This window comes from Mus musculus, chromosome 3 (assembly GCF_000001635.26).
Source record: "Mus musculus strain C57BL/6J chromosome 3, GRCm38.p6 C57BL/6J".
Taxonomy (NCBI): domain Eukaryota; kingdom Metazoa; phylum Chordata; class Mammalia; order Rodentia; family Muridae; genus Mus; species Mus musculus.
This window is the reverse complement of record NC_000069.6, coordinates 7324684-7468862: the sequence shown is the minus strand read 5'-3', so window position 1 is coordinate 7468862 and position 144179 is coordinate 7324684. Positions and strand designations below refer to the sequence as shown.

The window sequence follows — 144179 nt, the reverse complement described above, 5'->3', positions numbered from 1 at the left end:
CCTATAGGAGGAACAACAATAAGAACTAACCAGTACCCCACACCTCCCTGAGACTAAACCACCAACCAAAGAAAACACATGTTGGGACTTATGTCTCCAGCTGCATATGTAGCAGAGCATTGCATAGTTAATCATCAATGGGAGGAGAGGTCCTTGCTACTATGTAGGTTCTATGCCCCAGTATAGGGGAAATGCCAGGGTCAGAAAGAGGGAGTGTGTGGTTTAGTGAGTAGTTTGAGGGAGGAGGGGATAGGGTGTTTTAGGAGGGGAAACCAGGAAAGGGGATAACATTTGAAATGTAAATAAAGAGAATATCTAATAAGAATGATAAAAAGAAAAGGAAAGGAAAGGGAAGGAAAGGAAAGGAAAGGAAAGGAAAGGAAAGGAAAGGAAAGGAAAGGAAAGGAAAGGAAAGGAAAGGAAAGGAAAGGAAAGGAATTGGGAACTAAGAAAAAAAATTCACTGTCACGGTGAATATGACAGACAAATTTGCTCATCTGGGCTTGCACTACAGAATCCTATTTGAGGATAAAAAGTTGTTCCATGTTCAATCTAGAGGGTGTTGGTGGTTAGAGGGTTTTTTGACTTCTGATGAGTAGTCAACACTAACAAAATATAAACTGAAAGTTATCAACTAAATCAGCAAAGAAGAAAATGACCGTCAAATCAGTTGCACATGCTTAGAGTGAAGTGTCAAGATTCAGTGCTACAGACTAACCTCTACTTGGTCTCCTATCTGTAGAGGGTTTCTGATTGCAGGTGAGCAAGGGTCAGCGAGAATTGACAAACAGAAGCAAACACAAGAGAGTGCAGAATCTGAAAGTCATTTTGTCAAAGTTAGCATCAGTTATATACAATACAGAAACCAAAGGAGTAAGATGTCACAGCAGACAAGGTACCTAGAGGAATGACTTCAAAGGACTGACAGAAACCAGGTAATGTTTATAGCAAAGATAAAACAGCCCTGCCTAGAGTCAGCTAATGATAGGTAAGAATTTCACACCCTAGTCACAATTTGTGCTACCCCTTTGAGCCTTGTGAAAGCTAGCACCAGGGGGTTCTGCTCTAGCAGACCTTCTCATGAATAATGCAATACCACAACCCCCTTATTTCCTAGGCCTTGGTAAACTCCTGCATATGAGAGTAACTTGGCTGTTCTTTTAAGTAACTGTAGGGAATCTCCATTTGTCAGAAGAATTTACCAACTTTCTTCTAATATGCAATGTAGTCTGCTATTCCTGGCTGTCTTAGTCAGGGTTTCTATTCCTGCACAAGCATCATGACCAAAAAGCAATTTGGGGAGGAAAGGGTTTATTCAGCTTACACTTTCCACATTGCCTTGATCACCAAAGGATGTCAGGACTGGAACTCAAGCAGGGCAGGAAGCAGGGGCTGATGCAGAGGCCATGGAGGGATGTTATTACTTACTGGCTTGCTTCCCCTGGCTTGCTCAGTCTTCTCTCTTATAGAACCAAGACTGCCAGCCCAGAGATGGCATCACCCACAAGGAGACCTCCCCCCTTGATCACTAATTGAGAAAATGCCTTACAGCTGGATCTCATGGAGGCATTTCCCCAACTGAAGCTCCTTTCTCTGTGATAACTCCAGCTATGTCAAGTTGACACAAAACTAACCAGTACACTGGCTGTAATGAAGATTCTAAGTATACTTTGCTAAGCTTGCCCTGAGATTTCTATCTCTTATCCAGTAAAATACTGTAAGAAAGCATGCAAGACCCTCCACAGTATCGCAGGGACAAATCTGGGGTATTCTGGCTATGGGAATGCCAAGGTTCCAGGAGGCTGTTTCTGTGAAACTCTTTGCCTCTTGACTGCTTCCAGGCTTTTAGGCCTACCAAGCAGACTTCACTGGAGTGGACGTAGTAATTCAGTTTACTTTAAAAGTGCTTTAATACATAGCAACTAATAATACACCCTTTACATTACAGTTTACACATTCCTTGTCTCATAGGCCAATTGTGAAGGCAGAATATTTGAACCAAACAAACAAATAATCCAACAGAGGCCATAAGAATAAAAGCACAAAGATCCAGGCATGATGGCATAAACCTTTAATCCCACCACTCAGAGGTACAGGTGCATGAATGTTTGAGTTTGAGGACAACCTGGTGGTCTACAGAGCAAGTTTGAGGACATCCAGTTCTACACTAAGAAACCCTATCTCAAAACAAAGAAACACACACACACACACACACACACACACAAGGAAATCTGAGCAATATGCAGATTGTATTTAGTTTTCTCAGATTATCATAGTTGCATCTCTTCTAACACACTCACTGTATTCATGGGAGATGTTACTGATGGGAGGGACTCTATACGATCTGTTCAGTGTATTTTTTTATTATTATTTTTCAAATCGAACAATTTTCTAAAAGCAAATTTCTTTCCTGTGTTTTAAGAGATAGACATATGTTTTTGTTTTTGTTTTTGTTTTCACTTGGAAACTACATCTTAATAAACGAAAATGGTGGCAGTTAGGAACCCAGAGCACTCCTTTCCCATTTCCCCTGAGATCACAGAGGACCACTGTACCCTTTGAATTTCTGTGGTCTAGGCATTCAGTCTCACATCCCAGTCCTCTTGTCCCCCCCCCCCCCCTTTTTTTAAATTCTTTTTTGATTTTCAACTTCATGGATGTCTAATGAAACCATAGCAGTGGAAAACTCAGTTGAGACTTCAATATAGGTTCTATAACCATAATAAAGTTAATGAATTTCCTATATCAGACCAAGTGTAATGGGCTGCTAAACTATAGTTATACAATCTCATTTAACTGCTATTATCATTTCAGGTCAAATGTGTCTTTGGACCAGCCATAAATTCCTAAGATAAACTGAACCAGCCCTAATTTTATGCAGTGTGAGGCTGACCTGAAAGGCCCAGCGCCCAACCTTTAACTGTTTTCTCTGCTTCTGTAAACAGGCTTGTTGCAGATGTCTACAGCTGCCTTTAGTGTGTACTTAAAACTGCATTTTTTTCTTTTAAAAACCCAACCCGCCCCCCCCCCCAAAAAAAAAAAAGTCAGGGCTTTTCATCAATACTCTGCTTGGGGCAGTCTTGCTGGCAATTATTAAAGACTGATTTTTTTCAGGCCACTTAAGAGTTTTTCTCTTTAGGATCCTGTAACATAAGGAGAATTTGCATTAAATTAAATTAAAATGACCGACTGTGTGTTTTCCACAGAGGGAAAGACAGAGACAAAGCTAGAAAACCTTGGTGAGTCACAAAGGTCTGAGTGAGTTATGTAAGAAACCATACAGGAGAGACCTCACCCTGGGACTCTTGCCATTCCCAGAGTTAGTTTAGCATTCCTTTAAAAAAAGAAAAATTGGTTATTTTATTTATTTATATTTCAAATGTTATTCCCCTCCTGGTTTCCCCTCTACAAACTCCCAATTCCATCCCCACTCCCTTTTGCCCACATGAGAGTGCTCCTCCACCCACCCACTCACTTCAGCTTCACCCCACTCTACCGTCTCCTACCCTGGGGCACCAAGCCTCCACAGGACCAAGGGCCTCCCCTCCCATTGATTTCAGACAAGGTCATCCTCTGCCAACATGCAGCTGGAGCCATGGCTCCCACCATATGTACTTTTAAGTTGGTGGCTTAAATCCTGGGAGCTTTGTGGGAGGGGAGAGGGATATCAGTTCATTGAAATTGTTGTTCTTTTTTTGGGCTTACAATCCTCTTCAGCTCCTTCATTCCTTTGGCTTCCCTGGGCTCAGACTGATGGTTGACTGTATCTGCATCTATGTTAGTCAGATGCTGGCAGAGGCTCTTAGGGAACCTATACAGGGCACCTGTCAGCAAACACATCTTGGCATCAGCAATAGTGTTGAGGTTTGGTGTCTCTATAGAGGATGGATCCCTAGGTGGGGTGGTCTCTGGGTGGCCTTTTCTTCAGACTCTGATCCATTTTTGTCTCTGCATTTCCTCTATACAGGAACAATTCTGGGTTAAAATTTTTGAGAAGGGTGGGTGGCCCCATCCCTCCACTGGGGGCCATGTCTATCTGCTGGAGGATGTCTCTTTAGGTTCTAGCCCCTTGCTGTTGAGTATTTCAGCTAATGTCATGCCCACTGGATCCTGGGAGCTTCTCGAATCCCTAGTGTCGGGAACTTTCTAATGGTTCCCCAAGTTCCTCATCCTCCACTGCTACTTATTTCCATTCCTTCTCTGGGGACCCTCTAGACTTCTCTCTTGTCTCTTCCCATACCTGGTCCTGCCACCCCCTTTTTACCCTTTCCCTCTCCTCTCCCACCCAAGTCCCTCCCTTTGCTTCCCATGGTTAATTTGTTCCTCTTTCTAAGAGAATTTGAAGAACCCACACTTGGGTCTTCCTTCTTGTTAAGTTTCTTATAGTCTGGCACTTGTATTGTGGGTATTCTGAGACTTTTTCCAAATATCCACTTATCCGTGAATACATACCATGTATTCATTTGTTCTTTTCTTACTGGGTTATCTCACTCAGGATGATATTTCATTTCTTTTCTTATTTTTTAATACATATTTTCATTTCAAATGTTATCCCCTTTCCTAGTTTCTCCTCCAAAAAATCCCTATCCCTTCCCCCTTCCCCTGCTCACCAACCCACCCACTCCCAGTTCCTGGTCCTGACATTCCCCTATACTGGGGCATAGAACCTTCATAAGTCCAAGGGCCTCTCCTCCCATTGATGACCAACCAGCCATCCTCTGCTACATATCCAGCTAGAGCCATGAGTCATACCATGTATTTCCTTTCGTTGGTGGTTTAGTCCCAGGGAGGTCTGGGGTACTGGTTAGTTCATATTGTTGTTCCTCCTATGAGGTTGCAAACCCCTTCAGGTCTTTGGGTATTTTTCTCTAGCTCCTTTATTGGGGACCCTGTGCTCAGTCCCCAATGGGGACTGAGAGTATCCACTTCTGTATTTGTCAGGCATTGGCAGAGCCTCTCAGGAGACAGCTATATCAGGCTCCTGTCAGCAAGCTCTTGTTGGCATCCACTATAGTGTCCGGTTTTGTTGGTTGTTTGTCTCTGGACTTCCTTCAGTCTCTGCTCCACACTTTGTCTCTGTAACTCCTTCCATGGGTATTTTGTTCCCCCTTCTAAAAAGGATTGAAGTATCCACACTTTGGTCTTCCTTCTTTTTGAGTTTCATGTGTTTTGGGAATTGTATCTTGGGTACTCTGAGCTTCTGGGCTAATATGCAATAATCTGTGAGTACATATCATGTGAGTTCTTTTGTGATTGAGTTAGTCACTCAGGATAATATACTCCAGATCCATCCATTTGCCTAAGAATTTTATAAATTCATTGTTTTCAATAGCTGAGTAGTACTCCATTCTGTAAATGTACCACATTTTCTGTATCCATTTCTCTGTTGAGGGACATCTGGGTTCTTTCCAGCTTCTGGCTATTATAAATAAGGCTGCTATGAACACAGTGGAGCATGTATCCTTATTACATGTTGGAACATCTTCTGGGTATATGCCCAGGAGTGGTATTGCTGGATCCTCCAGTAGTACTATGTCCAATCTTCTGAGAAACCGCCAGACTGATTTCCAGAGTGGTTGTACCAGCTTGCAATCCCACCAGCAAAGGAGGAGTGTTCCTCTTTCTCCACATTACCACCAGCATCTACTATAACCTGAGGTTTTGAACTTAGCCATTCTGACTGGTGTGAGGTGAAATCTCAGGGTTGTTTTGATTTGCATTTCCTTGCTGATTAGGGATGTTGAACTTTTTTTTTTTTTTTGGTGCTTCTCAAACATTCAATATTCCTCAGTTGAGAATTCTTTGTTCAGCTCTGTACCCCATTTTTCAATAGGGTTATTTTCTAGTTCCATCCACTTTCCTGTGAATATCATGAAGTTATTGTTTTTGATAGCCTCTCTTCTAGTCTTTGTCCCTGCACACCTCCCTCCATTACCTGATGAGGCCAGGTATGCCTGACTCAGTATAGAAGGCTGTTTGCCCTCTCCTCTATCTCTTAATCTCTTACTCTCTTTCCCTCTGTGTCCCTTCTCTTCCCTTCCCCTGCCTCCTCTCTCTCAACTTGTTCCTGGCCTGCCCTCTCTCTGTCCCCCAACCTCTCTGTCTCTGTGTCTCTCTGTCTCTGTGTGTCTCTGTCTCTGTCTCTCTGCCTTTCTCTATCTCTACTCCCTCCTCAACTCCCCCATGTTCTAAATAAACTCAACTGCATACTATATCTATTGTGTGGCTGATTCCTCAGGAGGAAGTGATACCTCAGCATGGGCCTGCAGAGACACTCCCTTCTAAGTCACCAAACATATCCTCGTTCCTTTTTTCTTTTTTTACAAACACGACACCCATAGCAACAAAATGCCCCAAAGCAGATCCAGGGCTCATTGCTCTTGAGCCTATCTTTGGAGACCAAAACAAAAGTAACATAAACTAAAATAAAACAAATCCCTGGACATAGCCCAGGTGCTTTTCTGTTTGTTGCCATCACTCTAAGTAAATAGTCATGAGAAGACTGAGAAGGCTCCCTTAGCTACTGACTCCTGAAACCAACTGGCACCTGCTTGAAATGGATACTGATGGCCTCCAGAGACGCTGCCCACCATCTAAAAAAAGAAATACAGTTTTTGACAAAGGAACATCAATAATTTTGAGATGCTGGTATATTGTCCACACAAGGGACTTTAGACAAATCAGGATGTATCATATCCTGGCACCATGGAACAATAGAAAACAAACCACCAGGAAGTTCTCTGAGAATGCTATTCTCCAACAAAAGAGCAAGTTGTTGAAATTAAAAGAATACCATACCTAGCCTGTTACCTTTGATTGTAACCCCAGCTCTAGAAAAGCTAATAAAGTAGGGTCTTAAATTTGAGGCCAGTTTCATGATAAAAACCCTCTGTCAAACAAACAAGATGGAGTTGATTGTGCCAACTCTTCCAAAAGTAATTACAAACCAAGTGTTATGATAAAATGTTTCTTATGCATGGCTACCGGACACTAAATGTATTTCACATCAAGTTTGAGTTGTTAAAACAAAAAGCAGATAATCATAATTGGCCTGGAAAAACTGAAAATATTTTAGAGACACATGTGTGCCTTAATCTATCAAGCTGTTCTGACAATGAACCCTAAGAAATGGCAATTTCCCTTAGGAGACTCATGGTGGGAGAAGGAAAAGAATAAAACCTGACTGTAGCCTAGAGGAAACTTGACTCCTGTTTAAAAGGTTTCATGTAGCTCTAACAACCTGAGTAAACACTGAGAATGAGACCAAAGTCCAGACAATGCTGGGTCAGTGGTGATTGGGATAAAACCTCGACAGATTGCTTACATGTGTAATCCCTACTCCTCTATTTAAGATTTAATCTCACTGTAGGGCTTCAGCAATAGACTGGAAAGAGGGGGTCACTGGATCTCTTCATCCATCTTCCTACTGTGGACATTCTTAGGAAATTGTATTTTCTGGTTTTCCTCATTAAACAAAACAAAACAAAACAAAACAAAACACAACACAACCAACTTAAAAAAGTCAAAATCAAATACAGAACAAATAAACAAACAAAACAAAACACCAACATATGGCCACCAGAAGGCAAATATTCAGTAGATATTCACTGCAATCTGCAAATCTAAAAACTATTTATAACAATATTAATAAAAAGTCTCAAGAGTTTATTAGTAACTGTGGTTTGTGGATCTGTGAAGTAATTAAAAACTTGGTCAGAAATGTTTTCATAGACAGATATTACTTTGTTTCTTTAGCTGTGGTAAAGCTGTTATAATTGGGCATAAAATAGTTCTTACATTTTAGAGATACCAAAGTCTTTACTTAATGCATATTTTATGTTGCAGCTGTCTTTCCTCAAAAATCACACTGTGGCTGGGAATTGTGGGACTGTAGATGTGAAAGTTCATACAAGGATGCTGAAGATGAATATCTTCAGAGCTGAACAATTGCTATATGGATGTTCATTTTACCGTTTACTTGGAAAATGTTAAATTTTCTAGGGACATTCTAAACTTTGAACTTATAGATCAGCACCACAGTAAATTTGTCCTTAGTAGTGACATTCATATCCCAGTGAACTAAATTTCCCATTGCTAAGACAGGCACTCTTCTGCAAAGACACAACTTGGGGTTCTGTGGGGGGGTAGCTTCTCAAATAAATAGTAGGGTTGGAAAGGAAGCACCTCCAATAGTGTCTACAGAAGTTGTGTGCAATACTGATATGTTCAATGCTTTGGCTTCAGTTAAGTTGTTTCCTGTCTGTCATGTGTACCAAATGCATCAGGCCAGTTCTCCTTCACCAGCAGACAAACTCTTATGACAACACTGCCATATGTCTGAACGATGTCTGAATACAATGTAGTGTCTGTGCCTCTGAACTAAATTCTCACATTCTAGTCAAACTGATGTAAGATCTCAAAATTTAATCTTGAGTTCATTGATCCAAATTCTCACATTCTAGACAAACTGATGTAAGATCTCAAAATTAATCTTGAGTTCATTGATCTAAGAGTTAAAAACTTGCAAATTAATTTTATCATTTACATATGAAATGTGTTTTACTAAGCCTTGTGCTATAAGTATTTCAGCTAAATATTTATTAGTTCCATAAAGCACAAAGTTATTTTACTATTTTTTCTATAGCGTAATACTTAAAATATTGCATCAACTCACACTTTCAAATAATCACCTTAGTAAATTAGTGTTTTGGCAAAGTCTTCAACATTTCTTTTTTAATGTATTATATATAAATATATAAAATTGACATATTTATTTTCTTTTTATTTATTCTTCTTCATACAACATACAACCACAGCCTCCTGTCTCTCCACTCCTCCCAATTTTCCTTTCTCTACCTTAATTTTCCCTCAGAACTAATCCTATTCAATTTTTCTTTACAAAAGAGCAGGCCTTCTAGTGATATCAACTGAACATGGCTAACAAGATGCAGTAAGATTAGGCACAAACTTTCATACCATGGTTTGGATGGATAAGGCAACTCAGTAGGAGGGAAAGGGTCCTAGGGGCAGGAAAACAAGTCTGAGATATCTCAATCCCACTGTTAGGAATCCCACAAACTCCCCAGCTACAAACCACGTCATGTATGCAGATTGCCCAGTGCATCCCTGCAAGCTCCATGTGCTTGAAGAATTTCTGACTTGTAGTTCATATAAGGAATACTGTGCTCCTGTGAAATTAGGTTGGGTACCTGCCAGCAGGTTTATTCTACTGAAGAGCAGACTCTTATTCAAAGAAACTATTCACATATTGGCCAGGTCTGATTGACAAAGGTGACTTTATGTAAGGAAAGAGTACGAGACTTTGATCTACTTGGCTAAAGCAAATCAAGGTAAGATGTACCACTGGGCTAAGATTGGGAGTTTTAAGGAAAGATATTTGTAACAAAAGCAAACCTGTTTTTGCTTCATGGCATCCTTGAGAACACTTTGCCATATATGCATACTTCTATATATTATAGAATATAATAGATAGTATTATATTATATATTATAGCTTATACATTATAATATATCTTATATTATATTATATATTATTGCTTATACATTGAATAAATCAAAAGGGATTTGTTATAATTAATGTATATAACTCTATCTCTAGAGTTGTCTCCCTTTGGGTTTTCTTCATTGTTTCTACTTCCATTTTTAGATCTTGGATGGCTTTGTTCAATTCCATAACCTGTTTAGCAGTGTTCTCCTGTATTTCTTTAAGTGAGTTATTAATGCCCTTCTTAAAATCCTTTTAATCACAGCACTCAGGAGGCAGAGGCAGGTAGATTTCTGAGTTCGAGGCCAGCCTGGTCTACAGAGTTCCAGGACAGCCAGGGCTATACAGAGAAATGCTGTCTCAAAAAACAAAACAAACAAACAAACCAACAAAAAATCCTCTACCAGCATCATGAGATATGATTTTAAATCTGAGTCTTGCTTTTTTGGGTGTGTTGGAGCATCCAGGACTCGCTGTAGTGGGCATACTGTGTTCTGATGATGCCGAGTGGTCTTGGCTTCTGTTAGTAAGATTCTTTTGTTTGCCTTTTGCTTTGCCATTTGGTAATCTCTGGTGTTAGATGTTCTAGCTGTCTCTGGCTGGAGCTTGTTCCTCCTGTGATTCTTTAGTCTCTGTAAGCACTCCTGGGAGTCCAACTCTCTCCTGAGTCCCAGTGGTCAGAATACTCTCTGCAGGCAAGCTCTCCTCTTGCAGGGAAGGTGCACAGAAGTCTGGAGCTCAGATCCACCTCCTGAGTCCTGGGGTCAGAGCCCTCCCTGGAGGCCTACTCCCCTCTGGCAGGAAGGCGGCCAGGGGTCTGGGTCTCAGCTCTGCCTCCTGGGTGAGGATGAAGGACCGAAGGGACCCTGTCCGAGGAGCTTTGTTGCTTCTGCCGCCCATGTGCTCTCCTGTGTAGACTGGTCTCAGTGATCCCAAGATCCTGGGTGTGCTAGGGCCTGCCCAGTTTGCGCCCAAGATGGCACAGGGCTGCCGCTTGGGCAGATTTCCTTTGTCCCCCTGTTCCTGCTGGCACAAGACCCTCTGGGATTTTTTGGAACAGATGTTGCCTTCCACTCACCAGTGATCCCAAGATCTTGGGTGTGCTAGGGCCTGCCTAGTTCGCGTCCCCTAGAGGACATTTCTAACTTAAGTTCTTGTTTCCCTAAATTCCATCTAAATCAGTTTCAGGCTTTAATTGTCATCAGATAGCCAACATTATGATAATGCAGTGATTAGAATAAAATCATTTCATATTTGTTCAATAAATACAGTTGGGCAGTCTTACTTCTAAAGGGATAAAAGTCATGTTCTATGCCAAAATTATTTAAAGTTACAGGATGCATGTGGACACAATGATTAAATGTTAGTAATTGATGTTTTTGTTGTAAGCTAAGGATTGTGTGTCATGTTTACCATGAATTAAGTAATGTCAAATTCCTTTTTAAAAAAATTCAATCCTTAATATTCTTAAAGACTCTAATCGGCATTCCAGAGTAATGCTGTTACTCTATTTTGGTTTGCAAGCAGGATTCAGAATAGTTAATTGTCCAAAGTAATATATTGAGTTAATTAGTAGTCAGGATTCCGAGCACATGCTTTAAAATCAGCTGTCCAATAGTTCCTAAATCTTAATGGCAGGATTTAATAAAGTTGTGATGCTAATCTTTTTTATTTTTATTTATTTTTATTTCCCCTTTTATCCATAATAGATACTTTTTTTCATCAAATACATTCTTATTGCAATCCCCTCCTTCCTCAATTTCTGCCAGTTTCTCCTCATCTCCCCACCCATCCAAGATCCACTCCCCTTTTTCTTCTCATTACAAAAGAACAGGCTTCTAAGAGATAACAACAAAACTGAGCAAGGCACTGAGCTTTGATTACAGCAGAATATCATTAGGAGTCATTTTATTGTTTCTTGCTGATGTATGTATGTATGTATGTGTGTGTGTGTGTGTGTGTGTGTGTGTGTATGTATGTATGTATGTATGTATGTATGTATCTATCTATCTATCTATCTATCTATCTATCTATCTATCTATCTATCATCTATCTATCTATCTATGCTGGTATTATTTGGTTTTACCATGACTGTTGTCTATCTAGTCTCTGTCTGGTTCTTGATCACCCAAGCAGTGTCATGTATAGGTTCCATCTCATGGAGGGGACCTTAAGTCAGTTCAAATCAGACATTGTTTGGTTACTCCCACAAGGTTTGTTGCCACCATTGTCCTAGCATATTTTCCAGACAGGACAGACTTAGATTAAAAGTTTTAAAGTTGGATTTGTGTTTATGTTCCTCTTTAGGTAGCATGCAGCCTACTCTTCCATACCAAAGACATTAGAACATGGGATGAATTTCTATGTAGGCACCATGTTCAATGAGTTGTGTGGGTGTTGTCTTCAGCAATAAGCCTTGCTGTCAGCTTGTGAAGAGCAACAATCTTCAAAATAGCCTGCATATTTTGGTGATTTCAATGGGACCCCTTTGGCAAACAACTCACAGTTCCAATACTAAAACCATTGTTTGGTGACAAGAGATGTCTTGTTGGAACTCTCTCTCCCTTGTTATTTGGAGAATTCATTAGGATCACCTTCATATATTTTAGGGAGTTTCTATTATACTAAGTTTCCAAATTCCCCTCAAATATCTCAAAGACCCCTCAATTCTCTCTCTCTCTCTCTCTCTTTCTCTCTCTCTCTCTCTCTCTCTCTCTCTCTGTGTGTGTGTGTGTGTGTGTGTGTGTGTCTGTCTGTCTCTGCATTCCTCTCCCTAATTTTTTGTTTGTTTTAAGAAAAGATATTTATTATTTACACCACTGAAATAGTCCCATAAGAACAATGTACAGCATGTTTATTTAAAAGGAGAAATTCCCTTCCATACAAGAACTGTATACAGCAATACTGTCAACATAAAACAATAGTCACATTATATATCTGCGGGCTTAAGCATTGCAAGTAACAGGTATTTTTAGTCTTGCAGCTAGATGTTTGCTGCCACAGTGTTAGCAGTTATGATGATAGCCAACTGGAGTAGGCGGAGATGCTATCCATGCTTCTGAGAGTCGAGTTGATGATGGTGCCTTTTTATTACTGTGCTAAGCTGTGCTCATGACTAGTTTTAGGCAGAAGTGCTTCTACTTAGTCACCAAAGAGAAACATAGTCTTGTCCTGCGGTGTTATTTCAGTCAGCTTGCCATGTCCCTGTCATGTAGGGCAAAGCCTTACCGTGCAGATGTCCTTCATTCTTAAAGAGCACTGACACAACTCCAGCTTCAGGATCTTCCAGGTCGACTTCAGTAGAGAAACTCTGACAAGGAAGGACAACTCTTTCGAATTTTCAGCATAACAAACCAGGTCATTATTTTAAAGCTGGTCTGGGGTTCTTGGTTCTGCTTTTGGTTTGAAGGGGGAAAGCATTAGCTAGTTTGAAGATAGATTTGGTCTCAGACTCAGGCAGCTGATTAAACAAGGAGACAAAGGCATAAAAACACAAGACAAAACTCATTTCCAAAGTCACAGGATGACAGAGGTATATTTATTTTCCTCCAATTTTCATTTTCCTTTATTTTTGCATTTTTAGAGGGTTTGGGAAACACCTCAATAGTTAATGCCTGAGGACATTTTTTCAAGAGTAAATTAACACAGAGAGAAGAGAACATATTTTTAGCACTTTGTTATGATCTTCAAAAAATTACAAAATTGAATTTACAAAGCTCAGCAGCCTGCCTGGCATCTGCTTCAGTGTCCAGCACAACTGTGGTAATGCCTAGCAAAGAACAATGGCCCACGAACCCCAGGGATCTCCAGCTCTGAGTGTCACTACTGTTCTTGCTCCTCTGGTAGATACCAGTCCTTGTGATTCAGCTCCAGGAAGGCATCAAGCCCGGCTATCTCCTTGAGGTACTGAGTGAGCTTCATCAGTTCCTTGTCTTTATCACAGTTTAGATGAGCTTTCACGAAAGGCCTTATCTTCAGTTCATTTTGTGGATTCATTAGAAAATTTTTTTCCTATGTCATCAAACATAGTGGTCTTTTATTGGTTTTCTTTTTTGTTTTTTGTTTTGTTTTGTTTTTGTTGTTGTTTTTGTTTTTTGTTTTTTTGTCTTAGCTGTAGAATTCAGAAAACTTTTTCCAACGACACCAAGAGGCTTCATATCAATGAGCCCTCTTCGTGGTGTGTGCACAGTTACCATGACAGCACTGTCCAGCATGAAGGTAATTTTATAGTTGGCATTTGTGCTCACTCCCAGTTCTTTCATTTTAGCTTCAATCCACTTCATATTTGTTGTAGACCAAGTAACAATGTCATAATCTTCATATGCAGATGTTAGAAATTCATGAAGATATGGTCTCATTAACTCGACCCCAGTCTCTGCACAGGACTTATGATCAAAGCTAGTGTATAATCACCATCCTGCACCAGGAGCTTCCTCCCTTCCCTGGGAGGGCTCAGCACTTCCACTTTGTACTCCTTGACTCTGTCAGAGATCTTCAGGAGGTTTTCCTCCCTATTTTCTACTTCAACTACTCCATCTTCAAAATCACTGATGACATCATCATTGTCCGGGGAGGACATAAGATGTCTTCCAAGCTCTCCTCACCAGTTCCCATCATCATGATTTTAGTACTTGGTTTCAGTTTTGAGAACTCCAAGATTAACATCATTTTCTGCAGGTTTGCCACTAACTTTGAGCACTAGTAATTTCTGATGCTCTGCGAGCACTCCCATAAAGGGTCTTGAGGAACTGCTTGGGATCCAGCGTAGTATCATCTTCTGAGAGCGTGGTCACTGAGTATTCCCGACAACCCCACTTCAGAGTGATGGCGAGTGCCATTCTTCAAGCATATGAAGCAGGAGCTTTCTGTCAGAACAAAACACGTGGAGCGCTGCAGAATCAGCAATGGCGGATGAAAATGCTGGTTGCAGTAGAACCAAAGGAGACCAGAAGTCTCCTCTCCCTACTTGATCCTTTCATTCTTACACCTCATCCCTAGCCCACCCATAAAATCTATTCTATTTGCCCTCCAGTAAGAACCATGTCTTCCCCCTAGTCCCTTTCTTTATACCTAATCTTTCTGGGCCCATGGAATGTAGCTTGACTATCACTTATTTAATGACTAATATTCACATACATACACATTATATTTATCTCTCTGGGTCTGTGCTACCTCACTCAGGATGATTTTTTTTCTAGTATGCCTGCAAATTTCATACTTTCATTTTTATATTATTTTCTTTATTCATTCTTCTGTTGAGGAACACCTAGCTTGTATCTGGCTCTTATGAATACAGCAGCAATAAATATGGTTAAGCAAGTGTGTGACACTAATTTTGGAAGAGCTTATACTTGTTTGGAATTGTGGCACTTGGTGGTGACTACCCTGATGACTCTGTCATAGATCATGGATGACTCAGGGAAATTCTTTAATAATCGAGGTGAGGAAGACTCTGAACAGCATCGCTATGTCGCTATCCTCTGTCTGAAACAACACTGGCTCTCTAATGACTCAGTTATTTCCATACTTGGAACAAACTTGATATCCAGTCACATCTTTGCAAATTAAGATTGGTGTCTCTTTTCTGTTCTTTCATTCTCTTACAAAAGCTGAGTGGTACTTGGGAAGAAAGTAGCCATTGTGCAGAACATGATGAACAAAAAGACTGGAAGGAAACTGGGTTTGTAGGATGGAGCAGGCACACAGCTGTGTATTCTCAAATGTGAGAACAATGAAGATCTCAAATGAGGAAGAGCAGTGGTGTAAGAGTAGGGGAAAAGGAATATGGACACCATGTCTGGGAGGAGGCCTGTGGGGAACCTGTCAGTGGGAGGCTAGTGGGCTGGATGGGAAGAAAACAAATCAAGAAAGAAGACAACTGCCAGCGGGTGGTGTCAGATTGACCCAAGAAGGGAAGGAACAGATGGTCATGTTTTTCCTTCTCAATTGTGAAGTGCTGTCTTTGGAGAATCAGATTCATTGAAAATATTCTTTTATGAGCTAGAGACACAACAGAGTGCTGTCTGAGAGCAGAGAAATGAAACTCCATTGTAAGGCAGTTCCAATAGATGATGGCCAATGTGTATGAATATTTAGCATGTCTAAAATTTGTTTGCTTGGAATTTAGTATAGTAAGGGGCTCTTGAATTTTACTCTTTTTTCCTGTTTTATCTTGTTGACCAGTTATGATACAGTATAACAGATGATTATGTCCTACATTTGCTACAGGGGAAACATCCATTGAAGACACTAAGTCTGAATTTGCTTGCTGAATGTTTTCCAATGCCTTGAATGTGATAAACGCATATAGCCAAAAAGACAAGCAAATGCTTTTTCTTCAGAACACAGTTGATGAGACCAAAAAATTTAATGATGATAAGTTGGAGTGAAAATTGCAAAACTATAAGGAAAAATAAGTAGACTTGGGAATTCTGTTTAATCTTGTACAGAAAAAAAAATGAAGTCTGAGCAGGGGTCCCCATTAGGACAACATTTATGCAGTTCATTGAATGTGTAAGTTCAAGCTGATGCCTGCATGAAGACTTTCCATCTACACTCCTGTCCAGTGCTTCTCAACCTTACTCATGCTGTGAATCTTTAATACAGTTCCTTAGTTCCTGGTAATCCTCAGCCGTAAAATTAATTTTTGTGGTTACTTAGGATTGCAATTTTGCTACAGTTATGAATCATAATTAAATGTCAAATATGTGTGCATCGGTCTGCACCAGGTCATCTGTGGATGTGTTGTAGCTGCTAACTTGGAACTTTTGTGAGACCCCTAACAATGGGAGTGGGTGTTGTTGAGTCTTTTGCTTGCTTTTGAGACTCCTGTTCTTCTTTTGGGTTAGCTTGACCAGCCATCATATAAGGGTGTTTGCCTTTCTTTAGTGTGTCTTGTTTTGTTATGTTTGGCTGTCATCTATTGGAGGCCTGATCTTTACTGAAGAGGAAACAGAGAGGGAGTAGATCTAGGAGAAGCAGGGTATGGAGCTGGGAGGAGTGTTGAGAGGGTAAACTATAATTGGCATGTATATTATGCAAGACAACTCTATTTTCAATTAAAAAATCAATTGAAATCTGTTACTAGTTTCACAGCATTCTCACATATGTGATCTACAGATAATTACAAGGGAAATAGGGGATAGAATCCTAGTGGTCAGCAAGATTGTATTAGAGTAGGAGCCAACTGATAATCTATCAGCAAGATTGTATTAGAGTAGGAGCCAACTGATAATCTGGGATTGTCAAGGAACAGCCTCTGCTTGGAAGGAGCTCTGAGGAAGGGGTGCTTGGGAGCAGCAAAAGAAATGACTCAAAGTCAGTGAGGTGGGTGCAAAGCGACCCTGGTGTTTTGCTTGAGACAGCTCTTTAGACAGTTCAATTAGATAGCTCAGCTCTTGCAGACCAAAGCCCAGTTTTTTTTGGTTTTGTTTTTTTTTGTTTTTAATCAATTCAATTGTTTACCCACGTTCCCTTTTGATTATCCCATGAATCAGCATTCTCTGACCTTAGCCATTTAATTCTTAGAAAAAGAGACCAAGTATAAATTTCTTTAAATACATAAGAATGAATTAAGAGATCTGCCTGCTTTTGGAAACAGACATTAAGTTAGCTGGGTAGAATCCCGTTCTGAGATCAACACTCCCTAAATCTCTTTATCTCCTTCCATAATATCTTTTTGACAAGCTGGATTATAGTTCAGCTGCCCCTGTGTTTTTAGGTCCATGAAGCCCCTCATATATTTCATATTGCATTCTTATATTTTGCATAGTTGAGAAATTATTATTTTTGAACTTGTGTTTTTAGAGTTCTTTCCAGTAGCTTTAAGGGCTGTCCTGAAGACCACAGCACTTAACATTTTGCTAAGATACACACTTGCCTAACAGACTTGTTAGTGCTTCTAATTATTGTGGAGTCATTAATCTTAGCAGAGAGAACATCTCCCAAAGGAGGAACATAAAATATATTATGTATGTTATTATACAAGTAAGCCTCACACCAAGAACTATCAACACTCATGGAGGCCCATACCCTGCTGGTTGTGCACCTGGGGTGGGAGCCACGTCACACTTGTCTCTTCCACAGCCACATAGGATTCAGCATGAGATAGAATGAAAATTAAATCTGGATGGACCTAGAGATGGAATACTCTGAAGGGCCTATGTTCTCTGTAGCATATGCATTCAGGGAGGTGACATATAATTAGGAGGTGGATCATGTTGAGCTGAAATCATATTGGTAATACTCTACAGAAGAACCATCTGAAAAGAGCACTGCTTTGTTAGTTGATGGGATATACTGATTTAACATGGGAAGGAGAGATGGTTATGAATCATTTTATCAGTCAAATGGGATACAGCTTTCTCCAGAGGTGGCTAATGAAGAAATGTGATGAGCATTTTAGGTGTTGGCAGATTTGGGTCCTTGATCTTGGTGATGTTTACCTAACTGTGTTTATTCTAGAAAAGTTCAGATGACTCTGCACATATGCTCACTTTTAAATATTCATTATACTTTAATACAAAATTTAAAAGTACTGATACCTGGGATTCACACTACAACTAAATTAAAATCTGTACAGACTTATTTTAGTTCCTCATATGTCTAAGAGTTTTCCAAAAGATTCTGATGTAAAGTCCATCTTTAGGGTCAATTAGAACTTTACAAACACACATAGCTTCTATCCCTCAAAGTGAACATTTATTTCTGTTTTGAATCCCTACAAAGTAGGGTTGACCTGTGAAAATATACTGTGAATGGTGGCACCTAGATCATGTGAACTGGTTCAACATATAATGTCTGTGAAAAAAAACATACTGGAATTTGAGGACTCAGTATTGACAAAAATACATTTTAATAAACAAGAAGTTAAAGTATATCAGGTTATTGTAAAGTTTTCTTTCTATTTTTAATTTAAACTCTAGAGAATGCAAATTTATATGTTTGGTTTTTATTGTTACTCATTTGGAAAGATCTTGTTTAGTTGAAAGCAGAGTTATTGTCAACTGAGAACATTGACTTAAATTTTATTCCTGGTTTCAATTCCCCACCTACATTTCTTTGGGCCATTGTGTGACTTGTATGAGTCCCAGATAGTTCATTTATAACATGTAAAGTATTTTTCACATTAATATAATTATGTTATTTCTTTTTGTGTGTGTGCCACGTTGTGCATTTGCTGATGGGAAAACAGTCCTTCACGTCTTGGAATCTAGTCAGGAGTCAGTGCTGAAGAAAAGGAGAGTTAGTGAACCAAAGGAACATACCTAAAAATTATTTTTTCTTATGCAAATTTGCAGTTCTCAACATTTAAACTAACATGCTGTATTATTTGAAGGTGTGCCTTCTGTACCTCTGAAAATTATTTTGTAGTTCATAGTTATTAAACTAATAAAAGTTTTAGCTATTAAAAAAAAGAAGAAGAAGACAACTTGCAGGTGGCTTTTCTGTTTCTATCATATGACTTTGTGGGGTGGAACTTAGGTGCTGTCTTGGCACTGAGTATCTTGCTAAGCAACTTTACTATATGCATATATATGTGCATGTCCATGTGTATGTATATGTATGTATGTTTTATATGTGTGTATGTGTATAATATGTGGGGCATTGGGCTATGCAAAGACCAATCCAGTTGAGCTGAGATGTTGAACCCTGGGACCCGGTGGTGATAATTCACCTACAGGGGAGGGAAGGAGTTCTCTCATGTCTCCTGGAGCCCTGGATCCTGTTGAAGTTACCACCCCCTCAGCCCCCACAAGATAAGCATGGCTTTTAGTCACATAGGCAATGTTCCAAGCTTCTGACATTCAGGGTAAACTCCTCCCAAGTTACCTAGCAACAGTAAGATAAAGCAGCCCACTATAAGAGGGGCTGTTTGGCTCCTCCTTACTCTCTCCTCTTTTGCTCTCTTGTTCTTACTCCCTCTCACTCTCTCTTTCTTACTCTCTAGCCTTTCTTGTCCCTCTCCTTTCCTCCTTCTCTCCTCCTCTTAGCCATGACTGCTCTCTCTCTCTCTCTCTCTCTGTCTCCCCCTTTTCTGTTTCTCCCTGCCTTTCTATAATAAAACTCTAAAACCATAAACTGTTTCTGTTCATCAAGGTTTGCTGCACAGACTCTCGCCAGTGTGGGAACCTCTCTCCCTCAGCCCTCTCTCCTATAACCCTGGGGCACAGGGTGTAACCCAGGGGGCCCCCTGGTCAGGGGCTACCCCTCGTCCACCCCCCAACGAGTGGGGTCAGTGGCTTAGATGCCAACTTGGGGCCAAGTGGAAAGCGTCCAGCAGCCCTCCCATGTCCACCTGCCCAGAGCATAGGTGGAACTCTAGCTGGACGTGGGCTATCCTCCCTCCCCTCTTTCCCTAGCCCCCTTTTAGTTCCCACAGTAGTACATATACATATTATTCTCTTTATATAAGTGGATATATAAATATTCTTATTTTAGAGTAATTTTGACAAATAAAGGAAATAAAATAGAGCCTTTAATCCACAGTCAGAATTCATCAGCAACTGATAGAAACTGATCAGAGACATACGGCCAAATATTAGGTGGATCTTGGGAAATCCAGTGGAAAGAGGGAAGAGTGGGAGGAAGAATTGAAAGATCCAGAGGATCAAGGACACCACAAGAACATTCAAACCAGGGAGCATACATGGGATGGACCTGGGTCCTCTGAACATACCTAAGAGTTGTTCAGGTCAGTCTTCAAATGAGACCCCTAACAGAAAAAGCAGGGTCTCTGACTCTGTTGCCTACCTTTAGATCAATTGTCATAACTAGGCTGCCTTGTCTAGCCTCAGAAGGAGAAGATGCCCTTTGTCCTACTACAACTGTCTGTTAAGGTTGTTTGATACCCATGACAGGCCTTCCCTCTTCTAAGGAGAAAGGAGGGGGGGGCTTGGTGGGGGGTGAGAGACAAAGACTGAGAAGAGAGGAGTGAGTAGAAGCTGCGATTATCTTTCTTCTCCCTCCCTAGTGGGATAGAAGCATCCTCACTTGGGCCTTTGGCTTGATAACCTTCTTAAATTCTGTGGATTGTGTCCTGGGTATTCCGTACTCTTTTGGCTAATATCCACTTATTAGTAAGTACATACCATGCATGTCCTTTTGGGTCTGAGTTACCTCACTTAGGATGATATTTTCTAGTTCCATCCATTTGCCTGCAAAACTCAGGATGTCCTCATTCTCAATAGCAGAGTGGTATTCCATTGTGTAAATGAATCACATTTTCTGTATTCATTCTTCCATTGTTGGGCATCTGGGTTGTTTCCAGCTTCTGGCTATCAAAAATAAGGCTGCTATAGTGGAGCACATGTCCTTGTGGTATGGTGTGGCATCTTTTGGGTATATGCCCAAGCTGCAATCAGGATATAAAGTAAGCAAATACCTCAATGAAAGAAAGGAAGAAAGGAAGGAAGGAAGGAAGGAAGGAGAGAGAGAGAGAGAGAAAGAGAGAGAGAGAGAGAGAGAGAGAGAGAGAGAGAGAGAGAGAGAAAGAAAAAAAGGAAGGGAAGGAAAGGAAGGAAGGAAGGGAGGGAGGAAGGGAGGGAGGAAGAGAGGGAGGGGAGGAGGGAGGGAGGAAGGGAGGGAGGAAGAGAGGGAGGGGAGGAGGGAGGGAGGAAGGAAGGAAGAAAAGCTCAGCTGGTGCTCTATTTCCTTCTAACATTTCTTTGGCTTTTTCAACTGTGAATTCTTTTCTTCAGAATAAGTCTTAAGATAACTTCTGTCTAACATTTAGTATACCTGAACAAAATTTAACACCCACAAGTAGACTTCTTTCTTGGCTGCTGAAGGCTTGGTTTGGGCTTTTCTGTGGCCCAGAGTTGCTCTGTTGGTATGTGGTCTGACTTCTGTGTTTTCTCCTCTGACACGTCTCCTAGAGAGTTCATATCAGACACGTCTCAATCTGCCATGTTTAACTGCTTTTGGTCTTCTAGGCTTTCCTACTAGGGTCTTATGTTCTACTTTTCCACTTGGCCCAGTTCCTCTTCCCATACTTAACAAGTATCCATTGTGATGTACCTCCACTTTCCTACCAGTGAACATTACTGTAGATCTTTTGTACTAACTTTCTTCAATGAAATCTTCATCTCAAGAAACAATTCTAGCATATAGACCTTGCTTTGCTTTCTTTTCAGTAAAATTTCTCCTCAAAAATCTACTTTGAACGTTCCGCATTTCTCATTCTCTCTCTGTTTGCATGACTGCTCTCTCTCTCTCGTTTTTGTTTTTGTTTTTGGAGACAGGGTTTCTCTGTATAGCCCTGGCTGTCCTGGAACTCACTCTGTAGACCAGTCTGGCCTCGAACTCAGAAATCTGCCTGCCTTTGCCTCCCAAGTGCTGGGATTAAAGGCGTGCGCCTCCACTGCCTGGCACACATTTCTCTCTTATTGCTATTAGTACAATAGCCACCCACTTATAAATTAATGTGATGCACTTTTATTCTCATTTGGTGTAACTGAATTTATTTTAATGAACCTTAGGTTTCCACAGTGTATTGACTGTGTTTGTGTATATATGAATATATTTTACACACATATTATGTATAATTATACTATATTATATATATATATGTATGTATATATATATATATATATATATATATATATAATAAGAACATCTAAAACCCAGGGATTATTGAGAATTATAACTAATGTTTACCTGTTATATTTAGTAATATTAAAAATGTTTAGCTCAGAATATAGTCTCTTTGCCTCCTTTTCTAGTCTTTACAAAAAAAAATCTACTTACTAAAGTCTTTGTCACCTCATTTAGAAACCCACTCAGTGAGTGTGTAATCCCCTTTATTTATTAGCTCTCAATAATATGTGTTGACTAAAATACTGTAGTAAGGACATACTGCTGCCAACTTCAAGATGTACTTCATAACTGATGAAGAACAATTATAGCACTGACGTTTCAAACACAAGAGTTGCTTTTCCTCCTATTATTCTGATCTACCCATTAATTCTCTCAAATTATGCATTTAAAATAGAAATTAGATGCATACAGAAGTAAATTCCAAAAAGAAGAAAAAAAGCAGAATTGGAGAAAAAAAAACTTTCTAAGTAGAGATAGAGAAGGGGTGTGGGAATGTTGGTAACTCCAGTGGAAAAAATGATAATCCTTATGTCTTCCAATTTATGTAATTTCAGTGTCCATAGTTATGCCTATCCACTGTATAATTTCAATTTCTGTTGTCTACTGAATTTTGAGGATTTTTCTTCTTCTAATTGTACCTGTTAGGGAGACTTATATCTCAATAACTGTTAAATTCTTATTCCTTATCCAGTTTGAAGTTACATTAGATTTTCACTAATATCTTAAATTAGAAAGTCATAAGACGTATCCAGGGAGAGTGTTTCACATGTATGTTTCGGTTTTGTGGCTTAAGTAAGACAAATTTAAATATTTACAAGGTTCTTTGGCCTATGGATTTCGGATCCTGAAAGATGGATGGCTAATTTCACTTGACTCCCACATTGGTTTTTTTCTTGGCCTTTTCTACCTGCCTGTGATAAAGAGTATTCTCAATCTCTCTCTCTCTCTCTCTCTCTCTCTCTCTCTCTCTCTCTCTCTCTCTCTCTCTCCCTCCCTCTCCTCCTCTCCCTCCATCTCCCCCTCCCCCCTCCTCCCTCTCTCTCCCTCTCCCCCCTCCCCCCCTCTCTCGGTGTATGCTACTGAAGAATGTTTTAAAAACCTTAGTGTGTTTGAATACTTTCTCTCTTAACCAAATCAGAAGCATAGGTTGAAGTTGACATTACAGCTCTGAGTGTGCATGGTTATGGCAGAAGGCTACAGTGAGGTGCTGGACACCTAGAGTCAAATGGATCAGAAGCATCTAGGGTAGAGGGCAGGAAAGTAAAGCCAGAGACTTGGGGATACGCACCCTGAGATAGCTCAGACTTTGAGTTTGCCTTTCACATCCTGTTTTACAATCCTTTCTTCAGCATCAATATATAGTATGCAGTAAATAATGACTCTTGAGAGACTGCATTTCAGAAAACAAGTGCTGCTTTTAATATCAGTTATGTGAGCATGCAACATTGCTAAATACAAAAGTCATAGAAGCTCACAGATGACTTCCCAGGCTGCCACAAGTCAGTGAAAGAACATTTCCAGGCTTCTAAGACACAATCAATTATGGATCCTTTCTTCGTTTAATTTAATGACTATACATTTTTTTCCCTTACTACTGCAGAATTCATTTAGAAGTTTGCTGCCCAACAGTTACATTTTTTTCGTATTCCTCTGAGAAGAGATAAAAATGTCATTTTATTCTACATTGGATCCTTGATGTCACATTTAAGGAAGACTCAGTGGTAGGGTGTGAACAGTGGGCTACTATGTCAGTATTTCCTGAAAAATAAAGGTCATGATTTTCTGTTATAGAGCAGAAAGCATTTCTGTGAATTCAGGATGAATATGTACTAACATAAAATGTTCTTAGTTTAAAAAAGTTAAGCTCAACAAATTCTACAGCTTCTCATTCATTGTTAATGTGTTAAAATGGAAAATTTTGTGTTTCTAGGTTATTAAATAAAAAGCAAGAATATTTGTTCACATACATAGCATGAACATAGCATGTAAATTTACAGTTTACATGTCTTAAATAAATTCAAAATAAGCTATAATTGAGTATTAAAACAACAACAACAACAAAAAAAGGTAGGCTCAACCACATGTGTCTTTGTCCCAAAGACATGTGTACAAACCCAAGAAAGGCTAGTCTATTTAGTAACTTAAATTCTTTCTCTGTAAAATGCAAGCTGACTGAGTGTATTATCTATAGTTTTCCATACAGAGAAACACACTGTGTAATTAGCTTAAATTTTATGAAATGTGGATTCAAAATTCTGTTGATAAACATGGGCTCAAATTAGCTTTTTAGTTTTGCAAAAATTAGTCCTTATTCATGTTCACATTGTAATTTGTGAAAGGGGCATAAGATGAAACTGAATGGTACATTTGGTTCTGAAGTGACTTAGCTGGGGTAGTTAACTAACACCCCTTTCCTTGGGCTGCCCACACTTCCATCTGCATTTACAGATTCATTCCCTATGTAGTATTATTTACTTGCAAATGATAAGTATTAAATGAAAACCAGGAGATTCTATGCACTTTTGCCAATTAAAATTTATGTGATGTGACAAATTCAGAATGTTTATCTCTTTTCCCTTACCAGCCACAGAATCCCTCTAGGATTGAATACAGGACACCAAGTAGCAGTAAGAAATCAAATGAAATCAGAACCTCCCTATGACTTCTGCATTTAGCACTACTTATATATTTAAAGACAAGCATGGCACCGCATGCATTAGTAATAGTATATGACACAGGGGTATAACCCTTCCACACAGTCTTAGCACTGGTTCAACACTTTACAAAATGCATGTGAAACCAGTGTGGAATTACACAACTTTAAGAATGATCTTCCTATTCACAAGAAAGCTATCAGCATAGTTAAACAAGGACATTGAAACTGTTGGATGTTGTAAATAGATTATCGGAGATTGTCTCAAATAGGCCATAGGTTCACAACTTTGAGTCTATCAATAGGTAGATTTGTTTCAATTTTAGCTAGCCTCCAATGACTTAGATCAAAGCAAGGCCTCTCATATTGAATGTATTTACTGTTCTATATCCAGAAAGGCATACTTAACAGTGCTTGTTTTTCTGGAAAACATCCAGTTGGGGACTAAATGAGATTCATATATTCCCAGTCAGTAATGAAAGCACTCTATGGGAAGATATAGGCAGACTTCCTTGTCTACCTTGTCTGTAACTACAGACTCAGGTCGAGTTCCTACCGTACCCAGGTCTGCCTGTTGAAACACCTCTACCTACTTAACCTGGAACTGTAGCTATGCTAGTGCTCCAGGACACTTAGAGGCTCTTCTGTTGAGAAAGTCTTCTTTCATCTGTTATTTGCCTCCTATGATGCACCAGGTGAACCTTGGGCATCTAACTGGATCCTCATTTATTACCAAAGATAGTTGGTTTCATAATACTGACCAGAGAGGGTTATACAGGCCACAGAAACTCCCCATACAAGAATTGTGATGTCAAAACACAGCGTAGACCATCAACAGCATCAGTAAAAGTGTAGTTGGGTGATAATTTTTATATCTGAATGCAATTCACACAAATTATTAGTAAAATTTTACAAACATTAAAAAGTGCATAACAACATTTGGGTATGAAAGGGCTGAGAGGGGCCACAGCACAAGGGCTTTACTTTTGAGATGGGTGCCCACAGGCTTTGAGGAAAACACTTCCTTCACAAGTTGTCCTCCTGCGTTAAACAGTGGCACCCAGCAGTGTGAGAAAAGTGATCCTCACAGCACAACATTTCTAGCTCTTTGCATTATCTGGCATTCTTTGTTTATTTTGTTGATTCTTAAAAAAATTCTTATAATGAAAAATTAAAGTATCAGTTGAAAGTACTTATTTGGAAATAAAATCAATATTGAAAGACAGAACGCTGGTCTGTGTAGATACTAAGACTGAACTCAGGCAATATTCACATTCATGGATATTTCCACATGCCTGTATAATAAAGCAAAGTGGGCTCAGTGAGTCTAGTGGATGTAACCCTCGGCAGTTATCAAGAGGAAAGTTGTGTTTTACAAAAGAAGGTTCTGCCCTGTTCACGCCACAACACTATGGGAAATTAAAAAGGCAGCCCTTTAAAAAATGAGCGGTATAAAAATTCACAGTCATGTACATCATTTTGTTTTATGTAAGCAATCAAAGGGCAGTGCAGAGCAGGTGTACTGTACGATACAAAACGGCGTAAGTAACAGCACTCACACACAGGGACATAATGCTAACTGTGCTCTCTGGATGGTTCTTTTTGTGAGTCAATACTCCAGCCAGAGATACTGAAACTCTGGGGTTCAACCAACTCTTTTCAATTAGACACAATTAAATCCTCTGACATCATGAGGGGCCAGATGCCACAGGAATCATCAGCTAGGCAGTGCTACTCTCTACAAGCATTTCATTATACGGTCAAGTGGAAGGACCCATACACGAAGGAGATCCAAGCACAGCCCAGGTGATTTCAACCATTGCTAATGACAGAGGTGGGGAAAAGGCTGTGTGCAGACACAGGCTCCATCCCCACTTGTGACATGGCAACCAACAGTGTCTTGCTGTGCAGCGCAGCCATTTTCTTCCCCTCCGTTTCACCCGTGGCTGCGAATACATCCGAGCATCGCCAGGATATTTGCCACATTGTCAGATGTTGATGACCGTCAGAATGGAGTGTTAGCTTTCAGACTTGGCTGCTTCTCCCTGGGCTTCTCCACTTTGTTCGGTGGAGCTTCTCTGTCCATCATCTTCACCTTCTATAAGAGACAATGAGAAGTGAGAGCAAAGAAAAGCTCATGGTTCCTGTCTCTCAGAATGCTGGAGACTTCAAAGTCTGAAATGGTTATAGAGAAGTGGGTTTTCTTAGAAGTGTACAATAAACAAAACTGTATATGTGTTCAGAGCCCGGCACTTTATGAGACATCAGAATGAAAGTCAAAAATAAATGACCTGTGAAATGTCTAGAGTTGTTAATGGTGAACTACGCTTCTGGTGAAGGAAATCTCATGGCCACACTCATCACTCTTAAATGTGGTTTTACAATCTACAGAAACCGAGTTGGCATTGTGCCCCAACTCTAATGTGAAGAAACATTTAAAATTTCCTTTTTCCATTATTTATAGAACTTTAGGATAATACACCTGATTTCTAAAAATTCTATTAATTTATAATTGATATTAACAACAGAAGGTACATGGATTTTTTTTTTTTTTTGATATTTGGTCAGTCTCTTGTCCAACAGTTTGCTGGTCTCTGATATGTGCAGTGTCAGTCAAATGTCCCTCATTCATTATGCTCATTGCAATCTCAGTCAGTGCCTTCACAAATACTAAAACTCAACAATATTTTCACTCTATCTTGGGGCAGTTAATACATGTGGAAACTCTGGTCAGTCCTTCACGTGTTCGAATTTGTCATTTGGCTACTACAACCAATATGACTTGACAGACAAAATATTTTGTAGTGTTACAGCAACATAAATTCTGTCCATATTTTTTGAAAGTTTATCATAACTAAAGGATATAAATAAAGGTAGGTAGACTGGCTACACTGCCCTCACTTATATATAATACTAAAAAAAGATTATCTTTTTTTTTTCTTGAAACAGATTTTACTGTGTAGTCCAGGTAGACCTCTAATTTCTTTTTTTTTTTTTTCACCTTTTTTAAAATTAGATATTTTCTTCATTTACATTTCAAATGTTATCCCTAAAGTCCCCTATTCCCTCCCCCACCCTTCTCTGCAACCCACCCACTCCCACTTCCTGGCCCTAGTATTTCCCTGTATTGGGCATATGATCTTTGCAAGACCAAGGGCCTCTTCTCCCATTGATGGCCAACTAGGCCATCCTCTGCTACATATGCAACTAGAGATACAGTTCTGTGGGGTACTGGTTAGTTCATATTGTTGATCCTCCTATAGGGTTGCTGATCCCTTTAGCTCCTTGGTTACTTTCTCTAGCTCCTTCTATGGGGGACCTGTGTTCTATCCAATAAGATGACTGTGAGCATCCACTTCTGTATTTGCCAGGCACTGGCATAGCCTCACAAGAGAGAGCTATATCAGGGTCCTGTCAGCAAAATCTTGTTGCCATATGCATCATTGTCTGGGTTTGGTGGTTGTCTATGGGATGGATCTTTAGGTGGGGAAGTCTCTGGATTGTCCTTTCTACTGTCTCAGCTCTGAACTTTGTCTCTGTAACTATTTCCATGGGTATTTTGTTTCCCATTCTAAGAAGGAACATAGTATCCACATTTTGGTCTTCTTTCTTCTTGGGTTTCATGTGTTTTGTAAATTGCATTTTGGGTAGTCTAAGTTTCTGGGCTACTATCCACTTATTAGTGAGTGCATATCATGTGTGTTCTTTTGTGATTGGGTTACCTCACTCAGGATGATATCCTCCAGATGCATCCATTTGTCTAAGAATTTCATAAATTCATTGTTTTTAATTGCTGAGTAGTACTCCATTGTGTAAATGTATCACATTTTCTGTATCCATTCTCTGTTGAGGGACATCTGGGTTCTTTCCAGCTTCTGGCTATTATAAATAAAGCTGCTATGAACATAGTGGAGCATGTGTCCTAATTACCAGTTGGAGCATTTTCTGGGTATATGCCCAGGAGAGGTATTGCTGGATCTTCCAGTAGTACTATGTCCAATTTTCTGAGGAAATGCCAGACTGATTTCCAGGGACCTCTAATTTCTTACCTTTTGACTTCATCTCTTAAAAGCTATGATTACAGGGGAACGCCAGGGCCAAAAAGGGGGAGTGGGTGGGTAGGGGATTGGAGGGGTAGGTATGGGGGACCTTTGGGATAGCATTGAAAATGTAAATGAGGAAAATACCTAATTAAAAAAATAAAATAAATTTAAAAAAAAGAAATATACATCACCATACTTGGCTCTCCTTCATCATTTTAAAATGCATGAATGAATTTAGTGTGTTTGTGTGTGTGTGTGCATGGATGCACATACATTCCTACATCTGAGTGTCTGTCTCCTGGTACACACTTGCCACAGCGTTTCAACAGAGGACAACTTTCAGCAGTGAATTTTCCCTTTACTGTGGGGTCTGGCATAGAACTATAGTCACCAGGTTTGTGCAGCGAGTGTATTTACTCATGAAGTTGTTTTGGTTGCCCTTTATCCTCTATTCTTAAAATTTACACACTAAATATCTCATTATACTCCAGTGATTCTAAGTATTTTAGGAAATTAGTCTTTATATCTAGAGTTTTACTAAAACATAACTAGGCAAAGCTTACAATTTTTCATACTCTAGTTTTTATTACTAGAGCCCTGGAGAAGCCTCCAAGATGTGCGGAAGACCCGGATGTGGGGTGTATAGACAAGAAAAGAGTGTATGGGAGACACTTTTGAAAACCAAATGAAGGGTCATGTCTGGGCAGATGAGGGACACAAGAATACTGAAGGATGAAAGGGACTGACTGTATAAACACAAAATGAGAAACGCAGCTTTCACGAGGATCGGATCCTCCTGGTGCGTGAGGACTCTCTGTAGGATTAAGCATTACACTGCAAACAGAGATGCGCTTCGATGATGCTTGTGAACTAACAAACGAGAGGGATGTTGGTGAATATGTATTATAAGAAAATAGAGACAAGCATATTAAGTTTGCCTCTATATATGTCATATTACAGTTTAGACTTTCATATTATTATTATTTGTTCTGTGCATAGAGAATAGTAAAGTCAGTGATGTTTACAGTTTCCCTAGTTCTAGACTTTATGGTTGGGAGAGAAACTAAAAAAAATTGCCAGGGCTTCTATAATTGTAATTAGAATGCAGAGTTCTTTAGAAAACAAGATACATTATAACCAGCAATTTACTTGAATTTTTTTTCAAATTATATAATTAAAATTAATTTAATGCATATTTATATTTTACATACATATATATGAACACAAATGTCAGTGTTCCTCAAATTACTTATGGCAATCTAATACATTCTCTTGTATTAAAAATGTCTTAAAGTTAGAAGTCCTCATTAACAGGCAAAACAGAAGAAATTACTCTATGGCTCAAAATTCCCAATTTTAAGACTTCTTGAAATTCATGCAGTCACTTAAAATTGAATATTTATGTATGGATTAAAATATAAATCTATTAAAAGAAATGAGCAAAATTTCTATACCACAAGAAAAAATGTATTTTCTTATTTCATGGGAGTAAAATGAGATAACACCTTTAGTCTTTCTCCAAAGTGCATAAAAAAGTAAGTATATACAATAATGGTGGAGAAACAATGAGCCCTAGGATATGCAGGTCCATGCAGCCCAAAGCCATGCTGTCAACATTTTTCATTAATCTAAACTTGAAATGGTGTCTACGACTATTGACCTTTAATAGTTGAAGACAATCCTGCCTTTTAAAAATCACATATATAACCTTACACATTTCCCAAATATATCAAGTCTTTCTCATTATACTCATAGAGCGAAGCCATATTGAGTTTTCCAAATAGAGTCAGAAATAATCAGTTCTTATGTGTATTACACTTTGGTTCCTTGATTATTAATTCTTTTATATATTTAATGATTATTCTGTGCTAGTCTTCTTAATAAATTTGAAAAAGCTATGTATAGAGTAACTACTAAATAACTTTTTTAATACTAAAATTAATACTACTAAATATTTTAATGTATTAAGATAATTTTTCTTTTTCACTAGTAATTCCAGGTGATTAAACACATTTTTTTAAACAAAATCATCCAATCATGAAAATTTAAAAACACTTTATCTAAGAAGCACTTCTATAACAAACTTTTTGATTTTGGGTCTCAATAAAAATGTCTTTAGGGTGTCTCTTTTGAAATGATTCTTTGAGGTCTGCCTGACTTAATTGTGAATCTTTTTAAGTATCTATGAAACAGAGGGCACAACTAGTGTTATTCATGGTACGAGTCCTAACTGTAACTCTGTTAAGGTTTTTCCATAAGTAATTTCAAAATTTTTATAGATACTGATTTTTTTTTAATCAGGGTTTTAGTTTTCAAATGAGAAGTTACTGAAAAATGGAGGGATTGGGGAACTAATCAGACTTTCATTTGGCCTGAACTGTTTTTAACTGTCATCTAATTTCAAAGGAAGCATTTTTGGTTGTTATTGTTTTCATTTTTTGTTTGTTTGTTTCTTCTTGTTGTTTGTTTTTTGTTTTTGTGTCCTAATCTCAGGTAGGAAAATGCCAAATTGTTCTATGTTCCTAGAAAAGTATGCATTGACTGACTCACCTGTCTTGTTGATATCAAGGCCTGCTAGTTTTAAGGCTAATTCATTGCTGTTGCCACTTGCAGAGGAAACCAGGATATCATGTATTGCATTTCTTCTACCTGTTCTTCCTGAAGCAATGAAATCTGCATACGTAGTTTCCACATCAGTCATTGCTAACAAATATCCACATAGCAGGGACTACAAAAGAAAGAAATGTTAATAGGTGAATGCAATGGTGGTCAACAGTGAATATTGAACACAGAAAGATTGATGAATGGTTTATAAAACGAACAAGAAACAATTGTTTAGAAGTAATCTTTTGATTCTTTTCTGAAACATTTCTGTCAAACCATAAGAGTGACCACTATGGCAGAAATACCCTAGGGGTGCAATAGTGGAGCACATACGCTGGCAGGAAACAGCACCTCTCCAACTGCTGCTTTACTAAACCAGCATTATTCTTAAAGTACCTTCTAAATGTTTACTTTTACACTCTCAGATAAATAGAATTCTTGACTCTTATTGTAGAAATTTCCTTTTGCAACAAATGCATGCCATTACAGAAAAGCAAAAGCAATGAAAATGCAAAGATGCTCTGGAACCCAATCCCAACTGATACAAACACAACCCAATCCCCAGTCCCAATTTATACAAACACAGCCCAATCCCCAATCCCAACTGATACAAACACAACCCAATTCCTAAACTTAAGGCTTAAGGATCACTGCCAAAGAGACTGGGAGTAGGTTCTAAGAGCCAAAGGTGTATCAAGTTTGGTGTGAGATTAGTCTACTAGAAATGTCAGAAAAATTGTCTTTGGATGAAGTCTCATTGACATTACTTCATTTTTTAGTCACTGTTTTATTGCCACGAAGTGATACCATGACCAAAGCTATTCTTGTAAAGAAAATATTCATTTAAGGCTTGCTTACAGTTTGTGAGGTTATTCCATTATCATTACAATGGGGAACATGGTGGCATGCTGTCAGATATGGTGCTAGAGAAGAAGCTGAGAAATCTACATACTGATTTATAGTTAGAGGGAAGAAACACTGAGCTTGGTATTGCCTTGTGTAAACTCAAAGCCCACTTCCAGAGACACACTTCCTCCAACAAGGTCCTATTTCCTGATTTCTAATAATTTCAAGTGGTTCCATTCACTGGTGATTAAGCATTTAAATACATGAACCTAAGGAGCGGTTCTTATTAAAACCACCTAAATGGCCTGAACAATAAGGAGACCAATTAAGGTAACATAGAAAGGGGATAGTTCATGGGGCCTCAAGCCTGGACAAAGAACTATTGGCAAATGGGGAGTGCTAAGAGTAGGAGAAATAGTCTTCTCCAGAGAGATCTTCTTAACAGGCTATTCGGTAGTAAGCGACTCTTCCTAAAATAAGATTATTCAGGTAACATTATACAGCCTGAACAGGGTGTACATATGTAACAATTCAAGAAAATAGGCCATGAATTATGTTTGTATCTGTTGGTATTGGGGATTGGGCTGTGTTTGTATAAATTGGGACTGGGGATTGGGCTGTGTTTGTATCAGTTGGGATTGGGTTCCAGAGCATCTTTGCATTTTCATTGCTTTTGCTTTTCTGTAATGGCATGCATCAGTTGCAAAAGGAAATTTCTACAATAAGGGTCAAGAATTATATTTATCTGAGAGTGTAAAAGTAAACATGAGACACACACAGAGAGAGAGAGAGAGAGAGAAAGAGAGAGAGAGACAGAGCAAGCAAGCTAGATGGTGTATGGGTGGAGTAGGAGGGAAGAAATCTGAGGAAAAACGATGTAGTTATAATTAAAAAACAATGTAGCAATTATTTAAAAAAATCAAAATTCTAATGGGCTAGAGTTATAGCCCTGTGTTAGAACATGTATTTGGTGTGCACAGTGTCCTGCTTTTCACCCCCAGGACCCAGAAAAGTAAAAGTAAGAACTTTAAGAAAGGAAGGCAGGATCCTGCTTGTGCTCAGGACTCAGTATCCAGTACTTTAATCTCTACTCCAACTAGTCAGTGTTGACTTAGAGTCTAAAAGAGTCTCAAGCAATAAATTTAACAAATGTAATAAGAACTTCATGAAAAGGGCATAGGACCAGATTTAGCCCAAATGCCACAACTTTACACGTGACTTATATTTTAAAATTCTCCTTAGAGAATTTTACTTTAAAATTATAATTTAAAATTCTGCTATAGAGCTGAATTGGAAATAAGTAAGGGGTTAAGTGAAGTGGTCCACACCACAGGTAGGCATTCAGCAAGTGCACTAACTACAGAAAGGCTAAGGCTATCTGAGAAATCGAGTCAGATAGACTTTGTGTTCTAACATCTCCCTACACCAGAAATTCAAAACACTTCTTGTCAGTCCTGCTGTAGTTCAGGACGATGACTCTTGTGCTCTGGAGACAAGTAATGGCTTGAGAAGAGTGACATACTCCTTGAAGTACAATTTTGACTGAGCAGAATAAATGAAAGGGAACTTGTCCAACACAACCCCTGATACATAAACTCATAAACTTGAAGAATGATACAGTTAAGGTAATGAATGTCCCCTAGAGGCCCATGAGTTGGATAAGTCTACATGGAAAATTATCTAAGATAGAAGTACTGGGTTTCAAATGAGTTTATTAAGTATGTAGCAAGCAAAATAGAGAAGAAAGAACAAATAGAAGTTAGAAGGAAAAAACAAAACAAAACACATGGACAACAGCACATCATAAAACTGGGCCCTGTCAATACCCATCTGAAACTGTTGGAGTAGTTTAATTGGAAGAGTAAGCAGAAGTGACATGAAGTGAGGTGCTTCCAACATGTAGCAGGAACAACTAAGGAAACTGTGCTGAACCAGCCATGCTGGAGTTGCAGATTGGGGGACTACCAGGCAGAGGAGAGCAATCTCTTATTGGATAGCTCTTCCTTCTAGTTCCCACATGGACATTTTTATACTATTAGATAACCTCTATTGAGATGGCTTATCTTCTAGCTGTCATTATGGAAACCTTTTAAATTAAATTCATTTTAATTTCAATAAATGTATTCTATTTATATCATTTCTATTCCCTTCTAACTCTTTCCATATCCGACTTGTTCATTCTCAACATCATGATTTTTCTATTATTATTATTATTATTATTATTATTATTATATTTACATATATAATAATATACATGTATTGTTATATTTACATATAAATGTAGCCTCTGAGTCTATTCACTATTCCTTAATATATATAATTTTCACACATAATCAAAGATTTCCTTTGACAGAACATGGAGACTATTGCAGAATGTCTGTTTAAATGCAGAGAATTGCCTGTAGGGTGTCCTGCTCCAACTGACAGATCTATAGCACAATACCCACATCTACACTCAGGGGACACATTGGAAGAGGAGACACAAAGCTTAGAAGAGCCAGAGTACCAGGGATCCCCTCTGCAGTAGGATAATATCTTCTATATATGACAGAGTACCAGGGATCCCCTCTGCGGTAGAGTATTATCTTCTATATATGACAGAGTTCCAGGGCATCCCTCTGCAGTAGGATAATATCTTCTATATATGACAGAGAAGCTTCATTCATGTATTCTCAACAATATGCATGCCTAGTCACAACCTGAACAATGACAACAGCAGCTGAAATTCCAACACAGGAAGTGAAACTCTCACTATCTCTACTTCTAGATGAAGAGTTACAGGCCACTGATAACTTCCAGGAGATGGAGAATTAGTCTTTCCTAGGGACGAACCCTCTGATTTTATAATACCAAGTGGCCAGCTCTAAAAACATATACACACAACATATTTGTTATTAGCTGTTTGCTGTCTTCCTTGCTCCATGCCAAAGATCTAGGGAATTCTAGAGGACACTATGTGTCTGGGATAAGAAAGCTCTTCACATTCCCAGAGGGCTTAGTCAGTAAGTTTAAACAGTACATAACTGATTACCAGTATACAATCTATTCCAGTCATTTAAACCCAGTCCATGTCACTATTGGACATGGCAAGATCTAACAGAAGAGAGTTACATCCTTAAAGCATAACTTTAAAGTGGGTTTTGGGACCCAGGGTCCTCTTCTTTCTCTTTTTAGCTTTCTGGCTACCAAGAGGTGTATATCCTCTTCCATTGTATGGAACCACCATGATGCCTAGCTGCAGCTGCAAAGCACCAGGACCTGGTCACTGAAAAGTACAAAATCACGGGTCAAATGAATCTTCCTCTTCATTAGCTGCCTGTGTCACACATTTTCTTCCACCAGCATGAAGAATTTGGAGTACGGTTGTTGCTCTGTCATTCAGTCATGGAGTGAATTGCAGAGAAAGCTTTAACCATTTTGTTCTTAATTATTAATTAGTAAAGAAGTGCACTGGATAATGTGATAATTAATGTGCTTCAAGTGAGATGGTAATCATTGTTACTCAAAATTACTTTATTTCCAAAATCTTGTATTTGGAAATCCCCTCCTCTGGCCATCACCTCCACCTTTCCTTTCATCTCATACTTTGTGAATAAGTCCCTTCACATTGAGCCCGTCTTAGTTCCTTCAGCACTTTGTACTTGTACTAGGTGTGGTACCATGGAAATCAGCTGCCCACTGGTTCATGTCTCTTCATCTAAGCATCAGGAAGTCCCCTTGCTATTATGATCATCACCTTCCTACCTTTGCTTCATGCTGAGAAAACAGCCCAGCACACATTCTTTGATCTTATTACCAGGTGGCTGTTACCAGAAAAAGTCACGCAATTGTGCCAATTGGCTCAGCTAGACATTTCTGACTATTATTAGTCTGCAGAGTTGCACAAGTTCTTTTATTCACCTCTAGGTGACTCTTCCTTGTGCTCTGATCCATGGGAAAGACCCCCCCCCCCAGTCCTTTCAAGACTACACATTAAATATTGTCTGTTTTCATTGATGGCTCCATCTTTCTTTCCTAAAAGGATGCAGGACATTGGCCTAATGTTTTCTCAAACTTCTTCTCCTAAACTATATTCTCAGTGTTGTCTTTCTTTGCTGGTGAATTGTTTTCTTTCCTACCTTCCTTCCTCTCGCCCACTTTCTTTCTTTCTTTCTTTCTTTCTTTCTTTCTTTCTTTCTTTCTTTCTTTCTTTCTTCCTTCCTTCCTTCCTTCCTTCCTCCCTCCCTCCCTCCCTCCCTCCCTCCCTCCCTCCCTCCCTCCCTCCCTCCCTCCCTTCCTTCCTTCCTTCCTTCCTTCCTTCTTTCCTTCCTTCCTCCCTTTCTTCCTTCCTCCCTTCCTTCCTTCCTCCCTTTTAATTTTGAAACATGCTACTGATCTTCTTTTATACCATCTCCTATACAATCATCCACTTGCTATAACATTATACACCATGTTTAGCACATTTTTGTTTATCTCTCACCCTTGAAATCAATTTCTAATTACTTCTCAATAAGTAGTTTTTTTTTAATCACTTACATTTTCATTCTATTTTAAATGCTGCTTCCAGAACAATATTCACAGAACAAAAGCTTCACACAGTCTATAAATTCTAAAAATTAGAATTCCTTTTAAGGGCAAATGGCTCTTGCTTCTTCCTATTTTACTTCACCACACATGTCATGCTGGTATATTGCAGAATATAGCACAGTGTTTTTCAGAGATCTGTGATGGTGAATTTGCTTAAATCAGTTCCCCACCAGGAATGCAAATAAATCTGCTTGGTGAAACAGACTGAGCCTTCAGAATTCAGCCGAAACTCATCTTCTCTTTTATCACTTTCCCCATCTTCAGACAGCAAGTTATAAGTCAGAATTTTGTCTGTAGAAAGCACTGTCAACATTATGGTGACCTCTCTTTCTAGACAGATAGCAAGCTATGACAAGTCAGGGACTTATTAAGATGAAAAAATATTGCATATACTCTCTCAATTATGGAATGAATATGAGATAAAGCAGAAGAGGAATCCATTGGAGAAGGGCAGAAAGGGAGGGAGTGGGAGGAATGGGGATGGTAGTGGAGTGACAAGATGTGAGGAAAACCAAGTGCTAAATACATAAAAATGTTAAAATTCAGTCCTATCATTTGTTTGCTAACTGAAACTCTAATTTGAAAAGAAAATGGGTTTGCTATTAGTTTTGTATATGCATTTCTAACATAGTTACTTGCATAGTGTCAGTCTTAAATCAAAGTATAGATGCGGCAAAGATCCTTTTATCAGCAGCCACAGACTGTCCATGCTTCCAGATGATGGCAAATGAAAGTGGACCCACTCTAACCTGAATGATTCAATTTATGCAGAGTGTGAGGACGGTGAGATTCAACCTTCCACCCCATCTTTACTTTGGTACTTAAATGTTTGGAACATAGGTTCATAAATTCCTAACACACTCTTATACATCTTTATGAGGCTGTTTCTGAGTCAGTAATAATGTTTTGACCTTGCTATAATTAAATTCTGCTAGTAACAAGAATATTGTCTTTAGCTAGAGCACGATTAGCAACATTATGTTTACTTTCTACATTAACCTGAAGGTTTAGAACTGAATAAAAGAACCAGTAATACACCTGTAAGTATTTAAGGAGAAATGAAGTGAGAGAAATACACACTTTTTATAGTTTCTATTCTCAGTGAGTGTCTTTTAAAATAGTTTTTCAAAGCATGACTTAAAAGAAAGAAAACAACTGCTATCTATTATTCATCATCTGGCAAAAGAAAATAATACGACAAAAACCAATACCTCATTTTCAGTTAAAAATGTCTCATACTTCAAATGACCCTTAAATCATATGCAGACCAAGGCTTAAAATCCAGGTCTTATTTTATAAAAGAATTTCCTTGTCTTCTTCCTATTATTCCTTTTCTCTGTAGACTGCCATAACATGTGGGGTTTGTCTAACCCACTCTTGCTGCTGAGTTTAAGAAGATCTGTAATATCAAAATGAAGCATAGAATTTGTTATATTTCCAACAAAGATATGAATAAAAAAACTGAACAAGAAGCTGAAAAGTCTATCACTGTGAACAGAACTGACAGTTTTAAACTCTCATTTGGTTCACTCTTAGCTAATAGGCATGGGCTGGGACAAACAGGGATATGAAAATTCTAAGGGCATGTTATAATTGTCCTCAACTGGCTATACACAAATTGGATTTGAATTGAGTCTATGACAATAAGAACTGATATAGAAGCACTATTCCTGTAGAAGTCTCTCCTGTTAAATATTTTTGTATCAATTTATTAGATTTATGTGTAGATTATACATCTAAAGTAAATTGTAAACTAAACATTAGGTATTTCATCATAGTTCTCACCTTAATAATAATTATTAGCTATTAATAGAAAATTAATCTTTAAAAAGTTCTTTATTTGGATAAACAAATTTATGATAAAAGAAAATAGCATACAGATAGCACAAGATAAACATATGCAAAGCAGAAGAAATGTAATTCCATTTATGGAGAAAATACATAGCTGGTTTGAATTCTACGCATGTCTTTCCATTATTATTTTTATTATTATTCTTAGGTTCTCCAAAGTGCATGTTTTCCCATACAAAATGCCTTCCCTCATCCAAATCAAGTATTTAGGCATGGGTCTCTTTCAGCTACCAAAGATCCAGAGATGTCTTTTACAAAACAAACAAACAAACAAACAAACAAACAAAAACAACAAAAAATACATTATCACCTCATGGAGAACAAACTTTTGCTATGAAATCCTGTAGAATTGTTGTTGAAAGTTATAACTAACATATCGAGAGACAGGAAGGAAAGAAGGAAGGAAGAATGGAAGCACCATCAAATAAATTCCAGCAGCTGACAGAGGCTTAGCAGAGGACCAATTAGCATTTATTTATTCTAACTGTACAAAATAAAGAGAAAACCCTTGGAAAATATAGTAATAATGGACTTTGTTTCCTACTTGTGTTGCTATATTTAGAATTTTCTAGACATTAATGATAATTTATTGTATATAGGCATAGAATATGGTACATTTCTGAACCCAGTTATGCAAATATATAGTTATATTAATTAAGGTCTGGAGTGGGGGAGGGAAGATATTTTACTCTTAAATATTGAGCTACCAAATAATAGATTACATTTTAAATTTTAAATTTAAAAAATAATATTTAATATAATTAGGTCAGCACTTATGAAAAAGCACTAATCATGCTCTGTGCCCTGGAGCAAGCCCCTCCCTCTGTCCCCTGGAGCAAGCCCCTCCCTCTGTCCCCTGGAGCAAGCCCCTCCCTCTCACTGTGAAGGAAGGGATCAGGGCTGTCCTCAGGAGACATTAAATGGAAGGGGACTTTCTGACAACATGAGTTGTTTGGGGACTTTCTTACTTAATGTCTTTTAGTTCTTCTAATATCACAGTGCAACTATTCACAGACAGAAATCAGACTTTCCTCTAGCAGAAATTACAGATTTAGTTACGTTTCAGGAACCTCATAACCGCATGTACTTACGCCTCCTATCTTAAATCGAAGCTTTCCACATCGGTGTATCCTAGAAGAAGCTGAGCCTATGAAGCTGCGAAGATGGTTTTTATAGTGACTTTGAGTCATGAGCCAAATGGTGACTGAAGAACATGCTAATTTTACTTCTGTAAATGGGACACATGAAATGGGAGTCGCACACTTGGAAGGGAGGATAGAGAGACTGCCTCCAACGCACAGAGGATTCTAGAGTGAACAATCCAATTTTAAAAATGAAGTCTAAATGTCAGAAACAGAAAAAATTACCTTGTTCCACTCTCAAATTCAGTGACAAAAATTCTCAAATGTTAAAATAATGAAATCCTGTGCAATTCCCAGTGTGTTCAGTACTCAGTACACATTGGTGTTTTCTGTCTAAGATTTCCCTGCACTAAGAACAGTGGTCAAGAACTTCAATGAGCTTTCATTTATGTGAAACAAATCTGCTAACATTTACCATGTGAAAAAATGAAAGAACTGGCCAAATATAAGTATTTATTAATTCTCTGAAATATACCAATAAACCTAATATATATTTACATAAACACTTGTTTTGTAAAGGAAATATGTTTTTAAAAGAAAAAGGAAATGATGACAGAAATTTTGTATAGTTTTACATTCGTAACTCTGGCTTTTATAAATGTCTGGCTTAATCAGGGACATCTGGCTTCTCAAATCTGCACCTGCACTAGATCTGTTGCAATCTGTTGCTTCCATTGCGCTATGTGAGGAAAACCTGTCCTCATAACGATTTTTCTTTTAGGTTTACAACAGTGAAGAGAACTTTAATAGCCTTTTCAGGTATTTGTAAAGTTGTTTTTTTCTTTTTTTACAATGTGGACTGTAAAAGCATAAGAAAATGCTTTCCACCCCCATTTGCTAATGTCTCTAACATCTGTCTTGTGTCATGAGTGGCTCTTTTGTTCTTGCATGCACACACACAATACTGAGCATCACTCTTTTGGCATATATTTGTTCACTGGGCATTGAGTCAGGTAAATTTTTCAACTAGTTACATTTTCTAGTATACAACCTAATTAGTTTTTTTTTTTTTTTTTTTTTGAGCCAGATATGGCATTTTCCAAAACGTATCTTTTTCATTTGGAAGCTTGGATGTTGCAGTCACAAATCCCATTATTCACTTTAAAGAAAACCTTTGCAAAACACCCGGGCACAAACAACCCGAGTTTGTTTTCTATAGAGATTATTAGGAATGGTGATCCTTCAGTCTACAATGTGACTGAGCAGGTGCTCAGGTATTTACCAAGAAGAGTAACTACACAGTTAGTTAGTTAGTTAGTTAGGTAGTTAGTTAGTTAGTAAAAAACTAACTCTGTAGTTTTTCTTTTGTTTCTTAAACCATATTTAGATCTTCTTATCTCATTTTTACAGGTAATCTTGATAGATACCTTAGAGGGGGAATATCAGGTCCTCTTACATTAATTTCTTAAATTCTCTTTTCTCTAGCAACACATGAACAGTTATCCATGAATACCTTCTTTAGTGTGCTCCCACTTACAACAAGATTTCAACAATAGCCTCAGCAACAGGAAGCTCTGGTCAATTCATAGCAGTCTGAATTAAGTTCTTTTTATTTTTAGATTCTTATGTTTTATCAAATATTTTGAACTAATGTTGAAAATGAATATACATGGCTTATAGGCTCAACACATATGAGCACACCTCAGTCAGGTAAAGGGAGAAATGACAAGAGCAAGAATGTATTATTGATGGAGAATCTTTCAGCAAGATGGACAGTTCTTGTCTCAGCTCCACCCATGGGAAAGAAGTCATCTCACAAATAGCTTGTTTTCAATGTCTTTTGTAAAATAGCATTGGCTGCTTCCAGTGATTTATTTTGTACTCATGTTAGAGATTTCTATATCATTTTTTCAATATTTCATATATATATTTCATGATTAATCCCTGTAAGAGTACTGCTGAGATGGTTAATTAGCAGTAGAAATACTATCTATAGGTAGTGCACTTCAAATGAAGAAACAGAAGCAGAGGGGTTAACTGACTCACTAATATTTTACACAGTCAGTAGAAACACTGACATAAGAACGGAAGCCTAGGTTTACCCACTTCAAACACATAACAGCTTTGAGAGTCCAAGATTAGCAATGATCTTCCTTACGTGAATCTTTCTAAATGATTGTCTTATTTCCTTCCCCAGCTCTGTATTATTTTAAGGACTACAGATACTTTTAAAATGGATACCTTCCCATTAAACTAACGTGTTTCCCTGTATGTATTTCTGATAAACATTTAGCTTTCAAAAATCAGGGGTCAGAAAGATGGTTCACTGTTTCAGGGCAGTTGTCAGCAAGCCAGCTCTCTCACCTGAGGTGCATTCCTGAGTTCCATGTGGTGGAGGGAGAGAAACTATTTTACAAGCCATCCTCTGACATTCATGTGTATATGAACTCATACAATAAATAAGAAAATGATAAAATATTGTTTTAAAAATAAAAATGTAGGTTATGAAACATTTAGAAAATTAATTTATTATTTACTTTTCCATCTTTAAAATCACAAGAGGAGTAAAATAAGATCAAATTTATTGGATGGGTCCAATGTGTAATGATAGGCATAAGATAATAAATTAGTTATGAAGTTTATGAAGTTGAGTGCTTTGGGGATATTTAAAAGTTGAAAAGGCACACCACATTCACCAGCGAGTGTACAAGGATAATTTAAATGTCTTAATGGCTTTATCAATATAGTATTTATATGATGAAGTAACAGGTTCATGTTATTATGTTACATAATTAGTAGGGATATTTTTAATACTATTTTACTTTAGGACATGTTAAGCTAAGTTTATTTCATTTTATATTTAGAGCTTGTCTTCAATATTTCTTTATACATATGTAGCCATTTCCATACTATATTGAGACAGTATTTCACAAACTGATCATCTATTTAAATCATTACAGAATGTGACTTTTCAATCATATCATATGTCCTCTTTGATTTCTATGTTTGGTCCATAAAACCTTCTTACTCCAAACCCTACATAGTCTAAATATGTATGGTCTAAGCATTTTGGATGTGCTTTATAATCAGGATTCGTTGTCAGGAAGGTGGTTTAGCTTTAAGTGACTAAAAACATAATTAACAGTAACTGTGATTTTGACAGGGATCTATGAGAAAATTAAATAATGCCTGAAAAATGGTTCCAAAATATAAACAAAACACGCAAAAGTGAGAAAATGTTTAATAATTTCAACACTAATATTAATGTGGTTCATCTAATGGGGTGCCTGTTGGTTCTCGTGTAGAGTTGGTTAGTCTTAGTTACGGTTACTATTGCAGTGATGAAACACTATGACCAAAAAGCAAGTTGGTGATGAAATGGTTTATTTGGCTTACACTTCCACATTGTAGTCCATCATTGAAGAAAGTCAAGACAGGAGCTCAAACACGGCAGGAAGAGGAAGCAGGAGTTGGTGCAGAGGCCATTAAGGGGTAGTGCTTACTGGCTTGTTCCACATGATATGTTCAGCCTGCTTTCTTTTAGAATCAGCCCAGGGTGGCCTTATATAAAATAGGCTGAACTAGCCTCTATAAGCCAGCAAAAATAATGCCCTACAGGATTGCCTATAGCCCAATGTTTTGGAGGCATTTCTCAGTCTCAACTTCTCCCTACCCAGTGATTAGCTTGTTTTAAGTTGGCATGGAACTAGCCAGCACAATTACCTATAAATGATATTTGCTGTATTTGGTACATGCTTATAACATGTTGTTTGGAATGTCCAAAAGTCAAATTGTCTGTGACTAAGAAAGGTTTGAAAAAGATACAAGAAAAGAAAAAGAAAAAATGAAGGATGATTAGAGTCAAGCAGTAAAGATTAATTTGTAGAGAATTTAACTGAAAGAGAACTGAAGACAGAGAGGAACTCAATATGTTAGTTCATGCAAATATGATGCTTATGACATTTATATGTTTTGAATTATTATAACTAACTAAAGACATACTTTGTCTTCCAAATGTTGCTGCTGCTTCCGTTAAAGAATTTTAGTCTGTTCTTGAGAAAAATGCTTCAACAGATGCCTGCTCTCAAGAACTAGACCTGTCTCTATCAGTCGGCCCTAGGTCAAGCTGCCGGGCCCCGAGATTTAAAGAGCAGGGTACACTGAGAAGCAGCGTCTGCTACAGAGGACATGATCAGTATCTGCCATAGTGGGATGTTTGAAATTGCTGGCTCTGGAATGAGAAACTTGTACTGTGTCTGGAGTTTTAGCTAGGATAAATAAGCAGATGGCAATATTTGGTAAATGGGAAAGGAACAGCAGTTTTAAGTCTAAGAATGGCATGCCATGACATCACAATGCTACATCTTTTCTTTTCTGAATGAGTGGAAATGCATTAACTAAAACCACATACAGTTCACACATCAATATGAGCTCTCCTGCTGCAAGCGAACACTTTTTGTGATATCTGAATATTCCAGTTAAAATTGTGCTTATACATCTTAATGTGCCTTTTTTTCAGCCAAAACTAACACTTTCTATGACTGTGTTTAGCATATTTTAAATATGTGTGTAATCCCTGCCAACTATGTGCTTTGCAGAGGCTGCTTTGCATACAGTGTGATGATCACCCCTCATCACTCAAGACATCGATGAATTGCTCCACTTCACTGTATATTTGAATATTACTGTTTCCATAATACTTTTATTAATGACAAATGAACATAATATAAATAGTCCTTCTTTTTCTATATACTAGCCTTTCTGAACTCTAGTTCCTTTTCTAAGTGTGAAAGAAAGAGAAGAGGATTTGCTGAAGAATAGTAGAATTATCTAAACAACTTAAAATTAACAGGATATTACAAATAAATAAAAAAGCATTAATGTGGCCCTTGAGAATGTATCCACTATATAAGATTCTGATATGTAAATCAAAAGAATCGCTGTTGCTCTCTCTGTCTAACCTTTCTGTCTCTCTTCCCCCTCCGTTCCTTCTTCCTACAGGATTAGCTGTAGTCAGCTCAGCTGTTCTGTGACTACAACATAGCAGAAGGTGATCCTGAACTCATCCTGTCCCTGCCTTTACCTCCCAGGTGCTGGGATTGCAGGTGTGTGCCCAGTCCAAAAGATACTTTTACATGAGAGATTTCACTCAACAAAGTACTTAAAAGGTAAGGTTAAAATTATCATATTACTAATATAAGAAGATTTATATTGAGAAGAGAAACAATTAACAAATTAAACATGAACTTTATTTAACTGGAAATTGACTGGACAATGATGTTTCACACATTGTCTGTCACAATCACTTGACTATATATCTACATACTGTTTGCAGTCCTGGTGATTGAACATAAGGTTTTGTACATGTGAGGTCTGAAGTCTATTACTGATCTATACCCATAGGACTTCTTTTTGGTATTTATTTTGAGTCAGGAATTCAGTGAATTGTCTAGGATGGACTTGCATACTTTTGGTAGACTGCAGCCCTTGAATTTACAATTCTTCTGCCTCTGTCTCTCCTATCTGTCTGTCTGTCTATCTATCTATCTATCTATCTATCTATCTATCTATCTATCTATCTATCTATCTATCTATCTATCTATCATCATTCCTTATTGATTTACTTGAGAAGTGTGGAAAGAACAAGAACATGCATATTATCACCATGATCATATGGTGGTCAGATGGCAACTTTCAGGAATTTAGGTTCCAGGGACTGAACTCAGACTGCCTGGTTTGGGAGCAAGCCTTTTATCTACTGAGCTATCAGGAAGAGCCCAAGCATCTCTTATAGCTGCATTATAAGACTGCGTGACAAACTTGGCTTTATTGTGTATATTGAGCATCTTATTTTCAAGGGATCTTTGAAGAAACTTTTAGGATAGACATACATGCAAATTCTGGGACATCTTCTCCTCTACTTCCATGTTAATGCCAACAACAGATATTTCTTTGCAATGGAAGTTGAAATGTTTTGTACTGTACTGATTAATGTATAATTAGATATTCATTTTTGAAGCCACATTAAATTTCTGTTTCCTTCTCTCCCTCTGCCTGTTTCCTCTGCTGCGCAGCTTACTGCCTTTCACTCTCAGGACATTTACTGGTATGAGTTTCTGTACTTAGTACTGTACAGCAGCTCAGCCATCAAACACCAGGCTGAATTACTTACAGAAAGGAAAAGTTTTATATATTTTAAAGATGGAGATAGTATTTCTGGAGTGAATTTTACAAGAAAGAACAGTTTAAAAAACTGGTGATAGCTAAGGTTGGCAGATTACATCATCCCTCCAAAAGTGGCAAAAGGGGCAAGTTATAGAGGACGGGACCTGCCTTGTCCCTGAGTACAGTGGCAACGAGTAGTTCTTGCTGTTTAGTTTATGTCATGTTCAGTGGATGACAGGTCACAGGCTTAAGTGTTATTATTGCTTGTGTATCATTTGGTACTGGGTAAAATAATTAAGTAGTCTGGCTTCAGCTTTTATGCCTCCAAAATATGGGTTCCCAGACTAAGGAAATATTTCAAATATTTTCTTGTTCTAACAATCTCTGACCTTAGCCTCCATGTGCTCTTTATAAAGGCCATGCTTTCACAAAATAATGCATTCTTCTCAAAGCCTTTGGAGGAAGGGTAAGTTATATTTAGAAGGCCCATTTGGCATGCTGGGTATTCTTATGTCTTACTGCTATTTATAACCATGTAGGACAACAGATTTGTTTTAACTAATAACTGTCCAGGCTTCAGGGAATTGAACAAGTTGTTTGTTATCTATTTCAAGTCTTGATTTAAGAATATATGGTACGCTGGAGATATGTGTACTATGTGTGTGTGTGTGTGTGTGTGTGTGTGTGTGTGTGTGTGTATGCATGCATGCCACACATTAAAATCTTGCTGATTTCTTAATATTTTATATATTATATATATGCATACAGATCCCCACTAATCCCCACCCCCCCACACACACATTAAATACCTTCTGGTTTCTGAATGGTTTCATGGCCGGATGCTATACACAATTCCAAAACTCCCAATTCTGTTCAGAAATACAGTTTTATCACTTGACAGACATGTTTAACTTGAGTTTTTCTGAGTGTGGATTCCTAATAATTTGTTTCCCTTCTCAATTTTAGGTCAACAAACTCCAATTTGAAAGTCAATAAATCTTTACCAATTCTACAAGTATTTACTTTATTCTTATGAATCTTCTTGGATTTATTGTAATAGAGATAACTTCACCATTCCATAGATGATTGACAAATTAAAGGCAAAACAAAATGAGAATACCATTAGGGAAAAAACATAAAGCTTTATGTAATAATGCCAGAATTATAAGATGTTAACAAGCGATGAGCTGGCCCACACCAGACCTAGAAGTCACTATCAATAGTCCAACTATCCTAATGTCCAGAGGAGTTTTTGGATGAAATTAGGGATTTATTGTTGCTGGCAATTTTTTTAAAATATCAAATGAATAAAAAAAATTTGAATGAAAGTAAAAAGTGGCATGTTTTCCAAACAGTGAGAGGAAGTTCCCAACACCAGGCCCCATCTATCATAAATACTTCAGTACTTCCTGTGAATATAGAACAAAATAAAACCATGGCACTCAGAATGCTCATGGGACTCATTGACACAGTGCCATGATGCAACCCACAGCGTCTTTCAAGGGTTGTCACTTAATCCAATCACACCCTTCACATCAAAAAGTTCACCTCAGGATGCAGATGCAGGAACACTTTCCTGCAAACTATCTTTAATCTGGAAACCTTTTATTTGGGGAGAGGGATTCTTGACAGTAGCCTGACCTTGAACACTTTCAGGATCACAGTTCAGTTTTGATTGTAGAATTCAGTTAGAATTTTTCAATGAGTGGATTCAGAAAATGTCATACTGTGAAACTACATTGTATCTAAGACATCTGAGCACACAATCCTGGCAAATCTTTTATTGTATTTTATTGTATTTTGACATTAAGTTTAATGTCCCTAATAATTCTACTTGCCTTTATCACTATAAAGTTATTTGTTTTTTCATCATTTTTGTTCTTTTATATAAATATAAGAATAACTAACTACATTACTTAGCTCAGTATAGACTTAAACTTTCATGAAAGGTGACTTAAGTTTGGCATCACTTATTTTGAGACCTGCCTGGATTATAACTTATCTTGAATACAATTGTATAATAATTGTACACAATTTATCTTTCATACAAATACTTCAGTGTTGCCAATATGGTTTGATATTTATCAATCACTGAGATCTTCTATTTCTCTTGGAACAAGAGTATATTCTAGAATCATTTTACACTTTCTTTTATCTGTCTCTGAATCACTCATTTCCTTAAAGATCCCTGATTCTTGCAAATGAAAAGCTGTTTTAGAGACTAGGACTGGGATATTATGTGTGGTCACTGCTGCTGGGAAGAAGCTGCCAGACTCTCTTACTAACAGATCTTTTGAGATTATGCATGTGTGTGTGTATATATATATATATATATATATATATATATATATATATATATTCTTATACATATACGTATCACATATGGTTATTCCCACATATTTTGTGTTTATTCCTCCTCAATTTACATTGAAAATAAAATTCACTTTAATATTCATTGATGTACAACACCATGCAGTTCACTGTAGGTTATTTTTTAATTTTCACACTTTACTCCTCAGGTAGAGAGAAACACTGATTACCACAGTCCCCACTATCCTTAATTCTTGAATCAATAATTATATAAGCAAATTTTTACTCTGGCCACTCTCTCTTAAATACAAATGTCTCTTCATCTTGCCAAAGACTATGAGTATCTATTAAGTGTTGCCCACTGTGGTGACTTTCATATGTGATGCTTTCATCTCTCTCAAATGTCCTTACCATCTGCCCTAGTTACCTAAATATTTAATACTCAATAGCTTAAAAAATACATAGTGCTACTTGGCTGGGATCTACTTTCTGATTTGACTTACATAATTACTAGCCACGAGTGCTTGAGATGGTATCTGTGCCCATTCATATTTTATGCTCTTCCCTTTTGCTATAAATCATTTTTTGATCTTCAATGAAGGCCACTGGCCAACTGTATCAGTCATATACATTATACAGTGCCCATGTTGCCCATGTCTGTAAGCCCATATAGTTCAATGTTTAAAATACATGGTTTAACCATTTGTACCTTTTGTTTGAGATATAAGTTCACACTTCTAATCTAACCAAGCAATGGATTTCTAGAAGTGTCAATAATGTACAAATATATCTTTAGTTTCTCAAAATTTCTTATCCCAAATGTCTTCACAAAATAAAATGCAAATGCTTTCTGAAATCTAATTTGTTGGAACCTTACAGATTTTCTAGTTTTCAGCCAAAGCAAGTGCAAAGGTCATAATGTTGAAAAAAAATTCCAGAGTTTGAGGAATAAATTATGTTTGAGGAAGCAGGAAGCAGTATGAAATAAATTTGGAGACTGAGGTTAGAGAAATACTGAATGAGGCCATACACATCATAAAAAAGTGTAAAATTGTATTTTAACTCTAAAGAGAGGCAGCTTTTGAACAATGATGTCACCAGTTTTCATTTTTCTACAGATTATTGTGGATCTTCCATTAGTGACAGAGCACAAGATAAGTATGGGAGCAAGAGAGGAAGGTAGGCAATCATGGAAGATACTGCCTATTGCTCTAAGTGAGCAATGATGGGCTGTGCTTCAATAAAACTAGTGAGAGTAAGGTGGGTTCAGGCTAGCTGGTGATCTTAGAGTCTTTCCAAGTTGATAAACCACATGTAGGCACTTTGAATTAGTGACATGTTAGGGACAAATCCAAAGGTTTTGGTTTCAGTAATTGGATTAGTGGCAGAAAGGGGAAACATCAGCAGGTGTGGTGGTATGTGCTTTTAATCCCAGAAACCCTGGAGGCTGAGGCAGGAGGATTGTAAGTTAAAGGCCAACTTAGCTAAGTAAGTAGGACCCTATTTCAAAACATTCATCAGGTTTCCTCAGCCTTCCTAATGCAGACCCTTTATACAGTTCCTCATGGTGTGGTCACTCACCAACTCCAAAATTATTTTCATTGTTACTCCATAACTGTAATTTTGCTGCTGTTATAAAATCATAATGTAAATATCTGTCCTTTCCAATGGTCTTAGGTAACCACTATGAAAGGGTTGTTTGACCCCAAATGGAGTCACGACCCACAGGTTGAGAACCATTGCACTACAAAAGAAGGATGAAAAGGTAAAATGCATAATATGTCTGTTAACCTTGATGTAAGTGATGTGCAGAGCAGAGACACAGTCGAAAATGTTTATGAGTCTGAGATATGGTGAGCAGCTAAATCTGGAAAGATGAATTCACTATCCATAAGCATCTTCACTTTAATGTAATGAAATCATAGTAAAATAAAACATGAAGAGTGAGTGAAGATAGAGAACTGTGTTCCAGAAACGCACTTTAGAGAAGTTTACCTCTAGCCTGAGGAATAGTGTTCTTTCTAGCGACAGTCTGTAATGGGAGGAAAGGGTTTGAGATCTGGGATCCTGTTCCAATGGAAACAAAGGTGAAAGAGAGAGATACAACAGTGGCAGTCCCTGAAATGACAGAAGGTGGACTAAGTGCTGCCTTAGTGCTCCTTCTACAGATAAACTCCCCAGGAGGAGATTTGTTGTACTGGGGACAAAAGTCAAGAGAAAGACTAAGGAACAGCAGGCGAGGCCTTATAGGTGTTTCTGAACACTGGAAACTGACAATCATTATGACTTTTGCCTCATACCTTAAAATCTAAAATTTTTCTATGGGCTCATAGAATGGCTACTGTCTTACAAGCTCATATCTGATGGGGTATTTTTTCTGTAACCTTTTGATGTTTGTAAAATTGTGTAATCATTGCATTTAACGCAGACATTCCTATTAGCATGGCAATTTAATCCATTTTAGAAAAAAACTTTTTCATAATTTTAAATTAATAAAGCAATTTAAAAACAAAAAGACAAACAAAACAAAACAAAACAAAAACTCCCCACATGGGAATGAAATGATGACACTGAGTTATCTCACCAGATGACACAACCATGGAAATAGATAACTAAATAAAAATGTAAAGGATCAGAGGCTCATTCTGTGCCCAACTGGTCCTTGTGGACAGACCTTCAACTGGCCAAATAAAGGATGGGATTCTCATACCCTTCCTAACAGTCAATAAAATGTTGTGTAAATATCCCTGATACTTCTGCTAATATTTCCTTTGATTGTATTTCGAAATTAGATGGAGACCATGCCAAACACTATCCTTCCAACAAACTGTCTTTGGAACAGGACTTTTGCATTTTATGGTGGAAATGGTTTGTAGCTATTATAACATTAATTGTAATCTATTCAGCATTGTATTGTATGAACTTACCTGTGCTTTTAACTTCCTGTCTTTGTTTACAATCAATCCATAGTCAGACAGTGCTATGGCAACCTAATTCCATCAATGTGTGTTCCTTCAGTCGTCCCTTTCCTATCTACACTTGTTTGTTACACAAATGCACTGCATATATATGCACTTATGAGTTCTTTTAGATAGGCTTATTAGAGAGATGTAACAACCATCTAAGGCAATTACTGCATTCAACAGGAAGAAGATCAGGCCGCACCTAAATTCCCTAACAACAGTCAGGGTTACATCTTCAAAGATTGCTGCTCATGTCAACAAACAGAACCTTGTAGGCATGGAAGATCTTGATCAATGTCCTTGGCCACAAACCAGACATTTTCTTGGACCTGTCCTAGGTGGATATCAGAAGTATTTGTGGGTTTAGTTCCTCATCTGGTTCCTTAATGGCATTATGGTCTGAACTTTTGAGAAGGTGATGTTGCTGGAATTGGAAGACTTGTATACATCTGGGGATGGATCGTCATCTCCTGTTTTCCTGATCCCACTAGAAAAGAAGCACCTCCTTCAGATTTAGATTTCTATATGAAACATTTATAACATCTGGGCTTTGTTGAGGTCCATAAGTCAAAGATAATTCCTTGTGGTCAAAAGAATAGGATCTGTTATTTCCCTAGCCTGGGGTGATGAGTTCTCAGTCTACATTACTAAATTACAGAGGCCTCAGGAGCTACAATCACATACCACTTTACACCTGCGCACTTTCTTCTGTTATTCACAAAAGCATATTTTATCTTTCTTTTTTCTTTTCCATCTCTTTTTCTTTCAGATCCCGGTCAAAGCATAAATATGCACTCTGGGCTTTCTCACTCTTTCTTCCAAGATCTTATTATCTACAATGTAGTTCTTGTCCACAATGTGGCTGCTTGGAGGTCTCAATCGATGAGCTTATGAAATTTCTCAACTCCTAGCTCAGAGTTGTAGCTGTCTCTCTTCTTTTTCTTTCCTGTCCCTTTTTGTCAGCTGCTAAGGTTTATCCACTTGGACATGTGCAAACATAATTAAAATAAACTCTTGAAAAATACTGGATGGAGCCAAGGGCTCCAGAGTACTCTCCAGGCCTCAGAACCTCAGGATCACCTCTGGGTCACAATTGAGTGGAACACAACATCATCTCCAAAGAATCCTAGAGTCTTGTGTCAGCAGGAACAGGGACAAAGGAACCTCACACAACCAGAGGCCTGTATCTGTTCTGGTTGGGGCCAGCCCTGCCATCTTCCAGCTGAACCCAGTGGAGGCAGCCAAGGGCTCCAGAATACTCTCCACAACTCTCCATGCCACAGGACCCCTAGCATACCCAGGACCTCGTGACACGGGAGAGCACGTGGGTGACAGAAGCAACAGAGCTTCTTGGACAGGGTCCCTTTGGGCTTTCATCCTCACCCAGGAGGCAGAGCCCTGGGCACCTTCCTTGCCAGAGGAGAGTTAGCTTACAGGGAGGGCTCTGACACCAGGACTCAGGAGGTGGATCAAAGCTCCAGACTTCTGGATACCTGCCCTGTAAGAGGAGAGCTTGCCTGTAGAGAATGCTCTGACCACTGGGACTCAGGTGAGAGTTGGACTCCCAGGAGTGCTGACAGAGGCTAACAGAATCACCAGAGGAATAAGCTCCAACCAGAGACTACTAAAACATTAACACCAGAGATTACCAGATGGCAAAAGGCAAACGTAAGAATCTTACTAATAGAAACCAAGAACACTGGGCATCATCAAAACTCAGTAAACCCACCACAGTGAGTCCTGGATACACCAACACACCCAAAAAAGCAAGACTCAGATTTAAAATCATATCTCATGATGATGATAGAATATTTTAAGAAGGGCATTAATAACTCAAAGAAATATGGGAGAACACTGCTAAAAAGGTAGAAGGCCTTAAAGAATTACAGGAAAACACTGCTAAAAAGGTAGAAGGGCTTAAAGAGGAAACAAAAAAAAATCCCTTAAAGAATTACAGTAAAACAGAACCAAAGATGTGATGGAATTGAACAAAACCATCCAAGATCTAAAAAGTGAAGTAAAAACAATAAAAACAATCCCAAAAGGAGACAACTCTGGAGATAGAAACCCTAGGAAAGAAAACAGGAACCATAGATGTGAGTATCAGCAACAGAATACAAGAGACAGAAGAGAGAATCTCAGGTGCAGAAGATTCCATAGAAAACATGGACACAACAATCAAAGAAAATGCAAAATGCAAAAAGATCCTAAATCAAAACATAGAGGAAATCCAGGACACAATGAGAAGACCAAACCTATGGATAATAGGAGTAGATGAGAATGAAGATTTTTCAAATTAAAGGACCAGCAAATATCTTCAACAAAATTATAGAAGAAAACTTCCCAAACCTAAAGAAAGAGATGCCCATGAGAAGCCTAGAGAACTCCAAATAGACTGGACCAGAAAAGAAATTCCTCCTGACACATAATAATCAGAACAACAAATGCACTTAATAAAGACAGAATAGTAAAATCAGTGAGGGAAAAAGGTCAAGTAACATATAAAGTCAGGCCTATTAGAATTACTCCAGACTTCTCAACAGAGACTATGAAAGCCAAAAGATCCTGGACAGATGTTATACAGACACTAAGAGAACACAAATGCCAGCCCAGGCTACTATACCCAGCAAAACTCTCAATTACCTTAGATGGAATAAACAAAGTATTTCATGACAAAACAAAATTCACACAATATCTTTCCACGAATCAAGACTTTCAAAGGGTAATAATAAAGGGAAAACACCAACACAAAGATGGAAACTACACTCTAGAAAAAGCAGGAAAGTAATCCTTCAACAAACCTAAAAGAAGACAGCCATAAGAACAGAATCCCAACTTTAACAACAAAAGTGACATGAAGCAACAATTATTTTTCTTTAATTTCACTTAATGTCAATGGACTCAATTCCCCAATAAAAAGATATAGACTAACAGACTGGCTACACAAACAGGACCCAACATTTTGCTGCTTACAGGAAACCCACCTCAGGAACAAAGACAGACACTACCTCAGAGTAAAAGGCTGGAAAACAATTTTCCAAGCAAAAGGTCCAAAGAAACAAGCTGGAGTAGCCATTCTAATATCGAATAAAATTTACTTCCAACCCAAACTTATCAAAAAAGACAAGGAGGGGCACTTCATACTCATCAAAGGTAAAATCTACCAAGATGAACTCTCAATTCTGAATATCTATGCTCCAAATGCAAGGGCATCCACATTTATAAAAGTAACTATAGTAAAGCTCAAAGCACACATTGCACCTCACACAATAATAGTGGGAGACTTTAACACCCCACTCTCACCAATGGACACATCCTGGAAACAGAAACTAAACAGACACACATGGACACTAGCAGAAGTTATGAAACAAATGAATTTAACAGATATCTACAAAACATTTTATCCAAAAAATAAAAAGTAAAAAAAAAAATAAACCTTCTTCTCAGCACCTCATGGTACCTCCTCCAAAATTGACCATATAATCAGCCAGAAAACAGGCCTTAACAGATACAAAAATATTGAAATAATCCCATGCAATCTATCAGATCACCACAGACTAAGGCTTATCTTCAATAACAGCATAAATAATAAAAGCCAACATTCACATGGAAACTGAACAACACTCTATTCAATGATATCTTGGTCAAGGAAGAAATAAAGAAAGAAATTAAAGATTTTTTGGAGGTTAAAGAAAATGAAGCCACAACATACTCAAACTTATGCAACACGATGAAAGCAGACCTAAAAGGAAAACATATAGCTCTGAGTGCCTCCATAAAGAAACTAGAGAGAGCATACACAAGCAGCCTGACAGCACACCTAAAAGCTCTAGAATAAAAGAAAAAGATTCACCCAAGAGGAGTAGATGGCACAAAAAAAAAAAAAAAATTAAACTTAGGTCTGAAATCAACCAAGTGGAAACAAAGAGAACTATACAACGAATCAACCAAACCAGGAGCGAGTTCTTTGAGAAAATCAACAAGATAGATAAACCCTTAGCCAGACTAACTAGAGGGCACAGGGACAGTATCCTAATTAACAAAAGCAGAAATTAAAAAGGAGACATAACAGAACCTGAGGAAATCCAAAACACACATCCTACTACAAAGGGCTATACTCAACTAAACTGGAAAACCTGGATGAAATGAACAACTTCCTAATGATCTTAACAGTCCCATTTCCCCTAAAGAAATAGAAGCAGTCATTAATAGCCTCCCAAGCAAAAAAAAAGTCCAGGTCCAGATGGGTTTAGTTTAGAGTTCTATCAGACCTTCAAAGAAAACCTAATTCCAATTCTCCTCAAACTATTCCATAAAATAGAAACAGAAGGTACTCTACCCAATTCGTGCTATAAACCCAGAATTACTCTGATAATTAAACCACACAAAGATCAAACAAAGAAAGAGAACTTCAGAACAATTTCCCTTATGAATATCAATGCAAAAATACTCAACTAAATCCTCTCAAACCGAATCCAAGAACACATCAAAATGATCATACATCATGGCCAAGTAGGCTTCATCCCAGGGATGCAGGGATGGTTTAATATATGGAAATCCATCAACGTAATTCACTATATAATCAAACTCAAGACAAAAGCCACATGTTCATCTCAGTAGATGCTGAAAAAGTATTGACAATATCCAATACCTCTTCATGATAAAAGTATGGAAAGATCAGAAATTCAAGGCCCATACCTAAACATAATAAAAGCAATGTACAGCAAATCAATAGCCAACATCAAACTAAATGGAGAGAAACTTGAGGCAATCCCACTAAAATCAGGAAATAGACAAGGCTGTCAACTTTCTCCCTACCTATTCAACATAGTACTTGAAGTCCTAGCCAGAGCAATTCGACAACAAAAGGAGATCAAGGGAATACAAATTGGAAAGGAAGAAGTCAAAATATCACTATTTGAAGATGATATGATCGTATATGTGTGTGTGTGTGTGTGTGTGTGTGTGTGTGTGACCCTAAAAATTCCACCAGTGAACTCCTAAACCTGATAAACAACTTCAGTGCAGTAGCTGGATATAAAATTAACTCAAACAAATCAATGGCCTTTCTCTACACAAAAGATAAAGAGGATGAAAAAGAAATTAGGGAAGCAACATCCTTCACAATAGTCACAAAGAATATAAAATACCTTGGTGTGACTCTAACTAAGGAAGTGAAACATCTGTATGACGAGAACGTCAAGTCTCTGAAGAAAGAAATCAAAGAAGGTCTCAGAAGATGGAAAGATCTCCCATGTTCATGGATTGGCAGAATTAATATAGTAAAAATGGCTATCCTACCAAAAGCAATCTACAGATTCAATGCAATTCCCATCAAAATTCCAACTCAATTCTTCACTGAGTTCAAAAGGGCAATTTGCAAATTAATATGGAATAACAAAAAACCTAGGGTAGCAAAAACTATTCTCAACAATAAAAGAACCTCTGTGGGAATCACCATGCCTGACCTCAAGCTGTACTACAGATCAATTTTGACAAAAACCGCATGGTACTGGTAGAGTGACAGGCAGATAGATCAATGGAATAGAAGTGAAGACCCAGAAATGAACTCACAGACCCATGGTTACTTGATCTTTGACAAGGGTGTTAAAATCATCCAGTGGAAAAAAGACAGCATTTTCAACAAATGGTGCTGGCACAACTAGTAGTTATCATGTAGGAGAATGTGAATTGATCCATTATTTTTCTTTTTCCGGTTTTTTATTAGGTAATTTCTTCATTTACATTTCAAATGCTATCCCAAAAGTCCCCTATAACCTCCCCCCTCCCCTGCTCCCCTACCCACCCAATCCCACTTCTTGGCCCTGATGTTCCTCTGTACTGTGGCATATAAAGTTTGCAAAACCAAGGGTCCTCTCTTCCAAATGATGGCCAACTAGGCCATCTTCTGCTACATATGCAGCTAGAGACATGAGCTCTGGGGGTACTGGTTAGTTCATATTGTTGTTCTACCTATAGGGCTGCAGAACCCTTCAGCAGCTTGGGTACTTTCTCTAGCTCCTCCATTGGGGGCCCTGTGTTCCATCCAATAGATGACTGTGATCATCCACTTCTGTGTTTGTCAGGCACTAGCATAGCATCACAAGAGACAGCTATATCAGGGTTCTTTCAGCAAAATCTTGCTGGCTTATGCAATAGTGTCTGTGTGTGGTGGCTGATCATGGGGTGGATCCCCGGGTGTGGCAGTCTCTGGATGGTTCGTCCTTTTGTCTCAGCTCCAAAATTTGTCTCTATAACTCCTTCCATGGGTGTTTTGTTCCCAATTCTAAGAAGGGGCGAAGTGTTCACACTTTGGATTTCATTCTTCTTGAGTTTCATGGGTTTTGCCTATTGTATCTTGTGTATTCTAAGTTTCTGGGCTAATATCCACTTAGTATCAACTGAGGAATACCGAAGAGCTGAGAAGCACTTGAAAAAATGTTCAATATCCTTAATCATCAGGGAAATGCATATCAAAACAACCCTGAGATTCCACCTCACACCAGTGAGAATGGCTAGATCAAAAATTCAGGTGACATCAGATGCTAGCGAGGATGTGGAGAAAGAGGAACACTCCTCCATTGCTGGTGGGATTGCAAGTTTGTACAACCACTCTGGAAAGCAGTCTGGCAATTCGTCAGACAATTGGACATTGTACTACTGGAAGATCCAGCAATTTTTAATATACCCCAAAGATGTTCCAACTGGTAATAAGGACACATGCTCCACTATGATCATAGCAGCCTTATTTAATTAAAATAGTCAGAAGCTGGATTTTCCTCAACAGAGGAATGGATAGAGAAAAGTGGTACATTTGCACAGTGAAGCTACTGATTCAATGTGATAATATTTAGAGCTCTCTGTGTGAGGATGTACTGCAGGTTACATAAGGACATAGTGGTAAGATACTCATTCCCTCTGAGTGGCTTTCAGGGAATGATATCCCCACACAGAGAAAAGGATTAGGAGCACAGCAACAGCCGTAAAAGAACCACAGAAAAAGTTATCAGATATTTTTTCTTGTTTCTAGAACTATGAAAAAACACCATGTTACTTAAGCTAGATAGTTTGTGACATTTTTTTTTTTTTGGTAGCAATGCCAGACAACTAATGCAAAATGAATTGTCACTTACTTTGCAAAACCTGAAGCTGTATTGAAGACTATATCTATATGCACATGTGTGGTATATGTATTGCATATGTGTATATATAATACATAAACATGCATACTCACACATATATAACGTGTATTAGAGCACACTGACATAAATAATCATTATGTATTATTCAAAGTAGGGCCAAAATAATGATAAATTTTTCAGGATGATCGTAAGCACATGATTATCTCTACACAAGGAAATACTACAACATTGGTAGGAAGATAGACGTTAAAATGTATGAATTTAGAAATACAATATTCAAATAAAATTCTCAAGTATTACTGAAAAAAAAGAAAAGAAATACAATATTGGCTTTAAATGTATATAAGAATATTTAAAATATGATGGTAGGTCTGTGAAACCCATACAATGAAATAACTCATGCCCTTTATGTGACCAGGAACGCTCTCTTCTTAGTTGCTGGAAGAGGCTTAGGAACAACGTGGGACACTGAAAGAAGCTCTGTGGACACCACTCTAGTTCTTAACTGGGAAAATTTATTTTTGTTCTTATGTTTCAAAATTATATACCTTTCCAGAATTAAATATTATAAAAGACTGTTTTTAAAATTTTCTAGTAGCTAATATTGCTGGTAGGCTTTACTTTTGGAGATAATAATCTCTGCTCCTAAAGACTATACACATTCCCTTATAAACCTCTATTTGTAGACCATTTGCTTATAAAATCCTTTCATATGAGGAATTTAGTATCATAATGAAGCATCCTACTTTTCACATGTATCATCCTTACTTAAAGTGGTGCTATTCTTTTGACTGTCTGGAACTTTAAAAACATCAGGGAAATACAATTTCTGTTACCAAGGTAATATAGAGGGTGGAAGGGAGTGCTGGAGATGAACTCGAATTTGTGGACAAATGTATTCAGAGCAGAAGTGCTGCAGAGTTAATGCCTGACCTCAGACAATCCAAACACACTATTAGCAAGTGCATTGACTGCCGCCCACCAGCAAAAAAAAAAAAAAAAAAAAAAAGAAAGAAAGAAAACAGGGGACTGTGTTTTCATACCTTTTGAAATGAGTTTCAGTATGCTATCTTAGACCATTTGTATTTTTTCTTTTTTCTTTCTATTTTGCTTTGGTAACTACAACCTATGACACTTATATTCCTTTAATTAATTAAGAAACCTTTGTTTCTCTCCTGGGGCCACTGAAGGTAAGAACAACAGCCTACAAAAACATCTCTGTTGTGGTACTATAGCTGTTCAACTTATCAAAAAGAATGTAAGACAGAATTTAATTGATAATCATTTTAAAATTATCTTTAAGAGTACAATTATAAAATGCTTAAAATCATGTTTTTAGAAATAGTGTGGCCTAGAAGACTAATGTAGGGACATTCTGCTCACATTTCAATAACCTGGTTGTAAGCTTAATATAGGTCAACACATAAAACAAGTCAATGTGGAGAGCCTCAATAACATTTACCATCATAAGATGATGCCGGCTTTCACAGTGCCTTATGCCACCTAAACAAAGATCAAGCTGTGTGCACATGTGCAAGGAGTAAAAGTGCGCCAAGTCACTAGCCCATCCCCAGGACATGTATATGAGATCGTGGGTAAGCAACCATTCAGGCGTGGACACGCCACACAAGGGGGTATATAAGCAGCCCCTTTTCTGAGGCTCTTTGTCTTCCTCATCAATTTGTAATAAAGATTAGCTGCAGAAGGATCCTTGTGTCCCGTGTGCGTTCCTGTGGGTGAGAACAATAGCTTGGGACAAGTCAACACATAACACAACATTGGGCAGACACCCTTTCTGCCTTATTATCTTGTTTCATTCATTCTTGAAGCTATTTGTCATTTATGATGTGTCTTTGAAGTGCTAACTAGAGGTCACGTGTGATGCTAAACACTGACTCTTTAATTGCACATGAGAAAACATAGTCCTTGATATTGATGTCTTTGCTTTTATGACTCATAAAATAGGAAATATGAGTGCCCAAAATGCTCATCCCAAATTGCAAATAAAAAAGTAAACTATCATCCTGAATGAAGTAACTCAGACATAAAAGAACACATATGGTATGTACTCACTGATAAGTGGATATTAGCCCAAATGCTCAAAATATCCATGATACAACTCACAGACCAGATGAACCTTAAGAAGGAAGACCAAAGTGTGGATGTTTCAATCCTTAGAAGGAGGAACAAAATAATCCCAGGAGCTAGAGGGAAAGAGGGACCTGAGAGGGAGAGAGGAGAAAGGGGGAAAGGGGGGCAGGATCAGGTATGATAAGGGACAGGGGAGAAGTACAGAGGGTCAGGAAATTGAACAGAAATATGTAGTAGAGGGGGTTAAGGAAACTGTGGTAGCCACTAAAAAGTACCAGAAGCAAGAGGTTCCCAGGACCAAATGGGATGACATTAGTTGATACCCAATAAAGGGCAGATAGAACCTGTAGAGACATCTCCAGTAGATAGACATTGCCCTCAGTTGAGAAATAGGGCCACCCACCAATCTCAAAAATTTTAACCCAGAATTGTTGTTATCTAAAGGAAATTCAGGGACAAAAACTTGGAGCAGAAACTGAAGGAAAGGCCATCCAAAGACTGCCCACCTTGGGATCCATTCCAGGCACAGACACCAAACTCTGACCCTATTGCTGATGCCAAGATGTGTTTGCTGACAGGAGCCTGGTATAGCTGTCCTCTGAGAAGTTCTACCAGCACCTGACCAAAACAGATGCAGATACTCACAGCCAACCATTGGACTGAGCCTGGGGACCCCAATGGAAGAGTTAGGGGAAGGACTGACTCAGCTGAAGGGGATTGCACCAATATCAACTAACCAGACCAGAGCTCCCAGGGCCTAAACTACCAATCCAAAAGTACACATAGAGAGACCCATAGCTCCAGCTACATATGTAGGAGAGGACTGCTTTATCTGGCATCAATGGGAGGAGAGACCCTTGGTGCTGTGGAGACTTGATACCCCAGTGTGAGGGGATGGTAGAGCGATAAGGTAGGAATGGGTGGGCAGGTGGGGGAGCACCCCCATAGAGGCAAAGGGGGGGATGGGATGGAGGGTTGCAGAGGGGAAACCTGGACAACATTTGAATGCAAATAGATAAAACAACCAATAAAAAACCAAAGTAAATTGTGAGTGGGATTCTGACATACGTAAAACATGAAAAAAATAACTCAATGAATCGAGACCAAGACAGTTTCTAATCAGGTAGGAACATATGATCAGCATTTACATGAAAATAGTTTCTTTTCAACATGCTCCATCCTCCTTCCTGCCAACCTCACTTAGCATCAAAACAGCCTAGAGGTACCCCAGATAGAACCAAGTCAATTCCTTGTACACTCTGCTGGAACTACTCCTCACCTGATTTTATCAGGGTCCTTGATTTTGATAAGGAACTGGAGGGTCATAGAGACAACATTTGAAAATGACTTTGATCTTATGAGAGAAAATGGAACGGGTTAATCTACCATTCTGCATTTGCAGCCTCCTGAGATCCCTAAGTGCACATAGTAACAATGAGCTAAAACTGGGGGGAAATCATGCTATTATTGTATTTGCTTCTCTCCAAGGAACTCTCTGGTAAACAGTTCCATCTCCAGGGGAATTGAAAGCAAAGCCTCCTAGCATAACTCAGATACCCATCTTTCTATAAACGCTACTGAGGTGTCTGTACATGTGAGCTGATCACATGTTCCTACCTTATTGTAAACTGTCTTGGTCTCAATTCATTGAGTTATTTTTTTCTTAGAAATATTCTTCAGATTTCTACCAGAAATTTCCTCTTGGGGACATCAGGCCTGGATATGCAGGAAGCTGAAAAGAAGGTGTTAGTGAAATATTATCTGTACCTATAGATTTTATTTTTTTTATCTTCAATATCTTCTAATTTTAAAAAAGACTACTTTTTTGTTGTTGTTTTTTGTTTGTTTGTTTGTTTGTTTGTTTTTTGAGACAGGGTTTCTCAGTGTAGCCCTGGCTGTCCTGGAACTCACTCTGTAGAACAGGCTGGCCTCGAACTCAGAAATCCGCCTGCCTCTGCCTCCCAAGTGCTGGAATTAAAGACATGCACCACCACACCTGGCTAAAAAGATTACTTTTTATAAGTTTGAAATAAATACAATAAAGCCACAGATTACCTTTTGAAAAGTCAAGCCATGCAAAGTGTTTCTAGAAGGCCCAGTGTTGCTTGCTTGTGATTTAGGAAACAAAATGAGCAGAAAGGATTCAAGCTTTAAAATTTATTTTACTTACTTTGCTTCTACACTGAATTCCCATGTAGCATTCTTCATTTGTAATTTCAGAAGTTAGTTTTGTGAAATTTAATTATAAAATACGCATAAGAACCTATCTGCAGGCCATTTCACTGACACCCTTAATGCCCTTTCAAACTTTGTCACACATAAAGCTGCACGTGTGTAGATTTCTAAATAAGGTGGTGAAGACAGAATAAGTCCATTAACTATTAGTAACCAAGGCTGATGGATATTACAGTAAGCTCAAACAAATAAAACACGGTCTTGAGCTCAAGACTGAAAACTAATAATAGCAATTTCCTGGTGACTAATGGAGTAAGCTTCTTAAATTATAGTCACACCTGTTAGGTACCACCTGCCCACAAATGTCAAATCTCCATGAGCAGAAAACAAGTGACATTATTTCTACTTTGTTCTACCCATAGGTCATTCTCTGACACATAAAAAATGTTTGTTTGTAAATTCATGTTGGTTTTGATTTGAGGTTCGTATAATCTACAAAGACTGACATATCTTACAGCATCTCTTTGCAATAATGCCATTTATTGCTCTGTAAGAGGCACAAAAATATTAAGTCAAAAGGAGTTTGAGATTTCTTAGTTTGAATTCCCAGGAGCTGAATCTGAGATAAGACATCAGATGTGAATACTCTTTATGGAGTAGGTCATCTCACTAAAGAGTAAATTGAAAAAAAAAATTGAAGAAATTGGAGAAAGGGTCTGGAAGAAAGCAAAGAGAGTCATGGATCTGAATGAGTTACTCCTGTAGGTAGCTGTTAGTCCTTCAGAGGACTTCTGAGAGTCTTTGGAATATGACTCACTGTTATTCCAATACGTGGGGAAGAAAGCTTATAGGAATATATCTCAAATCACCTCTGTAATTGGTTTGAACCCACATTAGAAACATTAATTGCCAAGATTTCTGACCTCCCTTCAATTATGAATAACAATATGATACAATGAGTATGTATTGAAAGGTCACATGCTACAAGCTGTGGCATCAAAATGTTTTGTAACTGCCCTCAAGCCAGATGGATAATCTTACACCCTTTGAGACATATTCAAATATTGATGTATTATTTAAAAATCTCTCTAGTCAATCAAGTATAAAATCTCAACATCTTAATATTTTATAAAGTCATAAGGATCTTTGATAGATTCATTGTGAAGAGATGGGAAACAATATTTTAGTGGACCATTAATTCCTCATATTTAATATACAAGAGCTAACTCCCTGCCACATGTACCCATAACTTAGCTACTTAGCTTTATTATAGTAAGTATTTTAATTTTATGTATTGAAGACACAATTTAAATCAACAGTTGCAGAACAGATTATCGTGGAATGTACTAAACAGTCAAAGGTAGATTTTAATTCATGAAATTGCTATGAATCTGTAAAATATAAGGAATGCTAACAGCTTCTCTTATACATGCAGTCTTGCATAGTATGTGAAGTAGGAAGGAAGAATGAGTTTCCGAAGCCAAGAGAAGATAAATATATGATAGCAGAATAAATAAACAGACTTGGTACAGGACAGAAAAGAAGGTTAGGCATAAGAGGTATAACTAGTGTTCAGAATGGTATAAAAGAAGAGGACAAGGAAAAGACAACACTGGGTAAGGAATGGTGTGTACCCATGTGGTAAAGGTACTGACACTTAGTTCTCAAGAATATGATCATGCATTGGCTGGTTTTTAACTGGAACCATTAAGCTATACTAGATAAAATTTGGTTTATGTATTATGATCACTGTTCACTAAAGACTTGTGAACAATTTAGAAAGGTTATTGCTACTTTGAAAATTAATTTTGTAGCCCAATGGCATATTAATAAAAGTCAAATGAGGTCAAATTAGAAAACAAAACGATAAGTGACAATTTCTTCCATTCCTTCCACCTCCCTCCTCTTCCTCTCCTTCTTTGTTTCTCCTCTCTTTCTCCTTTCTTCCTTTACTCCCTCCCCTCTTCCTTTCTGCCTATCTGCCTGCCTTCCTTCCTTCTTCCTTTCCTTCTTTCTCTTTCTTTCCTTCTCTCTCTCTCTCTCTCTCTCTCTCTCTCTCTCTCTCTCTCTCTCTCTCTCCTTCCTTCCTTCCTTCCTTCTTCTCTTTCTTCACTTTCTTTTGGGGCAGGGGCTCTTTTATTCCAGGCTGGTCTCAAACTTTTTTTCAGGTAGCCAGGGGTGACTATATTTCCTTCTACCTCCCAAGTGCTGGGTTACAAATATGAAGTACTACACCTGATTTTATGTGGTTCTTGCTGACTCTTGATGACTAAGCTGAATACCTAGCCATTTTCTTCTTTTAAACAGTTCAAACACATTATGCCAACACTTATGGCTCATGTAGTTTCTGGTTTGAGATCTGTTGTCAATTGAATTGATAAAATGTGTAACTTCTGTGTTCTTTCTAAGTCTGTGGTATTTTCCCTCTAGAATTCTGCTCATCAGAATAACTATCATGCGATGTACCACTTGGGACTCACATTAGTACTTGGGTCTCTACTAATTATTCTGGCAATTTGAACATGCACTCTACTACTTCTTAAAGCTTTTTGTGTCTCATTTGCTTCTTTTTCACAAGTGTAGTGATACAAATTTTAGCACGTTTATATTGTTCCATGGGTTCTTTAGTTTTCAGTTGTGGTAAATTCTATTCTTTTGTTGTCAAATATGACAAATTGATAACATCATAACAACTTTACTCTTGATGTTCAATGAGTATTTTAATTTTTGTTATTATAATTTTATTTTTAATCATGTCTGTTGGGCTTTATTTTTGATAACTTCAATTTTTGCTTAAATTTTCTTTTTTCATGTATTTTAATAAATACATACCTATGTTAAACATTTATCAGTTTCATTGTTTAGAATCTGAATTACTTGGCCATCTCTATACTGTTCAGGTATATGGGATGTCCTGGTTTGGGGTATGATGAAGTATATTTTCAATAAGTTTTGAGTATTGCACAGCCCCATATTCAGCTTTATCTCCTCATAATTTTAGCAAGGTGTTACATTATAGTGAGTGAGCATTGAGTAAGAAAGAATATACAGATTTCTATTGAGTCCCATTGAAATCAACCTAAAATATTTGGTCAAGGAGTCACATTAACTGTCTTCATGGATGAGACATTCAGCTCACCCTTTGTCCTTGTAAGCACCTCTTTGAATGTAGTGGTGCCATACATAAACTTGACTTTTGTTCAAATGGAGCAAAAGTTAAGATTCTTAATAGGATTCCTGATAGAGAATGGGGATGTGAAGCTATGCCTTCTCAGGGCATTTTTTTATATTTGAAGTCTTCCTGTAGATAAAGTTTAAGTTTCACACAGATCTCACAGCATAGAGATATAACTTGGAACATCTCGCTTTTGAGGTGAAGCAGAAATGATGCTAAGCTTCTTGTTGGACTCTATGACTGCATGTGGTGTCCAGTTTAAATGGTCACATTCAACTTAAAAATTTTTAGTGTCCTTCTGGATGATAAAGGGGAGATTTGCTAAGCAGTGGACCTCACTACAGTAACCCTACTTGGGAGTTGACTTTGGCTGGTGCTTAGGTAGGGGAGAAGTGAACTGAAAACAAAATCAATTACTTGACATCACTGTAAAGAAGCATGGACAATAGCTGACTTTCTTGTCTTTTTTTCTTCCCCCTCAGGGTGTTTTTATTTATTTATTTCTTTTTAATTATATATTTTCTATACTTATATTTCAAATGTTAATGACTCTCTTAGTTGACCAACGAAAAACCCCCTAGCATCTTCCCCCTCCTCCTGCTCCCCAATTCACCCATTCCTGCTTTCTGGCCCAGGCATTCCCCTATACGGGGGCATAGAACCTTCACAGGACCAAGGGCCTTTCCTCCCATTGATGACCAACTAGACCATACTCAGCTATGTATGTAGATAGAACCATGAGTATCTCCGTGTTTTCTCTTTGATTGGTGGTTTAGTCCCAGGGAGCTCTGGGGGTACTAGTTAGTTCATATTGTTGTTCCTCCTAGGGGGCTGCAAACTCCTTCAGCTCCTTGGGCACTTTCTCTAGATCCTTCATTGGGGACTCTATGCTCCATCTAATGGATGACTGTGAGCATCCACTTCTGTGTTAGTCAGGCACTGGCAGAGCCTCTCAGGAGACAGCTATATCAGTCTCCTGTCAGCAAGCTCTTGTTGGCATCTATAATAGTGTCTGGGTTTGGTGGTTGTTTATGGAATGAATCCCCGGGTGGGTCAGTTTCTGGACAGTCAAGCCTTCAGTATCTGCTCCAAAGTTTGTCTCTGTAACTCTTTCCACGGGTATTTTGTTCCCCCTTCTAAGAAGGATCAATGTGTCCACACTTAGGTCTTCCTACTTCTTGAGTTTTGTAAATTGTATCTTGGGTATTCTGAGCTTCTGGGCTAATAACATCCACTTATCAGTGAGTGCATATCATGTGTGCTATTTTGTGACTGGGTTACCTCACTCAAGATGATATTCTCCAGATCCATCCATTTGTCTAAGTATTTCATGATTTCATTGTTTTTACTGGTTGAGTAGCACTCTATTGTGTAAATGTACCTTATTTTCTGTATCCATTTCTCTGTTGAAGGACATCTGGGTTCTTTGCAATTTCTGGCTACTATAAATAAGGCTGCTATGAACATAGTGGAGCATGTGTCCTTATTACAAGTTGGAGCATCTTCTGGGTATATGCCTAGGAGTGGTATTGCAGGATTTTCCAGTAGAGCTATGTCTGAGTTTATTTTGTATCCAGCTACTGCACTGAAGCTGTTTATCAGGTTTAGGAGGTCCCTGATGGAATTTTTAGGGTCACTTATATATACTATCATATCGTCTGCAAATAGTGATATTTTGACTTCTTGCTTTCCAATTTTTATTTCCTTGATCTCCTTATGTTGTCTAATTGCTCTGGCTAGGACTTCAAGTATATTGAATAGGTAGGGAGAGAGTGGCAGCCTTATCTAGTCCCTGATTTTAGCGGGACTGCTTCAAGTTTCTCTCCATTTAGTTTGATGTTGGCTACTGGTTTGCTGTATATTGCCTTTATTATGTTTATGTATGGGCCTTGAGTTCCTGATCTTTCTGAGACTTTTATCATGAGTGGGTGTTGTATTTTATCAAATGGTTTCACAGTATCTAATGAGTCGATCACATGGTTTTTGTCTGTGAGTTAGTTTGTTTATATAGTTGATTACTTGATGGATTTACCTATATTGAACCATCCCTACATTACTGAGATGAAGCCTACTTGATCATGATGGATGTTTTGATGTGTTCTTGGATTCAATTTGTGAGAATTTTATTGAGTGTGTTTGCATTGATATTCATAAGGAAAATTGGTCTGAAGGTCTGTTTATTTGTAGGGTCTTTCTGTGGTTCAGTTATCAGAGTAACTGTGGCTTCATAGAATGAATTGGATAGAGTACATTCTGTTTCTATTTTGTGGAATAATTTGAGAAGTATTGGAATTAGGACCTTTTTTGAAGGTCTGATAGAACTCTGCACTAAATCCATCAGGTCCTGGGTTCTTTTTGCTTATGAGGCTATTAATGATTGTTTCTATTTCTTTAGAGTATATGGGACTGTTAGAGCATTAATCTGATCATGATTTAATTTTGGTGCCTCATATCTGTTTAGGAATGTGTCCATTTCATCCAGGTTTTCCAGTTTTGTTGAGTATAACCCTTTGTAGTGGAATCTGATGGCATTTTGGATTTCCTCAGATTCTGTTGTTATGTTTCCCTTTTTGTTTCTGATTTTGTTAGTTAGGAAACTGTCCCTGTGCTCTCTAATTAGTCTAGTTGATTTTCTCAAAGATGCAGCTCCTGGTTTGCTTGATTCTTTGTATAATTCTTTTTGTTTCTATTTGGTTGATTCCAGCCCTGAGTTTGATTATTTCTACTCCTCTTAGGTGAATTTTCTTCCTTTTGTTCTAGAGCTTTTAGGTGTGCTGTCAAGCTGCTTGTGTATGCTACCTCCAGATACTTTTTGGAGGCACTCAGAGCTATGAGTTTTCCTCTTAGGACTGCTTTCATCGTTTCGCATAAGTTTGGATATGTTGTGGCTTCATTTTCTGTAGCCTTCAACAAGCCTGAAGCAGGCTGAGCCAGAACTTGACCTTGCGGCCACTAAGGAGATTATCTAGGGTGGACCCTTCCTCCCTAGATCACTCATTTGTTGAGCCACTGTCGCTGTTCCTCTTCAAGATACTGCTACCTGCTGAGAGGCCCCGGAGCTATTCTGGAGACTACAAGCCCTATCCTGCACGTCATCACCTGCAGCTGGTTCCAGGCTCCAAGGATGAATTGGCAGGAATGGACTCCCCCCCACCCCCCACCTTTTACAAAGCGTATCCGCTATTAAACATTTGAACCTTGAGCAGACTAGTTGTCTTGGTTCCATTATTTCTCAACCAGCCTAGGCTCCCTCTTTTCTTTCAGCTCCAGGTTGTCTCCCAGGATCGAACCCAGACGTGAGAGCCGCTGGCCGGCTCACAACAATTTGATGAACCAACGCAGAACCTGGGAATGGCAGAGGACATTTGGAAGGAACACTGCTGGTTTGGAGCTCCATGGAAGAAGAAAAGAATTAAAGAAAATTCATACTGGAGGTGTGGTAGGGGCTAAGATGGAATAGCAAACCTGCGCGCTGGATTCACTTAGGTTCAGCAGTGAGTTATCGGGAACTAGGAACTCAACAGGCAGGCAGTTGGCCACAGCTTCCAGAAGCTGCTTTTTTTAGGCGAGAGAAATAAAAGGGTTTAATAAAAGGGATTTTATAATTAGGCGGATGGCCGCAGTTGGAAACTGCATCAAGCAGGAGGAACGAAGATTTGGAAACTATCCCAGGGACAGAGAGAAAATCGGGGAATCCCCTCTTGTTTGCGTGCAGGCCGGTGTCTTTGTTCTGAGTGTCTGTCTTATGTTTCCTGAAACGAACATGTGCTTGTTGTGTTGGTTTGTTGACTGTGTTTCGTCCCATGTCTCTGAAACATGGCACAGTCTGAGTTTAAATCCACCTGAGTTTGGTTTCTCTGTTGTTTATAGACGATGAGGTTTTCTGAAACGTGTGCTTGGTGTTTGCCGCTGTCCCTTCGGGCTGTAAGGACCAGAGGACTGTGGTCAGCAGAGGTGCTAGGAAGACTGCTACCTCACCAGGGGATGCCCTGGGGAGTAAGGAGAGCCAGAGATGTCTGGCAGTCTCCAGAGATTGGACCAAGTTTTGTTTATGAAATGGAAGCTTACCCTTCTAATTATTTTGCTTGCTCGTGGAAGACGAGAAAGGGTTGCATGTGTCTGGATCTGTTGGTTTCTGTTTTGTGTGTTTTGTGTATGTGTTTAGAGCTATGTGAAAAATTAGAAAAGTGCTAGTGTAATAGGAAAAGCCCTACTGGGAGCTGATTGCAAATGCAGCTCTTAAAGGAGCAGGCAGACTTTTGCTTGTAATAGAAAGTTAGCTTAAAATTGGTAACTCAGAGTTAGAGTCATTCTAAACAACACGTGGCAGGAGCGAACCCAGGAAAACAGGTCTTTAAAGATACTTCAAAATAGGGATAATCTTTGGGCCAGGACTCTGGCAGAGTGCTCAGATTGAGAAATGTTTGCCTTTGGGTAGATGCGGAGCTCAGTTCGGAGCAGCCTCAATGAGGTTTGTGTGGCATTTCTTTTTTGGTGACTAGGGAAGTTCCTGGGACCTCACCTCTCCCTGCCTTCAGGGAAGATTCCTTAAGATTCAGAGGCAATATCTTTTAATACTTAGGTTTTTAGCTATACTAGAAAATCGCGGTCCTGGAAATCTAAGAAAGAAAAATTGATTTGCTTCAAAATTTTATTTTCAAAAGCTTCCAGGAGATGTTAATTGGCTAAGACCTCACCTTAAACTCACCACAGGAGAACTTAAGCCTTTGTCAGGTGCTATTAAGTGAGACACAAATTAACTGGCAAAAAACAAAAGGCTTTGCAGAAATTAAAGAAAGCTTTTATAGTTGTTATAATTATAATCAATGGTAATTAAATATTAGCTGCCTGTTTTAGTTATTGGTTATTAAATGTGCCCACAACAATACTTGGCAAGAGAAAACATTGTTGTAAAATCATCCTTCTGCACCTCAAAGTAAAGTTTCAGCATCCTATTAAGGCCGCTGTGGTGCTAACAAAGATTGTAAGATAAATTCATATATTTTAGAAAAACTATAACAAAAATTGTGTCTTAAAAACCTGACTAAGTGTCTGTTCCTTGTTCCAAACAGCAATTAATTTGGTTATTACAGAATACTAATATTTGATCTATTGCACATCATCAGTTTAAATTAAATTGACAATCATTATCCCAAAAATAAGTTAAAAATTGCTTTTATGCATGCTTTTGTATCTTCTATAAATTCATGCATGCATGCATCCTATTTACTGTGTTTAAAAACAGCCCTCTTATGGGAGAAAAGTATATGTGAATTGGATCACACGCTTATCCTTTTGAGCTTCCCCCTGCTTCAACACAGATAATTAAATTGTGTGCTGTAGATGGTGTTTTAAAATGTTGAATAATCAAGCTTAATTTGTATCTTTATTAATATATATAGCTGAGCTTACAATTGCTTAAAATTGTTCATCCCTCAAATGCTATTAATTCTCAAGCTTGCAATTGCTTATGCTACTCATAAGAAAAAATACTGTTCCTTTAAAAGGACTGTTTTTGGACAGATAGGAAATTGTCCTGGGTTGCCTGGAAAAGACCCCCAAGATTTGCTTTTCTGTTATAGAGATTTATCAAAAGCTTTAGCTGAGAAAGGATTACAGATAGCTTCTGAAAAGATACAAACTCAGGATCCTTATAATTATTTGGGTTTTAGACTTACTGATCAAGTTATTTTTCTCCAGAAGATAGTTATTAGCAGAGACAACTTAAGGACTTTAATTTTCAAAAATTGTTAGGTGATATTAATTGGCTTTGCCCCTATTTAAAGCTCACTACAGGGGAGTTAAAACCTTTATTTGATATTCTAAAAGGGAGTTCTGATCCTACCTCCCCTAGATCTCTAACCTCAGAAGGATTTCTGGCCTTAGAACAAGTGGAAAAAGCTATGGAAAAACAATTTGTCACTTATATGATTACTCTTTGCTTTCACATACAGGATTGTTATGGCAAAAGTCTCCTCTAGTGTGGATACATTTGAGGATTTCTCCTAAACATAATATCTTGCCATATTATGAAACAGTAGCCCAGATGATTATCATTGGAAGGAAGAAGGCACTAATTTATTTCGGCAAAGAGCCAGATATTATTGTTCAGCCTTACAGCATAAGTCAAGACACTTGGCTGCAGCAGCACAGTACGGATTGGTTGCTTGCTCAAATAGGATTTATAGGAACTATAGACAATCATTATCCTCAAGATACGCTGATTAAAATTTTTAAATGTTCATGAGGTGACATTTCCTAAAATGACTTCCTTACAGCCTTTATATGATGCTCTATTGATTTTTACTGATGGCTCCTCTAAAGGGCAAGCTGGATATCTTATTGGTAATCATAGAGACTCCTGGCCTCTCAGCTCAATTTGCAGAATTAACAGCAGTACTGAATGTCTTTGAATCTGTGCATGAGGCTTTTAATATTTTTACCGATAGTTTATATGTTGCACAATCGGTACCCTTATTGGAGACCTGTGGTACGTTTTACTTTAATACACCAGCAGGATCCCTGTTTTCACAATTGCAAAACACCATTCTTGCCCGAAAACACCAGTTCTATATTGGTCACATACGATCTCATTCTGGTCTTCCTGGACCTATAGCTGAAGGCAATGATTGCATCCACAAAGCTCTAATAGGAGAAGCCTTAATTTCAGATCCTGTTGCTTTGGCCAAACGTGACCATGAAAAATTTCATCTCTCTAGCCATACCTTAAGGCTCTGACTTAAGATCACTAAGGAGCAGGCAAGAATGATTGTAAAACAATGTCCTAAATGTATTACGTTATCTCCAGTGCCACATTTAGGAGTTAATCCACAAGGTCTTATGCCTAATCATATTTGGCAAATGGATGTAACTCATTATACAGAATTTGGAAAATTAAAATATATACATGTTTGTATTGATACTTGTTCAGGATTTCTTTTTTGCTTCTCTACATACTGGAGAAGCCTCCAAAAATGTAATTGATCATTGCCTACAAGCCTTTAATGCCATGGGATTGCCTAAACTTATTAAGACAGATAATGGGCCATCCTATTCTAACAAAAATTTTACTTCATTTTGTAAAGAATTTGGCGTCAAACATAAAGCTGGAATTCCTTATAACCCCATGGGACAAGGAATAGTTGAATGTGCTCACCGCACTTTTAAAAATTGGCTTAAAAAAAAAAACCAAAAAACAAAAAACAGGGGCAGTTATATCCCCCAAAGTCACCAAAGGCACATCTTGTTTTTGATTTATTTGTTCTAATTTTTTTGCAAACTGATATTAAAGGTCAGTCTGTAGTGGATCGCCACTGGCACCCAGTTACTTCTAGTTCTTATGCCATGGTAAAGTGGTGGGACCCATTAACTAATGAATGGAAGGGTCCAGACCTGGTCCTAATCTGGGAAAGGGGCTCGGTCTGTGTTTTTTCATAAAAAGAAGATGGAGCTTGATGGCTGCCTGAGAGATTAGTTCGTCAACTAGACACAGATCCTGAATCTTCTAGTAAGTATGACTCTAACCTTGATTATGGCTAAAAATCCTCCTTAGCCAAAAAGTTAAATTAAAACACAGCCTCCACTCCCAGGGAAGCTGGAAGCCTTTCTGCAATTCTCAAAGTCACCTCCCCCACACCAGGAGCTCTAAGTCTAGCCTGACAGATTCTCACCTTGGCCTCACTTTCAAAACTTTGGAACAACTCTTTATTCCCATCCTTTAAAGTTATGTGTAATAACATCCTGGTTCTACTTATAGTTTGAGGATGGTCATTTCTCTAGGGCATCACTTAGAATATAAAGTTAGAAGTTGTCTCCAAGGAATCCAGGTACATAGTAACAGAAGGTAAAAGTTTATGATTGATTTTTCCCCTATTTTCTACAAAATTAATTGCAATTTAGGTTTAAGATAGGCATATCAAGTGGCTTTATTCATCGATCTCATAAAAGTGACAGTGTTTTCCCCTGAGACTACTCCAAATATCAGTTTACTCATTAAGAAAGAAATTTCAGTATTTTCCTCACCAGCGAAGGATTAAATTGTATATTCTAACATGGGTTTGTTCAGACAGCATAAATTAAAAAATGAACCTTTTATTTCTGACGTTGATCTACCTTTATATTTCTAGGATTTGCTGGGAACATTTATCTTCCACGAAAATACAGCCTCTGATCATATTGCTTAAACTAACAGTTTTATTTCCTAGATTCCATATTGCCATTCCTATATTAATAGCCATGTCGTCCATGTTCTCTGTCTTTCTAAAGTCCTCTTTATTTCAGCACTGGTTGACTTGCTAAGGGTAAGAGTCATTACTATCAATCCTGAGGTTACAAATTTGAACTGGATCGTTACGCTCATGAAGTCTGTGGTTCAAGGTCAAGAAAAGGAATCATCTGGGTGTGGTTGGCTCACATCAGTTATGCTGGCAATAGGCAGGCTGAGACACATGGAGCTGATTTCCAGGAAAGCTTGAAGTTTATAGTAAGACTTATCTTGATAAGAAAATATTTAAAAATATGTGTTTCACATGGTAAGATAACCTGGTTCTCTTAGTTAGGACTTTTACTGCTCTGATAAAACGTAATGAACAAAAGTCAAGTTGGAGAGGAAAGGATTTATTTGACTTACACTTCCACATTGCAGTCAATCATTGAAGCAAGACAGTACAAAGAAGGAAGACAAGAACTCAAATAGGGCACCTAGAGGTAGGAGCTGAGGAAGAGGGCTTGGAGAAGTGCTGCTTACTGGCATGATTCCCATAGCTTACCCACCCTGCTTCCTTATAGAACCTAAGACCACCAGCCCAGGGATGACACCATGCAAGATGAGCTGGGCCCCTCCACTTTCAATCTCTCAGTAATAAAATGTCCTACAGCTCAGTCTTACAGAGGCATTTTATTAAATGAGGCTCCCTCCTCTTAGATGAGTTGAATTGGTGTCAAGTTGACTTAAACTATCCAGCACAGGAGGCTCATCCTGTGCACCACAGGAAGCAATGATTGAAATATCTAAATCAAAATATGGCTCTGGGGTGGGTGGGTGAGACATTTGGTCTTCTCTAGTATCTCTCCATAGTTAATAATCAGGCATGCATTTGCAGTCCAGATTTGACTGACAAAAAGAGACTTAAAGTTTCTTTCTCATTCAGATTAATTAGTCAAATATCTACCTCCCCACCCCAGAATGTGGGTCCTAATTTCCCACTTTCTGTAGCACTTAATTTAGAAAAACTTTGAATTGTGATTTCTTTTGCTGGTCCTAAGTATCCTTTAAGTGAGTTGATTGCAAGTATTTTAAAAAGATACCAGCCAGGAGCACCCATATTAAAGAACTTATAAAATATTGACCCGGTACCCTATTTCCCAATCTCTATGGGACAGAAAAGCCTAATTTAGATTGAGGAAATTAAGAAAGATGAGGTGACTACATAACAGAGCCTCTCTCTGGCCCACTGGTATCTTCCAGCATGTCTCCACCAGGTCACCTGACAAAATCTTTTCACTCAGCAGTTGAGTGGAAAGTTGAGTCCAACTAGTCTCCCCTATGGAAATTGTCTCCATTAGATCATCTGTTTTTGTTTGTTTGTTTGTTTGTTTGTTTGTTTTCTTTTATTTTTGCCCTAGATGGTGTACTGCCAGATTTACTCAAGAAAAAAAAAAGGTTTTTGCCTAATAGTTCACTTTCATGGTAGATTATAAAATGATAGCAATTAGTAAGTCAGTTTCTAAAATTAAGCCATCGCCAGGAAAGACTGCCTAGGGAAAACGTCCTATGAAGCCAAGCTAATGAAAACTCAGAACCTTTAAACAATGTTCCTCTTCTTAGTGATTATAAAAGTTATGCCCAAATGTTTTGCTTTTGTGCACAAGTGTTACTGGATATTTCTCTTCATGAAAAGGTTTTCCAATTCATATCCAATGTGTCATGTCACAAACAAAGAAACACATAATCCTTTAGAGTTATGGAAATATAAAAGAACAGCTACCTCTACATTCCAAATGAAAACCATTGCTTCAAAATTCTCTAGAAGGAACTAAAAGCAGAAGTTAGGGATTTAGCAAATCAACCCACAATTTTGAGTTTATTTCATTCCAGTCAAAATAAGTGTCATCAAGAAAATAGCAATAAATGCCAGGGAGGATTTGAGGAAAGAACAGTTGAAAATTTTTGGTGCATGGCTGTGGATGTTGCTTTGTATAAAATGCTTGCTACTCAAGCATTATGGGCAGTTTGGATCATCTGAAGCCACATGAATGTTAGCAATATTTTCATATTTCTGGTAGTAAGTTATAACCTTTAAACAGAATATATTACATATTTTACCCCTGGAGTTTAATCACTCTAACTTAATACATGTTTGTACATATAATACAAAGTGCTATAGTATTTTTTAAAATATCATTTATTTCCTAATAATGTCTTGTAACATAATTCTAAAGATACTTATGGGTTTACTTTCATTCTTAAAATAATTTTATGAAATAAAAGGACTTAAAAATGTACTTCTTATTTAAATGTTGATCAAAGAACATTCTGAGCTTAAATAAACTGGAAGGAATGTAGACATTATGTAAGTGAAAGATATTAAAAGCTATACCTCAATTCTTCAAATTTTAATTGCATTCACGTTAACAAGGAAATCTGCCAGCAAGGGGATTCTTATTGTTTGCGGCTGGAGAATTTGTACAGACTGGCTGATTTTCAAAAGAATGACGAAACAAAAGTTAAGTGAAAGAAATTAGAATAAACATCATCCTAAGAAATGCCCATCAGTCACTTTCCTAATTAAATTTCAAGGTTATTAATTACTTAAATTATGACTTTAAATTTAGAAAGCCTTAAATTAGCAACAAGCTTCCACGGGACTTAAGACCAGAGATTATACAGGGCCATTTTGGTACATTAGCATATTTTTCAGTTGTACTATATTCAGATACAATATATCTTTATTATAGGGAAATCACATTTTCAGCGGACAAAACCTTCTCATATTTAAGGGTTTTTTTTTTGTTGCCAAATCTTAACAATTTTTTTGTTGGCCAGCTTTTACTTTCTTTTCTGAGTCAAAGCTTAACTGTAAGTGATGACGAGTTTTAAGCCACACTAGGCAGCATCTCTAACTTTAAAAAAACTAATTAGAACTGTCCTATTAAAACATGAATCAGTATTCAAGTGTATATTTTGAATAGATGAATGACTGCATTCCATTATCATATTCTGTGAATTTTCCTTTTAAATACTAAACTCATTAGCACAGAAAGGACTTTCTGGACAAGACATTGATAGCATAATCCTTGAGACCAACAAATAGGAACTGGAACATCATGAAGCTGAGGAGCTTCTACATGGCCAAGGACAAAGCAACAGCCTTAATAACGAAAAAAAAAATCTCTTTACCAACTATAGTTACAACAGAAATAGGAATAGCGCCTAGATTATATGAGAAATAAAAAATAAACATTCAGAAAATTAACAATCCAATTAAAAATGAGATATACAACTAAGCAGAATACTCTTAAGAGATATAACACAGATGACTGAGAAACATTCTAAGTGAGGTCAATCATAACCCCAGAAGGCAAAAGATAAATATTGTTTGTTTCTGTATATGTGGATGCTAGCTTCTAGGCTTTCTATATGTGACCTACTATTCAAATAACCACAGAAGTTATGTATATAGTGAGGCACCTAGAAATGGGATGGATTCTCTCAAGTCAGGGAGTAGTAATAGAATATAGTGTTGTGGAATGATACTCAGGAAACTAGAATAGGGGAATTAAGTGGAGAAGGAGATAAGAGAGCAGGGTAAAAAGGGAACAGGTAACACTAAAGTCTTTTGCAAAAACATACGTAAAGCTATTACTGTAAAAACTTCTTAAAATATTCATATACAAGAGAAATTTAAATAAAGCCACCGTATAATGGAGGAGGCAATGCCCCTCCTAGACATCTTATGCCACGAAATAAAACCTCTAGTGCTAAGAAAGGGTTACATCTTATTGAGTCATTGGCCAAAGGAGTCCAATTGATCCCTCAATCACTACAAGCTGTTTCCAAGGTTACTGACTCCCTTCCACAATCTACTGGTAAAGCCTGATTGCTAAGATAACACTTACTTATGCTGCTGACCTGGAGAAGTCAAGTAGGTGCTCAGGTGAATTTTCACCCCTACTGACTAATTTTTATGTGCTGAAGGGTATTTTGCACACTATTGGAAGATAAAGGCAATGATTGGTAACACCCAGCTACAAAACCTAAAATACAAGAGTGACAGGCCTGCATGATACACTCATAAAATAGTGGCACAAATGTTATGAGAGCCACCAACCACTTTCTGATTGGATTTAAGGCTCACTCCATGAAGTGAAACCCATATGACATTAATAGAGTGGTAAAGAACTTGAGATAGAGAAGTCACAGGCCCAGAGAAAACCTACTATTACTATTCTGCTAAAGAACATAGCAAAACCAAACCAAAACCAAAACCAAAACAAAAACAAAAAAGACTTCTAATAACATATTGCTCTACCTATAGATCAGAGCATTTTCAACCCTAGTCCAAGAAATTTCCTCTTTCAGTGGATGGCAGTTAACATAGGGACTCGCAGCTAGATAATCTGTAGAGAGTCTTTGGTGCATGCAATCCTAAATAAGATGTCTTTATCAAATCTCTCCCCTGTAGACTCAAGGATATATGATGAAGAAGAGGGAGAAAGAGCCAAAGGTGATGGATGACTCTAACAAAGCAGTGTTTTCCAGACACAAGGAAACTGGTACAGATAGGAACTCACAGAGACTATGGGGGGATGTGCAAGAACCAAGCAGGGTCAAGCTAGATCACATCTCAGCACTGAGAAGGGGAAAGGGACACAGGGTTGCACCAGTAAAGAAAAAGCTATTTGCAATTGCTATCTTCTAATAAAGGGAAAATCATTTTTTCCAAGGAATATCACTGAATATATCCATGCTCCAGGGCAGATCCATGTCGAGGGGTAATTGGCAAAAAAAAAAAAAAAAAAAAAAGGCGAGCTTTGTGATTTTTGTTGGCTTTGACATTTTTATTCTTATTTTTTTGGTCTTATTGGGTTTGTTGTAAAGTTGTTTTTATTTTTGTTTTGGGGGTTTGAGAGAGAGATGAAAAGAGCAAGAGACGGAGATATGTTGCAGGAGATAGTAAATGAGTGGCACCATCCCGCACTATACCCAGCTACTCTCTGCTCCTGCAGTCTCGCTGCGTCTGCTAGCCCCATGCAGTGACTGAACATGGTTCTCCTGCTGCGGATTCCATCCACATTCCCAGTCATCCAACCCCTGTGGTCAGTGGTCCCAAATCCAACCCAGTAAAACAAAAAACTCTAGAATCTTATAATTAATCAGTAAGATTTATATATCAATAAATTCTCAATTCACAAAACATCACACAATTTACTCAGAGCCAATTGATATAGATATAAATTGTCCACGTAGATAAGACAAATTGTCCTGTAATTATCCATCCCTTATAAGATATTCATAGCTACCTGTGACTATTTAAAGCCACATGGAATCTGGATTGTCTTCCTCTCCTTCCATCTTCCTCCCTTCTCTCTCTGTTCTCTCTTTCTCTCTGTGTCTCCTCTTTCTTCCCCCAAATTTTCAGTTCCACCTCCCTTTCCACTGCTCAATCACTGGTTCTAGTCTTTATTTTACACGTTAAGGTGGGGATAAACTTCACAGTCCCTCCTGGAATTAGCATCAAAATATGAACAGCACCAGAACTATCTACAACAGAGATATGAAGCTATGTGGGCAGGCTGGTGAGGAGGATGCAGGGGAGGAGTAGAGGGACACAGAAACATGATAAAAAATATGCACAGAGTTTTTAAAATTAAGAATCTGAGATTACTTTTGTTGTCACATACTTTAAAGAGAAATTTGAAAGTCAAAAATTCTGTTTGACTAATGACATGAGCATCTGTGCTCATTACCACTAGTTACAGTGAGCAAACAAAACAAAACAAAATAAATAAAAGACCCATAAAATACATGGGGGATTTTGTTTGGCTTGGAAGACAAGTGATAGAGAATTACTTATAACAACAAGCAAGTGATGGCTTCAGTGATGAGATATACCCTGCATTGTTCATATTTGGTCCCCTTGCCATTTCAATTTCTGTGAACCTCATAAAACATCCTGGTAACAGGTTGCAGCTTCCTACTTCAAGGCCCTAGGACTCTGCTGCTTCATTCGTTTGCTTCCCGTGTTGCACTGAAGGTTTGTATATGACACAAGGAAATCCACTATTTTAGATATATTGCTATTCATGAGATTTTCATGTATATAAAAGTTAACCTCACACTAAAAACAATTCTAGGTAGAATTTTCCCCTTAAATGTAATTAGTGACACTCTCTCCTCTTTCACTATAGGACCTGGTGTCTAGGACACTAATTTGTACGCGATGACAAAGTGTCACTCTTTGAATGTACTGGCAAAGAAGCTCATTTTCTAAGACAATGCAGATCTTGCAAGAAGTTTCCAAGGAAACCAGTTGAGGTTTTAGCATAATCATAAAATTAGCAGTTTTAGTTTACTGCTTCCTATAGCAGAAAAGACATAGATTTCCATTATCGAAGAAACCCTTACTATATCACAAGAAGCATCCTGGGGCTGGTTACAAGTACTGGTTTTATAAACCAGAGGAAATCTATGCTCCTGAAATAATCTATGTTCTTGGCCTTAGTGCTAAGAGGGTAGGACTGAACACAGGAGCCCCTGTGGGAAGTTTGGACATGAAACCAATTTTCATGTAGGATGGCAATCCAATTTAACAAACAAAAATAATAATGGAGGTTACTCAATAGAAAGGTTTACCAATTGTGAGTTAACATTTATTAAACTTTGTGTATCATCTTACACTGTGCCAGAACTATAACTTTTCAAAAGGTATATTTTTAGTCATCTCCTTAAAGAAAGACATAAAAAAGAAAAGAAAAGAAAAGACAAGAAAAGAAAAGAAAAGAAAAGAAAAGAAAAGAAAAGAAAAGAAAAGAAAAGAAAAAAAGAAAACCAAGCCTTTCCTTTTCTATAAAATCTTTGGTGGTTTCTATGACAATGATATTTCTACCACATCCCTCAATTAATATTCTACAGCAATTACCCAAAGAAGCCTCGTTTTGTTTGTTATGTGTAGTCTTCTAAGGGCCTCAAAGATTTTTCCAAAAATTTCTCCATAGATGGGGAAAACCTAAGATTTCTCTGTGCTAAACTAGAGAAGACTCACATTAGAGTAACACTTTAATATGGCTGCTTCCATTTTATAAATGCATGAAGGTATTCCTTTCTCCCCTCCCTCTCTCTCCCTCTCCTTTCTCCACTTCTGTCATCCCCTCCGCCCCCCAATGATGCATGCTTCTACACAATGGCAGTGGTGGGATACCATTGTCCTACCGTTTCTTTACTCTACCCAACTGGGAAAGCATTTTCCATATAGTACAGTTTTAGAGATTAACATTAAAGAATATGTGATGTTCACTGAATACAATTTAACTTAATCTGGTCCCTATTACTAACTACTTACATTTATATTTTGATTGTAAATAAATTGACAAGTCACATTTTTATGAAAATCTTTTTTCTTATTCTTCTTTATAGTTTCTCCACAAGTTTTAATATGAGCAATTAATGGTTGTTTGGCTTAGATAGCATTTATAAGAAAGAAATTAGAATGTGCCAGGCAGTGGTGGTGCACACCTTTAATCCCAGCACTTGGGAGGCAGAGGCAGGCGGATTTCTGAGTTTGAGTCCAGCCTGGTCTACAGAGTGAGTTCCAGGACAGCCAGAGCTACACAGAGAAACCCTGTTTCAAAAAGTCAAAAAAAGAAAAAAAAAAAAAAAGAAAGAAAAGAAAAGAAATTAGAATGTGTGTAAGTGAAGGTCACAGTGTAAACTGGCTGATATCTTCCCATAGAATCACAATATGTGTTTACTTTGCTGCCCAACTACTGAGTGTAATAGAAGGTTTGATTTCTGTATTAGTATATTTAAAAAACAAATATTCCAGTAGATTTTCAACACTTATTCTCATTCAATTCTTCAAGGTAAATTCACTTTATGAATTTCAAAAACACTCACTCATTTGTAATATTTACATGTTGTATGTTAGATAATGACCAGGGAGTTAGAGTTCAGTGTACCGTTGTATTACATCACTGTAAAACAAGTAAAGCATAAATATTGACTTCTCCAATGTGAAGCTTTATCTGTAGAGAGGGTATGAGGAGTAGGAGAAGATAATTCCTCAGGAAGTGATCACTTGCATGCAATGACCTTGAAATCTCAAAGCCAAGTTCATTCAAGAAATCTTAATTGTCATGAAGACACTGAATCGACTCTAGGAGAGAAGACTGTAATCCCTTCTTTTTAATATCACAGGAATGATTAGGATAATTTGGTAATGTTTAACTTATCTATTACCTGTTAAAGCATATTATAGTAAAGTGGGTTTCTTGTGTCTTCTACTTGGCAAATCAAATGCCTGGCAGAGTCCAGGGCCTGAAAATCATCACAGAAATTGGAACTCATATCAGGTCTTGAGAAGGCTTGTGCCTCAATTAGCACAGGACAACTAAAAGAGAGAAAGGTGATGTAGATGTGGCAAGTTTAGAATAATAAAAATGCCTAAATAGCCTGTACATGGTTTATTTAATAGACAATAAAATAACAGTGGTTTTACTAGAAACAAATACATAATGAAACAAAGCAGCAATTCCCTTAAGACACAATTCATGTCTATTTTTTACAGTGGAAAACAATTCCCAGGTTGATGGCAGATGAAAGTCATGGTAGAGAAATTCTTTGGTTTTGACTCTTGCTAGCACTTCACACCAACTTCTGAACATCCAGAAGAAGAGGTGGAAAGTCGGGAAAAGCCAGAGAATCCAAGCATTGGCTGTCAAATTGTAACTTCTCTATCAGCCAGGAAAGCTGAACCCTCAAAATCTGAACTGTATGGTAGCCGAAGCAAGAGCCAAATGATGACAGTTGACATGACAACTGTATGGGAGAAATCTCCCTGGACTTTAACCCTCAGTGAAAAGCTATAGGCAATTAGAAGCTACCAAGAGAGGCAGAATCAGTCTTCCCCCAGAGATGAGTCTCCTACATGGCTAGTTCCAAAATATAAACATCATGAGCTGAGCAACATTAAAAGGAACAGCGGGTTGTATGTGTATATATATACTTATACATGTATCAATGTCAACTACAGAAAAAGAGATGGTGGGATGTTGGAATTGATCTGTTAGGAAAGGGAGTTGTAGCACAGAGAATGAATATGATCAAAATACACTGCATGAAATTCTCAAAAGAATTAATAAGCATCCTTTACTCCAAGGTGAAGTTCTCAATTTTAACTTAGATTTTAGTACTGAATAAAAGAATTATTGTAGTTCAAGTGTTGTCATTTGCTCCTATTTTTGGTATAGTTCAGATAGTACTGTTTATAAGAAGGATTTCTGTTGCCTGTTAAAATGGATCTCACTAGCTTTTCTTTTACATGTTGTATGCTATATTTAATTCATTTATTTACAGTTGATTTTTTTTGACATAAGATTTGTTTCTTTATACTAGTGTTGTTTCTTCAGTGTTTAAAAATAATTGTGGCCTATTATTTTTAGTTCACATACCTTATAAAATGAAACATTCAATTCATTCATAGTTTGGCAGAAATAAGCATACTACCTGTCCGTTCCAGCAGCCACTGTCATCCACACAACTCCACCGGTCCTCAGTTCGGAGTTAGATCTTCCTGCTAGGACGAGTCAGCATCAACCTAACACACCCACAACTGAGCCATACATTCTACCAAAATGTCTCCAGACTTGCCTGTCTCCTATGCTACAAACTTTCAATCAAGCTTTGACTCAACTGTGTTTGTCAGATGCAAAGGAAGATTAAAATGATATCCTAGACTACACGACAGGAAGTGAATTTCAGAAACAAACTATGCAAAGATTTTATCATGATATGCTACCAAATAGCCCACAGACTCTCGACATTTCATCAACACGAGGCATTTAATGATTTTTTTCACAGCAGTATGAAATCCAGAATCACTGTAAGATGCCATGGTGAGCTTGAGCCTCTCTCCTTCCTTGACAATTATTCTAGTTTGCTATGACTTTGTTGATTACTTTAGTTCTTTCAGTTGAATATGACGTTTTGATCATATTCGTTACCCTTCCAAAACTCCTTCCAGATCTATCCTCCCTTTCCTATCCACCCAACTTTACAAAAAAATGTCACCAAGAAAATTTTGTGTTGATCTTTGTCAATATATGGTTTTCAACTAGAGTATGCTTGACTTACCAAGATTCTCTACATTCATTTCTAATTATAACTAGCATAAATATTTACCAGCAGAAAGATGTCATGTGGCAATTATACTTACTACATAACAATTTATAGAAAAATAAATACTCCTAAGTTTATCTATGTAATATGGAAATTCATGTAAGTTAAAACTATATGGGGCTTACTTAATATCATCAGTCATAACTGGCTTTTGTATTTCTTGATATCTTTTAGTGATCAAAAAGAAAAATGACCATTTGTTTTGTATAGAAAACAAATCTAGCAGAGAGTGGTTAAAGGTTGAAATTGAACTTGAGTTTGCCCAAAGGTTAGGAGTGATACTGTAGGACAACCTCATAGTGAATTTACACAGGATAGTAGTACTATGCTGTGCTAATCTTAGGATAGCCCTTAGGCTCCCAGTCGACTGTTATTATCTTCTAGAAAGATGATGTGGACGACACAGAGAGGGAGATCTGGGCCTGTCAGCACTCCATGTCTCTCCCACAATGTTCTTCTTCCAACAGTCTCCCTCTACCACTGTTAGCCAGACTTTACAGACTAACAGCAAAACCACTTTACAGGAATTTGTCAGAAAGAAAGAGAGGTGTAGCATCAGTCACTCCCCCACAAATCCTGTTCTCACAAGCTCTCCACGTGGCTGAGATTCATGCTAAAGCTGATGCCTAGGCCTTTTATTTCATGTCCAAGAAAGGCGAGACAAAGCAAGAAAATGCCAAGAAGAATATTCAGGAAAATAAATTAAAATAGGTTTTTTTGTTTGGTTTTTTTTGTTTGTTTGGTTTTTGTTTTTTTGTTTGTTTTTTTTAAAACAGGGTTTCTCTGTATTGTCCTGGCTGTCCTGGAACTCACTCTGTAGACCAGGCTGACCTCGAACTCAGAAATCCACCTGCCTCTGCCTCCCGAGTGCTGGGATTAAAGGCATGTGCCACCACCGCCCGGCCAAATAGATTTTTATATTGGACATTTACTGTCTATTTTACAGTGGACTGAAGTCAACCACAGTTTAAGCACACAGTGACCATAAAGACTCTTCAGCAGAAATCAATCTGATATGGTGGCAGCTCTCCTATATGCTGCTTCTCCACTTGATGCATTATTTCTCATAAGGACAACTAATAAAGCAAAATGTTCATCATTTCAAACAGTATTTTCTGTCCTAAGATGTCAAATGCTTGACAAGCAGTCAAAATGAAGCTCAGAATTTTGGTCTTTTTAAACAATAAATAGCCCACACTCATTACCACTAATGTTTACTGATGACCATTTGACAGACATTTTACTTATCTTGGCTCTGACTGTAGAAAATCAGTGGCTGGGGGAAAAGCATCATTCCTTGTGGTTCCCACAGACATGTATTTGATGAGTCCCTCTCTGACTTCACTGTTCCCACTCAAGTCTGGATAATGATGCTCAATAAGCCAAATCCCAAAGAACACTTTCAAGAATGGAAGAGACATTTTGCCTAATCATGCAGGTACATTTTTAGTTAGTGATGTTGCTTAATTCCCTATTAGTTCTAGTCATACAGGATTGACATCATTTGAAAAGTAAGACATAAAAACAAAACATTGGAGGCCCAGTTAGGACTAAGTCAATTTCCCAATTCTCTGAATCCAAGTTACCCATAACCTGCCAGAAATTGGGATTAGTGATTACTCCCTTTTAATTTTTTATTGGAAAAATTTTCAAACAATATATTCTGATCATGATTTCTCCTCCCATATCCTTCTCCTTTTGGATATATGCTGCGAATACTTTTAGATTTGGAAGCAATTTGTTACTATGCAGGGGACTAGATAGTTAGATAATATGAACTTCTTCAACCTCACTACTGATAGCAACTCGACCATGTTTCCAGCCATTGCACAGTGCAGTGCTCACATTTCCCAAGCTCTGAAAAGAAGCCGCTTCAGAATCACAACTGAAATATGCATTCAAGCTGCAGATCCTACTCAGCCACTCTTCCCAGGGAATCAAGACTTTCCTGATTTTCATGCACTTTCCTAAGAAGATATTCATGCAGTTTCAGGGTCATGAAACAAAACTGAAATTTAGACGTGAAAATATCTACCAATGAAAGAATTCCCGTTATGTTGCAGCTAAGTTTCTCAAAACTTTCGTATTGCTATATTATGTCAAGAAATTCCAGCTTAAAATTGGACAGTTCCTATGGTTGCCTTTTAGTTTTCTTTTACTTGAAAAATAAAAGTGGCACTTGTTTTTAATATAATAAAGCTCAGCTAAAGTATTCATGCATTACTAATGTAGTATTTTTTTCCTGTAAGAATATTTTCCTACCCCAAAATGCCAAACATGGTCTGGAGAGTTGGCACTGGTTAAGAGCACTTGTTGTTGTTGCAAGGGACCCAAGTTTGATTCATAGCACTACATGGTGGCTCACAATCATCTTTACCTCCAGTTTCCGGAGTTCAGATGTTCTGTGCTGACTCCACAGGAACCAGGCATGCATGTGGTTTATATACATACATGCACTCATACAAAGCTATAAAATGACAAACTAAAATCCAACACACACATTTAAGTGAGATCTCTTTTGTACATAATTCTGTACTTTTTTTTTCCTGGTTGACTTTATTTTAAAACACTTCCCCAAACATCTTGCTTGAAAACTGAAGTGCAGCCTGCACTGTTAACCATTTATTGTGAGATACCAGTACATGGAGTTTCTGATGCCTAAAAGAACAAACCTTAAGTTATCTTGAATAAAGCCCACAAGTGTTCTAGGCTGTGGTACAGGGAGACAAAAAAGGTTCAAGCTGCGAATAACAGGAGTCTCGCATGAGTAAATGTTAACATAACTGGAATTACTTCCTAACAACGACACACAGGATCTGGAGGAATAGGCATTTGAAAACCGCCCAAAAGGGATACTGGGAACAGCACTTGGGTCCTCTGCAAAAGCAGCACACGCTCTTTTTTTTTTTTTTTTAAATTAGATATTTTCTTATTTACATTTAAAATGTTATCCCCTTTCCTAGTTTTCTCTCCAAAAATCCCCTATCCCCTCCCCACTTCCCCTGCTCCCCAACTCACCTGCTTCCTGGCCCTGACAGTCTCCTATACTGGGGTATTGAACCTTCACAAGATCAGGGGCCTCCCTTCCACTGAATACCGTCTAGGCCATTCTCTGCAACATAGGCAGCAGTAGACATGAGTCCCACCATGTGTTTTCTTTGATTGGTGGTTTAGTCCCAGGGAGCTCTGGGGGTACTGGTTACTCATATTGTTGTTCCTTCAGGGTGCTGAAAACCCCATCAGATCCTTGGGTTCTTTATCTAGTGCCTTCGTTGGGGACCCTGTGCTCCCTCTAGTCAATGCCTGTGAGTATCTGCTTCTGTATTAGTCAGGCTCTAGCAGAGCCTCTCAGGAGACAGCTATATCAGGATCCTATCAGCAAGCTCTTGTTGTCATCTGCAATATTGTCTGGGTTTGGTGGTTGTTTATGGGATGGATCCCCAGGTCGGTCAGTTTCTGGATGGTCATACCTTCAGTCTCTGCTCTGCAGTTTGTCTCTGTAACTCATTCCATGAGTATTTGTTCCCCCTTCTAAGAAGGACCGAAATATCCACACTTTGGTTTTCCTTCTTCTTGAGTTTCACATGTTTTGCAAATTGTATCTTGGGTATTCCAAGCTTCTGGGCTAATATCCACTTATCAGTGAGTGCATATCATGTGAGTTCTTTTGTGATCGGGTTACCTCACTCAGGATGATATTCTCCAGATGCATCCATTTGTCTAAGGATTTCATAAATTCATTGTTTTTAATAGCTGTGTAGTAGTACTCCATTGTGTAAACTTACCATATTTTCTGTATCCATTCTCTCTTGAGGGACATCTGGATTCTTTCCAGCTTCTGGCTATTATAAATAAGGCTGCTATGAACATAGTGGAGCATGTGTCCTTATTACAAGTTGGAGCATCTTCTGGATATATGCCCAGGAGTGGTATTGCTGGATCTTCCAGTAGTACTATGTCCAGTTTTCAGAGGAACCACCAAACTGAATTCCAGAGTGGTTGTACCAGCTTGCAATCCCACCAGCAATGGAGGAGTGTTCCTCTTTCTCCACAACCTCACCAGCATCTGCTGTCACCTGAATTTTGATCTTAGCCATTCTGACTGGTGTGAGGTGGAATTTCAGGGTGGTTTTGATTTCTATTTCCCTGATGATTAAGGATGTTGAACATTTTTTTTTAAGGTGCTTTTGAGCCATTCGTTATTCCTCAGTTGAGAATTCTTTGTTTAGCTCTGTACACCATTTTTTAATAGGGCTATTTGGTTTTCTGGAGTCCAACATATACATATAATATTAGTCCCCTATCACATTTAGGATTGGTCAAGATCCTTTCCCAATCTGTTCATTTTCGTTTTGTCTTACTGATAGTGTCCTTGGCCTTACAGAAGCTTTGTAATTTTATGAGGTCCTATTTGTCGATTCTTAATCTTACATTGGTGTTCTGTTCAGGAATTTTCCCCCTGTGCCCACATCTTCGAGGCTCTTCCCTACTTTCTCTTGTATAAGTTTCAGTGTCTCTGGTTTTATGTGGAGTTCCTTGATCCACTCAGACTTGAGCTTTGTACAAGGAGATAAGAATGGATTAATTCGCATTGCCAGTTGTGCCAGAACCATTTATTGAAAATGCTGTCTTTTTTCCACTGGATGGTTTTAGCTCCCTTGTCAAAGATCAAGTGACCATAGGTGTGTGGGTTCATTTCTGGGTCTTCAATTCTACCCCATTGATCTACCTGTCTGTCATTGTACCAGTACCATGCAGTTTTTAATCACAATTGTTCTGTAATACAGCTTGAGGTCAGGCATGGTGATTCCACCAGAGGTTCTTTTATTGTTAAGAATAGTTTTTGCTATCCTAGGTTTTTTGTTATTCCAGATGAATTTGCAAATTGCCCTTTCTAACTCTGTGAAGAATTGAGTTGGAATTTTGATGGAGATTGCACTGAATCTGTAGATTGCTTTCTGCAAGATAGCCATTTTACTATATACATCCTGCCAATCCATGTGCATGGGAGATCTTTCAATCTTCTGAGATCTTCTTTGATTTCTTTCTTCAGATACTTGAAGTTCTTATCATTCAGATGTTTCACTTCCTTAGTTAGAGTCACACCAATGTATTTTATATTGTTCGTGACTATTGTGAAGGGTGTTGTTTCCCTAATTTCTTTCTCAGCCTGTTTATCCTTTGTGTAGAGAAAGGCCACTGATTTGTTTGAGTTGATTTTATATTCAGCTACTTCATTGAAGTTGTTTATCAGGTTTAGGAGTTCTCTGGTGGAATTTTTAGGTTCACTTATATATACTATCATATCATCTGCAAATAGTGATATTTTGACTCCGTCCTTTCCAAATTTTATCCCTTTGATTTTGTTTTGTTGTCTAATTGCTCTAGCTAGGACTTCCAAGTACTGGATTGAATAAGTAGGGAGATAGTGGGCCACCTTGTCTAGTCCCTGATTTTAGTGCGATTGCTTCAAATTTCTATTAATTTTGATGTTGGCACCACATACTCTTATCAGCTGACTCATTTCCCTTTGCCCATTCTAGCTTCTTTCTTTTTCTATTCTTTTATTTTTTATTTTTAAACTGAAAGCTTAAATCGCCAAGCCCTGTCATTTTAGTAATCAATGTCTACCCTGGGTTTTCAATATCAGACATTAAGGGAACTCAGAAATAGTAGGTAGTAAAGGATTGCCTCAGTAACTAATGATGGTACATACAAAACCACTACAGAAATCTGATACAGGGAAAAATCAGGTACTTAGAACACATTTGGAATCTCATTAACAAGTGACTAATTTTTAAATTAAAAACTCTTGTCTGAAGTTAAAAATATTAATGTATTCATTTTCTTGCTTTTTTGTAGTAGTTGAAAAAATACCCATCCGGTGTCAAACTGCTTTAAAAATTGCATATAGTAGTGATGCTTTAGAAGCCTTAAACAATACAAATCTCATAAACAAGTTGCTTAACTATTGTGGATTCAATAGAAGCTTAATCAAAATTAACTAAATTTGTGTAATGTAGTTAGTTATAGGAGAGATTTTTTTTTGTCCCATTTGGATACCTTTTAAAACAGGACATTATACAATTTTATGTTGCAATTAGGTTCAGAAATAATATTATAGTATGGAAAATTAACCTTAAGTTGGACCTAGAGAATGTTCATGTACATAAATAAACTAATAACATCTCACTGATGGAAGAATTATACAAATGCAAACTCCACTGGAATCTTATTCAAATCACAACCATCAGTATTGCCTATGTTTGCTTATTCAAATTCCAATCTTCAGCTACTATGTATAGTCTATTCTGGAGAATTAGTTCAAAGCCAAAAGGCACACCAGCTAGGATCTTTTTGGTGGGTGGGGTAGAAGAGTGAATTGCAGCTGAGGAGATGCTAAAGAGGTCCATCCTTTGCTCTACGCAAATACCTGCAGAGAGGTTTTCCTGGTGCGATTTGCAGTGAGAATTGCCAAGGAATCTGTAGTCAGTAGCAGATTGAACCTGAGTTCCTATTTTTATGTTCATATCTATAGCTGAGTGGAGAGCATGACTTGAAGTGAGTTTGAATTTTGCTCTGCTCTTCATATAGATACTCTTTAAAGTGGCATGTCACTATCATGAGTTTCAAGCTCTCTCTCTGAACCACGACTGTGATTATTGTTCTTCCAGCATTAGAGAGTTGGATGATATAATGCGTCTACAACATAACGGATTGTATTGATTCAGGGATGAGCAATGGTTTACGTTCCCCTGTTATGTTCACTATTTTCAGCCTCATTATTCAAGAAATCTGTGAAAACATTCACCTTTTAGCATCTTTCCCTCACTTTTAATAATGGTCAGCTATTAAACACATCTACACAAGTAAATTCCCTCTTTGTTCTAGAAGCAATATCCAGATGTTAAATCTATCTGTTAAAGCAGATGAGAGTACATTGACTTTTTCTTGGCTTAAGCATGGACAAGTAGCAATTCTGAGAAATCATTATAGTAACATCAGTAACTTCAAATTTGTCTGACCTTAAAGTTGTAGCAGTTTCTACATGTTAATACTTAATAGTTAAACTAAAATTCCTAAACTACCATCGCTGACTGATGAGATGCAGTGTCTGCATCTGTGTCTGGCTCTAAAACACTTTCTTCAGAAGAGTTAGGATTCCAGAGGCACTGAAAAACATCTTGCAACGTAGACATACAGGAAAAATTCTTTACATTGGACAATGCATTACTCAAAGGAGAAAGTCTGATGGCAGGGGCTGAAACACTTAATTGATGAAAAAATAAACCTTTCTCTTCTGTAATTGAATGTTTGATTAAACATTTAAATAAAGACCTATAATTAAAAGAAGATATAGTACATGGGATCATAAAATGCATGTAAGGGCTTTTGGTATTTTTATAAGACTTAATTCTGAAAACATGTATTATCCAAATTCTAAATGAAATTAAATTTGTAGTAATCAAATATTTGAAATAAGAGCATGAATATATACACATCCATAATCTATCTACAAATATCTATTCACGTATAATCAACTAAAAAATTAGCTTATAACACTTCTATTTAACTGCAATAAATGTACAAATGCAGAAACATGAGTATCTTTCACAGAAATATCTTCCTTGTTCTCAACTCAACATTTTAAGATGAGGCAAGGCCTCATATCAAGCCTTTGAGGAATAGTTTACCGTGCTCATTTATTAGCTTTGAACTGAGAAGATATTCACTAATGATTTGTGCTTTTCATGTAAGAGAATGATATTTTAGCTGCAGATAAATTGAAGAGATAGACCATCAGTCACAATGAATCACTGCAAATATGGCTGGAGCTGCCAATCACCATAGATGTCTCACTTACATTTTTATGTTTAATAAATCGTATTGCATGATTCTGAATGTGGACATATGATGGAAGTACAGGAACCTGTGAAGGCCAGAAGGGAACATGAAGCTGGTAGTTGTATGTTTCTGCATGTGGATGCTGAGAAACAAACTCAGATCCTTCGCAGGTCAACATGCAATCTTAACAGTTGAGCCCTCTCTCAAGCTGCAACATATTATTTTTGAGCAATGATTAGCATATCATACAATATCTAAAACTCTTGGTATTTTTTAATGCTTCTTTTATTAAGCAGAAATAAATTATTCACGTAAATAAAAGAGAGCCATGCAACAACAACAAAAATTGAAATTTGCCTTTCAAGGATTCCTTTAATAGTCATCATACCAAAGAGCTTATGCTTCAGGTATTGCATTTTAAAAATATTGGTTTAAAGTTGTTGTTCATTAAACCTAATAAGCTGGAACTAATAATAAATCACTCTGTGAATATAAAATTTTGTGAGCTCCAAATATTAAACTACATAACCAATGAAAAACAGCTCTGAGTGGTGTACCATAGCATTACAGGCTAATTTTTCCTTTTGATAATTTAACTATTTTGATTAGCTGTATAAAATTTCAACAATGTTTACACATTAAAAAGATATGTTCAAAGAGTACTATAGGAAAATCGCAAGAAAAATTAAATAAAAATTTATTTGAGAAAAGAATTGTCTTTTCCCCAGATGTGCGCAGCACTCTCTTAGAGTCTTTGAGAGTAGAAGAGGGAGAGACGAGCTCTAAGAGTGTTTATGGATTAAGGCTGTCTTTCCTTCCCTTGGAGATTCAACACTGTAACTGGCAAAAGCAAATAGCAACCATGATTGCCCAGGAAGAGGCACTTCCATTCCTTCTTGGTGTTTGGTTTCTGAAGTCAACACCCTCACATCAAACCCTCCCCGCCATTTCTGATGAGTCACTGACAAGTGTGAGGAGACATGCAGCATAATTCAGAGAGGAAAGAAGATGCCAATCACTTGTGTCGGGTTATCCAATCAGCTGCTCAAAAGTCAAAAATAGAAGCTAAGACTAATTCCCACAGCACTGTTGGATCAGAGCCCATTGCTTTGAAATAGAGAGGCTCAGGCATTTTCAAAGCTTGGTTTGCCTTATGTTAGGGCGACATTCAGGAAGAGACGCCATAACAAGGTATCATTATAAACATCTCACACAAATAGTAAAGATGGAAAATACGTAGTCACTCTCACTACTACAGAAATTACAGTAAATTTTGTTTTTTTTTAATTGTTTCTGTTTGCTTTCAAGACCAGATCTTGCAGTATGAACCAGCAGCAAGCAGTCTTCTTGCCCTAGTCTCTTGAGTATGTGAATTACAAGCATTCAACACCACACTTAGCTGATTATGTTATTTTTTAAATAATCACAACTATCCTAATTTTTCTGTTTTTAATTATATAAAAGAAGTTGACAGAGGAAAAAAAACTTATTGTAGCTCACCTTGCCAGCAAATGAGTTAAAAACCAAATTTCATTTGACAAAGTGAGACCCTAAGTGGTAGCAAAAAGAAGGGAAAACATTCAGAATTTACCACAGGTACATGTCTACAGGCAACAACACTGTGGAGTGATTTTGCCAGTTAAATACAAACTATTTCAATCCATGAGTTTTAAGTATATGACACAACACTCATTTCTTCATCTTTACATTGTAGTGTTTCTCCTGCCTTGCACATGACAGGTGAAACATCGTCATGCACTGAGTAGTTACATCCCATATTTCCACTTATGCTTCCTGTATTCCAAGCGCTAGATAAGTCAGCTTAAATAATAGATGCTGGCATTTTAAAAATTGCCTCAAGATAAACTAAAAGGATGCACCAGAAAGAAACGAAGAAAAGGCTGAAGAGCTATCATAAAGCAGGCACATACATTTGAATTTTAAAAACAGAGCTTGCTAGAGCTTGCTATAGATTAGGTTAAACACAGTGATCCTCTTCTGGAACCAGAAACTTCCCATCAATTCATTCTTTCTACCAGATGGGACATCTGTGCCACACTGATTTTGATACTACAAAATATGTGAAACTTGAAATCTCCCAATATTTATATAGAGTATGTTTCCTTGCAAATGACAGATGAAAAACTGTGATACGATCTCCTTATTCAGAAACCTTTTATTACTTGGGTTCACTTGCAAGATTCCTGCAAATGGCTCGGGAGTAAAGATAAATATTCCCTACAGAAGGTCAGAATTTTTAAAGTTAGCTTCGATAGTCAAACATACGTGCTTATTCATACTTCCACCAAATATAAAAGTCATTAACTTTTATGTTATAGATACATAAACCACTATGTCTATAACCACATAACTGTGGCTTGAAGTTTATAACCACGGCTTGTAGTCACAAGACAATTTTTTACTTAATACATACTTAATACTTAACAACTTTTTTGACTGAATAAATTATGGCATACACATAGAAGTTTAGTAAACGTTCCTAGATTGTTGTAAAGCATAATGCAAGCTAGCAATGCAGTATACTGAAAGTGTTCTGCACCTAAAAATTGCAAAATATAGTTCATGCAAAGATAAAATAGCTTTCAACTGGAATGAAATCCTGCCTCATAATGGTACAGATAAATTCTGAAAGCATCATATTAAGTGTAAAAGCTAAACATAATAAGACAACTAGTGCAATAGTGCCACTTTTTGTGACACAAAATGGAGAAATTGATAGGCACAGAATACAGAGTTTACTAGGTAGCTAAATGAACAGAGAATGATGGATTACTATTAAAAAAAATCTGTTCAGGATGACAAAAATTTCTGAAAATGGATAGCATGGCCTTTGTACAACATCATGACTGTATGTAATTAAAGTAGCTTAAAATGATAAATTGACGTGTTAAATTGACTTCAAGTTTTATGTAATTAAATTACTAAACTAATTTTAAAATAATATACCCATCATATATGTATATATCCATGTTCTAGTTTCCTTATGTGTTTACACCTTGGAACATTTTACATAATTATACAATATACTATAAAATATAAATTTATTACATGAGTACAGATATTATAAAGATTTAAAAATTACAATCATTTTTTGTGGTTATGCAATTACTATATTTTGGCTACAAACCAAAAGTTTTAGGAGGCATGTAAAAGAAATGACAGCTGAATGTGTCCTTTTGAGACTTAACCTCCCCTTCTTGAATTATTTCTAGGTTACTATTGTTCTTACCACATGTGTTTGAATCAAGAGCAGCAATGCCAGCTGGTTACAGCCTCTTTACAAGGCTGCTAAGAATTTAAGGTGGTATGTAGCTCCTTAGACTGGAAACTGTGTGGCTGATGAATGTAATTTATTATCATTTCCTTCACTGACAAAGACAAACTCCTGCACATAGCAATGTTATGAATAAATTAGACATGAAGGAGATATACAGTTTTTTAATGATAAATGAGTGTGTTTCAAAGTGGACTACAGCTGTCAGTTCTGGCCATGCTCAACTGCACACTTGTCAGCTCAGAATTCTGAGTCCTTTTGTCATGAAAATGCCATGAACATTTGCCATGGTGCTGCACAGTTGGTTGAGGTAATGCGCTGATTTCAGCCTCTGTCTTCATTGTTGGTCTTCCTTTCCTTTCCTTTCCTTTCCTTTCCTTTCCTTTCCTTTCCTTTCCTTTCCTTTCCTTTCCTTTCCTTTCCTTTCCTTTCCTTCCCTTCCCTTCCCTTCCCTTCCCTTCCCTTCCCTTCCCTTCCCTTCCCTTCCCTTCCCTTCCCTTCCCTTCCCTTCCCTTCCCTTCCCTTCCCTTCCCTTCCCTTCCCTCCCTTCCTTCCTTCCTCTCTCTCTCTCTCTCTCTCTTTCTTTCTTTCTCCCTTTCTTTCTTTCTTTCTTTCTTTCTTTCTTTCTTTCTCTCTCTCTCTCTCTCTCTCTCTCTCTCTCTCTCTCTCTTTCTTTCTTTCTTTCTTCTCTTGATAAAGAGGCAGTGCACATTCACATAATGAATGGCTCAAGACAGAAAGAACTGTAGGGATTTAGACAAAAGAGAAGAAAGCTTATTTCATCAGAGAAGACTTCACATTAGAGGTGACAACTATGAATCTCAAGGCATGCAGCATGGCTAAACTGGTAAAGATATAGAGGCCTGATATCCCTGCTATCAGAAGGCATGCACGGGAAGTGACTTTACGTTTGGCTGGCATGGGTGAGTTGCAGAGGGTCAGAGGGAAGCTGGATGAGCTACCACCCTGCTTGGTAGGGATTATTTACCATAACTACAAAAAGGAGGAAAGTATTGGAGAACTCTATCAATCAAGGCACCACTGTTAATGTTAATGTAGCTTTTGGTGTTCGTATAAGACAGGAAAAGCTGGAAGAAGCTGAAGAGAAGGGTGACCCTGTAGGAGGACCAGCAGTCTCAATTAACCTGGACCCCCAGATCTCTCAGACACTGGACCAGCAACCAGGCAGCATACACCAGCTGATATGATGCCCCCAAGACATAATCAGCAGAGGACTGCTGGGTCTGGGTTCAGTCAGAGAAGATGCACCTAATTCTCAAGAGACTGGAGGCCCCATGGAGTGGGAAGGTCTGGTGGGGTGGGAGTGGGGGGTGGGAACATCTTCTTGGAGACAGGTAGGGGTGGGGAGAGGAGGTATGGAATGTAGAACAGTCAGAGGGTGGACCAAGAGGGGGATAAAATCTGAAGTGGAAAAAAAAAGATTGAGAAAAATCAAAAGAAAAAAGGAAGAGAGACAGGGTCTCATACTTTCGCTGAGAGTAGCTCAAAACTCCAATATGATCCCGTTTTCCCTATTCAGTCCCAATGGAGGCACTGCATAAAAAAAGAATGAACCTCAAGCTGTACAACAGAGCAATTGTGATAAAAACTGCATGGTACTGGTACAGCAACAAACAGGTAGATCACTGGAATACAATTGAAGACACAGAAATGAACCTACACACCCATGGTCACTTGATTTTTGACAAAGAAGCTGCAACCATCCAGTAAAAAAAAAAGACAGCATTTTCAACAAACGGTGCTGGCTCAACTGGCGGTTATCATGTAGAAGAATGTGAATTAATCCATTCTTATCTTCTTGTACAAAGCTCAAGTCTAAGTGGAGCAAGGAACTCCACATAAAACCGGAGACAGTGAAACTTATAGAGGAGAAAGTGAGGGAAAGCCTCAAAGATATGGGCACAGGGGAAAAATTCCTGAACAAAACAGCAATGGTTTGTGCTGTAAGATCAAGAATCTACAAATGGGACCTCATAAAATTGCAAAGCTTCTTTAAGGCAAAAGATACTGTCAATAAGACAAAATGCCCACCAACAGATTGGGAAAGGATCTTTACCAATCCTAAATCTGATAGGGGACTAATATCCAATATATATAAAGAAATTGAGAAGCTGGACTCTAGAAAGTCAAGTAAACCTATTTAAAAATGGGGTACAGAGCTAAACAAAGAATTCTCAGCTGAGGAATACTGAATGGCTGAGAAGCACCTGAAAAAGTGTTCATCATCCTCAATCATCAGGGAAATGCAAATCAAAACAACCTTGAGATTCCACCTCACACCAGTCAGAATGGCTAAGATCAAAAATTCAGGTGACAGCAGATGCTGGCGTGGATGTGGAGAAAGAGGAACACTTCTCCATTGCTGGGGGGATTGCAAGCTGGTACAACCATTCTGGAAATCAATCTGGCATTTCCTCAGAAAATTGGACATAGTACTACCGGAAGATGCAGCAATACCTCTCCTGGGCATATACCCAGAAGATGTTCCAACTTGTAATAAGGACACATACTCCACTATGTTCATAGCAGCCTTAGTTGTGATAGCCAGAAGCTGGAAAGAACCCAGATGTCCCTCAACAGGGGAATGGATACAGAAAATGTGGTAAATTTACACAATGGAATACTACTCAGCAACTAAAAACAATGAATTTAAGAAATTCTTAGACAAATGGATGCATATGGAGGATAACATCCTGAGTGAGGTAACCGAATCAAAAAAGAACTCACATGATATGCACTCACTTATAAGTGGATATTAGCCCAGAAACAGAATATCCAATATTCAATTTGCAAAACTCATGAATCTCAAGAAGAAGGAAGACCAAAGTGTGGATACTTCATTCCTTCTTAGAATGGGAAACAAAATACCCATGGAAGGAGTTACAGAGATAAAGTTGGGAGCTGAGATGGAAGGAAGGACCATGCAGAGACTGCCCCACCCGGGGATCCATTCCACGAACAACCACCAAACCCAGACACTATTGCATATGCCAGCAAGATTTTGCTGACAGGACCTTGATATAGCTATCTCTTGTGAGTCTATGCCAGTCTCTGGCAAATACAGAAGTGGATGCTCACAGTCATCTATTGAATGGAACCCAGGGCTCCCAATGAAGGAGCTAGAGAAAGTACCCAAGGAGCTAAAGGGGTCTGCAATCCTATAGGAGGATCAACAATATGAACTAACCAGTACCCCCCAGATCTGTGTCTCTAGCTGCATACGTAGCAGAGGATGGCCTAGTCAGCCATCATTGGGAGGAGAGGCCCTTGGTCTTTCGAAGATTATATGACCCAGTACAGTAATGCCAGGGTCAGGAAGAGGGAGTGGGTGGGTTGGGGAGCAGGGCGGGGAGGGTATAGGGGTCTTTTGGAGAGGAAACTGGGAAAGGGGATAGCATTTGAAATGTAAATGAAGAAAATACCTAATAAAAACAAAGAATGAAATTTCTTCCTCTGTCTTTCTGTTCTTCATCACTCTTTGTAAGACTGTCTCAGGGGCAGCTACCGGCAGCACTGTGACACCACTCACATTCCTTTGTCAGGAGGAGTCACCTCTGACATTTTGATTGGCTCCTGCTAAGCTTCTCATAATGCTGTCTGCTCAACACACAATGTTTGTGTGGTTGGAAAAGCAGCTGCCTGGCTTCAATTCCATCTTCTCAGACACACATGAACACTTGCAGCTCGCTTAGCACTTGATCCTGCGAACCATTCGATTATCCCTTCTGTATTTCTGATCTCTCTCTCTCTCTCTCTTTCTCTCTCTCTCTCTCTCTCTCTCTCTCTCTCTCTCTCTCTCTCTCTCTGTCTCTCTCTCAACATGGGGAGCAATGGAAAAATGGCAATAACTCAATCTCAGTGAGAACATCATCTATGTGTGTGTGTGTGTCTGTGTATGTGTATGAGAGTGTGTACATGTGTGTATGTGTGTTCACTATGCATATGTGTGTTTGTGTGCATGTGTGTATGTGATCCTTGTGTATATGTGTCCACGTGTGTGTTCCTGTATACATGTGTGTGATGTGTGTATGTTTCTTGTGAATATGTGTGCATGTTTGTATATGTGTGTGCATGTGTGTGTTCCTGTGTATATGTGTGTATATGTGTATATGTGTGTGTATGAGTGTAAATATGTATGTGTGAGTGCATGCATATGTGTGTATGTGAGTGCAATCATGTGTTCACTGTGTGAGTGTATATATGTGTTTATGTGTATGTGTGTGTACATTTGTATGTGTCTGTACATTTGTGTGTGTGTACACATGCACATATCTCTGCTTAAAGCTCTGAACTTACAAATATTTCTAGAAATAGTTTACAACAAGCTGCATATCAGCATTTCTTATGTACCACGTCCTCCTTAGCTATACCTCTTTAGTTGTTTTCTTCCTTCCCTGCAAGGTACCTTCACATGTTTTATTAGTTTCAACTGTGAAAACATTGACAGACATCCTGTCAGCTCACTGAGCAACATCCCCGTGATACTAAAGCAATTTCTTGCCAGATATTTCAGTTTCCTCAAAAAGGAAATAACACAGCCTTTGAATTTATAGCTGCCAACACAGTGCTCTCAGACATCTCTCTCTCAACCAGAACATATAGGATGCTCTCTCAGGCACCTCACTCTTAATCAGAACACGTAGGTAGCTCTCAGACACCTCTTTCTCAACCAGAACATATAGGATGCTCTCAGGCATCTCTCTCTCAACCAGAACATATAGGATGCTTTCTCAGGCACCTCTCTCTCTCAACCAGAACATATAGGATGCTTTCTCAGGCACCTCTCTCTTATCAGAACATCATAGGGACTTTTTCTGTCCCTGTAGGATCAAGTGATCATTATATAATTGGGCTTTGATTTAGAAGTCAAATTTACTAAAAAGAATTACATACACACACACACACACACACACACACACACACACATATATATATATATATATATATATATATATATATATATATCATCAGTTATTTTTCAGAAAAATAATTGATTCATTAAGTATTTTAAAATTAGGGAAGGTGAGGGAGTGAGGACTTTTACAATCTTATTCTTAGTTTCCTTTATTAGGAAATCTCAAGTGTTTAATGTGTGAAATAAAAACATATTCAAGATACAGTAACAACAATACACAAACAGAAATAACCTGAGTTCCTGGAAACCCCAGAGAGAGTTCCTCGAGCGGGCTGTTTTGTAGTGGGCAACCTGTCCTTCTGCCCAGATACTGCAGTTGGAAACAAAGGAGCAAACTGAGATCTTCCTAAAGCGAATTTCTAAACCAAGTAAACACACAAGAATTAGCCTGATATCAGAGAATCTCTAACACTGGGAAGGGAAACAGGCACACTTGTCATTTGTAGGTTAAAGGCCCTCCTGATTTTCACCGATTTACCTTTTCACTGAATAAAATGGCATGGCCATTGAGTCGAACATACTGTCATCTTCAAGTATGGAGATGACAGCTCTTCTTATATACGGAATGTTGGCCCCCAGATTCCACACAATCCAGTTTACTGCAACTACTCTGTAGTTGAGGCACACATTTGAGCCACCCACTACAGCCATCTTACCTGCTTCATATCTTACTCAAACTTATGTCCCCAGCTGAGAATAAGGGCTTGAGCTGGGGGTGGAAAGGGTAGTGGGTGGGGGTAGCTCATGTGTGTGAGGGTATGAGGAGCCTGTACATAAGGAGACAATCCTGGGCATGCTCAAATAATCAAAGTCTGAGATTGGGGTCACCTTGGCTTTCTGTCTGCCAACAGGAAAGCCCCAGCTTAGGGTTACTGAGGAAACCTGAGGCATACACACTACTTGGTTTTGGAATGGTTACACTAAACTCTGACAGCTAATTTTCTTACACCCCAGCTGAACTAGAAATATTTGGAGAGACTGCCGTTTCCTTTTCCTGTACCCATGTATGCAGAGAGAACAGTCTGCATAGCCCAACATATTCTGTTATTCCACTCAAGCAAGCCTTTCGTTAGCCAACCAGGGTGACAGCAAGAAAAACACTTCGGGAAAACCATGTCTGTCCGGAGCTGAAAGCGGGACGTTTATTCCTTTGTACAGCTACAGGGGTGTGTTAAGGGAAACCCTCTGTGAGGCACAGCCCTTCTTGGGTCCTTAATGAACTCAGTCATGGAACTGAAGAAGGGAAAAAGACGATGAGATACAGCATCTCTGAAAATCAATGAGCTGATTGGCAGAGAAGATGGAAAATAAAGGTAGAAGTTGCCAAGTGCAGCCCACCTTAGGCAGAACTCGGGAGGGGAGCGAAGTTCTCACTGCACCCTGACTCCCAAAGGAACTGTATTGAAGCAAGCAGGTGTCATGACATTGAGATGAGAGAAGAAACACACAGGTATCACACCAGAGATGACAGAGAAGCAAGGAGGACGTGTAGGGGAGAGATTACGGATTACTGCCCTAACTGCTTCAAAGGACACACGCCTCCCAAGCCTGAGAAAGACTGATGGAAAGTAGAAGACACAAAGGTTAAATGGACATTCAGACGGTTTTACATTTCTAATAGTCATCAGTGTTTAAACCAACCTGCTACGGAAATGGCTGGTCGCCTTTAAGAGCTGGGGGCTGAAAAGCCCCTTTGTTTCTTCCGAACACCTCTTTTCCCATTTCAATTCAAGGCTAATCAACCTTTCACTCCCTTGCTCCATTTCCCACTGTAGAATGCAGCGGGTTAATTCTTCTTTCCCGGATCCTACAAAGCTAGCCCCAACCAGGCGGAAAGCCGTCTTGGATCGGAAAGCGCGGGTCAGCGGCTTACCTTCAGGATGGAGAGACGCGTCCCGGCTGCCCCTGGCTGCAGTCCTGCCCGCCTGGCCGCGTGTGCTGGGCTCTGGGCTCGCAAGGCCCCCGCCCCACCTGCAGCTGCAGCGGCCGCTGGCTACTCCAGGCTGGCTGCATGAAGTCATCGCCCGCCGGAGCAGCGCACTCGGTGCGAACCGCGGGGGGAGACTCGCCGCTCTGTGTTCCAGGAATTGCGTCTGCCAGCTGCACCCGAAAGACGCTGCTCCCCGGAGTGGAGGCTGATTTTCTCTGACCGATTTTACACCCGCAGCATTGCCGGATTGTGCAACAAAACAGAAGGGGCAAACAGACCTTCTTTGCAGAGAGTCCTTGATCTCCGCCCTCCCCTGTCACTATCGCTGTTTGGATAGCTCCATCTGACTGTGTAGGTTTCCCACCCTCTCCATCTTCCTTATCAGTACTGTTCATTTCGCCGAATCTGAGGGATGATTGTCTATTGAAATAAACAGTCATATACTCCGAAAATATTAAAATGGGCAACCGGCCTTTTTAAGAACCCTCATAACATGAGTCATTTGATTTTTAACACAGAGTAAAAACAGTTATGAACGCTGAAGATTGTGGACTTCCATTTTCTTGCTATTGTGATAGAATGGGGTTCTTCCAACCCAGTGAAAGGAGGAGAGCAGTGAAATCACCCAAGGACACTGAGAAGGGTCATTCCAGGATTTTAGTTCTGTTTGCTAGTGGACAGATGCGCATCCCAGCTCTCTCCTTGTACCCTACAGTCCTTGCTTTTGGGCTAGACTGCCTGGGTGAAAGCAATAATATTTGAAAAAACAAGAGGCAGATTTCACATCTGCAGATACCTGTAACTCCCAAGGGATTTCTCAGAATTTCCCTTGGTGACAAACTAAGCATGGATGCACACAAGCCTCTTGTCCTTGCTTCCTTAAATTGGCTCTCCCTCCATGCGTCTGTAAGACCCGAAAAGCCTTAGGTCCGTTATGTCCCACACTCACAGAGACGCAGAGACAAAGATTGATGCAAAAAACAAGAGGTTTATTGATCCAGCATGCTGGGGTCATCCTGAAATCAGGATAGAAGCAACCCCGAGTAGCTAAAGCACACACCTTTTATACATTCTTAAGAGCAGTTTTCAGTCACAGTTTAGCAGTTTATCATTAGTTAACCTTTAACGGCATTAAGGGGACAGACTTAAGGACCGGAGACATTGAGTGGGTTTTTCTAAACAATCAGAGGACTATCTCTTAGCGCACCTTGCAGTGAGGCAAATTCTGGGAAAAGAACATATTTACTTAACTTTTTACAAGAGTGGTCATTTTGAGCTACCACAAATCTTGCACATCTCCTTTTGCTTCCTTCCAAGGTACTGGCTAACCAACAGTTAGGTGATTGGTAGTACAAAGGGCGAAAGGCAGCTTAGGATTTTCTCTTTTTGGTGCTTGGCCAGGGTTTCTTTTCCAAGCAAGTCATTTCCAAGCAGGGAGTTTCCTTATCACTAGTATTCTGCAGTGTATGTGCCTCATTCCTCATATCTTGGCCTTCCTCGTGAGCATCATTAGAGGTTGCCAGTATTACCCTGGGAATCTGTCCAGCATAAGGGCAAGGAAGAAACTAAAAGACAAAAAAAACTTCATACTCCTCTATCAATTCCAGAAGAGAGTCAGTAATAGAGCCACCAGAGTTAACAAAAAACAAAATTAATAATTCTGAGAATTATTAATGCAGGATTAATTAGTGCAGGATGTATACACTTGAAATTTGAGACAGCTTAGTGCATCTCTGCACTCATTTTCATAAAATCAAGCCCTTTCTCCTATCACAGATTGCTGGATTCTTAGCTTGCATCATAGAGGTATATGCCTCTCGTTCACAACTGCAGAATAAGGCTGAGAAGTAACATCTTTAGTTTCACTAATATGTGGCTGGCATTAGCATTGAATGTGCACTTTAAACAGAAATGTGGGAAGAAACCACAGCAGTGTGGTGGTTGGATTAGGTACAACCACCACAGTCTCCTGTATTTGAATGATTGGCCTGTAGAGAGTGGCACTATTGGGAGGGAGTGTTTTACTGTAGAGGCCACCTTTAGCTCTAGTCAGTGTGGAATCCAGTTACCTTATCTTGCCTTCAAATGATGATGTAGAACGTCTGCTTCTCCAGCACAGTATCTGCCTGTACACTGTCATGATTCCATCATGACGATGCTAAACTAAACCTCTGAAGCTGGAAGCCAGCCCTAACTAATGCCTTCCTTTGTAAGAATTGCCTTGGTCATGGGTCTCTTCACAGCAATGAAACCCTAAGATAAGCAGTGAACATACTGTAATGTTGTCACTAGCAGAAATAAATAATCCCTTAATGTGTTTTTATAGCTATATCAACATATTGTTACTTTTCAGTCTTTAATAGATGCCATGTTTAGCACACTGTTGATGAATAGGCAAACTGAGGAATTAGTACAGATTTCCATATGTCCTCCTCCCAAGATCTTCTACCGTGAGCATCACACAGGAACACAAGAGCTTTCTTACAGGTAGTAAAGAGACTCAGGCACTAACTAAAGGCTGTCTTTATGCACGCTTGTCTAGTTTTTGTAGTGACTTCAGCACTTTACTACACTCCTGTCCAAGATACCACATTTACTCAACTGTTAAATCTTTTTATGATTAGTCCTAGCTAACTCTCAGTTTCCTTGGGTTATGGATACTATGACCAGAGAGAGATGAAGTGCCCTTCAGCACAGTTATCTCAAGATTACGTATGGCCACAATGATATGATTGTTGGTATTGACTTTGAAGAGCTGACAGATATAGTCAGGTTTTCTGTTGTAGAGTTGTAAAGCCTATCACTACTGTTGAAATCTAGGCACTGTGTGCAGCCCAAGTCTCTAGGGAGCTGCATTCAACCTGTGAGCATAAATAATAATGTTGATTAAGTGGAATTCTCCTCCAGATTAGCTTTGTCTACATGCCGTCATGTATCATTTACCTCAATTGATTAATACAGATAAGGATTTTATACTTTTGGTAATAGCCTAATGTTTCCTTATTTTATTGTTTAAAATATTCCATTGAGAGCTCTTCAGCTGATAGCTGCATTTGTCAGCTGTTTCTGCTGTACTACACCTCTCCTGTACTCTTGTGTCTAGCAATTTTTTATATTAATCACATTATATGTGTGAAACAATTCCTTGAATTTCAAAATATTCTGGGCTCAGAACTTAAATCGGTCACCTATTTCATTTTTTTGGAGAATGATAACAGAGACTAAGTTATAGACACCAACTCTGATTCCAAGAAAAGGACTCTTAATTAGGCCTTTCATACAGAAGAGTAAAGCCTGTATTTGTGTATTAACTGTGTGAATACATACCAATAAACATTTCTGTATGTACCATGTATATGTGCTTAATATCTATAAACTAATTGAGACATACAAAGGCCTCAGATTACTCTGTTCTCATAAACATGATTCTAGCTTTCCTGTGAATGCCCATTCCAACATTGAGAGATATGATGCTACCATTAACTATTATATACTCAACTACTGACCTCCAGTATCTTATAACACATAGTGGCCATAGAGTTATTAATATATACCACTAATAATCATATTTTAATGTGTATAACTTAGTACATTTTAATATAACTCAATACACTTAAAAGCTATTACTATATGTGGGATTTTTGTTTATTTTTAGACAGGATCTCTGTACTCAGCCCTGACTCTCCAGGAACCCTTTGTGTAGACAATGCTGGTGTTGAACTTTCAGAGATCTGTTTGCGTCTGCCTTCTTAGTGCTAAGATTAAAGATGCATATCACCATTCCTGACTCTACTAAATGCTACTAACAAAGTCTCACTAACTGCTCATTTCTCTATCATGATATTTTGATTTCTATACTTAAAAGTTAGTATCTTTCTCTATAATTATATAATTTATAACTAAGATGTTAGATTTGCTAGACATAAACCACAATATACACTCAATGGAGGGAAGGGTGTGTGCAAAGAGATCCAAAAATCAATGACTTCTGCAAGGCTTTGTAACTATATCTTCATATAGCCTGACTTTGTTCTCTCTCTCTCTCTCTCTCTCTCTCTCTCTCTCTCTCTCTCTCTCTCTCTCTGTCTCTCCCCCTCCCCATTTCCCCATTTCTCTGTTCCTGTATTTGAGTGGAGGCGCTTTTTGTCTTATATACATGGAAGTCTAGAAAGAAATTTCCTGTTTGGTCTTCAACCTCCAACTTTTTCTGAGGCAGTGGGACTTTGTTATTCTTTGTTGCTATGCTAGTCTGCAAGGGAGCTTCTAGGGATCTTCCCATCTCTGATTCCGGTCTTGTTTATGAGAGCTGGGCTCAGGTATAATGTCCTGCCCTTTATTATCTGGTATTTATTTATTTATTTATTTATTTATCTATCTACCAATTCCTTCATTTATTCATTTAATTAAATGGAATCAGTGTGCAGATGCTGGCAGAGAAAAGACAACGGTGGGCATTAAGTGGTAGGACTCAACGCTTCTGCACATCAGCACAGTGAGAAGTTCAGGGAGATAGATTTACAAAGGAAAAATAAATACTTATATTTTATTTCAGCACACAATGTTAACATCTGTATTCTTGAAAATAGGCACTCACTAAAGTCCGTGCAAACCAACCAACAAACAGGAACAACATCAAACAGTCCTCATCTCAAAGGAGTAGGAGAAATTTACTTTGAGACCAAATATACTATAGCCTAGGAACACAGATTTAGACTACCCATCACTCCATTTAAACATAGCTCTAATTTAATGAAGTTTTCTAGTAACGAGACAATGAAAGTTATTAGTCAAAGGACTTTTTAAATAAATTAGTAGAAACATTAAATAGATGGCTATGATGTTTATGCTTTATCAACCTAACAGAGTCCACTTCATACGAAGGATTATCTCCATCAGATTGGTCTATTCCCTGTCTGTGAGCATTTTTATATCTGTTGATTGATGTGGGGAGGGCCTAGCTTACTATAGGTGGTGTCATCTTGGATAGGTGGCCCCAGGACAAATAAGAAAGCAAACTGAGCAAGTCAGTCAGAGTAAACCAGTAAGCAGTGTTCTCCAGGGCTTTGCTTCAGTTCCTGCCTCAGGGTTCTTGCCTTGAGCTCCTGCCCTCTCTGTTCTCAGTGATGGACTTTTATCTGGCAGTAAAAACAGACATAGTCCTTTCCTCTTGAGTTGATTTTGGTCACTGTGTTTATCACAGCAACATTAAAGTAATTAGAACCCACTGGTTAAATCAAAGTAGAGAAACATCTGCTATGGGCCTCACATATTGGCTGGTGGTATTTAACTTAGTCTCTTGGTTGATAGAAGGTAGGTGTGTGACTGTAAATTTCAAAGGATTTGCTTAATTGGCACAAAGATGTTTAGTCAGATACAGAGAAAGGCAATGTGATAGCTAAAGACTCCCTCTTGGTTCTGGACTCGTAACATTCACATCATAGAAGTTCTGGTCAGTTAATCAAGCCCTTTAGAAGCTCAGCAGAAGGCACACTGGGACCTTCTGTTCATGCTAGCATGACAGGAAGTTTCATTTGATAAGCGGAGTGAGAGAGTTCTTTTCATTTGTTTTTACTCTCAATTTTCAGTGAACTTCATTCTTTAGAAGCTGAACTCCAGCTCTTGATTTAGTGCTTAATTGCATTATGATGTCCTAAAATTAGAGATCAAACAGCCTATTGATAACAGCAAGGGACAATGAGAAAGCAGACCTAGAGGCTTGCCAGCATTCAGAACATCTCCTTGGGGTTAAAGGAGTCCATCCAGAAAGATTCATTTATATGCAAATGTTTTATCAAAAGGATAACTGAGTATTTCATTAGCAGCCATTAACAATTTAGCAGAGATTAGTTTCTCAGATTTATAATTGAGAGGGACTTGGTCCCAACATCTGTCACCCCATTGACAGCCAAATCTGTTCTTCACACTCCATAGGGGTCTAGGACATGTCAGAGACCTGGGATGGGGGTGGCTTTAGATGAGACTCATAGCAGTAGAGATATGGAATCTGAAGTGTTCACGTCCTGCAGCCACCATGACACCCAGTGGAGGAAAAGGGCACCCACCCACTCACAAAACTTTCAACCCAAAATTTGTCCTGTCTATAAGAAATACAGTGACAAAGTTGAAGCAGAGACTGAGGGAATGGCAAGCCAATATTGGGCTCAATTAGTGTCTTACTCCACTGCAAGCATCAATCCCTGACACTATTAATGGTGTTCTGTTATGCTTGCAGACAGGAGCTTAGCATGACTGTTCTGAAAGGATCCAGACAGCAGCTGACTGAAACAGCTGTAGATAGATATCCACAGCCAAATATTGGATAGAGCTTGGGTACTTTTATGGAAATGATTGAGAGCTCCAAGAGAGATAGGAACTCCACAGGAAGACCAAAAGTCAACTAACCTGGACCCATGGCAGATCTCAGAGACTGAGCAACCAACCAAAGAGCATACACAGGCTGGACCTAGGCTCCCCACACTTATGTAGCAGATGTGCAGCTTGGCTTCAAGTGGGTCCCTCACAACTGGAGCAGGGGCTTATCCTGATTCTGTTGCCTCTCTATAGAATCCATTCCCTTGGCTGGGATGCCTTGTCTGGCCTCAGTAGGCAAGGATATACCTAGCCCTGCATAGACCTGATGTGCCAGGGTGGGATGAATACCCAGAAGGGGCTCCACTCTCTCAGAGGAGAAGGGGAGAAGGGATGGGGGAAGAGACTATCTGAGGAGAGACTGGGATGTAAAGTGAACAAGTAAATAAATTAATGGGAGGAAAAGAAATTGAGTGCTTAGTGCTGGGCTTTCGGTACTGTTGTCTGTAACTATGACTTACTGAAAGGGGTGGAGGAAGATTCCCAGAGAAAATGTGCTTTTACTTTTTCACTCCTAATCACAGGAACTGTGGCAAGGTTTTGGTTGTAATTTGCTCTACAGCATGGCTAGGTTTGGCCTGTGATTTGTTTTACAGTGTTTAGTTTTTGGCTGTAATTTAAAATGTGGCTAGGTTTTGGCTGTGACTTGCTTGTGATTTGCTCTACAGACTACTTCTAATTTTATGTTAAGAATTCTACTCTTTTAATAAGGTTAAAAAGAATATTATATGAAATATATGCAGGACAATTTAAGTATGTTAAGGCTAAGGGACAGAAACCATTAGAGTTATACTGAATAAATAATGTATTGTAAGATATTTTTCTACTATGAACTTATAGAATAGTTTTATCCAGTAATATAAGCCAAGAGAGATAAAAATGCCCTGATTACCCAATAACTCTGATACAAATTATAAAAACACTATCACTTATATGAAGGTTGATACTAGGTACTGTAAAAATCAACAAACACGAGCTGATAAAACAGAAATACAGCATTAAAAGGGTAATGATGGTAATGATCCCACCATCTCCTTGGTTCTTTCCTTGGCTCCCATCTTCTGTCTCTCTCTCTCTCTCTCTCTCTCTCTCTCTCCCTCTCTCTCTCTCTCTCTCTCTCTCTCTCTCTCTCTCTCTCTCTCTCTCTCTCTCCCTCCCTCCCTCCCATTTTCCTGGTAAGGAGTAGCTATAACACTTATATAATACAGTATGATGCTGAAGTTGGAATCTGTGTTTGAATATTTGCTTAAGTGAAGTGCTTAGCATTAGGTTTAATAGCTGTCGAAATATCCAGAAATGAGTTCAATCTATACTATAGGAAGATTTCTGGTGGTTCAATAAAACTAGCATTCTCCAGGAACTTGTGAAATAGGTCCCCTCTACCAAAGGAATAATTTCCCTTATCTCTGGCAGAAGGGATATATAGTTCTACCTGTGGCACCTATCAGCACTATTAACTCATGCTGGTCTCAAGTCGTTTTCTCATATGCATGTTCTATTTTGTTCTGTGACTCACTGAGTTTAATTTGGGCTGTTTGTGTAAACACGGGTTTTAAACTGTCCATAGCTCACTGTAGACCCACGGAGTTGAAGACAATGGTCACTCCTTCCCAGAATCTACCAGTAACAAGCAGTTTAGCTGAACAAGCTAAGGCCTGTGCATCTCATCCATGGTTCTTTAAGACAGGCCCAGTGGCATCTACCCCATTATCCCAATGCTTTGGGGTAGTGGTTGCAGTGGCTGTGCCAGGTTCACAAGAGATAGGAACTCCACAGGAAGACCAAAAGTCAACTAACCTGGACCCATGGCAGATCTCAGAGACTGAGCAACCAACCAAAGAGCATACACAGGCTGGACCTATCCTTGAAGAAAGGAGATTAGACCAATTTCTGTCTTAGTTAGGGTTTTACTGCTGTGAACAGACACCATGACCAAGGCAAGTCTTATAAAAAACAACATTTAATTGGGGCTGGCTTACAGGTTCAGAGGTTCAGTCCATTATTATCAAGGTGGGAGCATGGCTGTATCCAAGCAGGCATGGTGCAGGAGGAGCTGAGAGTTCTATGTCTTAATCCAAAGGCTGCTAGTGGAAGTTTCCCTTTCTCAGTTTCTCCTCACTCTTACATTCTTTGTCTCCTCCTCCCATTCATGTGGTTCCCAGAGCCTTAGATGGGGGAAGTATAGATGATGTTAGGGCTGAGCCCTCAGGCCTCACTTATTCTCACCACCTAGAGCAGTCACAGATCTCTGCATCTGCTCTGATAATTACAAAGATAATTTAATCTTTAGCTAAATCTGAGAGTAGTGTTTGGCTTGATTGGAGTGTCCCATACACATAATTCTTCAGTGACTTTGGCTGCTTCAAAGACATTAGCTACCTCACAATGTATCATCTTGAATCTTAGCATATCTCCCCTGACTTTACTGTTGCCTGTAGTTTTAAAACACATGAGCTACCACTTTAGCTGGGAACCATGGCCACACTAGCATAAAAAGGACCAGAAGAGACTCTCTCTCTCTCTCTCTCTCTCTCTCTCTCTCTCTCTCTCTCTGTGTGTGTGTGTGTGTGTGTGTGTGTGTGTGTGTATGTGTGTGTGTGAGTTTGTGTGTGTGTGCTGGTCACGGAGAGTCATGGAGAGGGATCCAGTGAATAGAACTGGATTTGGCTTTGGGTCAGTGGACAAATTTTCATTTTCCCAAAGAAGGAAGGGCTGCAGAGTAGACAGCATCTTATGCCCAGATGTGATGTCCTCACCTCTGTTCCTTGGGCTCAAAGGAGTTGCTGAAACTTCTGAAGGTGAAACATTTGTGAGCCAAGAGGAGGTCTGTAGTGTTTGTGTAGGGCAAGGGGAAGGAACTGATCTGAGTTTAGGGTTTGCCAGGGTTGGTGATTGTAAATTTAAACACTACCATTAGGCAAAGGTACCAGGCCCACTGTCTCCTTAGCACAGCTGCTCTGCTGGCTTAGGTCTTCCGCAGATTTTGCCTGGCCACTCCAGCCAAGGGTGGTGGCCATTGTATTCAGAGTAAGTGTAAGAAATTACTCCCAAGGTAGACAACAGACTCTTATTCTAGAAAAGAGGGAATTGAAGACTTTGGATCATTCTTAAGTGTCAGAAGCGTCTTTCCCTTGTTCTAACACTATGTACGATCACATAGGCTGACAATTTTGGCACGTAATGACATGCTAAAATGAAATATTCAGCCCATGTTTTATCTGCCTCTAAATGTCCACTTGACACAGCCTAGAGTCAGATTTACCTGTGGATGTATTGCTATGCCCCAATTCCGCAGAAAAAAAACAGGAGAGCTCAAGAACCCGGAAGTCTGCTGCAGTTTGCACAAGAGTCCTTTATTGAGAGTCTTGACTTGGATAGCAAACCTCCCCACAGCATAGGTCCGGAGTGCGACCCCAAGCTCCGGTGTTTTAGAACTTATATATAGCAGAGTTAGAACTTTCTTGAAAGCTTAGGATGAAGGGGAGAGAAGCCCATGGTGATGGACTGTAACCTGTGAGGAGGACCCTGTGAGGTTAAGTCATAACTCAGAGAGGACACCATTTGGTAGGGCGGTATAGCGAGGCTGAGAGGGGGATTAAAGATTGTCTTTTGTGGGGCTATCAGGAACTAGTTTTCTGGAAGGCCATAACTGTTTGTGATCTTTGATTACCTCTTTTCTATGGTTATATCATGGGACCCTAATCTCCCTTCTTCAAGGATAGGCACCAGCTGCATCTGGTTATCTGGGAGAATGCTGGTCTTGGCGCCACTGAAGCTGAGGAGTTTTTGTCATTTGTCTTACTCAGGCTGGCACCCATGGCTCCTTGAGTCCTCTTGGAGCAGCCAGGGAGGTGGAAGTCAGGAGGGGGAGGTACAGGTGGGAGAAGGCAGGGGGTGAGACCATTCCCTGAGGAGTTGGTTCTGTTGCAAGCAGTGATCTAAATGGACTTTTGCTTCAGATTCTTACAAAATTTCTACCTTAATTTCCCATGGTGATGGACTGTAACCTGTGAGGAGGACCCTTTTGTCCCCTAATTTTTGGCTTAGTTTTATCAAAACAACCAAATGGAAGCCAGAACACCCTGTTACCTAGCAATGCCTCATCAGCACTTTTTAAACCAATGATTTCGTATTAGGTAAAGGATGACTTCTTAGTAAAATCATTCTGAAACGTTTTATTTAACAATTTTTAGTGATAGATATGTTAATACTCTAATTTGATAGTTATAATTGTAAACATGGAAAATTACATTATTTCAGTGTACCCATAAATATACACAATTAAAGCTAACTTTTAAAAGTCATCTGCATAGAGATAAGCATAGCAGGCTTGCAGCATTCTCTAACCCATTGCTCTTCTCTAATTATAGCCATGACTTTTCCACACTTGATGACCAGTTTTCTGTGGCTCTGGAAATAATGATAAAGGTAAACAACCATTTAGTCTTTGAAGATCTGCACTGCCACCGTTTTCTCTCTAATACAAATTCAATGCTTTCCGGTCCACTCTTGTTCACTCACATAAACTGGTTTATTATGTTGGGTGGATCTCCATTCTATGTGTAACCCAATTTTGCCCTCTTGTGACTAAAAATGGAAATATCAACATGAGAGATAACATCCCCTTCAGCCCAGAACCCAGCCCACTCCATGCCATCTTTGACATAGGTTTTTAAAAGTGCAAATATTATTTTCAATGTTAGTGATAGAGAAATGCTGGAACCAATAATACATATGTATGCTACTTAGCACTCTACCCTCTTCCTCAGTTTGAGATTATGTTAAGGGTCACACTTTGGCTGAATGTGGAAGATGACAGTCAGAGCCATTGATATTTATTTATTTATTTATTTACTTATTAATGTTATACTATTTTGAACTGTCCCATGTCCAGGTCCACCCTGCCCTATCCTGTCCTATCCTGTCCTATTCTATTCTATTAGTATTATATGTTTGTAACTTAGAACTTTACAATAAAGTAATTGCTTTATCTCTGACATGATCTTCAAATATGAGAAGGCAGAATGTCAGAAGAGAGTTGGCCTTACCATCATTTAAACACTAAAACAAGAGGAATATTTTCTCTGGTTAATGTTCACTTGCTAGGGATGCCTATAGATATGGAAAGCCATTGAAACATAGTGCACGCATCAGCACACACACCAGCATCTGGCCCTGTAGTAGACAATCTTTATACCATTGAAGGAAAGGAGAAATGTCATTGTGTTTACCTACACCTTTATGGCTAAGTTAAGAAATACCTTAACAACCTTTCCTTCTTTATCCTCTAACAATTTTATTTCAAAAAATCTCTTGAGCATCTCCCATGTGGTTGCCACTATGCTAAGTTGTAGGGGGTGACACTTTCTTTAACAGAAGACTTGTAGTCTGACATAAAGACAAGCATTGCCATAGACCTGCAAGATTGCTGACGGCATGAGTACATGGTATGTATTGCAAGTTCTCTCAGAGGAGATCAACGGGGCTGTTTTGACTATTTATGCAGAATAGGTATGGGCATGAAAGGGCAAAGGGAGCTCAGCACAGGAAGCCAACTGCACACCCAGGTGTTCATTGTTATTAAGGGTGATTGCTGTTAATCTGCTCATCATTTATACTATAATTATCACGTTGGTGGTAACTATTTACTGCTATGTGATCTAAAAACTTTAAGTACAGTTATCTACATTTTTCTATAATTAGTTTTATAAATTCAGTATTGGAAATGTTCTCATTTTGCATGTAAGAAAACAAAACTAGAAATGCTGTTGCTTGTCAGGGGACTTCAATGTCATGGTCATGTTAAATATCTGCAGTTTCTTGGCAAGAGCTAAATATTGAGTTTGTTTTTGGTGTAATGACACCAGGGGCAAGTGCTTTGATTTCTTTCTTTAACTCAACACTGAAGCATTATTGCTAACTTGGAACTTAGTATTAATTCCTTTAAACTGCTACATTTGTGCTGCATGTGAGAAATATTGGAGAAATGTGTGAGGCTGTGTGAAAAATCTTTAATGTGTTTAATCCATGCACGAAAATATTCACATTGGTATAATGTTAGTGACTAACTTATGATCCTGTTAACACACTGAAATGTTTCCTGATACAAGTCCAGGGTCACCTACTGTAGTGAATTGATTCATTTCTTTGTTTTCTTATCTAGGATCTCTTATCATTTTTACATTTTACTTGTGGGCTATGTAGTATGCCCTTCAGGTTTAGACTTTTGAATTCTTGCTGTGAGCCAAGTACATACAGTTGAGGTTATTTGAACAGCACTATAATCTCTTATGATTCTTAGTATGCCATGACGTGGAATATGAGAAATATTTCCTTCTATTCAGCTACAGAACTTTGATAGTTGCAAAATCACTGTATTTGCATGTAGTGGGCATTTCAGGAGTCTGTAATTTCAGATTGTTCAAGTAATGCATTTCAACCTTCATTTTCTCCACACCAATTTTAGTTCTATCTATACTTTCTGTCTTCAGGAGCTGCTGTGATGTATCACAGATGTTCCATTATTATCTAAGCCACTCCTCTTACCGCTATTAATTCCCATTTAACGCCTCACTATTATTTCATTATATCAGTGTGGAGATAGGCATACTTATTTAATTTACTGAGATCTACTTCACTAGCATTATGTATCACATTGTTGCTTATATTGTTCATTATTCATCCATTTTTCCCCATCTACTTCGGTGTAATCATAAGATTTATTTGAAGTAAAGATGAGTTCATTGATAAAGTGTGTGACACATTTTATATGTGTTTGTATCTTGTTCTGTTTCATTTGTTACATAAACATTTCCATTTAGTTTTCATCTCTTCCTGTAGCTGATCATTCTCCTAATTCTTTAGTTTATTCTTTATCCTGCTGGTTGTTTGCTTTAAAAATAGGTTTTGGATATTCTTTTGGTTCTTTTATATTATAGATGAGTTGCTTCATTATTTAGATTTAATAAGTCAAATATAATGTTTCTGAGAGATGTTTAATGTGAAAGTTTAAGACCGATATAAGCTCCCAATGTGCCATTATGAGTAAGAATTTCCTGTAAAGTTCTCAGCTCAGGGAAAATGTACTTATATGTTGCATTCCACTGCAAGCTAGCCATTGAAACTCATTCATGCCCTGAGAAAGCCATTGAAACTCATGCCCTGAGAAAGCATTCTCAAGTAGTATGCCATTGGTATTTCATACCTTATGAGAGCCAATATGATGGTTGTTTGATTTTTATTGTTAAAATTATTTTCCCATTTACTATATTTGTAGTTTTACTTCCTAAACTACAAATTTTGATTCCCTAGGGTGAGACAAACTATCCCGTGAATTAAGAAGGCACAAAGGAACTCCATGTTTATAGCAGGAAGAAGAGGAAGAAGAGAGATAACAGGATTGATCCCCCTTTAAAGGGCTCATGTTTCAGAGATTACCTTAGGGAGACTGAAGCAAGCTTTCACTTGGAGAGGTAGAAAGCAGCCATGCCCTACATTTAAAGGTCTATTGTGTATCTTCCATTTAAAAATGAAGCCTGAGAGTAACCTAGAACAGAAGAGGGTAAAACAATCTGTGAACAAGTCCTTTCTGTGCCATTAAATGAAGCCAATTATAATGACTACCTCTAATGAACTTATAATATCCCTGGAAAAACTAGTCTATGTATTATATAAAAGGAAATAGGGACCATATATACATTTATAGCTCTTTTAGCTGCACAGCTCACACATATTCAAAGATTCTGCTTAGCATCATGAATTTTATGCCTGTAAATATATAAAGGTAACACATGGTCATACGTATATATTGTATCAGCAGGAGATACTATTCATATTTATTATTATATCAGGTTCCTGGAAGTTACACATTTCTCCCTCATTTTATGGACTGAATTATTATAATTTTAATAAAAATATTCCTTTATTTGTTATTTGAGAGTTTCACATAGTTATGTACTTAGAAGCAATTATTTTCTCTTTTCTTACAAGGTTAGCCCTTCCTATTCATACAAGGTTAGTTATATACTCTGCTGAAAGAAATAATTTAATTTGATAAACTCCACATTGACTCTTAGCTTTTTCTTTTACTTTTGTTTTTGGTGTGTCTAAGAATCTGTTGCTAAACCAATATTCACAGTAATTTCCTTTTTATGTACTTCAAGAGCTTCCAATTTTATATTTCAGTTCCTGATCAATTTGGGATTGATCTTCGTGGTGTATGGTGTTAGTTGTTCAATTGGAATGTCCAGAGTAATACTGAGGAGTAGTAGTGAATGTGGTCATCTTTGATGACTGTGTGATCTTAGCATAGACTTTCAGTCCTTTACAATTAAGTAACTCTGCATTTTCATGGTAAATGTCACTTACCATGTTAAACATGATACCTTATCTTCTGAATATTGTTATCTTAGATTTATAAACATGAGAGACTGTAAAATTTTATCAATGATTTATCTTTTATCAGTTGATATAATCACATTTACTTCTTTATAATAGTGTGATATAGTTCACTGACTGGTAACCTTTAGCTGAACATCTCTAGCTTTTCTATGATACATATTAGGCAGTCTATAGTATTCTTATTATACTCATTTATTAACAGCAACTGCAGATTATTTAGCATCCAGCACTTTTTGTGCAATGTCTACCATTCTTTTAGTTTCACTTTAATAAAACAAGATGAACAACTTACAATGGTTCTTCACTTAAACTCCATACAAAAGGCACATGTAATTTTGAAACATAAGGTATTTACTCCCTCTGAAATCAAAGTCCTACTTCTTCTAGATTCTGCCATACTAGAGAGGAAACTTATAAAAGGTACAAAAATAGATGCATTTTCTCAGATTGTTTGTTTTGAACATAGAGAAGATTCTAAATACCAAACTATGAGGCAAGAATAGCTGGAGCTAATTTTGAATAACTGGAATGTTTCTAAAGAAATTTTATAGAAATTATTTAGAAGAAAGTTAATAAGAAATTTCTAAAAAGAATATCAAAGATGAAAATGGTATAAATTTATAAAAAAATGTACTTATAGACACAAATAAATATAATGAGAAAGGAAATACTTGCAGTGTGTTCCAAAGGTAGAAAGTATACAGACTTACGAAGTGGCTGCAGGCCTGAAGTCTAGCTCTATCATTGCTGTGTTTTCAGATCCTCAAGTCACTTAATTATTTCAGTTATTTTCAAGTTCGAAAGGTTGAATTTAGTGCTTAAAATACTCCATTACATGAATTTATTTGACTTTATAATCTTTACATTCATTTATAGTGTAAGAAGCAGACAGACCCCAAGATGTTATATTGTAGTAATGTAGTAAAAGTAATTTTCTCTGGACACAGACACAGGTGGTTTGTCTTTTTTTGTTTTGTTTTGTTTTGTTTTGTTTTGTTTTGTTTTGTTTTTGATATTCTTTCATGTAGGAGCTGTCTCTTGGGTAGAGAGGCTGCTGAGTCTAGCAAGATTTACTTCTATGCATTTTTTTGATTAATTGTTTTTCAACTTGGAAAACCTGAGTGGGAGAAAGATAATTGTTCATTCAGATTGGGAAGAACTAAATACACAGTGGAAAAGAGAGACTAATATGAACAGAGTTACAATGCTTAAGACTTCATGTAATTACAACAAGTTGATTAAAATGTCTTTTAAAAGAATTCATATATATATATATATATATATCCCAAGCTTTTGTCCCCGCCGGCAAGAAAACACTCAGGACAACCGGAATCTTCTGCGGCAAAGCTTTTATTGCTTACTTATCAGGAGGGAAGACCCCGAACCGGGAAAATGGCATTGCTTATATAGCCGCACTCTTGCACTTGCGCATAAGGCTTGTTTACTAGTTAGGCGCAGTGGAAGCCAGCGCCATCTTATAATGGCGATTGCTCACGGCACGCACGAGATTGCTCGCGGCACGGCTCTCCATATATATATATATATATATATATATATATATATATATATATATATATATATATATACACATATATTCATTCCGGGCTGTTGTCTATGAGTATAAACTTAAATATTAGAAGAAACTTTGACACTATGTCTATTTCGCTATATGAAAATATTCAGCAGTTTCCTACTACCTACAACCTCTCATGCAATGCTTTTTGGAAATGCATGTATTTCTTTTTGTGGACCAAGTCTTAAATCAAATCAAAGTGGTTGGTTTCTTCACTAATCTTAATGCAACCAAGAATAATATTGGATATATTATGCCTAGTGGGTTGGTACAATTCAAAGAATTCAGGGGTCACCTGGGGCATGAACTCGATGGACAGTCCCATGGTCCCCAGAGGACTCTCAATGCAATCTTAGGATCACTGGTGAGTGGAACACAACATCTTTTCCAAACCAATTGTGACAGCGATTCCTGTTTTTTTCTGATAGGTGCTGGTATATGTTGGTTTTGAACACACCAGACAGCACCACAGTCTCCAGAGGAGACATCACTTCCAGGCGCTGTAATATGCCCAGGATCTTAGGATTTCAGGATAACAGGAGCTTAGTCAAACCAGGATCTCAGGGTCTCAGAGGAAGCTTGACTGCCAAGAACTCTGACACACCCAGAATCTCAGGTTCACAGGAGCCTGGAATCACGGGATCACAGACAAAGCTTGACTCTGAGGAATTAAAGGAAGGACAGGCTCCAATCAGACATATTGAGGGCAGCAAGCACTTGAGATAATCAGATGGCAGGAGGAAAGCATAAGAAAAGAAGCAACAGAAACCAACGTAACTTGGCATCATCAGAACCAAACCGTCCCACCATAGCAAGTAATGGATACACCATCACATCAGAAAAGCATGATATGGATCTAAAGTCACTTCTGATGATGATGATGGAGAATTTTAAGAAGGAAATAAATAACTTCCTTAAAGAAACACAGGAAAACACAGGCAAACAACTAGAAGCCCTTAAAGAGGAAACACAAAAATCCCTTAAAGAGTTACAGGAAAATACTACCAAACCGGTGAAAGGATTGAACAAAACGATCCAGGATCTAAAAATGAAAGTAGAAACAATAAAGAAATCAGAAAGGGAGACAACTCTGGAGCTAGAAATCCTAGGAAAGAAATCAGGAACCATAGAGTCGAGCACCAGCAACAGAATACAAGAGATGGAAGAGAGAATCTCGGGTGCAAAAGATTCCATAGAAAACATGGACACAACAATCAAAGAAAATGCAAAATGCAAAAAGATCGTAACTCACAACATCCAGGAAATCCAGGAAACAATAAGAAGACCAAAACCTGAGGATGATAGGAGTAGATGAGAATGAAGAATTTCAACTTAAAGGGCCAGTAAATATCTTCAACAAAATTATAGAAGTAAACTTTCCTAACCTAAAGAAACAGATGCTCATGAACATACAAGAAGCCTACAGACTTCCAAATAGACTGGACTAGAAAAGAAATTCCATCTGACATGTAATAATCAGAACAAAAATGCACTAAATAAGGAGAGAATATTAAAAGCAGTAAGGGAAAATGGACAAGCAACATATAAAGACAGACCTATCAGAATTGCACCAGAGTTCTCACCAGAGCCTATGTAAGCCAGAAGAACCTGGACAAATGTTAAACAGAACCTAAGAGAACACAAATGCCAGCCCAGGCTAGTAAACCCAGCAAAACTCTCAAGTGCCATAGATAGAAAAACCAAAGTATTCCATGACAAAACCAAATTCACACAATACCTTTCCACAATTCCAGCCCTTCAAAGCATAATAAAGGGAAAACTCTAACACAAGGAGGGAAACTATGCTCTACAAAAGGCAAGAAAGTAATCCTTCAACAAACCTAAAAGAAGATAGCCTCAAGAACAGAATCCCAACTCTAACAGCAAAAATAACAAGAAGTATCAATTATTTTTCCTTAATATCTCTTAATATCAATGGACTCAATTCCCCAATAAAAAGACATAGACTAACAAACTGGCTATATAAACAGGACCCAACATTTTGCTGCATACAGGAAACCCATTTCAGGGACAAAGACAGACACAACCTAATAGTAAAAGTCTGGAAAAACATTTCCAAGCAAACAAGCTGGAGTAGCCATTCTAATATTGAATAAAATCAACTTCTAATCCAAAGTTATCAAAAAAGACAAGGAGGGGCACTTCATACTCATAAAAGGTAAAATCTTCCAAGATGAACTCTCAATTCTGAATATCTATGCTCCAAATGCAAGGGCATCCACATTCATTAAAGAAACTTAAGTGAAGCTCAAAGCATATATTGCACTGCACACAATAATAGTGGGAGATTTTAACACCCTACTCTCATAAATGGACAGATCCTGGAAACAGAAACTAAACAGAGACACAGTAAAACTAACAGAAGTTATGAAGCAAATGGATGTAACAGATATCTACAGAACATTTTACCCTAAAACAAAAGGATATACCTTCTTCTCAGCACCTCATGGTACCTTCTCCAAATTGACCATATAATTGGTCACAAAAGAATCCTAAACAGATTCAAAAATATTGAAATTATCCCATGCATCCTATCAGAGCACCATGGACTAAGGCTGATCTTCAATAACAACATAAATAATAGAAAACCCACATTCACATGTAAGCTGAACAACACCCCATTTAATGATAAAGTGGTCAAGGAAGAAATAAAGAAAGAAATTAAAGACTTTTTAGAGTTTAATGAAAATGAAGCCACAACATACCCAAACTTATGGAACACAATAAAAGCAGTCCTAAGAGGAAAACTCATAGCTCTGAGGGCTACCAAAAAGAGAAAGAGGGAGAGCACACACTAACAGCTTGACAGCCTACCTAAAAGCTCTAGAGCAAAAAGAAGCAAATTCACCCAAGGGAAGTAGAGGACAGGAAATGTTCAAACACAGGCTGAAATCAACCAAGTAGAAACAAAAAGAACTATACAAAGAATCAACCAAAGAAGGAGCTGGTTTTTTGAGAAAATCAACAAGATAGATAAACCCTTAGCCAGACTAACTAGAGGGCACAAGGACAGTATCCTATTTAACAAAATGAGAAATGAAAAGGGAGACATAACAACAGAAGCTGGGGAAGTCCAAAGCATCATCTGATCCTACTACAAAAGCCTATACTCAACAAAACTAGAAAACCTGGATGAAATGGACATTTTCTAGACAGATACCAGGTACCAAAGTTAAATCCAGAACAGATTAATGATCTACACAGCCCTGTATCCGCTAAATAAATAGAAGCATCATTAATAGTCTCCCAACCAAAACAAACAAACAAACAAACAAAAAAACAGAAGGTACTCTACTCAATTCATTTTATGAAGCCAAAATTATTCTAATACCTAAACCACACAAAGACCCAACAAAGAAAGAGAACTTCTCACAAGTTTCCCTTATGAATATAGATGCAAAAATACTCAATAAAATTCTGGCAAACCGAATACAAGAACACATCAAAGCAATCATTCATCATGATCAAGTAGGCTTCATACCAGGGATGCAGGGATGGTTTAATATACAGAAATCCATCAACATAATCCACTATATAAACAAACTCAAATACAAAAAACAGATGATCATCTCATTAGATGCTGAGAAAGCATTTGACAAAATCCAATACCCATTCATGATAAAAGTCTTGGAAAGATCAGGAATTCAAGGCCCATACCTAAACATAATAAAATCAATATACAGCAAACCAGTAGCCAACATGAAACTAAATGTAGAGAAACTTGAAGCAATCCCACTAAAATCAGGGACTAGACAAGGCTGCCCACTTCCTCCCTACCTATTCAATATAGTACTTGAAGTCTTAGCCAGAGCAATTAGAGGACAAAAGGAGATCAAAGGAATACAAATTGGAAAGGAAGAAGTCAAAATATCACTCTTTGCAGATGGTATTACAGTATGTATAAGTGAACCTAAAAATTCCACTGGAGAATTCCTAAAACTGATAAACAGCTTCAGTGCAGCCTGATATAAAATTAACTGAAAGAAATAAGTGGCCTTTCTCTACACAAAGGATAACCAGGCTGAGAATGAAATTAGGAAAACAACACCCTTCACAATAGTCACAAATAATACAAAATACCTTAGTGTGACTCTAAGAAAGTGAAAGATCTGTATGATAAGAACTTCAAATCTCTGAAGAAAGAAATAGAAGATCTCAGAAGATGAAAAGATCTCCCATGCTCATGGATTGGCAGAATTTATATAGTAAAAATGGCTATCTTGCCAAATGCAATCTACAGATTCAATGAAATCCCCATCAAAATTCTAACTCAATTCTTCACTCAGTGAGGGCAATTTGCAAATTCATCTGGAATAACAAAAAAAACAAACAAACAAACAAAAAATCTCAGATAGCAAAATCTATTCTCAACAATAAAGGGAACTCTTGTGGAATTAACATACCTGATCTCAAGCTATACTACAGAGCAATTGTGATAAAAATTGCATGGTACTGGTATAGCGACAAAAAGATAGATCAATAGAATAGAATTAAAGGCCCAGAAATGAAACCACAAACCTTGATCTTTACAAGGGAGCTAAAATCATTCAGTGGAAAAAAAGACAACATTTTCAATAAATGGTGCTGGAACAACTGGCAGTTATAATGTAGATCATCGTGAATGGATCCATTCTTATCTCCTTGTACAAAAATCAAGTCTAAGTCGATCAAGGAACTCCATATAAAACCAGAGATTCTGAAACTTATAGAGAAGAAAGTGAGGAAAAGCCTCGAAGATATGGCACAGGGGAAAAATTCCTGAGCAGAACAACAATTGCTTGTTCTATAAGATCAAGAATCAATAAATGGGACCTCATAAAATTGCAAAGGTTCTGTAAGGCAAAAGACACTGTCAACAAGACAAAAAGGCCACCAACAGATTGGGAATGGATCTTTACCCATCCTAAATATGATAGGGAACTAATATCCAGTATATACAAAGAACTAAAGAAGCTGGACTCTAGAAAGTCAAATAAACCGATTAAAAATTGGAGTACCGACCTAAACAAAGAATTCTCAACTGAGGAATACGAAAGGGCCGAGAAGCACCTGAAAAAATGTTCAACATCCTTAATCATCATGGAAATGCAAATCAAAACAGCCCTGAGATTCTACCTTACACCAGTCAGAATGGCTAAGTTAAAAAATTCAGATGACAGCAGATGCTGGAGAGGATGTGGAGAAAGAGGAACACTCCTACATTGTTGGTGGGACTGCAAGCTGGTACAACCACTCTGGAAATCAGTTTGGTGGTTCCTCAGAAAATTGGATACAGTACTACTGGAAGATACAGCAATACCTCTTCTGGGCATATACCCAGAAGATGTTCCAACTTGCAGTAAGGATACATGCTCCACTATGTTCATAGCAGCCTTATTTATAATAGCCAGAACCTGAAAGAACTGAGATGTCCCTCAACAGAATAATGGATACAAAAAATGTGGTACATTTACACAATGGAGTACTACTCAGCTATTAAAAATAATGAATTTATGAAATTCTTAGGCAAATGGATGTATCTGGAGGATGTCATCCTGAGTGAGGTAACCAAATCACAAAAGAACACACATGTTATGCACTCACTGATAAGTGGATATTAGCCCAGAAACTTGGAATACCCAAAATACAATTTGCAAAACACATGAAACTCAAGAAGAAGAAAGACCATAGTGTGGATACTTTGTTCCTTCTTAGAATTGGAAACAAAATACCCCTGGAAGGAGTTACAGAGACAAAGTTTGGAGCAGAGCCTGAAGGAATGACCACTTAGTGATCCACCCCATAAACAACCACCAAACCCAGACACTAGGCAGATGCCAATAAGAGCCTGCTGACAGGGGCCTGATATAGCTGTTTCCTGTGAGGTTCTGCCAGTGCCTTGCAAAAAAGAAGTGGATGCTCACAGTCATCCTTTGGACAGTGCACAAGGTCCCCAATGAAGGAGCCAGAGATATACCCAGGGAGCTGAAGGAGACTGAAGCCCTATTGAAGGAACATCAATATGAACTAACCAGTACCTCCAGATCCCCTTTGAATTATACCACCAAAGAAAACACATGGTGGAACTTGTGGCTCTAGCTATATATGTATGAGAAAATGGCCTAGTCGGTCATCAATGGGAGGAGAGGACCTTGGTCCTGTGAAGGCTTTATGCCTCAGTATAGGGGAATGCCAGGACCAGGAATGGGAGTGAGTGGGTTGTAAAGCAGGGGGAGGTGGGAGTGGATAGGGGATTTTCGGAGGGGAGACTAGGAATGGGGATAACATTTGAAATGTAAAAAAAATATCTAATTTTTAAAAATGAATAAAGAAAAAAATTTCAAAAGTGCATAAGAAAAATATTGTAATAACATAATAAATACCAAAATATGTTTAGGTCTTACATTAGAGAGACTTAAATGTATTTAGAAAATTACAAAATATAATCTAGCCTCATGATTAAGTTTACAAAGAGCTTTGTCAAAATAACCTATGAACATTATTAATAAAGGAAAAGCAAAAAAAAAAAAAAAAAAAAAGGATTCATATTCGGGTAAGACAATTCACATCTTCTCCAGAAGCTGCATAGCAATTTCCATGACTATAAAAAGAGCCATTTGGAAAGAAGCTTCCAGCTCAGGTATTGCTTAATATTTCTACATTATGGAACCAAAGTATGTGATATAATTTTTTCTGGAGGCAACCAAAAGGAATGCAGAGTTTAAACTGTTTTTTATATAAACCAGGGAAGCCCTGAAGGACATAGAAAGCATTGCTTTATAAGATCGGGTTTGGTTAGGAGGCAGGGTGATAATCATGGAGTAAAACTGTGTGGAAATATTTAATAATAATCTCTACATGCATGAAGGACTTCCAACTCCTTAGGTATAAGCAACAGAAAAAAATTATAGCACCTTTTATATTTATTTATCTGTATTTATCACCCCCTTTCTGAGACAAACTCTTGCATGTAGCTCACACTGGTCTCAAACTTTCTATCCTCCTGTCTTCAGTACCGTAGTCTACTCATTCTGAATTTACAATATTGACTCACTGATTAATGCAATGAATTAATGAAGTGTCTGTACTACCTCATGTCATAAGAGGATATAGGAAGCTTGAATGTCTTACTTTCCTCTTATGGGTATGTAAATATAGAGTAATATGAGGAAGTACAAGCGCTCTAGAAGGCATTGAATGAAACTATATAGTTAACAATGGTAGTCAAAATACAACATAGAGGTAATAATTGATCTGAGTCCTGAAGAAAAGAAACTGAAGTAATCACGGAGCATAGATAAATAGTTTCATGGGCTAAAAGTAAACCCAGATTGTGTTGTGTACTTTAGTAACAAACGAATGTTGTTGTGTTAAGAGTTCTTTAAGATGACACATTAGATGAATCAGATTCTTGAAGAATGAAGTCAGAAGGAATGCTTCCAAGTCTCAGTTGGAATGTAGGTGGCTTTTGTTCAGCATGCAGAGCCTGTTTAGAGGTGACCTAGATTTGATGAGACCTTCAGGTCCCCAGGCTACATTTTCCTTAAAGAGAGACTAGCACTTTGATCCAGTCAGCTAGTAATGGGAGAGTCGACATAGAGGGGCTGTTTGACGTGAAATAAAGAGAAACTTCCAGAAAAATCCTTGTTTGGATCTAGCCCAGTGTTAGAAGTATGTGTAAAACCTAAACCTAATGGCATTTAGGCAATGGCAAATTCCATATACTTTAAATCTATTGGTAGACCTTCTCACAAATGCACCTATATTGAGTGCATACATTTTAATTTTATTTGTGTTGTAAATCTATGATTAAGGACTACTGGGTAGATTAAGTGTTTTCTCCCCAAGAGATAATTGGAAAACCTTTTTTTCTGTTCTTAGAGATCATCCTGTGAACCAATACATTAGTGAAATGCAAATCAAAATGAACCTGAGATTCTAAGTTACACCAATTGAATAGCTAAGATCAAACCCTCAGGTGACAGCATGTGTTGGCAAGGATGTGGAGAAAGGAACACTACTTCATTACTGGTAGAACTGCAAACTAGTACAACCGCTCTGGAAATCAATCTGGAGGTTCTTCAGAAAATTGGAAATAGATCTACCTGAGAACCCAGTAATACCACTCTTGGGAATATACCCAAAAGATGCCCTACCATGCCACAGGCGCAAGTCTTCCAATATGTTCATAGTGGCCTTCTTTGTGATAGCCAGAAGCTGAGAACAACCCAGATGTCCCATGACAGGTAGAGAGAAAATGTGGTTCAATCACACAATGGAATACTTCTTAGCTATTAAGAAAGAGGACATCTTGAGTTTTGCAGACAAATGGATGGAAGTAGAAAATATCATCCTGAGTGAGATAACTCAGACCCAAAAGGACATGGATGGTAGGTACTCACAATAAGTGGATATTACCCCCCCCCAAAAAAAGTGCCCAACACCCAAGATATAGTTCACAGAGCTCAAAAAGGTCAACAAGCTGAAGCACCCAAGTGAGGATGCCTCAGTTTCACATGGGAGGGAGAGGAAAGCAATCACAAGGAGGAAGGAAGGAAGGGACCTGAGCGGGAAAAGTGTATGGAGGATTGGGGGACCAGGGGAACCAGATCTGGTATTGTGTAAGGGCAAAGGACTGAAGCCCTGAGGGCCAGCAGAAAGAATAGAAACATGCAACCTTGGGAGGTAGGAGGTTGGAAGGACCCTCCAGAATGTACCAAAAACCTGGAAGGTGGGAGACTCTCAGGACTCAAAAGGAGGGACCTTAGATGGAATGCCCTACATTGGGGAGAGAGAACTTGTAGAGCCCACCTTCAGCAGAAAGACAGGGCATCCAGTGAGGGGTGGGGTTGCCATCCTACAATCAAAACTCTGACTCATAATTGTTCCTGATTGAAAGAACTGCAGCGATGGAAATGGAGAGGAGCCTGAGGAAAAGAAGGTTCAGTGACAGGCCGAAAGTGGGATCCAGCCCAAGGGGAGGTCCCAAGACCTGACACTATTACTGAGCCTATGGAGCACTCATAAAAAGGGACCTAACATAACTGCCCTTTGAAAGACCCAACAAGCAGCTGAAAGAGTCAGATGCAGATGTTTGCACCCAACCAATGGACAGAAGCTGCTGATCCCTGTGGTTGAATTAGGGGAAAGCTGGAAGAAGCTATGAAGGAGGGCAACCCTGTTGGAGGATGAGCAGTCCCAATTAACTTGGACCCCTGAGATCTCTCAAACACTGGACCACCAACCAGGCAGCAACAATGAGGTCCCCAACACATACAGCAAAGGACTGCCGGGTCTGGGTTCAGTCAGAGAAAATGCACCTAACCTTGAAAGAGACTGGAGGCCCCAGGGAGTTTAGAGGTCTGATGGGGTAGGGATAGGGGGTGGGGACATCCTCGTGGAGACAGGGGGGCAGAAAGGGGAACAATCTAGAGTTATAAATAAATAAATAAATAAATACAGAAAGAAAGGAAGGAAGAAAGAAAGAAAGAAAGAAAGGGAGGGAGGGAGGGAGGGAGGGAGGGAGGGAGGGAGGGAGGGAGGGAGAGAGAGAGAGAGAGAGAGAGAGAGAGAGAGAGAAAGAAAGAAAGAAAGAAAGAACGAGTCGATTAAGGGAATTTGGCTATTACTGTGGTCATGATTTGCTTTAATGTCAATACATTAGGACCTTTGAAAGTGTTCTTGTCTCTAACCTAACAATCCTACAGATCTGTGTTAATATCTCTGTGATTCTGCTTTTCTGTCTCCTGTAATCTTTCTCACCTTCTGTTTCTTGGTAGCATTATTTAAAGCAGTCTGCTAGTGTTTATGCACATTTCTTCTCCCTTTACATTTTCACGAATTGGACTTTGAGTCACAAAGAGCAGGTTATCATAAAAAACAGTAGAATGTGAGTTTCAGTTTAAGCATACTGTTTCCTCTGTCACTTAATTTGAAATGAGAAGTTAATAACACCTATTAAGGTTTTTCTTGAGAAGGTGGGAGGTGATTTGAGAAAGGTTTTCTCTTTGTAGTTCTGGCTGTCTTGGAACTTGCTCTACAGAACAGGCTGGCCTCACACTCAGAGATCCACCTACTTTTGCCTCCTGAGTGCTAAGATTAAAGGCGCATGCCCACAGAGTGGCTTTGTTCACTTTATTAATAACTGTTTATACCAGCATTGAAACACAGCTGTTGCCTTTAGTCTTCTAATTCACTCCATTACATCCTCAGCAATCATGTGAAAATATGTTTTTGGGTTTATTTTGTTAACAAATGGTTTTGGAAACGCTTGTCTCATTCTCTGACAATATATGTATTGTAAGACAGGGCATTCATTGTTACAATGCACCCATTGTAATCACTCTCAGTGTTTGGATATTACTATTTGGCAGCATTTCTAATTTCATGCTAATTTACAGAGAAAATTGAACAGCAATTTTCTAGCATAGTTCCAGAATATAGATAAATATTTAAGTACGATTTAAAATAATATTGATATTAAATTTTTAAAGGGGTTTATCACTAGATCTTTGAATCAAGTTGTTACAGGAGTCAATAGTCTTGGCAATAGCTGATGTTTGCAGATGTCTATTGTACCCTTTGCCATTGATTCAGCAAAATATCACCCATTCCTGGTGATGGAAGTCATACAAAGTGGCATAAGATTCTTAAGTGGGGCATTATCTTTTTTATTATATGGTGACTCCATTTAAATGAATTTCATATATGTATATATTTTATTAATCTTTTACAGTACTGGTTTCCATATGGCTTCTCCAAAGGCCATTAGTGGTAGTTGTGCTTCCTTATATTTTGCCTTTTCCTAGCATTCCCTTTCCCCCTTCAATGCAATTTTCCTATTTCTGTTTCCCTTTATCTCTTTATAACACTATTCTATTTCCCCTTCTTTGGAAGTTTCCTTCCTCCTCCTCTCTCTGGTCCCTTACAGGGTACTTAGCCTCTGTCATTTATTCAGATAGAAACATATATTGAAAGGCTAGAAGAAAATACATATAAGAAAAATATGTATACATATTTTTATATGTTTACATATAAGAAAAATATGTAGTATTTATCTTTTGGAGTCTGGTTTATCCAACTCATGATGATTGTTTCTATCTCTATCTGTTTACCTGAAAGTTTTCTAATTTTATTCTTTTATACAGAAAAGTATTCCATTGTATAAATATTCTGAAAAATATTCCAGTGTATAAATGCACCATATTTCATTCACAAGTTGATAGCTATCTCAGCTTTCCTAATGTTTTGCCTATTATGAATAGAACATCAATGAACACGGATGAGCAGGAATCTCTGTAAGAAAATGTGGAGCCCTTTGGGTATATGAATAAAGACAGTGTATGCATAAGGTGGGTTTTTAAGCTATATCAATATTCAGCTTTGGGGGGAATCTTCAAACTGATTTCTATAGTGACTGTACCAGCTTATATGTGTACTAACAAATGTTAGTGTTCTCTTTGCCAGGATCTTTGCTAGCATGTGCTTATATCACTGAGTAATAGGAAACTGAGCTGGTTCTCAACAAGTCTTGTTTAATGTGCTGAGTAATGTTTACAGTGCCGGAAGATACTCTGAATGCTACCAGAAGAGAAAAGTAACCACCAATATGTCCTAGTTACAAACACTGTGGGTAAGAACAGTTGACCTTCCGATAAAAATATGCCCACTGATACAACTGTGGCACAAATATTATGGGAGAAACAGAACTCTTTTTGATTAGATTTAAAGCATGCTCTATGAGATGGAAGCCATAACTAACACTAAAGTAGCTAATGCTCTGAGACTAGACAGGCCAGGTTTCTTCAGAAAAACCAAATACTACTGGTCTCCTAAAGGAACATAGCAATAAAATGACTCCTAATGACATTCTGCTATGCTCATAGATTACTGTCTTTCTCAGCGCTCATCAGAGAAGGTTCTTCCTGCAGTGGATGGGAACGGATACAGAGACTCACAACTGGACAATGTGCAGAGAGTGAGAGACTTTAGACCACTTTGTCCTAATGGGATGCCTTTACAGGGCTCAGGGAACTATGTAGAAGTGGAGGCAGGGGATTCATGACACCAAAGAAAGTTCTTTCAGACACAACAGGGCAGATAAATATATAAACTCACCGAGACTGTGATAGTGTGAGGTAACATTCTTTTTAAGGTGGAAATTCATGGACTTGGAGCTGACAGACCTGCAGCTGTGCAATTCTATCATGAAAATTTTCTTAACCTTAACTTCATAATCTACAAAAGTGAGAGCTCAAATGCTTTAATATAGCTATTAATGCTGTATCATCTCTATTTTATAATAATTGCTATGGTATATTTTGTTGTACAGTCACATAAAGGTAAATGAAAGTTACTTAATCTTGCACTTCACAGCCAGAAGGGGGGTTAGAAAAGTGTCTCTTTCTCCTAAAATTGGAAAGAGTTGATTACATGCCAATTTCTCACTCTATAATTCATACACAAGTGATATCCATTACTTAAAACTTCATGTTGCAAAGACCATCTGGTCTTTATAAGTACTGTTTCTGCTTTACCAAATATTGATAAATTGTGTGGTTTTGTGCTGCCAAATACTTAGCCCTCTTTGTCATTGCTTCATACCAACTTCAAAATGAATATTGAATTCAATTATTCAGGAATGAAATACTATTGTAAATAAGACCATATTTTCACCAGCAAACATTTTATTTATATAACTCAGTAATATTTTGGAAATTTTGTACATTTATAATACTGAAAAAAGTCCCATGTTCTTTATAATCCTAAAACCATTACCAGGTCAGTGATCTATTTGAATTAACAGTTCAGGTTGACTTGAGTTTGACTAGTACTTGAGTTGATTCTGTCCAGACACCAGATGGACAGACTGTTTTTTTTTCTTTTCTTCTTTTTGCCATTAACAAAGGAAATATGTGGAAACAAGCAGATTCAGAATGCTAAATATCACTCGTCCCTCAGGTTTACAACCATTGAACACTAGTGTCCTGAGACATTTGACAGTTAATTCGTACCTATATATTAGCCAGTTTTGTAAAGCATAACTTGGCACCCAAGCTTATAAGGAGAAACATTCATCCAGTTCATTCATTTGAAGGTTCTAAGTTCAAGACCAGGGATCCTTTTTTGCTTGGGGATTAGCATGTAGCACAGCACAGTGGGAGTAGGTGGCTCATGAACCAATAAACAAGAATAGTCCAGGCTCCAGTCATTCTCAGCTATGCAGCTTAGAGACAGCTCATGAAGATCAGCTGCAAAAGCCTCACAGCACCGTATAGCAGTGCCACCCTGGCGATGGAGGCCTCAACACATACAACAGGGAAGAGGAAGGGGACCACACAATCATACATCATCTAAAGCGCTGATTATTCCAGTCATCTGTGCTCTGAACGTTCCGATCCCTTCAGTTTTTCTTTTTCTTTAAGCATCTTTTATGAGTCTAGTGTTTAAAGTAAAGTGAGCCCATATCATCTATTTCTGTCCTCTGAAGTCATGCTGTGGATATATTGACAACCCAGGGTTAAAAGAAACTCAGGAATGAGCTAGTTTATTGAATAGGGTTTAGAATTTGTAGTAAGAGAGAAGCTGTTGCAAGTTAACCTGAAGTTCAAGAAAACTAAGCTAAAATATCTGGATGCTTTTTACTCTGTAAAACATTTCTTCAAATGTGTGCCCAGCAACAAAGTCGGAAAGAGGAGTGGTTTGTGGGGAGACTCCCTGGGACCTCCTACAAAGGAGTTGTTTCTAAGCATGTGCAAGTTAGTGGGAGAGTTCTGCTTGGCTAACTCAAAGGAAAAGGAAGAAAGGAAGAATTAATTGTCCATGTCATAGACAATAGAGACTCTGCCACCATATTGGTTCTTTAGTAATTTATGCTCCCTAATGAAAATATAGAAAGATTAGAATGAATTTTCTTGTCCCTTTTTCACAAGGCCCTGAGGGTCTTTTGAACACACACATTAAACGGTGCTTTTGACAAGAGAAGTTGATAGTTAAGAGCCAATGATTTTTCTTAAGATTCTGGTTAAAAATAAGCAAGTGGGAGCTGAAAGCTGGAATCTTCTAAGGATCCACCAGTGCTTGTGGACTGGGAAGCAGCAGGAGATTGATTCTGTTCTTGTGTTTTAAGCACAAACATTTTCACGTTCATTGATGACTGCCTCACTGTTTGATTTGGTAATATTCTAAAATCCTTCAAATGTAAAATAAAATGTCTAAATGTGGAAAAGAACACTGTTCAAGCTACTCACTGAAGGCAGCTTTAGAAACAGAAAGATAATTTGTCACTGTAATTGCTAAACTTTCTTTTTCTTTTCTGTATTGCTGGTTACCTCATTTAAACACGTTTTGAGCATTTCATACATCAATGGTTTATTTAAAGTATTTCAACCCCTTTGTATCTCCCTACCAACATCTTCCATGACTTTGCCAATACATCCCAAATACATGACATTTTCATCTTTTCTTCATAGATTACTACTGTTTCACACACACACACACACACACACACACACACACACACAAACACACACAATGCAAACAGACCAGGCTATTCAGTATTGTTCATATATATGCATACTTATATGTATATGTGTGTGTATCTGTATCTGCATCCACATGTGTATACATGTGGTTACATGGATATCCATGAGTTCTGCTGCCACAAGGGGCCGTATTGATGTAGGTGGGCTGAGTTCCCACCCCAAGGCAATGGTCTATGATACTGCAGAGTACAATATCTGGGTCCATTGTCCCAGTTCATCCAGGATTAATGCTGTCTACGACCCATGTTATCATCAAAGGCATTGATCCTTGGTCTAGGCTCCCCCTACTCCTGAAGCCATGTTGACATCTGTGTGCCCTACAGATCTGAGTGCGCTGTGCTTCCACCTGAGTTCAAGCTGATATCTGTGGTCTGGGCTGCCTCTGTGGGTCTTTTTTTTTTCTGGTGAATTGATGATACTACTACAGCCAGGAGTCCTATTAGTAATTGGTGCTTCTGCCACAAACTGAGTAGAGGCCAATGGTCCATGTTTCTACAGACTGTGAAGAACAAGGCTGCTTTTGCTGTGATATAGGTGACTGCAGATGTACAATTGAGAGGGAGGGACACAGAAGGCATCAGTGGCAACCACTAGTCCTACCCCAGCCTCCTGTGCCACACCAAAATTGATAGCCTTGAGTGGAAGCTCACCACTGTCTTCAGACACACCAGAAGAGGGCATCAGATCGCATTACAGATGGTTGTGAACCACCATGTGGCTTCTGGGACCTGAACTCAGGACCTCTGGAAGAACATTCAGTGGTCTTAATTGCTGAGCCATTTCTCCAGCCTCAAGAGTAGAACTCTTTAAAAATATAATGGAGATGCTGAAAAGTAGATCTCCACAATTGATGACTTTGGAGTGGGTGAGGAAAGGGAAGGATCCAGTTTTGTTTAAGGGGTAGGCCCTGAGAGGTTGACCATTCCCCACTGAGTACATAGACAACCCAAATTGGATTTGGTGTTGTTGGTTTTCTTTCTTTCTTTCTTTCTTTCTTTCTTTCTTTCTTTCTTTCTTTCTTTCTTTCTTTCTTTCTTTCTTTCTCTCTCTCTCTCTCTCTCTCTCTCTCTCTCTCTCTCTCTCCTTCCTTCCTTCCTTCCTTCCTTCCTTTCTTTCTTTCTTTCTTTCTTTCTTTCTTTCTTTTTCTTATTTTTATTTTTACTTTTTTGGGGGGGTGGGGTGGAGTTACAAGGGTAAGAAGGTAGACCACGAAGGACTGGGAAGTGAGTGTGATTGGGGCATATGATATGACACTCCCAGAGAATCAATAAAAATGTTATGTTAAAGATTTAAATCTATATTAAGTAGGGATACATATGAAGTGAAACTTGAGATGTTAGAATTCTCTCTGATATTTATTGATGAAGTGGGCAGAAAGATGAGGACGATGGAAGTGATGGATAGGGTTTATGACCTAAATGCTGGAGAACCTTTGCAAAAATCAGTTTCAAATGATCTCTGAATTTTTAAGTCTTTATATGGCCAATTTTCAAATCTTTCCATTTTTAATTCATGCAGAAAAGGTAATATATTAAGTACACTGAGATAAACAAAAGATTAATTTTACATTGCACTGGCTAGAACATTTGAAATGACCCCTATGGCAACTCATTAATTAGCACAGGTGCTGCCATAGGACACTAGCTGTTCTAAGTCACCACAGCTGTGAACGGATGCTAATGGTTAATAGGTTAATAATTTATCTGTTGCAATAGTCCCATCTGACTTTTCACTGTGCTTTATGTCTTTCTAAAAAGGAGATTTATCATGACCTGTCAACTACGACATTTGCTTATTCCTCAAGATGGACTTTGATTGTCAATCTATCTATATCTCGAGAACTCAAGTCAGTGTCTAGCATATAGTTGCCACTCAGTAAACAATTCCTAAAATCAGTGTGTATTTGTGGAAATCCCACGCATTACCTATTTGAATCAAAGTAGGATTTTCCCCATTTCTTTCCTGTGATTTTAAATAATAAAACACAACTAATAACTAGAATATAAGCAATCACATGACTTCTCATCTTCCACTTAGGTTTATTTTAGTCAATGGCACATGCATCTGATATTCTCAGAGTTAATTCAACTTTCCCTGTCAGGTTTGTGTGGCAGTGTCCTCTTGATTTAAACCTAGGTGTCTTTTCCATTTCCATTCCCACCTTTCCCACCTATTAGGTCAATCTTGGTGTGAGGCGTCTTTCTCTCCTTTCTGTGTTGATCTCCAGAAAATGTGACCTTGGCACTGAAATCAGCCTTGCCCTGTACTGCCCATACCATAAACTTGCTGAGCTTCCCATGAGAGCTGTGGTTGGCTTTGTATCTCATCCCTCAGTTTTTTGATCATTAAAAATCCTAATTCACGAAAGTTCTTGTAAAATTCTAGGCCACAGCATGCATTGGGTCAATGTTAAGTATTCAAATTCTCTTTTGACTTATCTCTACATTGTTGTTAGATTTTGTTTTTGAAACAATTATATTGACACCACTATTCTCTTAAATATAAGCTAAGTTTCTCTACACTGTGCAGCAAATCTCTGTGTAGAAAGTATTCTTTCATTGAAAATACTTTTCTCCTCACATAATATATCCTGATTATAATTCCCAACCTTTCTATGCCTCCCAGTTTTTCCATACCTACTCTCCCACCCCATCTACTCTCTTTCTGTCTTAGAAAACAAGCAGGCTTCTTGCAGTACATCATGAGTAGGTGAGTGTTCTCATAACCAAGGTAAAACAAAACATAGAATTACATCAAGTAGGAAAGGTCTAGACAGAGTTGAGGTTCTCCAAGAGGCAAAATTCTTTCAAGCTTTGAATAGAAGGCTGAAAATGTAAACAGCTTGTACATTATACTTTTACAGTTTGACTGAGAACAGGATTTATAAAAAGGAGAGACCCAGGTGGGGGAGGGTATAAGGGACTTTTGAGATAGCATTTGAATTGTAAATGAAGAAAATATCAAAGTGTGGACACTTTGCCCCTTCCTAGAAATGGGAACATAACACCCATGGAAGGAGTTACAGAGACAAAATTTGGAGCTGTGACGAAAGGATGGACCATCTAGTGATTTCCATATCCAGGGATCCATCCCATAATCAGTTTCCAAACGCTGACACCATTGCATACACTAGCAAGATTTTGCTGTAAGGACCCAGATATAGCTGTCTCTTGTGAGACTATGCTGGGGCCTAGCAAACACAGAAGTGGATGCTCACAGTCAGCTATTTGATGGGTCACACGGCCCCCAATGGAGGAGCTAGAGAAAGTACCCAAGGAGCTAAAGGGAACTGCAACCCTATATGTGGAACAACAATATGAACTAACCAGTACCCCGGAGCTCTTGTCTTTAGCTGCATATGTATCAAAAGATGGCCTAGTCAGCCATCACTGGAAAGAGAGGCCCTTTGGACTTGCAAACTTTATATGCCCCAGTACAGGGGAACGCCAGGGCCAAAAAGGAGGAGTGGGTGGGTAGGGGATTGGGGGTGGGTGAGTATGGGGGACTTTTGGGATAGCATTGGAAATGTAAACGAGGAAAATACATAATTAAAAAAAAGAAAGAAAAATAACATAAAAAAGAAAATATCTAATAAAAAATATTAAAAAAGTAGAAAACCCATATTTAGTCTAAGTATTGTGCTGACCTCTAGTGGTTTAATATGGTATATACATATGCAGACAAGATATCCATATACATAAATACAATCTATAACAAATATACATATAATATTGGATATATTTTCAGTATAGGAAATACTAGCAAATGTTAATTTTATAAACTAATGTATCTATTATTATGATATTTAAACAATGTGTACAATGTGTTCTAATCATATTTACCCTCTATCACTTGTCCTTCATCTTTTTTCCTCTTCAACATCTCTAATATTTCCTATAAAACATGTTTGAGCATGTAGCCGTGTTTTGACAACTCATATGTGTGCACCCTATGAACATAGGGCCCTTGGATGACAGAAGAGTGCATAGGACACTCTAGGAGTAGAGTGACAGGACCTGGGTCCTGGAAGAGCAGCTGTACTGCTAACACCTATCAACTGCCCCCGCCTCCTGTTATTTTCTTATTGTTTTCATCCTTTCCCTTCTAACTCTGATATGAGAGAACACACATAATATTTGGTCTTGCACAAAATTTCTGTTCTCCTGATTTGACTTCAGTATAATTAATTTTCCTTTCAATTAAATAATTTCACCTGGTTTTATGGCAAAATAAAACTCCCTTTTGGGTTGATTCCAGGATTTCATTATCTATTAGTTTGCTGAGGGTAGCTAACTAATTCCATAATGTGGCTACTGTGAATAGGCCAGAGGTTAACAGAAGTATGCAAGAATCTTCAAAACAAGCTTACTTGGTTTCTTTTTGACCAAATACTGAGTGGCTTACTTGATCATATAGCAGTTCTATTTTTATATTTTTGAGGAACTTCCATGCTCATTTCCATGGTTGCTAGACCAGTTTGCTTTCTGCCACCAGTATAAAGACACCCTATACTTTGGAAAAATGGCATTTTTCCTTTTATTGATTCTCATTCTAACCTGGTGACATGGATTCATTCTAAATTTGATTTGTCTTTCTTTGAGGCTGAAGATATTGGATTTTTCTTTCTCGCTATTTGTTCTTTATTTGGAAAGTGTCTGCTCAGTTCCTTTGCCCACTTAGAATTGTATTCTTTGTTCTAAATTTTATTATTTCAACTCCTGAGATCTTTACAAACTCTGAATGTTATTAACCCTACTAGATGAATAATGAGATTTTTTTCTCTCATTTTGTAGGCTGTCTTTGTTGTACTGAATATTTCTTCTATTGCTCAGGGTTTTTAACATTGAAGCGATCCAAGCTGGAGCCATGACTCATTCATCAAAAACACTTGCTACTGTCCTAGAAGACACAGGTTCAATACCCAGCACCCAAAAAAAAACTTTTACAATAATCTGTAACTCAACTCATGTAGGATTTAACTCTCTCTTCTTGCCACTGAGGGCCTTACATGCATGAGGTGCACAGACATACATGCAGACAAAACATCCATACACATAGAAGAGTCCCTTCCCCTGAGGCACCACTATAATTCTCTATTCTATACTATAGTATAGAATAGAGTTTATTCAGGGCATGGGGAGGCGAGTTAAGAGGGTAGTAGAGGCAGAGAGAGGGAGAGAGTAGAGAAGTAGAGGCTGGCCATGACCACGTGGAGAAAGGGGGTAAGGGAATGGGAAGGGGAGAGGAAGAGAGAAGCAAGAGAGCAACAGAGAGCAAGAGAACAAGAGAGGGAGAAGGGGTCAAGCAACCCTTTTTATAGTGGGCCAGATATACCTGGCTGTTGCCAGGTAACTCTGGATGGAATTTAGACAGAATGCTAACATCCCATTTCTCCCGTTTTGGTTTATTTTTTAAAAAAGGAAAAAAAATTAGAAAGAGGTAATGGCGAAGCAGAAATAGGGTTGTCATAATACCTAACTACTTCTGGCTGGCTTTGGGGGCGACGTGTCTCTAGGGAACCTAGAAGAATGGGTATTAGTCTTAGGAGAATGGACTGTTTTCTGCTGTCCAGAGTCTGTGGAGCCATCCATCTGAGGATAGGTCAGAAGGAACAAAGGCACTAGACGCGTCTGTGTCTGTGACAAGAGATGGAGCATCTGGAGGCTGCCTCTGTGGAGCTGTCCTGGGTGTAGTGGAAGCGTCTGTGTCTGTGACAGGAGATGGAGCATCTGGAGGCTGCCTCTCTGGAGCTGTCCTGGGTGTAGTGGAAGCGTCTGTGTCTGTGACAGGAGATGGAGCATCTGGAGGGTTTCTGTGGAGCTGTCCTGGGTGTAGTGGAAGCGTCTGTGTCTGTGACAGGAGATGGAGCATCTGGAGGCTGCTTCTGTGGAGCTGTCCTGGGTGTAGTAGAAGCGTCTGTGTCTGTGACAGGAGATGGAGCATCTGGAGGCTGTTTCTCTGGATCTGTCCTGAGTGTAGTAAGCACCTGGACTTGATAGGGTGTTGAAACACATTATTATAGGTAGAGAATAAGATTAAGAACATTTGGGAGAAATAAAAAATATTTCAGATGTACAACTTTTTCTAATAACATTTAGCTATATTTACAGATTAGTTCCATCTTCACCTATCATCAAAGAGGCTTCTTCCCGCAGCAGATGAGAACAAATATAGAGACCACAGTGAGACATTAAAGAGTGAGAGACCTTGGAACACTCAGTCACAAATAGGATGGATTCATCGAGTTCCTTTCTTCAGGGCTCAGAGAGTGTTGTTCGGGAGGAGACAAACAATATAAAAGCCAGAGTGGATGGAGACAGCAAGAGAACAAAGCCCTCTAAATCACCGTGCTCAACACACATGAATTCACAGAGACTGAGGCGATACACAAGGCCTGCACAGGTCTTTACCAGGTCTTTTGCATATATATATTATGGCTTCTAGTTTAGTGTTTTATGGGATTCCTTACTGAGAAACTGAGTTGGTCTGTTTCTTGTGTCTTCTCTTGGGCCCTTTGCCCTCTGTTTCTTTGTCCCATTTTGATGTGTTAGTTTTTTTCTATTATATGAATTAAATGAATATTAATTATTATCTCTTGGGTGTCTATTTTCTAAGAAGAGACAGAAAAGGGGTAGATCAGGATGGTTGTAGAGATAGGGAACATCTTTCCTTCAAGGGAGGAGAAACAGTAAAAAGAATATATTATATGAGAAAATATTATTTTCAAAAAAATGAAAGCAAGCAAGAAAACAAAACCATATTGAGCATTTTCTTTAGAAGAAAGTGCTTCCTTATTAAGAAAGTTTGAATAATTGTGTTGGCTCACCTTGGTAAGATATACTGTTGAGTTGGCAAAGTTCTTTTTTCTTCAGCTATGGAAATGACCTGGTCATTTATCCCTTTAGTACGCAGAGTATAAGAATAACACGCACACCTTCACAAGGCAGAACTTAAGGCGAGCCTTTCTTCCACAGGCTGTATCACTTTCTACTCTTATTGTAGATATTGTGTTTTTTGAAATAGGGTCTCAAGTAGCTCAAACTATTTTCAAACTACAGATTCTCCTCCTTCTGCCTTCCAAATTCTGAGAAGCAGGTATTGTCCAGGTTTTCTGTGTCTATAAATTTGTATTCCCTTCCTTAGTTTTTCTAACTTACCTGCTTCAAATATATGAGTACACATTAACCTAGAACCAGTGTAGCTCTTTGTCTATTAATTTTGTTACCTTTAGTATTCTGTTTTTATAAAAACCTTAGGAGATATGAAGAAAACCATATATGTTAGGTTATTAGCTATATTTGCTACTTTTCCTGCTGCTGTGATAGAAACTAGAGAGAACATTTTTATTTTTGGCACATAGTTTCAAAGTTGCTTTTTAGTCTACCATTGTGGGAAAAGAGAGGCAGCAAAGCAATCCACATTGTGGAATGCAGCAAGGATAAACAAAGAACACTATAATCTAGAACCTAAGGATATAACCCAGTGACATAGTTCCTCTAACTCCCTACCTATGCTGTACTGGCTAGTTTTGTGTCAACTTGACCCAGCTGGAGTTATCACAGAGAAAGGAGCTTCAGTTGAGGAAATGCCTCCATGAGATCCAACTGTAAGGCATTTTCTCAATTAGTGATCAAGGGAGATGGCCCCTTGTGGGTGGGACCGTCTCTGGGCTGGTAATCTTGGTTCTATAAGAGAGCAGGCTGAGCAAGCCAGGGGAATCAAGCCAGTAAAGAACATCCCTCCATGGCCTCTGCATCAGCTCCTGCTTCCTGACCTGTTTGAGTTCCAGTCCTGACTTCCTTGTTGATAAACAGCAGTATGGAATTGTAAGCTGAATAAACCCTTTCCTCCCCAACTTACTTCTTGGTCATATTTGTGCAGGAATAGAAACCCTGACTAAGACAAATTGGTACCAGAGTAGGGTATTCCTGTGACAACCTGGCCATGTTTTGGGAAGGACTGTGGAAGGACTTTGGAACTTTGGGCTAGAAGATCCATTCGGTGTTAAGAGCTCTGTCAGATGTTGTGTAGGAGCTTGGAAGATAATGTTGAAAACAGTTTCCTTCTGCTCTTATGCCTTATGCAGAAGATGGAGGCCTGGCTTTTGAAATTTCAGAGGGAAAATTAAAGACTCTTTTCCGGGCCATTGTTACTTTGGTTGTGAAGATTTTGTGGTTCTGGTTAGCTGGGGCTGAAGAATCAGCTGTGATTAACAAGATACCAAAACTACTAATGTGAAACTTTTGCATTACTGGGACTATTGATGCTGGTTAGCTGGAGCTAAGAAATTAGTGGTGATTAAGAAGAGACCAGCATCATTGAGGTGACATCTTCTGGGAAGTGTTTTCTGAAAGCACAAAGAGGCTGTGTTCCAGAGATAGCCAAGGTTGTACTCCTGCTGCAGCGGGACTTGGTAATGTGTAAGGGTCACACAGGTGGTACTGGTTTTGAAGGCATGAAGGGGTCACGCAGAGCAGCTGAGGCTCGGCACTGTGAGAGGCCATGGAAGGCCATTGGTGAAGGTGCAGCCTCAGTTGCAATTGATGGCCCAGGACTGAAGGGCTCATGCAGTGTTTTGGAGATGCCAGTACCATGAGCTGACCACCAAGAGCAGCAGCAGTGAAGTATAGGCATCTGGAGCCTAGAGGACGACTCGTGTGCTACAAAGGGCATGGCTGGAGAGGTGACCCAAGCCCTTGGAGGAGCCCAGAAGATTGTGAGTTGGATCCCAGACATTGAATGGTTGGAGATTGATATCTGCTTTCGATTGTGATTGTGCCCTGATATTTTCCCTCTTGAAGGAAGAAACTATTTTAGTGGAGCCCACAGTTAAGAGACTTTTAATTGTAAAAAGACTTTGGATTTTAAAAGAGATGGATATTTTAAAGAGATTGAAAATTTAAGAATATGTAAAGACTGTGGAACGTTTAGAGTTATTTAGACCTTGGGGATGAATAAAAATGTAAGGGTTGAGGCTTACTAGTGATGTGTTTGTGTGTCAAGTTGACAAGAGGTCAACTGTACTGGCAAGTTTTGTGTCAACTTGACCTAGCTGGAGTTATCACAGAGAAAGGAGCTTCAGTTGAGGAAATGCCTCCATGAAATCGAACTGTAAGGCATTTTCTCAATTAATGATCAAGGGGGAAAGGCCCCTTGTGGGTGGGACCATCTCTGGGCTGATAATCTTGGGTTCTATAAAAGAGCAGGCTGAGCAAGCTAGGGGAAGCCAGTAAAGAACAACCCTCCATGGCTTCTGCATCAGCTCCTGCTTCCTGACTTGTTTGAGTTCCAGTCCTGACTTCCTTGGTGATAAACTGTATGGAATTGTAAGCTGAATAAACCCTTTCCTCCCCAACTTGCTTCTTGGTCATGATGTTTGTGCAGGAATAGAAACCCTGACTAAGACATATGCCATGGGGGTTGAATTAGAAATGTTCTTGCAAAGCTCATGTTTACCCCCAATTGCTAGTGGTTGGCAATGTTTGGGAAACATTATGGGACATTTAGGAGATGTTCCCTCTCTCTGGTTCCTATGTATGGATGACAATGTAATCAACTAGCTTAGTGTTTCTGCTTCCATGTCATGCCTAGAAAAGTAGTCTAAAATCAAACTCCCTTTCCTAAAAAAAAAAAAAAAAAAAAAAAAAAAAAAAAAAAAGCTGTAAAAGATTAAAAGATAATGGCTTAGATTTATAGTTGTTATTACAGTTTCGGAACTTTACTTCTATTTGTCTAATCATTTCCCTGGTAAACTTCTGTTGAATTTCAGAAATGAATTTAGCCCTGAAGAGTTTTTATTTCTATATTTCTATGTCCATAAGCTTGCCCATAGTCATGAGCAAGTCACTTTGTAACAGTTGGATCTTTGGAATATCATTTTGTAATTCTTTTAAATCTTTCTCCATGATACAGAAATCACAATGATTCCCAGTTTGAACAGTGGGTAAAATTTATTTTTTAAGGTTATGTGAACTTCATTTTTTAAAAACATTTAATACTTCTTTTTTTCTTTTTTCATTTTTATTAGATATTTTCTTTATTTACATTTCAAATGTTATCACCTTACCTCATTTCCCCTGTGAAACCCCTTTATCCAATCCCCATTCCCCCTGCTTACTAACACACCCACTCCCACTTCCCTGTCCTGGTAGTCCCCTACACTGGGGCATTGAGCCTTCACAAGGCCAAGGGATTCTCCTCTCATTGATGTCCCACAAGGCCATCCTCTGCTATATATGTGGCTAAAGCCTTGAGTCACTCCTTTTGTACTCTTTGGTTAATGGTTCAGTCCTTGGGTGCTCTGGTGGTTCTGGTTGGTTCATATTGTTGTTCCTCTTATAGGGCTGCAAACCTCTTCAGCTCCTTGGTTCCTTTCTCTAACTCCTTCATTGAGGACCCTGTGCTCAGTCCAATGGATGGCTGTGAGCATCTACTTCTGTATTTGTCAGGCACTGGCAAAGCCTCTCAGGAGACAGCTGTATCAGGCTCCTGTCAGCAAGTACTTGTTGGCATCTACAATAGTGTCTGGGTTTGGTAACTGTATATGGGATGGATCCCCAGGTGGGACAGTCACTGGATGACCTTTCCTTCAGTTTCTGCTCCAAATTTTGTCTCTGTATCTCCTCCCATGGGTATTTTGATCCCCCTTCTAAGAAGCACCGAAGAATCCACACTGTAGTCTTCCTTCTTCTGGAGCTTCATGTGATCTTTGAACTGTATCTTGGGTATGCTGAACTTCTGGGCTAATATCCACTTATCAGTGAGTATATTCTTTTGTGATTGGGTTACCTCTCCGAGGATGATATTTGCTAGTTCCATTTGCCTAAGAATTTCATGAATTCATTGTTTTTAATAGCCGAGTAATACTCCATTGTGTAAATGTACCACATTTTCTATATCCATTCCTCTGTTGAAGGACATCTGGGTTCTTTCCAGCTTCTGGCTATTATAAATATGTCTGCTATGAACATAGTGGAGCATGTGTCCTTTTTACATGTTGGAGCATCTTCTGGGTATATGGCCAGGAGTGTTGTTGCTATGTCCTCAGGTAGTACTATGCCTAATTTTCTGAGGACCCCCCAAACTGATTTCCAGAGTGGTTGTACCAGCTTGCAATCCCACCAGCAA

General features: G+C 38.3%; 1 protein-coding gene and 1 pseudogene across 3 annotated transcripts; both read right to left on the bottom strand.

Annotated features, from left to right (window-relative positions):
- Positions 13342 to 14342, bottom strand: Gm8826 (predicted gene 8826; annotated as a pseudogene).
- On the bottom strand, positions 23497 to 102259 carry Pkia (protein kinase inhibitor, alpha). 3 transcript variants are annotated; one of them, NM_008862.3, is made up of 3 exons: positions 102111 to 102259; positions 31348 to 31525; positions 23497 to 26852 (listed from the first exon to the last, which is right to left on the bottom strand). In NM_008862.3, exons 2-3 carry the CDS (start codon positions 31496 to 31498, stop codon positions 26773 to 26775), a joined length of 231 nt encoding a protein of 76 aa, NP_032888.1. In that variant the 5' UTR covers positions 31499 to 31525; positions 102111 to 102259; the 3' UTR covers positions 23497 to 26772. The 3 variants fall into 3 exon arrangements, with proteins under 3 accessions (NP_032888.1, XP_030108321.1, XP_006530119.1); XM_030252461.1 differs by lacking the exon at positions 102111 to 102259 and adding an exon at positions 82224 to 82374; XM_006530056.1 differs by lacking the exon at positions 102111 to 102259 and adding an exon at positions 39756 to 39858.
- Between the last annotated feature and the right edge of the window lie 41920 nt (positions 102260 to 144179).

Bases quoted from the DNA above. Each gene is read 5' to 3' on its own strand.
- Pkia (XM_006530056.1), bottom strand. From the start codon at position 39,854: ATGACTCAAAGTCACTATAAAAACCATCTTCGCAGCTTCATAGGCTCA. The intron at 31,526-39,755 runs GTAAGTACATGC...TTTCTTTTGTAG, and splicing joins TTCGATTTAAGATAGGAGGC to TCCCTGCTATGTGGATATTT. The intron at 26,853-31,347 runs GTGAGTCAGTCA...TGTCTCTTATAG, and splicing joins CCTTGATATCAACAAGACAG to AAGGTGAAGATGATGGACAG.